The sequence below is a fragment of the Budorcas taxicolor genome, chromosome 1 (genome assembly GCF_023091745.1).
Source record: "Budorcas taxicolor isolate Tak-1 chromosome 1, Takin1.1, whole genome shotgun sequence".
NCBI classification, from domain to species: Eukaryota; Metazoa; Chordata; class Mammalia; order Artiodactyla; family Bovidae; genus Budorcas; species Budorcas taxicolor.
Window position 1 is genome coordinate 129946294 of NC_068910.1, and position 144179 is coordinate 130090472.

General features: G+C 39.1%; 2 protein-coding genes and 2 non-coding genes across 4 annotated transcripts; 1 reads left to right on the top strand and 3 right to left on the bottom strand.

The window, feature by feature from the left end:
- Positions 1–2806: 2806 nt before the first annotated feature.
- RABL3 (RAB, member of RAS oncogene family like 3) lies at positions 2807–40607 on the bottom strand. The gene is made up of 8 exons (XM_052640247.1): positions 40562–40607; positions 34209–34300; positions 19436–19565; positions 14862–14976; positions 12349–12499; positions 7956–8027; positions 4671–4709; positions 2807–4084 (listed from the first exon to the last, which is right to left on the bottom strand). Exons 1-8 carry the CDS (start codon positions 40605–40607, stop codon positions 4019–4021), a joined length of 711 nt encoding a protein of 236 aa, XP_052496207.1. The 3' UTR covers positions 2807–4018.
- Positions 40608–41017: 410 nt separating this feature from the next.
- GTF2E1 (general transcription factor IIE subunit 1) lies at positions 41018–75310 on the top strand. Its single transcript, XM_052641753.1, has 5 exons — positions 41018–41068; positions 45441–45918; positions 62665–62866; positions 68692–68933; positions 73556–75310. The coding sequence occupies exons 2-5, from the start codon at positions 45471–45473 to the stop codon at positions 73978–73980; spliced, it is 1317 nt and encodes a 438-aa protein (XP_052497713.1). The 5' UTR covers positions 41018–41068; positions 45441–45470; the 3' UTR covers positions 73981–75310.
- Positions 46407–46479, bottom strand: TRNAW-CCA (transfer RNA tryptophan (anticodon CCA)). The gene has a single exon. It is a non-coding gene; the product is annotated as a tRNA-Trp (tRNA).
- Positions 54668–54807, bottom strand: LOC128058363 (small nucleolar RNA SNORA70). The gene has a single exon (XR_008200456.1). It is a non-coding gene; the product is annotated as a small nucleolar RNA SNORA70 (small nucleolar RNA).
- Positions 75311–144179: the final 68869 nt, after the last annotated feature.

The following is a 144179-nucleotide window of genomic DNA, read 5'->3' on the forward strand; positions in this document are numbered from 1 at the left end:
ACCAGTATCGTGGGACACAATTTTTCCACGAATGAGGCAGGGGGGATGGCTTTGGGATGATCCAAGAGCATTACATTTATTATACATTTTATTTCTATTATTATTACATCAGCTCCACTTCAGATGATCAGGCCTCAGATCCCAGAGGTTGGGGACCCCTGAATTAGAGGATGGAGGACATCAGAACTGATGTCTCCAAGAAGAAAATGAAACTGATAGATTAAATGATCTATTTGATGGTACTGAGCAAGATTTTAGATCTTTGTTGATGAAGTTTAGGGGTTTCATTCTTCACCATGACTTGTTGATGACCCTGGTTAGCCAGCTGAGAAAACAAATATGGTATAAGAGAGGGGCTAGGGCTTCCCTGGTGGCTCCCACGGTAAAGCGTCTGCCTGCAACACGGGAGACCCGGGTTCGATTCCTGGGTCAGGAAGATCCCCTGGAGAAGGAAATGGCAATCCAATCCAGCTCTCTTGCCTGGAAAATCCTATGGACAGAGGAGCCTGATAGGCTACAGTCCATGGGGTTGCAGTCGGACACGACTGAGCGACTTCACTTTACTTTTCATGTATAAGATGACATGGCATTTTATTAGAAATATACTCAGAGGGTAGAAAGTGCTAGTAATAAAAATGGGTAGTAGTACATCAAAGATAAATATCTCCTGTTTAGTGCATAGAGGAGGTGACAATCAGGTTACGATTGCTGTGGTGTGTATGGTCTTGAGAGGGAGGCATGGCTCAGCTCATTACAGGGTGATTGTGCAGAGGAACCCAAACATGGACTTTGACAAACTCTGCAAAACTGGTGCCATTAGAGTCTACAATCCATGTATTCCTTACTTTTTTTGATATGAATTTGTTTTTTTCAAAGGCTGGATTCTGAACTACCTGCATTAAAATCACCTAGTTTGCCTGTTAAAAATACAAAATCCCAGCCCTACGTCATATAATAGGGTTGGCCAAAAAGTTCATTCTGTTTTTTCCCTAAGACTTTACGGGAAAAACCAAACAGACTTTTTGGCCAACCCAATGCACAGAATCGTGTGAAGGGGGCAGAAGAAATTTCAGAGTCTTTGCATTTTAAATAAACACTTCAGAGGACTTTCATGCATTTTTGAGTTTGAAGGTCATTTCTTTGAGTTCTTAAATGAAGGTGCTAATTGTAACTCAAAGTTGGATCTCTTTCCTACTCTATGAAGCAGCCCTGGTAGGCTCCAACTCTCAATTCTGCATCAGGCCAACATACTGGGGAATATATGAGGTTCAGGGTTCTCCCAGGACTAGGCTTCCTGCAACCCTTTCTCTCCTACCACAGTAATTTAACTCAGTTTTGGGGTTAGGGAGAAACGAATTTTTTATTTCCTTTTCGTCCTTCCCCCAAAGGGTATCCACCTTTGAATTTTAATAGATATTAAATCAATGCAGACATCCTGTTAGACCTCCAAAGTTCTGAAAACAGTTGCTACCTGTGCTTTAAACCAGCGTTTAGATACCCATACAAGGCCCTACCTGGGCTGGGTGCTAAAGCACACACTACTGAAATGAAGACTCATCACCTCTGATCATAGAGGTGGGTTAGGAGCTCTTCACCTCAGTCTGATGGCCCAGCCCAGCACATCAGTTCTATTAAGTCCATTTTCAGAATGGACAGAAAAACAGCAGTGTCAAGGCACCTGGATTATATCAAAGCTGCCTCAAGTGCAGGGACTTCTGAGAACCTGAATAAAGCTGATATTGATCAACCCCTTTGGGAGTGGCTCTTTCCTTAGAGCACTAAAGTAGAAAGACCAACCCATATCCTTAGCTGGGTTGCAAACCAAGTAACCTGAGGGACAGATGAGTGGACAAATATTTTCATATCTGGTTGCCTCCACAGTGAGTAAGAACACTGGCTAGACATCTGAATCACAACAGGGGAAAACAAAACACTTTCTCTATTGCTAGCAATTTGTTCCATCAAGAAAGCAAGAAAATCGAAGATTTAATTAACACTTCTAACGAAGTATTTGGTATTTACACTTGTTTATTACCTTAAAGCAATTTTTATGACCAGGTCTCAGGAAGTCTTGGCAAAAATTATGCTTCAAAAGATTCTTTTTGAAGAACTCTGGCTAATAACATTCCTTTTGGCAAACAACCTTATTTTGCTGCTACTAATACTGCAACAAACTTAGTGTAGAGTATTAAAAATTATTTTTCCTTAGGAAACTATAATTTAGGAGTCAAGCCTGAGAGCAAGAAGAAATGGAGTGGAGTACTGTTAATTTTTCAAAGTTGATCCTGAAGCCATCAGGGATGGGGTTATTTTTCAATAAGGGAGAAAATACAGAAATTGGAATAGATCTTTTTCGTAATTAAGGGAAAGAAAGAGGAAGAAAGGACTATTGATTTATTTTTTAAAAAAGGAACACAGAGAACTTCAGTTGGTTTAGGTCTTTGTGTATGCATTTGGTTTCTGCTTCCTAACTGCACAGCCTGTGTCACAACAAACTTGTGCCAAGTTCCACATACAGATCCTGATTTACATAGCTCTCCTCCATGTCAAAAAAGAAATCAGGGCTAACTCTTGTAGAGGAGGATGTGAGGAAAGACTGGAGAATATTCTAGCTGATGAAAAGTGCTTTAAAATCCTTTCTCAAATCCCCAAAACTGCCTTACTAAAAGCACTCTCTAACACTGTGATTTTGATATCCATTTTCAGCATACCTTGACTTCCGAAGTACAGAACAGAAAGAGAATTTAGTGTTTCTTCCCTAGTTTTAAAATGAGAAGCTGAAACTGTGTATTTACTATTATTATACTTTAATATGAAACAAAATCAGGAGTGTGGAGTCTTACAGCAAAGCCAGAGAGAGAATATGTGTGAAAAGGTGTTGTTGAATAAGGCAGCAAATTACAGTTTCTGTAAAACAGGTTTATATATTAATAAAGAACTGGGGCAAAGGGAATTATACAAGCAAAAAAGATGGGTAAAAAAAGTAACAATGAACAGTTATGCATATATACACACACACCACCCTGAAAAACTTTAGATTATGAAATCCAAGAATCCTAGTCCATAATTCATGTAAATGTGTTGCTGTGGAACTTATTTTTACTTCTCTCCATAAATGCATTGTTAACACAAAGAATAATATTCATAGTTTATGCACTATAGTTAAGGGACATTTTAGGAGTTGACTTTTCCTTCAAAAATGAAAATAAAAACTGAAGAGGTTGTAAATCCCTCTTGCTGCTCGTGTGCAGGTCTTAGATTTCACCCTGCCTGTTTTCAAACAGAAAAAAGTAAGAGGGTGCAGTCAGCTGTAACCTAAAGAGTGAAGGATTAAGTGAGCTGTCAATTTCTTGCAGAATTCTTCTTTACTGGTACTGCTGTTCTCTGTGTATTATTAATCTATTTATATTTAACTCTAGCTATTAGTCTGCCTCTTCCAGCCACTGAGCCATTTGCAAAGGAGAAGAGAGAGAGACAACTGCTATTATTAGGCATCCTTGTGTGTGTGATGGAGGTGGAGACAATTAAATAACACCATTCTGCTTCTTTGAAAATGACAGAGATTGTTTGGGGTGGACAACTCAGGGCTGGTTAACATAACCTTTCCCCTCAGAAGGTAAAACAATGGAGATACATTTCTGAAGTACTTAATTAAGCCTTCAGCAATGAGTGTGGGAAAATTACAGACCCATAACAATCCTCCAGTTCTAGGCAAAAGTAAATGTTCTCTGCAGCATTCTGTCACTGCTCATTTACTGCATCATTTTGACATCTCATGTTTCCACAAGGTTTTTATATAATGTATAAACAGGGAAAAAGGTGAAAAATAGAATGAGGACCAAGTCTGGACCTCCCACGCTGTTACTTCCTTTCAGTTTTCCATTAAAGGGTGAGGCTGAAGGGTGGCATTTTTAAGATGATTTCATTAAAAGGCTGAGACATTAATAATCGACACAGGAAGAAGAAAGCTGTGAAAAACTGCCACCGCTTGCTCACTCTTCCAAAGGATGAGCGTCATTCAGTCATAGTGTAAGCTCTTTAACGTTCCTCCCCCAAACCTTTTTCGATCAGGAAAGCCTGGAATCTGTAGGCAAGAAAGATAATCGTGTTAGGACTCAAAACAGGCAGAGTTCAAATGCTAATAGCCTTTAAAATGTTTTCCTTATTTTTTGTTTCTGTATATTAGGCTGTTGTTCTTTAAAGAGCTATCTTTTTACTCAGAAAACCACAACAGATTAAATAATAAAAATAAATTCTACTAAAATGAAAAACATTTGCTGAGCAATTGGTGAGTGTCATCTAAATCAGACAGGATGAAGGTGAAACTCACAATATTCACCTGCTGGACTTTCATATGAATTATCTGCATTGTGATCGACTATGGATATGTAACTTTGCCGTCTCAAGCAAATTATTTCCTATTATTTTATAATGTAACTTTATCTCTGGATTCTTCTTGTTTCTAAGACCCTTATTTTCCCTTGACCTGAGTTTTTCTTCTGTATTTAAGAAGACAGAAGAAAGTCAGTTGGTTGGGCCTGCAAAGTACTGCCCCGTCACCCCAACTTCTTAAAAAAAACCTCAAAAATGAATTTGGAAGTTAATTTCAGATCAATCAAACCTTTCCACAAATTAAAGAAATCATTTTATCAAAAAAGATAGATACAGACCTGATTACCATCTCTTAAGAAGTATCTCTTCTCTATAACCTGTTAGAAACAAAGATATTAAGGGCTTAGCATGTATACCTTGAAAAAGCAGTAAGCACACTGACCACTGATGGCACTAAAAGGTGTACACCCAAGTTAAAAGTCATTTCAATAGCAACAGACATCTACGACACTGAGTTAAGCCTGGTGCTAATGGGATCAGGATTGTCGAAGTATTTTTATAAAAACCTGTCTCTAGTTCCAAAAAGCGTTAACGATAGGTCAAAAGATAAATGAACAAACAAAAACAACTAAATAACGAGAGAAAATGACATGAGATCCCATGCAATTCCCAGTGTAAATCTGGAAATTTGGCTGCAAATTTGGTTCAAAACTCTCTAGCAGTCAGCCCCAAAAGATACCAGACAGAATCCATAAGATAATTCACTCTGCTGTATTGCAGAAACCAACACAACAGTCTAAAGCAATATCCTCCAATTAAAAAATAAATTAAAAAAAAAAAGGCAAAGCACTTTTGCTACTACAATAGCACAACTATTCTTTAAAGAGGTCTCTGTCTGTATACTGTAGTCAACTGCCATATCCCTCCAGTAACCACAGTTGTAAATTCTGTAGGTCCTTAATGGAGACAGATGACACAATATCAAAATCGGTCAAATAATTTCTTACAGACTTAATTCGCACCCTTAATTCAGCAGTTTCAGAACTATATTTGGTCAGTGGGAGAAATAAGGCAAAATCCATCACTATTACTGAAAAGAAGCCTTCAAAACATACGCCTTAATATAATGAATTTAAGAGTACCACATGTCTATATGATGAACGCTTGAGAAACTGCAATGTCAACAGAGGTAGTAGTATTTTCTTTACACAGAGCTGTTGTGATTAAGAAAAGTTCAGCCGATTAGAATACAGATTATTTGGAGATTAAGAGATTAGAGTCTAGAACTATGAAGCTAGGAATCTCTCCTGAATAAAGCAGAGTATCTTCTTCCAGGCCTGTACCAGCTTGCTCCCACTGGCCTGACAGTCATCTCACCTGGATTCTTTTTATCTTCAAGACTATGGCTCAGTTACTTTTAGCCACAAGAGATTCAGGGTAAGGTGGCATTCACTGGCCTCAAAGGCAGAAAAGCTGGTTCGTGATTAGTATACATCTAAAATACCTGACCCCGCAAAAACTATGACAGAACTGATTCTCTTTCTTCTCTCCAGGGTAGGACAGGAAAATTCTATTACTCTAGAGTGGAGAGGAATTACTATTAGTGAAGGGAGTGTGGAAGAGGAGTAGATACCCTCTTGGAAAAGAAATCCTGTAAATTCTGGAAGATAAGATGCAGAGAAAACTGGGTGAAATTTAGCTGCCAGGGCCCTTGCTTTCAGCCAACCACTGCAATCTGGAGGTCTGGCCAACCTCTTAATCCACCTATCTTTTGTTGTGATTTAGGAAACCAAAAGAGGAGTAACTTCTCCCTTTTGCTCATAATCCCCTGCCCTCAACTTGTGTTATTATTCTCCTATTAAATCTTGCTCTCCTCTTAAAACCAACCAAATTCCCTCTAATCTCTTTCTTTTAAGTAAAACTTTGCCTGACAACTTGAATCACACTGGCCTATAATCCATTGTTTCTCTGGGATATAACTTGTCACATTTTATTTTTTTAATTTTAAAATTAATACATGATTTAAGTGACTTCCCTGGAGGCTCAGAGGTTAAGACTCTGTGCTTCCACTGCAGGGGGCATGGGTTCAATCCCTGGTGGGGGAACTAAGATCTCACATACCATGAGGTATGGCCAGAAAGTAGGAAAAAAAATTTTTTAAGTAAAAAATAAAATTAATGAATTATTTAAATTTAAGACAACATCCTGTGGAATCTTTCCATGTCAGATACAGATCTATTCATATAAGATGTTGTTCCTAGGGGACACAGATGGTATATGTCGGTCACGCAGTTGTGTCTGACTCTTGATTCCATGGACTCTAGCCCACCAGGCTCCTTTGCCCACAGAATTCTCTAGGCAAGAATACTGGAGTGGGTAGCCATTCCCTTTTCCAGGGGATCTTCCCAACCCAGGGATTGGGCCTGGGTCTCCTGCACTGGCAGGTGGATTCTTTACTATCTGAGTCACCATGGTGGTCATGGATCTAAACCAAGTAGGAGCTCATATGTTTTAACTGTGAAAACAACGTGGAAAGAAAATTTGGTTCCTTGCAGTGCTTCCTACCATTTTTTTTCAGTCATGGCACATTTAGAGAATACTAGTATGTGTGTGTGACTTGGGGTAAATGGTAGAGCCAGTCCAGGGGCCTTGGCTGCTCTGAGAACTGAGGGGATCACCATTTCAGTACACCCGTACCTTTTCTGCCACACACCAGTTGGGAGTTTATGCAATGAAGCAAAAATTTCCCAGTGGTCTAATTTTAAACAGGGATGGGCTGTGGGGCCTATCTTATGTTGACCTATTGGACAAAAGAGCCAAATATTTAGATCTCTAAACAGCTAAAAGAAAAGACTCATAAAACAGAGCTTTGAGGAGGGAAATTTTTTTCTTGGGATCTTTACTTAATATAATACAGAAATCAATCTTTTTTCAATAATAATATAGAAATACATCCTATTTCACTTTACTGCACAGTGTCAACATTGGGTGAACAGTTTAACTTGTTCAATATTATATACAATGCAGACATATGGCCTTGTGAAGGAAAGACAAACAGTGCTCTAATTTACCAGTATGCTGAATCATTCTACATTTTCCTTCCAGTTCAGGACAATAAGATGATGCTGGTAAGAGTCAATCACTGGAATGCAAAGGTTTCTGATAGGGAACATTAGGGAATCAAGAAGATGACAGAACCTTAAAAGTAATAGTAATTTATGTGGGAGAATATTAGTAGCTGGGTGAACAAAATAATTCAGGACTTTAAGCAGAATCTCCTCAGTTTAGAGTGTTTTATGGGGGCTTGAGAGTAGTCAATGAGTACAAAGAGAGCTAGAAAATATGGAAACATAAATTGTTTTAAGGAGGGAATTCAGTACCTTAAAAAAAAAAACTATTTGAATCTAGTAGGTTTCATCCTTCACTTAGAGAACACTGGTGATAGAATAAACACGTCACCAGGTGTTGAGCAACTATACAAACAGATAAGAGAGATCAAAACAAGTATTATTCAAGCTGTGAAGTTCAGGATGAAGGAATAAAAAGACAAAGCATTCTGCAAAGAATTTAAACTCTCATGGTACATAAATTAAGTTTAAAAATAACTTAATTGAAGCCATTACCTTATCAAAAAACCTACTGAGCTTGACAGCATTGGAAGAACCTGCAGCTAAGTACCGTGGATTTGTGCAATCCTAGGAGATAAAACGTAAGATCCACAATTAAACGTTAGGAAACATAAGCTTTTTGTTAGTCATTACTATTTCTCTTGCACATTTCTATAATAAAATATTAGCCATCATACTCTCAAGTAATTTTTCAAATTATGATACACAGAGCAAAAAGGAAAGTGCTAAAGGAAGATAAGGCCACTTACTCTTTGTTATTTAGGCAATTTTAGAGGACACTGAACCAATGTATTCATCATCAAATAATTTCATAAAGGAAGACAGGATTGGTAATGTCTTACTAACAACAAAACCAAGATACTACTTACGTGACTTACCTATATTTACCTTGAAAAGCAGAAACAGAGCTATCAAAAATAAATAACACTTCACTATTTAATACAAGTTATTTACCAGTACTCAACTAACTTTAGTAGTATGAAGTTCTTAGGAAAAGTAGGAAGCATGAAAATAGGAGTAAAGGAGTAACAGCTGCCAGGGGTTTCTCACTCATTGAATGCAAGGCACTACATCCTTGGTGGGCCACAACAGATATACTTGTGATAATAGTAAACAACAGATAATAAGTTTATTTTAAAGTATCATTATTATTTTTAATAATAAGTAAGAAACAACAGATATTACTAGAATAAAAAGAGGAGAAAATAGGGCTCTGAAAAGACAAAATAATCTGAAATAGTATAATGATAGTACATTGCAATGGTTAGTAAAGACCTTAAATGGTTTACTATCCTTTTCCTGGAAATCCAATGTTGAATTGCCTTCACTTGTCAATACTGACTTGCCACCTCAATAGACTGACTACTTCGATTTTTACCTCAAATGCCACTTAAGACCCAACCATGGGGATATGATACAGGTTCTGTGCAAGGATGATATTTAATTTTTCAGTTATAAATCATCTGTGTTCCTTGGGACCTAATTATTTTTGGATTTATTCTGACTATAATTTATTTGTAATTTATTCTGATAAATACCCACATGATTCCTTTCCAATATATTTTATAACAATCATCTATTTTACCAATATACAACATTTCAAAGCTCACATTTTAAATTTTGGCTAGAAGCTAAAATACATTTTCCAAAACCACAAAAGAAAAAAGAGACAACAATAACTTTTCAAAGATTGTAGAGTAAAAGAAAAATCAGAGGTCTCAGAAGCCAGCAGGCTCTGAACCTGAGTATCTATCTCATATCTCTAGATTGTGTGACACTGGTTAGGTTACAAAACCTTTAAAGTTAAGCTTACTGATTTGTGAAATGGGGATAGCAATACTCATCTCATAGGATTTTTGTGAAAATTAAAGGAGATAATGCATGCCCAGGACCTCCCTGGTGGCTCAGATGGTAAAGCGTTTGCCTACAATGCAGGAGACCCAGGTTTGATCCCTGGGTTGGGAAGATCCTCTGGAGAAGGAAATGGCAACCCGCTCCAGTACTCTTGCCTGGAAAATCCCATGGATGGAGGAGCGTGGTAGGCTATAGTCCATGGGGTTGCAAAGAGTCGGACACTACTGAGAGACTTCACTTTCTTTCACTAACATAGCAGGTACTGAAATATTAGTTTCCTTCTTTCTTCATCCCAAGAAAATGCCATCAGATTGAATTTTTAGACACAAATGCACTTAACATAATAAAAGATAATTCTATATACGGATTAAATAGACTGAAATATTGTGTAATCCGTTGTATTTGAAATAATGTTTGAACATTGATATAGTAGCTGGGGCATATAAAAGACAAACCTTAAGTAGATATGTTTTACAAAACGGATATTGATTATATAATCGTCAGACTGTTAAAAACTTCAGAGGTGATTCCACATAGAGCAAAAGTACTAAATACAAAAACTAAATCAAACATCAAACAAAAAACAAAACTTTTCCAAAACTTAATCCAACAATTTCAAGGTGATGGCTAGAGAAATCCTATAGTTTTAGGATGAGAATTTTAGGTCTCAAAGAACTATAAACTATCTGCTATTGATCATGGAGGTCAAAGCCTGAAAACTAAAGCTCTAAATGCTTGCCTAAGCTTGAGAAAGAAATCTTAACTAGGGAAGATGCTTCAGAATGATCACTTTGAAGTAAACACGTAGCAGAGAAAAATTTGTGCTGGACACGATAAGCCTGGTGGTGATTTAGTTGCTAAGTCGTGTCCAACTCTTGTGACCATGGACTGTATCCTGCCAGGCTCCTCTGTCCATGGGATTCTCCAGGCAAGAGTACTGGAGTAGGTTGCCATTTCCTTCTCCAGGGGATCTTCCCGACCCAGGAATCACACCTCGGTCTCCTGCATTGCAGGCAGATTCTTTTCCGACTGAACTATGAGGGAAGCCCACAACAAGCCTGGCAGGATTTAAAACAATAAGTAATCGCCTCCCTGTTTATAATTTAAACAATTTGCCTTTTCTCCCCAACACAAGATAGTTTTGATTCTATCTTTGGGGTATACAATTATGTTAATTCTTACTGTTTAATAATGTTAAGTAAATTCATATAGGAACCAAAGATGTTAGCATTAATACTGTTAAATCAAGTTTTTACTTGAGACTTTATATATACTTGCTGAGTCTTTTTGACTACTGTCTCTTTTTGAAAAGCTTATCTAATTTTCCTCCTCATTTTTTTCTTCTCTGCATCCTCAAGACCCTCTTGTTGTTTCTTCTGTGCTCTTGAAAGCGTACGCTGATAGAAGGCTTTAAGTATGTTGTATGTGAACGCTGTGGAGACCACGTGTGCCAAAGTACCACTATTTAAGTACCTTTACATCTTGTTAACAATTAAAGATGGCCCTGCCTTTGCAAGTATAATACGAAAAGCATATAGCTAGGTGATTGTCATAGAAACTCACAGGCATGGAAACAGATACATTCTAAAATGCATTAAAAGTAATTGCTAGAACAAATTAAGCATATTCAATGGTAAATTTCCCTTTGGAAACCATGTTCAAAAAAAGTAACCTCAGCGCTTCTTCAAGAAGGACATTATGTATTCTATGTAATAGGAATTCTCTGGACTGTGATGATCCAGTCCTCACTACCTAGGACATAATGCTGGCAGCTGAGGAAAAAAGGCACCTCCACTGCAAAGCAGATTGTTAAAAAAAAAAACCAAAAACCGTGGAATGTCAGGCAGAAGCTAACTCAGTTATGGGGGCAGAGGTGGGGTTGAACCTAGCAGCGTTCACCGATGTTGAATCACAGAAGAAGGGCTCAGAATAACCTGAGTCATTTGCTAACATTACAGAATCCAGGTCCTTCTGTCACACGTTATGAATAAAAAGCTCCAGTTGTAGGGCACTTATTCAAAAATTTTTTCAAATACTGTTGGTAATATGAATATGCAGTCAGGTTTGGGTACTTGGTGATCTAGATGATTTCTAACAACTCTTTCAGATCCAAGATTCTAAACGTTAGTTGAAGGATAATTAAGTGGAAAATAGGTTTAGTTGTAGAGCACAGGCTCTGGAGTTAGAGCAGCTGGTTCCACCTGTGTAATCTTGGTTTAGTTACTCCTCTCTGCTTCTAGTCTTCATTTTTAAAATGGAGGTATTTATAGCACCTATCTTCTAGGATTGATGTGACGATGATGCATGTGAGACAATGTACATAAAGTACTAAAATAGTGTGCCTGGCATTAATAAGTGCTTAATACATGTGAGCCACCACCAGCACGGCTGAAATACAAGTACACTGACATACTGTAGAAATCTTATTTGTGAACAGTGACATATAAACCATGACTGAAACTGCTGGCCAGGATCATTCCCTCAGCAACACTAACTGGCTTATATGAGAACTTTCCTAGCCTTTTTAAAGTCTAGTTTTAATTGAGCTAAATAGCTCAAGAAGGGACTCAATTCATGGTATATATATATAAATACATATAAACTAATGCTTATGAAGCACTCCTAGTTTTCAGTTTATAATTTTCTCATTTATATGTCTGTTTCCCTTTAAGGTAAACTCTCAAGTTTAAGAAGCTAAGAGGCTTTTTTAAAGCAAGAATAAACAACGCACAGTATCAGTGACCACTCTTTGTCTTCTTAGTTATTTTGATTTTGGTGTGATTTTTAAAGATCTTTTCAAGAAAAAGCCTGTGACTTACATTAGAACAAAGTCTGAACATTGCAACAGATCAGCACACAAGCAGGCTGTGCCCATCTCATAATTTATATGGCTCCAGTCTTCACTACTGTTTGGATTAAAACCCAAATGCCTGATTCAAATATAACGCTTCTTCTCTGAGTATGTAATTTGTGAAGTCTTTGGTTTTGCCTTTTCCTGATAATAAAACAAGCATGCATTAGTGAAAATACACACCAAATTGATCTCTTCTGCATTGAAATCCTCAGCCAGGAAAGCAGTCCTAGTTAAAACTTCATGACGCTTGTTTTCATGAATCTGATCCAGTTTAGTCCCTATTACCAACAGTGGGATTTGGTTATCAGCAAACTGTTCCCGGTCATAATCCCTGTGATAAATAATAATGAAGAGGTGAACAGAATTTACCTTTTCTCATGCAGATGTGTAATATTTAAATGTAACTAGCTTGTACTATTTTACATATACGTCACTAACTCTTGCTCACCCATCACCTGTAAACCTACTTTTCTCCCAATTTCTCACACATGCCTGTTCATTTTTCAATCAGTCTTCAGCATCTTTCAAGTTCCAACTATTAATTCAACTACTCAAAATTTGTCCCTGGGTCTTTACGGACTACTTGAATAAACTGAGAGCCCACCAGCTATATGAAAGTAGGTTGACTGACTTCTAAAACTCTGTCTTCTAAGGCTAACAGCTAAGGAATTTTTCTGAGGAGATATAGAGAGTGGATTCAACCCTCAGTGGATAGAAAACCCAGAAACCTAGCACGCAGTCAAGCCTTTTGGCAGAGGGGAATGCCAAGCTTCTGGGTACCTTCTGGAGTACACATAAGCTTTACATCCATCATACTTATTTCTGTCTGTGAATAGCAAAGAAAAATAGATCATTTCAGGAAAATAAGAAATAGGAATGCTGAGGCCAGAATAAATCACCCATAGCTGATGCTACCCTGGGGAAAGATGGATTCAACAAATGGAAAGGGAAAGAAACAGAAAACAGCTTAAATGTAAAATGAATAGTAAAAGGAAAGAATTAAGCAACAAATAGTTGTCTGTCCTGACATGACAGCCATGGAGTCACAGGACAGGCAGTAAGAATCACTTGGGGTTGGTGGCCTTGGGTCACTCTATTACTGAAAGGAACATAGAGTCCAATATTATTCAGTTAATATAAATTCTACTCACGTATGAGAAATAAAACAGATTTGGATTTCTGACATATTATAAGCTCAGTTTATAACAGTCAGCAAAATCTGGTTGCAACACCGTATGTTAGTAAATCAATATTGCATAACCCAACCAATACAAACCAGGTGAGCATAGCTTTTTCCTTCTTTTGGTATTACTTTTCTTTCTCTTTAAATAATCTAAATCTTGTGTGTATGTGTGTGCAAAATTACCAAATCTTTTTGCCCTTCAACCTTACAGAGCCTCAATTACTGTTCAGCCTTGGAGCACAATTATTTGAACTATTTTACCTCCCATTTCATAAAAATATTATCATTCTAATTACTGCATCAAAACCAATAACAGTTTGAGTTCAAGGCTTTTGTTTCTTCTTACCAACATCAATGCTGACTTAGGAGACATGGTCCAAAACTGAAAATTGCTTTATCAGAGAATAAAGTTCTTTAAAAAAAACAGTATATGTTTATTTATTTGGTTGTACCAAGTCTTAGTTGCAGTGTGCGAATTCTTATTTGAGGCATGTGGGATCTAGTTCCCTGACCAGGGATTGAACCTTGGGTTCCCTGCATTGGGAGTGTGGTGTCTTAGCTACTAGACTGACAAGGAAGTCCCGAGAATAAAGCTTTAGAAAGGGTCCTCCTTTAGGACTTTTCCGCCCCATACTCTAACTTTGGCTTACATACAAATTTTTGTATGTATTTTAACAAACATCATCTTTGACAGATATATTTCTGTCACTTGCAGTCTTTCATAATCCCTTGCAAGTTAACATACATATGTTTATTGTATATATGTAACATAACATATATGTTACATGAAATATATATATAAAAATATATACACACACAATCTGTTTTCTCATTTCCTTTTTTAGCTTTCCTTTTCGCTCATTTTCTTTCATTAAATCTTATATCCAATTTGAAACTTGGTAATGAAATCCTTTTTTTTCTTTTTAAATCATTAGGTAAAAAACAAATTAGGAATTTTATCATGAATGGATAAGGCTGATAACACCTTAACATCAAAAGAGACAGATAACCAGCCAGGTTTTCGTATTACACGTACAATACCACTTTGACAAAAACAAAAAACCTTGCATCTTTCAGACTACTGTATTTATCTACCATTTTGGAGAAGATAAGAATTCAGAAAAACAAATAATTTGGAATGAGACACTCAGATACAAAAGTCATCCTCAACTAAACCCTCACAACATTATAACTAATTCAAAGTGAATTACAGATCTAGAAGGAAACCAAAAACTAGAAAACTCCTAAAAAGAAACACAGATTAGGCAAACAATTGTTATACGTGATTCTCAAAACACAATACATAAAGGAAAAAAACAGAGAAACTAGATTTCATCAAAATGAAAAACTATTGTTTTGTGAGAGATACTGCTAAGAGAATGAAAAGACAAACTACAGACTGGGAGAAAATATTTGCAAATCAAACATCTTCCAAAATGGTTATTTTGGAAGGTACATTCTTATGACTGCTATAGCATTTCAAACCAATTGTGAAGTAATTTGGGCTTACCCATTTGTTACCAAGACTCCAGTTGGCACCAAATCCCTATTTAGAGCTTCCAACGACCAACGGTACAAGTTTTGGGATGACTTCTTATTTGTTAAGTCATGTACTAAAATAATACCTAAAATAATCAGAGAAAATAATGTCAATATTTTAACATTTCCTCTTCATTTCACAAGTGACAAAGCATTAGATTCCTTAATGAATGCATTCTGGTATGACTAACAAACTCAGACATGATTATTTAAAAATTTCCTCTGTAAATTCTTGCAAATAATTAACTAAATTTTTTTCTTTGTCAGTTCTATAACTAAAAAAAATTCTACAAGGGCTGACAAAAATTTCATTAAGCTTTTAGAATGTCTTTTCTTCCTTCATTAAACACTTAATGAGTGCCTACTCTGCCTGGTCCTAATTACAGAACTACTTCATCAATAAAAAGAATCAAAACTACTTTAAGTATATAGGAAATTATATTCATTCAAAAAGATTATTTTTCTACACTATGCATCTGTCATAGACATCATACATACACCTATTATTTACAGTCATTAAAATATTTAATAATAAAAATTTATTTAAATGGTACTGATTTAATTTGATACAAATTCCTATTCTTTAGCTGACAAGATGTTTTCTTGTAGGTTACCTGGACCTAAACTTAAAAGTCTAATAATTTAGTTCTCTGAATTAATGCCTAGCTATGTGAGCTTGCTCAATCTATAAGAGATTTAGTTAAAACACAGCAAAAGAAATATGCCACAAGGAGATAGGAAAAGATAGTTAAGAAGTATGAATAGTAGAAAATAGATGGACTTTCTAGAGATTGAGAAAAACTGTAAAATATAATGAAGTTGAGAAGTACAATTAAATAGAATCAGCTAAGATCCTAGACAGAAAGGCAAAGCAGGTAATTATGATACAATATATACAATAGAGGAAATGTTTTAATGCCTAGTGAAATTTAGAGTATCATCTTGTGGTCGAGACTATATGTTTTTAAACAAACCCCAACTCTTTCAAAAGCAGAGACATTACTTTGCTGACTAAGGTCTGTCTAGTCAAGGCTATGGTTTTTCCTGTGGTCATGTATGGATGTGAGAGTTGGACTGTGAAGAAGGCTGAGCACTGAAGAATTGATGCTTTTGAACTGTGGTGTTGGAAAAGACTCTTGAGAGTCCCTTGGACTGCAAGGAGATCCAACCAATCCATTCTGAAGGAGATCAGCCCTGGAATTTCTTTGGAAGGAATGATGCTAAAGCTGAAACTCCAGTACTTTGGCCACCTCATGCGAAGAGGTGACTCACTGGAAAAGACTCTGATGCTGGGAGGATTGGGGGCAGGAGGAGAAGGGGACCACAGAGGATGAGATGGCTGGATGGCATCATTGACTTGACGGACGTGAGTCTGAGTGAACTCCGAGAGTTGGTGATGGACAGGGAGGCCTGGAGTGCTGCGATTCATGGGGTCGCAAAGAGTCGGACACGACTGAGCAACTGAACTGAACTGAACTGAACTCTTTCCTATATTACCCAGATTCTACTGTGAAGAAAGAATGTGAAACTGATGATTCTCCCATCTTCAAGATGTAAGATATGTAAATATGAAAAGAGAAGGACATGAGAGTTAGAATTATTTGGCTCCTCTAGGTTTTACAGACACTGTACAACTAAGGTGCTTGTGCAAGTTATAGCTGACTAGTTCCAGGTCGCTTAAGTTAAATCTGCGTTTCTCCTGGCATCTGGAACAAATAGAGATCTGATACTGGCCCCCTGGTCCAACTGCATTCACTCTACCTTCCTCAATGAGGGGCTCTAATACACATTAAGGCAACAAGGGCAGACTGAAAAAGGAATAAAGAGCTACTATTTAAGATTATAGCTAATATTTATTCAGTATTTATGTACTACATACTGTGCTTTCCGTGTGTCATCTAATTTGATTTTCAGAACAGTTCAATGAAATAAGAATTATTATCTTTATTTTACACATGTGGAAACAGGCTCAGAGAGGCTGGTAAGCGGGGCAGCCAGGATTTGAAATCAAGTAATCTGACAGTAAAAACTGGAGGAAAGCAGAATAAAGTCACTTCAGGGCAAAGGAATGGCAGATACTTTCTCCTCTCCTTATTTCCTAGGTATAAATACAAACATATGAGTGGGTTTGGCTGGGAGAGTGAAAAAATTACAAAGCCCTAAATGAGTTATTAGATGTTTTGAGGCTCTCTAGTTATGGCTTTTGAGTTTTTAAGAGCACTGAGCACCCTCTTCCTTATGTCCCTTCTTTCATTTGGGCTGAGAGTCTATGCTTTGTAGACTATGAGCTAGAAGGGACACAGTGAGGCCCACAGAAGTCAGGGTAACAGCTGATCAGAATATGTGCTAAAACTGAAAGCGAGAGACACTTTACAGGTCTCCTTTAGGGATTATCAGCCTCAATCGTCACAGTGGGAAGAGGTAGGATACTGAGGGAAGAAAGTTATTGCTAAGAACAGACTGTGTATTTGAATGGAATGATCCTTATGCTCTGTTTCTTAGAAAACTAAGGATGGTAGATTGAGTAAAGAACCTTGAATGCTTCTAACAAGAGAAATGTTCCAGAGGTAGGCTCAAAGAACTCAGAAACCAATTTTTCTCTTTTTTAAAAAAATTAAAGTATCATTGATTTACAATACTGTGTTAGTTTCAAATGTACAGCAAAGTGATTCAGATATATTTATACACATATACATATATATATGAGATTCTTTTCCATTATAGGGTCATTACAAGATATTGAATATAGTTTTCTGTGCTATACACTAGGACCTTATTATCTATTTTATACATAGTATTTGTATCTGCTAATCCCAAACTCCTAATTTATCCCTCCCTACCTTTCTCTTTGCTAATCATAATTGTGTTTTCTGTGTCTGTGAATCCCTATTAAGATTGTTCTTAACAGGGATTATTTTTTAAGAAGCAGGAATGTATCTCAGTCTTACCTGTAAAACTAACACAGGGTATATGAAATTACTTCAATAATATTCAAGGAAGATACAAATCACTAATGGATAGTAGGTATAAAAAAGATAACCAAATAAATATGGATTTAGATGGGATTTCTTCAGTACTTACTAAGTTTACAACTCAAAATTCCATGAAGTTTCTAGGATTTGAACAGTCCTTAACTTTATTATTTATTTATAATTTTTATCCTAATTCTTTCTAAAAAAGATCAAATAGCAAAAGTGTCATTTATCCAAACTTCTCTTTGCCAAATCAGATTGATACCAATGTTGACAAGTCATTTGACCAATATAATAAACCAGGCCTCATTTCTTTCTCTCCTGCTCTTTAACATTAGTCACCAACACTATACCTGTCTTATTTGTTTTTTCACTTATATACATTCTATTAATACATGCTATTATCATGTACTTAATCATGTATTATGATATCATATATTAATGTCACCATCTTTAACTTGGAGAAGGCAATGGCAAGCCACTCCAGTACTCTTGCCTGGAAAATCCCATGGACGGAGGAGCCTGGTGGGCTGCAGTCCATGGGGTCGCTATCTTTAACTATTTTGTTTCATTTATGAATATTTTGTTTCTTCAGTTAGACTGTGACACTTTCAGACAGAATTCTGAGTTAAATGCGATACAGGTCTGATACAACTAACACAACTCATCCTGTATTCTATAGTATGTATCCAGTGACAAGAGCCTTCTCTACTTTTTGTAGTATCTACTAAACCTTATGATATGGGAGATAAGACATTGAAAGAGGAATATAAGTAATGAAGATGGTACTGAATAATTACAATGCTTACCTATTATTGAATAAGATCTAAGTATAGTATAAATGAAGCCCAATTAATAAATAAGCATCTATCAGAAAGGAAGGGTAAGATGCTAAATCTGTTGGTATATCAATCAAAGAGAAGCTGAAATTATATTTCACAGTAAAATAAAAAGAGATAAAAATTGAATTTAAAAAAGATTAAAAAAAAAACACCAACGGGTAAATCACAGTTGCCAATAGTTTAGTTCCTTGACACAGAGTAGGCACTCTATGAACTGCAATCATGTCTTATTACACACTTCTATCTGGAAGTCTGCTCCAGGTATTCGTACATAACTGGATGAAATTTCTGCACCCCTGAAAACATCCTTAGGTAGCTTTTATAATTACATAGGCCTCTCTCTAAGGAGCAGATGAAAGAATTCTCAGGATCTCTGTGACATCTGGCTTAGACCATGAGACTCCTAATGGTATATACTCAGTTGACTAAAGCAACAGCAAGCACTCCCAGGGAACAGTGTTTTGAAAGTTCCATGTTTTATGTCGAGTATCTAAAATACAATTTTATGTCTCAATATTTAGTTTATGACAATAATGTAAACAGAGGTACTTAGACAAAGCAAATGTCTAATGTTCTGAAATACATAGTCAGAATCTAGAAAATACAAACTGGAATGTGTTATGCAGATTTAAGAGCTGTGACTATACTATATCTTTCTTAAACTGAGTCCAGCATTCCACATCAGATGATCTGAGACCACTAAAATATGGTAAAAATAAAAAAAGCTTTACCATTTACAGAGTTGTAGAATACTGCTCTTGTGCTTTTCACACTGCTGGCACTGCCCACAGAGCCTCCAACATCCCATAATTCTATATAGTAGGTCTTCTCTTCTGGAGTTCCTTCTTTGTAGTCATGAACCTAACAAATCAATCCATCAGAATAATTATTATAGCCACTAAGAAAACTGGTAAGCCTCCTCATTCCAGCTTAAAGCACTGGACCTTTCCATATCAGCAGCTTACCCTCTGACTTTGATTACCACCTCCCATCTTTTCAGCTTCTCCCTACTACTCCAACTCTAATAATAATTTCTGACCCAAAAGGTTCCTACAGTTCATTGTTCCTAACATCTTCCAAAATTCTCCCTTCCACTTCCAAATCTTCACTTCCTTCCTAACAAAGCAAAAGTTCCACTATTTGTCGTTTTTGTCACTCCTTCCCCACCCCACAACATAGTATTCACCAAACATTTCAACCTTGGTTATATCCACCTTTTCCTGTATTCCATGTCTGCAACTGGATATAATGTTCAGAAAAATATAAATTCAAGCTAACTGGATTCATTTTAAATTCCAGTCTACCTTTGAAGCTGTCCTTTAGTCAGTTCCATAGTTGACTTCTACTTTTCCTCTCCTTTCACACTTACTCGTCTTTTTCAAATTTCCAATAATTCTCTCCTATCCTCAAGCACAGCTGATAAGCTTGCTTCCCAAGACAGAAGCAATCAGAAAAGAATGTCTATAACCTGCTCTTCCCTTATCTATCTACTCTCTGCATCTGTACCCATATAATCTGCTTTCCTTGCAGCTCTTATAGATAACTGTCTGTGTCCCTAAGGCCAAATCCCCTTCTTAAGCATGAAATCCCATTTCTTCTTTCTTATCGAAGAGGTAGCTCTATCAATTCTCTTTTTCATCATCAAAATTTTCCTCTCTGTTGGATAATTCCCATCATCAAACATGCCATAATTTTTCCCATCTTAAAACTTGACCTCATGTCTTCCCTTAGCTACCATACCACTTCTCTATTCCTTTTTATAACAACAGCCCTCCAAAGAGTTGTCTCTTCTCAACTGTCTCTGGTTCTTTTCTTTACATTCTCTTTTGAACCCAGTCCTGTCATACCGTTTGTCCCAATCACCCCACTGAAATATTCCTTATCAAGGTCACTAATAGTCTCCATATTGCTAAATCCAATGATCAATGAACAGTTTTCATCTTACTCTACTATCTGATAAAACTAGTCACTCCTCTTTCAGTACTTTTTTCACTTAACTTATAGGATATCATACTGTTCTGCTTTTCTTCCCACCTCACCGTCTAATCCGTTTCTGTCTCCATTTGGGTTGTCCTCATTTGCCTACCCTCTAATTGTTAGAGTGTTCCAAGGTTTAGTTCTTGAGTCTATCAACATCTGCTTTTTTGACAATATCATCTAACCTTATGATTTAAAATGTCATAAATATGTCGATGAGCTTCCCTGGTGGCTCAAATGGTAAAGAATCCGTCTGCAATTTACATCCATGCTGGATCAGTCCATTCCACCTCAGACTTATCAGTCCATATCACCAGACTACAATTGGGATGTCTAAAAGGCACCTCAAATTTTACATATTTAAAAATAATATCTCAATCTGCCTCCCACACCCATTCTCCTCCCATTTTCTCTGCTTCAGTAAGAGGCAATTCTAGCCTTCTAGTTAAGATTGAATTCTTAACTTAAAACTTAACTCCTGTCACACTACATATCTGATTGTCAGAAAATCCTGTTGCTTTTGTCTTAAAAATATACCCAAGACCCATTCATTTCTCACCATCTCTACTACTAACACCCTCAAAGCCTCTAACCATCTCTTTGCCTGAATTAATGTAATCATCTCCTAACTGCTTTCCCCACTGGAGCCTCAGTGACTCACTTTCCCACCACTCTCCGTTTGTTCTAGTGTGGTCATTTCAAAATGCAACTTAGATCATATCCCCCTTCAATTCAAAACTCTCCAATGTCTTTTACTTAGAGTAAACTCTAAAATCTCTCTCTCATGGTCTAGACTTTATAAGCATTTATTGCTTGTACCATATTATTACTCAGAAATGAAATCTGATATACAGCAACCTTATCTATTAGAATATAAAACAAGAACCGGATTATAGCATGATGGTTCAGGGGTGTACATCGGAGTCTTTCAAGAATTTGTCTGTTTTAGAAATATACATGTCAACAAAGGCAAAAAAATAAACAAGTGGGACTGCATCAAATAAAAGAGCTTCTATACAGCAAAGGAAACAAGCAACAAAGTGAAAAAGCATCCTATGGAATGGGATAAAATATTTGCAAGTCATATATCTGATAAAGGGTTAATATCCAAAATATATGAAGAAATCATACAATTCAATAGCAAAAACACCCCCAACAACCCAATTTTAAAAATGGGCAGTTTTTCAAAGAAGACAAATGGTCAACAAATACCTGAAAAGTTGCTCAATATCACTAATCAGAAGGGAAGTGCAAATTAAAGGATTGAGACAACACCTCCTACCTCTTAATATGGCTGTTACCAAAAAGACAAGAGATAACGAGCGTCGGTGAGGATGTGGAGAAAAGGGACCCTTGTGCACTGTTGATGGCAATGTAAACTGGTTTAGCCACTACGGAAACAGAATAAACATTCCTCAAAAAGTTAAAAACAGAACTACCATCAGTTCAGTGCAGTTCAGTCGCTCAGTCGTGTCCGACTCTTTGCAACCCCATGAATCGCAGCACGCCAGGCCTCCCTGTCCATCACCAACTCCCCAAGTTCACTCAGATTCACGTCCATCGAGTCAGTGATGCCATCCAGCCATCTCATCCTCTGTCGTCCCCTTCTCCTCCTGCCTCCAATCCCTCCCAGCATCAGAGTCTTTTCCAATGAGTCAGCTCTTTGCATGAGGTGGCCAAAGTACTGGAGCTTCAGCTTTAGCATCATTCCCTCCAAAGAAATTCCAGGACTGATCTCCTTCAGAATGGACTGGATGGATCTCCTTGCAGTCCAAGGGACTCTCAAGAGTCTTCTCCAGCACCACAGTTCAAAAGCATCAAGTCTTCGGCGCTCAGCCTTCTTCACAGTCCAACTCTCACATCCATAACCCAGCAATTCCACTTCCGGGTATATAGCCAAAGGAAATGAAAACAGGATGCTGAAGAGATTATCTGCACTCTCACATTCTACTGCACAACAGCCAAGACATGACAACAATTCAAGTGTCTGTTAATGGATGATGAATGAACAGAGAAGATAGGATATAAAACTGTGGGAAGGGAATATTCTTCCATTATTCAGCCATGAGAAAAAAGGAAATTCTGCTATTTGCAACAACATGGTTGGATCTTGAGGGAATTAGGCTAAGTGAAATAAGCCAGACTGAGAGAAAAAATAAAATACTGCATGCTATCACTTATATGTGGAATCTGAATAAAAGGCTAAACTCATAGAAACAGAAAACAGAAAAGTGTTTGCCAGCGGTTGCAGAGGTGGGGGAAATAGGGAGAATCTGGTAAAAAGGTGCAAATTTTCAGCTTTAAAATAATAAGGTCTGAGGATATACAATGTGGTGAGTGTAGTTCGGAACACTCTATTGTATAACTGAAATATGCTAAGAGAGTAGAATGTAAATGTTCTCACCAAATAAACACGTGAGGTGATGGATGTGTTAATTAACTGGATGGGAGGAATCCTTTCACAATGTATAAGAATATAGTATATTATCACAATATACACTTTATCTTATAATTTTGTTAATTATATCTAAACAAAGCTGAAAAAAGTCCTTAAAAAAAAAAAGAAAGAAGAAATATACATGCCAGACTTACTGAATCAGTTACTTTTGGGTCCAGTCTTTGGCATGCATAATTTGAAAATTCTCCAAATGACTTTGCTATAACCCCTAGGAATTAAGAATCACTGATTTTATAGAAAGTTGAAACTATTTTGGTATCAGGAGGCCCGACCATACTCCTTGACTGTTACTGATAATCCCTGATATCTCTGAGTCTGTTTACTTGCTTATAAAATGAAAATGAAGAAGTTATACTATGTGTATCAAATGTCTCTGAAATAAAAAGTAAGACAGTTGAGTAGAATGAACTGGGAGATTGGGATTGACATATATACACTACTGATACTATGTTTAAAATAGATGATGAGAATCTACTGTAGAGCACAGGGAACTCTATGTTCTGTGGTGACCCAAATGGGAAGGAAAGCCAAAAAGAGATGCATGTATACATATAGCTGATTAACCCTGCTGTAACAGTAGAAATTGGGCTTTCCTGGTAGCTCAGCTGGTAAAGAATTCACCTGCAATGCAGGAGACTCCAGTTCAATTCCTGGGTTGGGAAGATTCACTGGAAAAGGGATAGGCTACACACTCCAGTATTCTTGGGCTTCACTGGAGGCTCAGATGGAAGACCTGAGTTCGATCCCTGGGTAGGAAGATCACTTGGAGGAGAGCATGGCAACTCAATTCAGTATTCTTGCCTGGAGAATCCCACAGATAGAGTAACCTGGCGTACTGCAGTCCATGGGGTCGCAAAGAGTCAAAGACAGCTGAGCAACTAAGCAGAGCATAGCACAGAGTAGAAACTAACAACATTGTAAGGCAGCTATATGCCAATAAAAATTAATTTTAAAAAGATAGCTGAGCAGTTAAAATATATACATAAAATACATGTACTATATTTAACAGAATGATTCATACTTTTTACTTATTCACATTTTTTAGATCCAAATCATTTTGTCCAAGGAAAATTTTAAATAAACAAGATATTCTACAGATAGCCACAATGACATTAAGAGAAGACAATGATTAGAATGGCAACAAAGAGGATAGGAAACACAAATGACAATAGCAAAATCACAGTAGCTGTGGACCACAGTGGATAACAGAAAGTAATTCTGTAGAGTGTGATAAAAGTTGTCACTATTTTGCAATTATATGGCATAAATAAGATAACAAATGATCATGTTAAATCATCAATAAAAAGATTAAACTACATGAATTCTGTTTTTAAAGCAAGAAAATGTTTAATACATTTGATCAAGATTTCTAAGCACAAGCACTGAAATGAACAATATGAGATATTATAAGGCATTAGTTATCTGGTATCAAAAAGCTCAACCACTTTGATGAAGCTCTCTTGATCCTGCCACCTTCCCTGGCTCCAAAACCAACCAGGGCTGGTTAGGTACTCCTCCTATTTGCTCCCCTAATATGCTGCACAGTTCTATCATTTCACTAACCACACTGTCATTTATCTGCCAGTATCTCTTCTATTAGATTCCTGAACTTAACAGCAGGAACTATATTATTCAACTTTGTAAGCCCAGAACATAGCATAATACCTAGCACATATTAGATATCTGGATATGCTTGGTTAAATCAAGGAAAAGATTCAGGGTGTCTCATCCTCTAAGGTTTTATTATATTGTTTATTATTTTACTGAATTTCAGTGATTCTCAAGTACAGTTCTGAGAATAAACTAAATTAGAACCAATAGGAAGGCTTATTAAAAAAAATATATTCTTGGACAACTCCTGATGCCTCCGGGCTGGGGCTCAAAAAAAAAGATAGCTCCCTAGGTGATTCTGATACATAATTAAGTTGGACAACCATTTAAGTACATCACTTTTGTCTCTAATGGTATTTCAAATGTCTAATGTTGCCTCCCCTAAATGACTGTAACTCCTTCCATAACAGCCACCATGTAACACAATTTCCAGGTAGCATGCCCTCCCAGCCTTGCAATGTACCAAGTCTGTTAGACAGTTCCCTTCTGGCAGTATATACTCCCAAACTGGACTGACCTACTCATCTATACTCTTCACCACAAAATACTTTCCTTAATCAAATCTTTTCATGTTTCCTTCCAGAGTTAGAAGAGAAGATGCCCTTCTTTCTTTCCAAACTGCTGAATTAAACTAAGTTTAATTTACTTCAAATGTAATGAGTCCTAAGAACTTTAAACCACAGCTTGCAGCTATGACATTGAATCTTTTATGTGGGTGAGTGATCTCCAAGGGAAAGCGTGACATTATAACAAGTATTGCTCTTGACACAGTAAGTGGTACCTTGCTGCTATACTAAGAGTTCAGCATGATGGAGAGTAATGCCAAACTCTAAGAAATGTGTTTTATATTTAAATCAGGTCATCAGGGATCCAATATTTAGTCAGGACAAACTTTATAGCTACAGAAGGAATGGTTTTTCTCAACAGGCAGCAACAGTATGTGCTGACCATTAAATGGGAAAAGGAACCATACTGTAACTTTGGTCCTTCTCATTTATTCACCTCTTTACTTTTTATTGGCCTTCCCTGGTGGCTCAGATGATAAAGCGTCTGTCTACAATGCCAGAGACCTGGGTTCGATCCCTGGGTCGGGAAGATCCCCTGGAGAAGGAAATGGCAATCCACTCCAGTACTATTGCCTGGAAAATCCCATGGACAGAGGAGCCTGGTAGGCTACAGTCCATGGGGTCGCAAAGAGTCGGACACGACTGAGCGACTTCACTTACTTTTTATTGGAAACCAAATCAAGATCAAGTATAATAGATTTTGTCTCATTTGAAGAGTTTATTCATTGTTTGTAATTTTTAAAAAGAACAAATTTAGTAAAGAAAATGATACATACCAGGAAAGAGCAGTGTATGTTTTAAATGTTCTTTAATAAGTTTGGTTTGATATGTGTGCCTGTAAACTATTATTAAAGACAGGCAGGAAGGTAGGAGTCTTAGGAGACAGTCGGGAGACAAGACAGAAGGATAGAAAAAAGTCAACAATGTGAGTGTATCAGGGGAACAGGAATTGAATTTGCTTCATGCTTCACAGTGTCCGATACCCAGGAGGTATGCAATATATATTCTGAACAAATGAATGCATGAATAATATTATGGAGGTTTCTGCTAACTGTTTTGCCTTCAGCCAAGTGCATTTCCTCTATTAAAAAAACCCAAAACCTTCACTTTCCCCTTCTATTCTGTACTCACGTGCTCCTTTATTTAACTTCTAAACTTTGTGAAAGATTGATTTAAACCTCTGTCTATATTTTCTCTCTGCCTACTCACATCATTTGGTTTCTATTAACCTTCCACTGCATTTTAAAAGGTCAGCACTAACTGTGTCATTACCAAATGCAGTTTTTCCTCTCAGTCATTATCTCTCTATACTATTTCACACTAAAAATCAATCCCTTCTTCATGAGAGTCTCGTCTCTTTTTTGCTCTTGTGGTTTTTCATCACCTTGGTTATCCCTCCTCTCTCTTCCTTTCTCTGACCCTGCTTTTCACCAACTCCCTAAATATACCTCAAGGCTCTCCCTCAGCTCTTCTCTTTCTAAATTTTCCTTTCTGAAAACCTCATCAGCTCTCATGGTTCAAGATTATCCCCACAGAGATGATTCCGTCTCAGAATTCTCTCCTAAGCTTCAGCACGTCAAACGCTTTCTCGGCAGCTTCAGGTGGATAGCTCATAGATCCCTCCATTCATCATGTCCAGAGTAGAATTTCCATTTCCTTCTCTTTCACCTGTAATATATATCCCCCTTCTTAAGGAACAGTCCAGCTGTCTGTTGCCCAGGCTACCCATTCAATCATTAACACTCAGTATAATTTTCTGTTCCTCACAAGCACTTCACTTTTTCTCATCAACTGCTGTAACACTTATATTCTATTTAAGAGCTATTCCACAGAACTTTCTGTGATGATGGAAATGTCAAATATAATAATTACCAGCAATATGTGAATTCTGAGCACTTGAAATGTGGTTAGTTCACCTAGACAACTAAATTTTTTATTTTAGTTGATTTAAATTTAAATCTTCACATGAATCTAGTCATTACTATATTTAACAACACCAGAATACCTTTTTCTTAATACCATTCTGGAATAAAAGGTAGTACAGAGTACACAGGCTCTTGAACCAGACTGTCTGCGTTGGAATTTCATTTCCATTACTTTCTGGCAGTGTAACCATGAGCAAAGCAGTTAAGACTTCTGGGCCGCAGCTACCTCATGCGTCAGATAGGGAAGCTCACAGTATCTACCTTGACAGGTGAGCATTAAGGGTCATGGATTAGTATATTAAATAGGTGCCTAGTCAAAGTAAGCACTAAAAAAAAATGTTAGCCATTATCTCAATAATACTATTATTTTAAAGATCATTTATATAAACCCTTGGCCCACCTACTAGTTCCCACCTCATATTCTTAGTGTTAAGAAGACTGCCTCTAAAAAATTTTTTTCTCCCTACTGCTTGCATATTGTTATGCTGCCCAAGAGGAATTCAATAAATATTGATTGTATGCAATGTGTAAATTAGAGTTAAAAATCCCACTAAAATAAACTAGAAATGACAAATCAATTTCCTTATTTATAGTTTGTGAAAATATTAAATTCTGTAAGTCTTATTTTCATAATTAAGCACAGCCATGCATTATATTGGTCCCATTAGACTTCGGGCAACAAAATAAGAACACAGTAATGAATGAAGGATACCACAAAATAAAACTTTTCTCCTTTTTTCCTTCAATTCAGTTATGAACACCTCTGCAGTGCATACTAAATCCACAATGTTAATAATTACTGAGTACATACTTTCGATCCCTGGGTTGGGAAGATCCCCTGGAGAAGGGAACAGCTACCCACTCCAGTATTCCGGCCTGGAGAATTCCATGGACTGTATAGTCCATGGGGTCACAAAGAGTCAGATATGACTGAGTGACTTTCACTTTCACTCACATACTTCAACATCATTAGCTTCACCCAGCACTTGAAATTAAACAATTATCTTATCACCTTTACCATCTCTATTTTTAGCTGGCTCTTAACAGATGTGAAATGAGCTAAATGGGGCAACTGTTTTTAAGAGTTCTGAAGAGTGTATATTTATGGATCCTTACTGATTCTGGACATCCTCATCACAGGTTTGAATAATACAGAGGCTATAATTGCAATACAAAAGCTGCTAGAGAAGAATGTGTTCTTCCAAGTTATCTGGGTAAGTCTTATTAGATTTAATCATTTTTGCTGGAGGGAAGAACTGTTCCCTTTGTTATAACAACAGTCAAAATAATTTATGTGTCTATCAGAACTTTCCTTAAAATTATTGTTTAAAAATGCCTTTTACTTACGCTGTCACTCAAGAAATGCATTTTTCTCAAAGAAGACAGATCAACCAGCCCAATTCAATGAAGAGTAATAAAAGCAAGGTCATTTTCAGCCCCACATGCTCCACTCTTCCATAGTAATACAATTCAGGCCAGCCTGGCTTTAACGGAGTCAGTAACACATTCATTCCTGGAGAAGGAAATGGCAACCCACTCCAGTGTTCTTGCCTGGAGAATCCCAGGGACAGAGGAGCCTGGTGGGCTGCCGTCTGTGGGGTTGCACAGAGTCAGACACGACTGAAGTGACTTAGCAGCATCAGCAACACACTCATTCCAGTAAAGTCTGTCACATTATTACACGACACCATCTTCATCTACTATAGCCTTTATTCCAGACTCCCTTTGGGTAGTTTTACATCTTCTCCAGTGTTTTCTGGAATTATGGAGGGAGTTCAAAACTCAGCAGTCTTTCATAAGCTAACTCAAGGAAACTTTAAATTCACTTTCTTCAAAAGCAGAGGTTTCTGAAGGAAACCTAACTGTATCCTATTTACAAGAAATACACTATAAATAAAAGGGTATAGGAAACATAAGAGATAGAAGTAAGATATACCACAAAACATTAACTAAAAATAAGTTGGTTTATATAATATAGTACTATTAGCTATAGTCACCATGTTGTATGTTATATCCCCAGAGCTTATTTATCTTATTATGGGAAGTTTGTACCTTTTGACTACCTTTACCCACAATAACCCTCCCCTTTTTCCACCCCTGACTCTGGCAACTACCAATCTATTTTCTGTTCCCATGAGTTTGTTTTTTTCCAGATTCTACAACTAAGTGTGCTAATACAGTGACTGTCTGTCTCTAACTTAGCATAACTTCACTTAGCATAAAGCCCTCAAGGTCCATTCTTGTTATTTCAAATGGCAGAATTTGCTTCTTTTTTATGGCTGAATAATATTTCATTGCATATACATTTTATCCATTCATTCATTAATGACACTTAGATCTTAAAAATTCTCATGAAAACAAGAAAAAACCTGTTACTATGTGAGGTGATACATGTTAAAAAAGACATTGTGGTAATAATTTCTCAATATATAATTTCTCAATATATACATGTATCAAGTCATATTGTTCTATACCTTAAACTAATGCAAAGTCACATGTCAATTATATATCAATAAAATTGGGGGGAAAAGTGGATTTAGCTGTTTTATTACCAGACAAAACAGACTTCAAGGTACAATGTATTACTGGATTCAGAGAGGATATATCATGATGATAAAATGTTAAATCCTTCAGGAAGTTTAAACAATCTTAAATTAGTACACATCTAGTAAGACAACCTCAAAATATATACACAAAAAACTGGCAGAACTAAAATGAGGAATAGACAAATCCACACTTAAAGTTGGAGATTAAAATTCTCATTCCTTAGCAATTGATGAAACAAGCAGACAAAGAAAATCAGTTGGGATAGATAAGATTTGAACAAAAAGATTAACAAACTTGACCTAATTTATACAGTTAGAACAATGTGTGCCAACAGTTACAAAACTGCATTCTTTTCAAGTGCAAATTAAATATTTACCAAAACTGGCATGAAGCAAATGTCATCAAATTTCAGAAAATGAAATCACATATCGCATGTTCTAAGCACAATGAAAGTAAGCTAGAAATCAATAATTTAAAGGTAAAAAAAATTCTCAAAGTTGGGAAATTAAGTGGTACATTTCTAAACAACCTATGAGTCAAAGAAGAAATCATAACGGAATTTAGACAGTATTCTACACTGAATGATAATGAACAAAATTTCAGAGAGGCAACTAAAGCTGTGCCTAGATAGAAAGAAATTTAGAGCCTTAGAGCTCTAAAAGGAAGCCTGAAACAAACCCAACGAAACAACTACCTAGTGCAAGAAGTTAGAAAAAAACACAGCTAATTAAACCCAAAGAAAGTATGGACATCATAGAGAAAAGAGCAGAAATTAATAAAATAGAAAATAAACATGTAGTAGATAAAATCGACAAAGCCAAAAAGTGGTCCTTGATAGACTCTGGAAAGACTGACCAAGAAAATCAGAGAAAAGCCACAAATTACCCCTATCAGAAATAAAAAAAAGAAAAATTATTACAGATCCTACAGATAAAGATAGATGACAGAGGATATAAAAATAAATTTTTTTGACAATTTACACAAAATAGATAAATTATTTAAAAAACATGTTACCAAAATTGATTTGGAAGAAATATAGTCATTTTCATATTTTCTTTAATGTTATTTAAAAACTTCCCACAAAGAAAACTTTAGGCCTGGTGGTTTCTAATTGTGAATTCTTCCACATACCTAGGGAAGAAACAAAACCAAACTTACATAAAGTCTTCCAGAGAACAGACACAGAAATAAAGCTTGCCAACTCATTTTACAAGACTAGCATAATCCTGATACTAAAATCCCACAAGGAGATTATAAGAAAGAACGGTGATAGGCCAATGTTTCTCATGAGTTTAGATGTAAATATTAGGGGAAAAAAAAAGAGGGCTTCCCTGGTGGCTCAGACAGTAAGGAATTGGCCTGCAATGCAGGAGATCCAGGTTTGATCCCTGGGTCGGGAAGATCCCCAGGAGAAGGAAATGGCAATCCATTCCAGTATTCTTGCCTGGGAAATCCCAGAGACAGAGGAGCCTGGCGGGCTACAGCCCATGGAGTCGCCAAAAGTTAGATACAACTGAGTGACTAACACACTAAACACACTACATTTGAAAGAGTATTAGCAAACTGAACCCAGTAATATTATGAAAAGAATGCATCAAGACCAAGTTGGATTTACTCCAAGAATGCAAAGTTCATTTCACATTTAAAGATCAATCAACCTAACTTACCATAAGTTACAAAATAAAGAAGGGAAATTATGATTACCATGCAAAAGCGCCTGATAAAATCCAACACCAGTTTGTGATACAAACTCTCATCAAAAGAGAAAGAGAAGGTAACTTTAATCTGATAAAGTTTATCTACAAAAAGTCCTATAGCAAATACCATATTTAACGGTATTACATTAAAAATTTCCTGAGACTGGGAATGAGACAAAGATGCCTGTTAGCCTTGCTTCTACCTAACAGTGTACTGGATGGAAATTTAGCCAATTCAATAAGAAAAGGGGAAAAAACCCCAAATAAGACAAAACATAAATTACATGAGCAGACTGGGCTCTAGATGGATAAGAGGAGCAAGTGGAAGCAGGGCAGAAAATTGAATTTTAAGTTCAATTTCAACTTCAAATTGTAAAGCACTAGACCGTAACTTCACATGTTCTAAGCTTCTCTGATCTTCCCTGCAAACCTGTAGGCTAGATAAAGCAGGTATTATTAACCTTTAGTTTGGAAATGATACACAAGGCTCAGAGAAGTAAACTGATTAGTGTGTCTCTCTTTAAGAAGCAAAGGCAATATGGGGACTGACCAAGGAAGTGGGAGTTCAAATTTAAGTTTCTTTTCAGTATGTCATGCTTTCTCAAGCAAAAGGAGCTAGAAAAATCCAGAGAGAAATCATGCCCAGAACTTACTACTGGGTGTACCAAACTTAAAGTTGCCACTGAACTCATTATCTAGAATTTCTTTTTCTTTCCATAGCTAAGAATCTGGGAACATGGTAGGCTGAAATGACACAGAAAAGTCCCTTTTGACTTCAACTCATAGAAAGGCCACACAATATATATATATATATATATATTTTTTTTTTTTTTAATAAAAAAGAGAAGCTCAAGAGAGAACGAGTGAGAGAGAGAGAGAGAAAAGGAAATTTCCCAGATGCTAGAAATGAAGAAAAAAACTTTACAATGTAAAGTGGGAGCTGACCCAGATTCAGATATAGTTTCAAGGGTTGGTCCCCAGAGTTAGAGTGCCCAGACAAGAATAGGGATCCATTTTCCAGCTTTCAAAGCGAGAGTATATGTGGATGAGTGACAGAGGACAGATTCGCTTCTTAAAATGTGGACCCTTCATGAGCAGCCCAGTCAGTGAAAAAGAGTAGGAAAAACAGTTCACTGGATCAGGAAAGCGGGAAAAACTTCCTGTCAGGGATCTTGTAGACAGCAGATGAAAGATCTACAAAAAATAAACACCACAACTGGATACTGGGGGACTTTATATTATTAAGATGGCATGGACATTCCAACCCAAGAAATTACAGGGACCACTGAAATCTCTGGAGCTCTGCAGAACAGGAACAAAAAGGCACTGTACTCTCAAAACATAAAAAATTAGACTTCAAAAGGGAAGCAAGAAAAAAAATTCTGTCTGAAGATGTGGTCATCTTCAAAGAGTTACAGACCATACAGGAGGTACATTTCCATGAGGTGAGTCAGCATATACAGCAAGCAGACCTGCCATCCACCCAGAAAAAAGAATAGAATGCTCCAAAGAAACCATGAAATATTATGTTGAAAATGATTAAAATAAGAAACATAATGAAAGATCAGAATATTTCGAAAAATTTTGACATTTGGAAAAGAACCAAAGGAACAACTAGAAATTAAAAATTACAGTTACTGAAATTAAAAAAATTGAGTGGATTTACTAAAAAATGGATTAGACATAGTTGAAAAGATTCTTAGTTAACCAGAAAGTGAATATGAATACATTATCCAGAATGCACCACAGAGAAATAAACAATAGAAAACACGAAAGTGCAATTAAAATATGTGAGGACAAACATCCAGCAGAAGTTCAAAAGGAGAAGTTAGAGGGAACAAGGCGAGGCAAACAGGTAACAGCTAAAAATTCTGAAAAATGAAGAGAGACATGAGGTGTACAATTTTTGATCAAGATGACTAAAAACTAACCTACCCCCAAATATAGGTCAGCAAAACTACAGAACATAAAAGATTTAAAAAAATTTTCTTTTTCTAAAGCAACTAGAGAGAAGAAATTATCTTTAAAAGGAATACTTAGGCTGAAAGATTTCTAATCTTCAGCAACATACATCACAGACTATGGAACAACAGGTGCAATGAACTGAAGGAAAATAGAATAGCTGTCAATCAAGCTAACTACTATTCCCTCCTCATTTATTTCTTAACTCAATGGAGAAAGGTATGCCAGTGTAAGAGGGGCTTGGACAGGACTAGCTGGAATTAGCAAGACCAAAATATTTGGAAGGCAGTTAATTCAGTGGAAACAGATGACCTAGACATAAGACTCCAGAAGCTTTTGTCTTTACACTGTATTTCTAGCCAAAGTTGGCTATCTTAGTGGTAAAGGCTTAGGCAGAATTATTTATGGAGCACATTAAGTGAGCTCGAGATATATAGCACAGTAATTAAAAGTGAAGTCTCTGGAATCAGGCTAATGAGAATCAAATCTTGACTCTGCTTCTTATGAACTGAATGAATTTCATCAAGTTACTTTACTTCTCTGTGCCTTGATTTTGGTAGCTCTATTTCACAGTTTAAAAACGACGAAATAAGCAAAGAAATGTAAAACATTGGGCATAGTATCCAGCACACAGTAGGTATTTAATAAAGGCTAGTTATTCTTATTATTTAGTCTTGACTACAGGGCTGTAATCTGACCATAAGTTTGAAGAAGTTATCTTTAATATGACACTGAAAAACTAAAATATAAGAAACACATACTCTGACATCTACTGAGCAGCCCACAGTCCACGATGGATTTCCCAGCACTTGATTCTGGCACAGGAGATGAACTAAAGAAGATTTCCCAACACCTGTAAAAGATACAAGCACTCTAGTCATATAAAAGACATGCTGAAAAGACTGAAAATAAGCAGTAATAACATTATGCAAAGCACAGTTGTTTAAAGGGTGTTCATACCATACCGATGATTTAATAAGCTTCGCTGATAGAGAAGATGGTTAACGACACTGGTTCTCTCAAATTTAGTATCAGGATCCTCTGAAGGACTTGCTAAACAACATAGAATGCTGGGTCCTGTCCTCAGAGCTTGCAATTCAGCAGGTATGTCATGGAAGCCAAAGATTTGCACTTCTAACAAATTCCCAGGTAATGTTGAAGCTACTGATTCAGGGAACTCACTTTGAGAACTATTCATCCAGGGCAATTTTGAATTAACTAATCCTTTTCCTTTTGAATGATTTCATCTATTCAGCTTATTTTAGAATTGTAGACTCTTACACTTTAGAGGTAATCTCCTCTATACTGACCACCAATGCAGAGGTCCCTTTCACAGATCCTGTTAGTTGCTCTTTTGGATTGGGCTTGAACACTGTCAGTGACAGGGATTCACCATTTCACAAATTCATATTTAGATACTTCAGTTCTCCCATACAGTGATCTTTGGAAAGCAGTCAACCACTTGGCTTAGACTTATCTTTTGGAAAAGAAGAACAACTTTCTCCATCTACATTATGGCCCTTTTTCTTTACAGGCAGCAGTTTTCTTTTTATTGAAGTATAGTTGATGTAAAATATTATGCTGGTTGCAGGTATACAACATTTAAATACATTATAAAATGATCACCACAGTAAGTCTGGTAACCATCTGTCCCTATACAAAGCTATTACAGTACAATTTGTAATATTTCCTACGCTGTAGAATACATCCCTGTGACTTATTTATAACCAGAAGTTTATAACTCAATTCCCTGTACCTATTTCACCCCTTTCCCCACAGCTCCTTTCTAGCAAACACCAGTTTGTTCTCAGTATTTGAGCCTGTTTTCATTTTGCTTTGTTTTTTAGATTCTATTATACATATAAGTGAGATCATACAGCTTGTCTTTCTCTGTTTGACTCATTTCACTGAGTATACCTTCTAGATCCATTCATGTTGTCATAAATGGCAAGATCTTGGCTACTGTCAATAACGCTGCAATGAACATAGGGGTGGATACCTCTTTTCAAATTAGTGTTTTTGTTTTCTTCAGGTAAATACCCAGAAGTAGTTGCTGGATCATATGGCAACTATTTTTAATTTCATGAGGAGCTTCCATAGTTTTCCACAGTGGCTACACCAATTTACAATTACACCATGAGTACATGAGGTTCTCTTCTATCCACATCCTGGACAACACTTGTCATTTGTTGCCTTTTTGATGACAGTCATTCTGGCAGGTGTGAGACCATATTTTGTGGTTTTGATTTGCATTTTCCTGATGATGAGAGATGCTGAGCATATTTTCATGTGTATGTTTTCTTTGGAAAAATGTCTTTTAAGATACTCTGCATATTTTTTAAAATTAGATTTTTTTTTTATATTGAGTTGTATAAGTTCTTTACATATTTTGGATATCACCTTATGGGGTATGTCATTTGCAAATATCTTCTCCCATTCAAAGGACAGTATTTTCTTTTATTATAGATTTCCTGGGTTTAGGATAATATAGTTACTAATGTTAGGGCTAGTATTTAGAGATGTATAGGACGAGGAAAGGGAATGAACTATCCCATGTACGTTTGTGTGCAGGGTTACTCATTCAACTAACACATTTCAGGATGCTATTATAACAAGCACATCTGGTGAGGCCTCGTGTGTCACTAGTTGTTATAAAAGATAAAATACCTCTTTGTGTGCATTATTGCATATGGACCTATCACTTTTTATAAGTTTTATTTTCAGACTATGTAGAAAGTATAGAAAAAAGAAGAAAAGAATCACCTGAAGAGCACTTCTGTCAGCATGCAGATTTAACATCATAAGCAGAGTTTTTCTATAAGCAGGTTGTTATTGTGAACATGTACATGTGCGTGTGTGCTCAGTCCCTCAGTCGTGTCCGACTCTTTACGAGCCCATGGACTGTAGCCCGCCAGGCTTCTCCGTCCATAGGATTTTCCAGGCAAGAATACTGGAGTGGGCTGCCATTCCCTTCTCCAGGGGATCTTCCCAACCCAGGGATGGAACCCAAGTCTCCTGCATCTCCTGCACTGTCAGGCAGATTCTCTTACCACTAGCGCCACCTGGGAAGTGCCCTGGTAGCTTAGACGGTAAAGCACCCGCCTGCAATGCAGGAGACCCAGGACAGATCCCTGGGTAGGGAAGATCCCCGGGAGAAGGGAATGGATACCTACTCCAGTATTCTTGCCTGGAGAATCCCACAGACAGAGGAGCCTGGCGGGCTACAGTCCATGGGCTCGCAGAGAGTCGGACTGAGTGACGCAATGCAGGTACTTAAAAAAAAAAAGAAACATAAGCCTTTGCTTACACAGCTGGTTTTGTCTGAAATATTCTACCCAGCCTCTCCTTCTAGTTCCCCTCTCCCACTGGCCTGATGAATTAATCTTTCAAGACTCAGCATCATTCTATATAAAAAGTCTTCTCATATTCCATACAGGCAGAACTAAGCACATCATTCATCATCCTCTGCAACTCCACTTTTCATGCTCCCATAGAGCACTTAAAATCCACTATTATATTTGCTTGTTTAAATTTTATTCTTGCTGCTTAATTTTAAGTTCTTTGAGGCCTGGGACTGGTTTTACTCATTTTTTATTTCTAGTACAAAGAATAGGGTCTCGATTAGTACTTCTTTATTGGCTAAAAATTTCCATGTTCTTACAGAATCTTCAGAAACATTTTTAATGTCTCCAAGTTCAGAGAGTAGACATAATGATTTATTTAAACATTTTCTCATTATTAGATATTAGGGTGCTTTGAACTTTTCACTATACTAAGAAAAGGTTTGTTTAAACTTTTGTTTAAAATTAAAAGTATTTTGTTAGTATACCTTCCAAGAAATGAAATTAACATGTAAAAGGAAACCAACATTTAAAGTTCTTGATATACACTGACAACTTGTATCTGGTTACTCTGCCACCAGCCATATACACAAGCCTGCAGGTCTTACTGCACCTCAACAGTGTGTAGTTGCTTTTTCATCTTTGTTAGTTTATAAGAGGAAAAAAAGTGACATTTTTGTTTTAGTCTGCGTTTGTTTACCTTCTGGTAAAGATACACATTATGATCATCTTTGCAAGCCAGTTGCTTTTCCTCTCTTATTAATTATCTATTGACATGCTCCACCCATTTATCTACTGGGTTTTAGTGACCTCTTCATATACTAGATGCTCATGTACTTGAACCAAACATATTCTCAGATTTCCCTTTCATTTATTATTTTTATATAGAAGCAAGGAAGACTTTTGACTACTCAAACTGAGCTTTGTCTTTTATTCATCGAATTGCGTTTGCATATGCCTTTAGGGCATATTGTTGATTTTTGTGTTTGCAAGTAGGCTTGTTTATGTTGGAGGCACATAGCTAGGCATTTAGTTATCAGCTTGATACAAGGCTTGAATTTCAAGTTAAGTTTAACTCTGTCAGAGTAGACATTTCTATGCAATAATATTGTGTAGCTTTCCATGAATTAACTTTTGGGTATTTTCGGTGACAAGAGTTAGCTAACATGGGATGAACTTTACACAGTAAGAACAACTTAAGAGCCAAGAATAGTGGCTAACTTTAAGAATCTAAGGAGGTTCTAATTCTATGTTCTCATCAATAGAACTAACTTAGATCAAAAGAATGCACTTGATCTGCTGGGTAAAAAAGTTCAGTATAATCAAATAAATGCCAGGGCCAAAGACAGTTGGTAATGTGTTAAGATCATTCCTTATACCAAAGGAACAAACAGAAAAGAGTATGTGCATGTTAGATTTTCAGGATTCCTTACTCAATTATCAAGTAACTCTACAGGATACAAACAGATTTCTAAATCCAGTCATTCCTTTATATATTTGTGAAACCCTCAAAATTTCACAGGAAAAATAAGCCTTTATTCAAAAATAAACTTTGAAGTTTAAATACAAAGGCAGATGAAGTGTAAAAAGTATATACTAATCTGTCAGATAGCATATCACTGTTAAAAGGGAACTATAAAAAGACAAGAACTGACTTTGCAAATAAAGCCTAACTTCAGTGAATGTGCGACAGGATCAATCACTTTTCTGGTGGGTATGGCTATGTCTTTTGTTTTACAACTAAACTATAAGAATAATTTTAAAAAGCTTTCTATTGATAATTGCCTGATCACATTTCCACATTTAATAGAGCAGCCAATTCAACCCTGTTGCATAATGCCTTGATTCCACAGATATATCCCTACCACTTAACTCACTGCTTTGTGTAATAGGTGTTTAAAAATTGGGGTAGGGGAATGGACAGTTTGCACAAGATGTCAGCATGAAGGGGTTGCTACATGCAGTAGAAAGGGAATTAAAAAATGAGAGAGAGCACCCACTTTTACGTGTCAAGCTAAAAAACTAAAGTTGACATAAACTGGATTATGTTCACAGGGTTTCATTATGCAACTTTCTGAAGGGAATATTAAATAATGCTCTCTGTAAAATATTTTGTAATACAAAATAATCTTCAGGTAATCTGAAAAGGTACTTAAACTTCTCCCCATGGCAATTTTACTCCATTTGGTAAGGCTCATTTTCAGGCTCTTTGGAGTATGTCCTCTCCACCTCCAAGCATCTGACACAATGTTTTTGCTCATAGCAAATATCCAAAGGTCAGCTTAGAAAAGTACATCTATGATATGCACCAGGCTGCCCTGGTGGCTCAGAGGTAAAGAATCTGTCTGCAATGCAGGAGATGCAAGAGATGCGGGTTTGATCCCTGGGTCGGGAAGATCCCCTGGGGTAGGGAATGGCAAACCATTCCAGTATGTTTGCCTGGGAAATCCCACGGACAGAGAAGCCTGGTGGGCCACGTACAGTCCACGGGGGTAGTAAGGGTCGGACATGACTTATCGACTAAACCACCACCACCACCTCCACCACCACCTGAAAAGCAAGGTTGTCATCTATTCCAAGTTTTTACCAAGATTAGGAATGGAGGCTAGGAGAAACAGAAAGATAGTGAAGGGGAGAGAGAAACACAGACTTCAATTCCAGTTCTCAAGTGTCCAAGGTAAGAATTTTAACACTAGGATTAAGCTGGGCTCAGCATTGTTCTAGCTGCTTCACAATATGGCCTCTATCTTAAATTTTCTATTTCTTACAGCCTAGATCCAACCAGTCCATTCTAAAGATCAGTACTGGGTGTTCTTTGGAAGGAATGATGCTAAAGCTGAAACTCCAGTACTTTGGCCACCTCATGTGAAGAGTTGACTCATTGGAAAAGACTCTGATGCTGGGAGGGATTGGGGCCAAAAGGAAAAGGGGACGGCAGAGGATGAGATGGCTGGATGGCATCACCGACTCGATGGACATGAGTTTGAGTGAACTCCGGGAGTTGGTGATGGACAGGGAGGCCTGGCGTGCTGCGATTCATGGGGTCGCAAAGAGTCGGACACGACTGAGCGACTGAACTAGAAGTAGAACTAGCACATAATAGGTTTTCAGTTAAGATTAAAGAGAACAAAAAAAAGAGAAGTGCAGCTGAAAGTAAAACAAGACTACCACCTGTTATTTTATGAAATAGTATGGGCTGGTGTTTTAGATACGTGGACTTGCAGCTCAAACCAGTTCTGTCATTTACAAAGTAAAAACCATAAATCATACATCTCTCCACCTCGCTTTTATCATTTGTAAAATGGTATGATAGGACTGATCTCGGGATTAAATGAGTTAATACCTGCAAAGTTTGGAACAGTGTCAATAATACTTGGAACAGTGTCATTCTTCCTAATGAATGTTTGATTTCCTTAATTAAAATCTCCCAAAGGCATCTGCGCTTGTCTCAGCCCGGCGCTCAATTCAACACTCAGTATCTGCGCATCTTTTAAAACAAAGAATCACTGGGCTGCTGTCACCCTGGAAACCGACGTAGAAACCTGCGAAAGCAGAGAAAAGGCCCCGGGTCCGCGGCCCTCACCCGGACGACGCTGCCGCTCCGTTAAATTGAGCAAAGTCCTCTGGGAAGTGTAGTCTTTAAGACTTAAGACGGAATTCAGCCACGAGCCGAAATCAGTTAGTCGGTGGCTGGATGGAGGGAGAGTGAAAGGGGAGGATTTTCGGATAACTCAAAAGTGTCGGGAGCCCCAGGGTTGTGTTAAGACGCTCACCTGAGTCTCCCAAAACCAGTACCTTCACTCGATCCAGGGACGCCATCTTGTCATCGCCTTCCTGAGGTTAACGCCTATTCCGGGATTATAGGCCAATCAGAGCTGGGTTTGAAAGGCAGCGCCTTCAATGTTATTGGCCAATAGGAGCGTGACTCTTGATTGAAGGCCTCACTGTGCCGATTGGCCCTCCTAGTTGAAAGTAGCGGGTGGTTTCTAAAGCTGGTCGCAGGAATAAAGCGTTTTCTTTGACGCACAAGTGGCGTGGCTCGGATAAGCCGGTAGTTGAGGCGCTGAGGGAAGCTGTAGTGGGAGTGTTCGAGGATTCGCTTTGGTAAACCTTGTTCCCTGTTTCTCGGTTTCCTGGCCAGGCGCCGCCTCTTAGGGTGCCTTCTCTTTTTCGCTCCTTTCTTAGCTGTCCTCCTCCCCCTTAGCTACTCTCTTGATTCGATTCTCTTCTTGGTCTTCCAAAGAACCATTGACCGCGGAGCGGCCCATGTGCGACCTCGGGTAGGACGGGCTTGACTGCGCCGAGTGTGTCCTCAGCTGATAGAGTCCTAGGGAATTTAGGGTGTCGGGGTGTCACAGTGGGGAGGAGGAGAACGTTACCGGGCGCGTGGAGGCCAACTGATCCGGAGGTTTCGCGGTATTGTGCCACTTTATGTACGAAGGCATGGAGAGTACCGTGAAATGTGGCAACCGAGAAAGCCAGCTGGGTGTGTAAATCCAAGTTTTTCTGGAACTGGAATAGAAGTAAACTGAAATAATCTGACAGGACTCCCCACATCCACTCCTTCCATTTTTTGTTTTACACGCTGCAGTCAGCATAAGCCCTTAAAAACACGAATTTGATGCTGTCGCCTCCTGCTTAAAACCATTTGAAGTTTAAGAAGAGGATTTCCAATACCCTGTCTTTTTCTACTCTGGAAGCCGCAGTAAAGGAAGTGAATTGAGGGGAAGCTGGGTAGGCATATTTGAAGAACAGGTGCTTAGCCGATCTATTGAAAGTTTTGTGGGGCACTTGACCAGCTGTGGCACATGCTGGAAAGTCAGTGGTGGACAAGATCAAGCCCCTGGTCTCCGAGGTAGATATGGAGAAAGTATGTTCACTATATTCTGTTCACTGTAAAAAAAATGAGGGGAGAGAACTGTGGGAACTTGGGAAAGGGGGCTCATTTAATCTACTAAGGGGAACCTGAGACGGTGTCTCTGAGGAAATGTCATTCGACATGTGAAGGATTGTTAGGAGAAGGGACTTTGGGCTTAGCTGTGGGGGCATAGAGAACAGCATGTGCAAAGGCATGGAAGTGGGGAACGCATGTATGGCTGGTGGAATTGGAGAATGCCTGGAAATGAGACTGAGGAGGATAGACCAAGTGCGAAGAGTGCATTCATTTCATCTTTGTTTCTCCACCTCTGTGCCCGTGTTTGTATGACTGTAATACATATGGTTCAAAAACAGAACCGACTTACCTTTGGGGCTCTGGGCTGGGTAGGGTCATAGGTGAGGCTGAGAGGTAACTGATGAACTCTGAGGCTAAAAAAAGAGAAGCATGGGCTGGTCCCCAGAGGTCACACAACTCAGAAGTCAACAGAGGCCAATCCAACTCCTTCCCTGTTTAGAAGTGTCAACTGCTCTTTGTTTCTATGTGGGAACATGGTCACATTTTCCCCTCAGATGTTTCCAGTTTTCAAGACTCTGAAAATTGAAATGTGAAATCTCATGATTTTTAATTGTTGACCAGTAATTCAGAAAATTTTCAAAACGTTCTTTGAATCAAGTGATGTGGTAGATGTTGCCAGTTTGAGACCTCTGACCTCAATATTATGAAATCCAGAGATTGAGGAGATTCAACATAATTAGGTGAGTAGAGGCGACTTAGCAGGAGCAGAGGCAGTTAGGGGAGAACACATGGTCAGGAAGGAGGATTTTAGAATGTAGAGATTTTGAACAAGGTGATTCTTTGCTGAGCTCCAGTTTCATTTGTCTAGTTACCTCCTGGGTATCTTCACAGTAATATCCTGTGGTATTTCCTCAAAGACAAGCAACTAACACTGATTGCTTCGTTTCTTCCAAATCTGTTTCTCTTCAGGTGGTAATGTACTTCTCATAGTAGTACTTTTTTCTTCCAGTTACAGTGGCTTAAAATGAATAGCTGTATTTTATTGTTTAATAGGTATAATGTTTCAGTTTTACAGGATGAAAAGAATTTGGAAGTGGTTGGTGATGATAGGTGGATAACATCAAGAATGTATTTAACATTACTGAACAATTATTTAAAAATGCTTAACTGGTAACTTTTGTTATGTATATTTTATCGCTATTAAAAAACTGGGGGGAAAACCCCAAATAGCTGTTTAAAATTTTAAAAATACTCGATTTCCAGTATATTATTGGAATATATTATTGGGGCCTTTTGATTTTGTTTCTCTAATAAGTTTCATTCATCCTGTCCTCTGGTAATTTCTTCTCTTCTGTAGTATAAGTCTGATGACTATAGCTTTTAATATCAGTACTTCCATATGAATTGTCTCATTTAATCTCACACATCAGTGCTATGAGGAAGGCACTGTTAATCTGATGAAATGGAGGCTGAGAATTTTCCAGGGTCATAGGCTAAGAAATGGTGGAACTGGGATTCAAAGCCTAAATCTATTGAAGTCCTCATGTCACTCCCTTTTTCAAATCTTTAGTGCACCCTGTGATGTTTCAGGCAAAAGTAACAGACTGAATGATAAGTAGTACAGGGTTCTTCCTATGTGCGATGTGCTTTGGTGGCGGTGTGTAATAGCCAGGTACCCAGTTTGTTGGTAGCAGTAGTCACGGACTTATTCTGTATATTTGTCACCTAAGGAGCTTTAAAAAAAATCAGTATGATGCTTAATCTGGCCCTCCCAGACCAGCTAAAACAGTCTCTGGGAATGGGTCCAGAGTGGGTATTTTTAAATGCTCCCTAGGTGATTTGGCTTTACAGCCAGGGTTGAGCGTTGTTGGCCTGGAAATGGAGTATATGGGGTAGAAGGTCAGGGAGGGGAATACAATAGTAGGAAATAATACTAGAAAAATAGGTTATCTTCATATTTGCGATCCTTTGGTCTGTTTCTGAAACCACATACTATGTTCTGCCAGTTGTTGAGCATGTAAAACATAACCCCCAAAAGTAGGTTCAAGTACAACATATAGACCAAATTGGAAAGGAGAACAAAATACGTCTCTCAGTATATTATGATACTGCTTTGGTGTGGGCCCAGACACTTGCTTGGCATCCTTAAGCCTTGGAATGACAGAAAGCCTCAAGGACCACAAGTTTGAATCTAGGTGCTACTTTGTTATCTCTTATATTTATTCATGCCTGAGTATTTATAATCCAAAATAAATATTTTATTATAACTATTTCCTTTTATTTTTCCTTTATTACAGGTCAGGTATTATATCCCTTCCCCTGTATGTGTATGTTATTGGCTATTTAGAAAAACCTTTATAGTACTGTGGATATAAATATATTTCTTATAAAAAGGTATTAAATCTAATAAGGTTAATAACTACTGATTTTAAATAAAAGGGTCAGGAGAAACTAGTATTAATAACAGTATGATTCACTATTGAAACAGTTCAATAGGATGTCTGTTAGAAATTTTCTTATAGTGTAGGGACACATTAAATTGATATTCAAGCACTTTATTAAGTGCTTTCTAAGCACGTTGGACTTTCCTGGTGGCTCAGATGGTAAAGCATCTGCCTACAATGCGGGAGACCCAGGTTTGATCCCTGGGTTGGGAAGATCCGCTGGAGAAGGAAATGGCAACCCACTCCAGTAATCTTGCCTGGAAAATCCCATGGATGGAGGAGCGTGGTAGGCTACAGTCCATGGGGTTGCAAAGAGTCGGACACGACTGAGTGACTTCACTTTTTTCACTCTAAGCACATTACATTCTCATTAATTCACCACAACCTCATTGAGGCAGTTGATATTATCCTTATTTCTCAGGGAGTAAAGTGTGCCTTGAAGTTGTTAAGGAATTTGCTTAGAGTCGCGCAGCCACAAATTCAAATCCCAGGCTCTTTAACAATCACATGGAAGTCTAGTTTATGCCGGTTTGGGCTTCTAGAAGACCGTACTCTGGGTACAGTTAGCTTCTGCTCGTCCTGCAGGGGATCCAGTATTTAAGGATATCTTGGTCTTTGTTGTTGTTTTTAAGAACTGTATAGCATTTGCTTATTTGGTCATTTATCTTTTCAAGGTTGGTAAAGTGGTATGTAGTTGTTCATTTCTTTCAGATTTTTAACAGTAATTTTGCCAAACCCCCCAACTGGTCATTATTTAGGTGTTTTATTGGTTTCTTATGAGTTTATTATGAGAGCATGACTGTGTAGAACATCCTACAATCTATCCTGGTAAAAAAATTTTACTCAAGAAATAAAGACATTTAAAAGAGTATGCTAACTGCTAACTAAGTTTCTCAGGGTTTTTTTTCCCCCAGCATTCCCAAAGATGTGTAGCTTTAAGAATAATGAATGAGACTTTATTTAGCCTTTTTGTGTTTCTCTTTCTGAAATAAAGTGGGTTTGATACAATATATCATTGTATCATTGCTGTAAATAATGTTGCTTTTTGGAATTAAACACTCTGTAGGTCATGAAAATAACCATTTAAGAAATATGTCAAGCTTTTTATGTGTAATCTTTTGTTTACTCTAAAGGAATATCTTGTTCTCTGTTACATGCTTGGGCATTATAAGTCTTTTAAAAACAACATTTTGAGTACTATTGTGGTACTCCAAGAATACTGGCTATCAGCTACTTAATGGGTTGATTATTTTAGATTTAAAATGATTGCTTTGTCCATATTCTAGATAATTTTCTCTTTTTTTTTTCTGACAGTACATTTGAAGTTGAAGTTTGCTGCTAAAGATGGCAGATCCAGATGTCCTCACTGAGGTTCCTGCAGCATTGAAGCGGCTAGCCAAGTACGTGATCCGGGGATTTTATGGCATTGAGCATGCTTTGGCCTTGGACATCTTGATCCGAAACCCCTGTGTGAAAGAGGAGGACATGCTGGAGCTTCTCAAATTTGATCGGAAGCAACTTCGATCAGTCTTGAATAATTTAAAGGGAGACAAGTTCATCAAGTGCAGAATGAGGGTAGAGACTGCTGCAGATGGGAAAACCACTCGCCACAACTACTACTTTATCAATTATCGTACTCTTGTTAATGTGGTAAAATATAAATTGGACCACATGAGAAGGAGGATTGAAACTGATGAGAGAGATTCCACCAACCGGGCTTCCTTCAAATGTCCTGTCTGTAGTAGTACTTTTACAGACTTAGAAGCTAATCAGCTCTTTGATCCCATGACAGGTGAGATTTTTCCAGTTAATGAATCTTTCTTTTAAGTAACTTTTTAGAATAAAGTGTATATCCTTTATCTTAAATTGATTTACATAGTTTTTAAACTGATTATATATATCATTGTGTGCTCAGTTGTGTCCAACTCTTTGTGGCCCCATGGACTGTAGCCTGTCTGGCTCCTCTGTCCATGGGATTTCCCAGGCAAGCATACTGGAGTGGGTTGCCATTCCCTACTTCAGAGGATCTTCCTGACCCAGAGATCAAACTCTCATCTTTTGCATCTCCTGCACTGACAGGTGAATTCTTTACTACCAGCGCCACCTGGGAAGCTCTATAGTATAGTATAGTATAGTATAGTATAGTATAGTAAAGTGAAGTTGCTTAGTCGTGTCCAACTCTTTGCGACCCCGTGAACTGTAGCCTACCAGGCTTCTCTGTCCATGGGATTCTCCAGGCAAAATTACTGGAGTGGGTTACCATTTCCTTCTCCAGGGGATCTTCCTGACCCAGGGATCGAACCTGGGTCTCCAGCATTGGAGGCAGACGCTTTAACCTCTGAGCCACCAGGGAAGCTATATCATTATAAAAGGGAATATACTGGTGTAAGTAAGCATATAGTCATTCTTAGCCTTAATGTCCGATTTGTCATACTACTTTAGGAGCTATTGCAAAGCATTTCTCCTTTACAAGGGAATTTACTCATCCATGGACTATTCTTTCACCCATGGCCCTTCCACCTCTCCTTCCACTCCCATCCCTTGTTTACAACTGCAGCCTAATCTAAAGGGTTTACTTTCCCTACCACTTTGAGGCTATTCTGACTTTACTGAGTTTACTTTTGACCTCTTCATTCAACAAATATTTGAGCACTTTCTTGTGCCAATCACTGCCAGACAGTTATAATAAATGCTTATTATTAGTACTTAAATACTTGGTTAGTAGAAATGCAAAGTGCTCTCAGGAGGACATAACTAGGGCACCTAATCTGGTTTTGGGAAGGCCTCTGAAAGAAATTAAATAGCAGGGGCCTAAAAGATAAGTTAAAGTTAACCAGATGAAATAAGAGGGAGCACCCTTTCTGCTTAAGTTAACAATATATATTTAGTTTCTTAGCCAGTCATTGATGGAAGAGAATTGTCAACAAGAGTTATAAATTGCTTCATTTCATTAAATACTTAGTTTTAAGGATTTTTCTGATCAACACAGAATTTACAAAACGTGTTTTCTGAAAATACGACGTCTAACATTAACATGAGAAACTTTAAATTGCTGACTTGTATAGTTGTGTTGCTATTTGTAAATTGGAAAATAGACTATAGTTTTACTAATTACTCAGTAGATCAATCTTGTATTAAAAATCTGTAAAAACCTATGGAAAGAATCACTGCTGCTATGTTAGATCGTTCCTTTGTTATGACTGAATTCAGAAATACAGGTGACTTTTCATTCATAGATCTGACTTTAAAATAACTTTCTAAAAATATAATCTAAATTTTTCACATATGAAATGCTTTATTGTAAAAAATATTACAGGTTTGTGAACATGTTTAGTTGTGTATATATTATATATTGTACATTGTAAAGATTTTTAAAGATTTTTAATGGGAAATAATACCAATATCAATTAAGATTATTAACAAAAAGAGCATGATGGCCTATGACTTTTTCCCTTATCTATCGAGAAGCAGTCATTTTGGATGAAAAGTCATTTAAAGAATTCACATTTGTGCTAAATATATAATTTTTTTAAACCTAACTATTTACTTTGAAAGGGCTTGACTAGGAGAGGTCTTAGTTATAAGAAAATCTTAACCATCCTGAGTATTGATGAGTGTACTATAGAGGAAGATTGTAGATTATATCTGGAGCTCTTTAAAATAGACTAGAAAGTCTCATGATATTTTTGCTGTTGACTGTAACAGATTTCTTAAAGGAGCTCTGGGTTTTGGTTTTGTGATTTTCTGCAGATGTTGGTGTTACAGTGGTCGTCTTCGTCACTCTTGACTGCAGTGGAAGGTGTTATCCAGTCCCTCAGAGGGGGTAATTTAAAGTAATATGCTTCTATTACATTTACTCAATTTGATTCTTATTTAATTTCATGAAAGTTTCTGAAAGGAAATTATCCCACTGCTTATATATCAGTATTCAGGAGTTTGAGTCATGATATCTTCAAATTTTACCTAGGGTTTGTATCTGAAAGAAATTAGTTGTAATTAACAGGTGGTTTGTAGAAGAAGTGACCTAACCAAATACAGTCAAGATTATTTGGGTGGGGGAGTTGAGATAGAGTAGGGAGCATGAAAACCTTTTATAAAAGAGAGCTAAAACTGAAACAGTTGTTTGTGGTCAGTGTGAACAGAGGCCTGTTCTGTTCACTGTATTCTTAATACAGGGGTTATGGTCCATGTGAAGCTGGAGAGAAGGGATTCAGCAGAGCAAGAGTAAGTCCCTTTACATTGGTGTCACTCATGGGAAGGTGCCTCGATCAGCCAACACTAATAGTCAACTTAATTGGCAGTTATGTCCCTTTAGTGAAGCCTGTATGTAACACCATGATTGAAAATTGTTAATCATTGGAGATCCCCATTCTGAGAAAGTACTTGCCTTTTGATTATGATTTGGTTTTTCATTTGACCTTTTCCTTTATGGAAAGAATACGCTGATTGGTGATATTAGACTTCTCAACCTGCTGGTCAGTTTGGTTTTGTTTTGTTTTTCCACTATTAATACTTGGACACCCTCCCTTGTTCTGCTGTATATTCCCTTTAGAAATCTTGGTCTTTTCCCATCTATTTCCTTCCTGTTTTGCTCAGTATTCATTTCTCTCCCTGTCATTTTGAAGAAGACAAGAAATAAATTTTTGGTATGTGTATCAGAGGAGAAGGAGGGAAGTTTTTCTGCTGTTAATATACTCTATTTGAATTGGTACAGTTTTCATTCTAAGCTAGAGCTGTACAATGCTATTTTATTTCTTGGTTGCTGTTAGAGATTGATGGTATTTCTGACAGTGCTATCTAATGGGCTTCTATTTCCCTTCCCATTTCAACAGTTCTTAGGTTTGTACACTGTGATTTATGTTAGTAAATAGGTGGTACTCAGGAATTAGATGAAGCCCTCTAGGTTTTACTTCTTCCCTGATGAAAAGTTCTTAACTGTGTATGGGCAACTCTGCCACTGGACAGAGAGTAGTGACTCCTAGATGAGTATCCAGAAATTCTGGGCTCAGGAAATTGGGTTCAGCAAAAATGGTTTTACCAGGGTTAATTCACATATAAGCCAGTGATTTCTCACTTTCAGTTCAGTTCGGTCACTCAGTCGTGTCTGACTCTTTGTAACCCCATGAATCTCAGCATGCCAGGCCTCCCTGTCCATCACCATCTCCCAGAGTTCACTCAAACTCACATCCATCGAGTCGGTGATGCCATCCAGCCATCTCATCCTCTGTCGTCCCCTTCTCCTCCTGCCCCCAATCCCTCCCAGCATCAGAGTCTTTTCCAGTGAGTCAACTCTTTGCATGAGGTGGCCAAAGTATGGAGTTTCAGCTTTAGCATCATTCCTTCCAAAGAACACCCAGGGCTGATCTCCTGTAGAATGGACTGGATGGATCTCCTTGCAGTCCAAGGGACTCTCAAGAGTCTTCTCCAACACCACAGTTCAAAAACATCAATTCTTCAGTGCTCAGCTTTTTTCACAGTCCAACTCTCGCATCCATACATGACCACTGGAAAAACCATAGCCTTGACTAGACAGACCTTTGTTGGCAAAGTAATGTCTCTGCTTTTCAATATGCTATCTAGGTTGGTCATAACTTTTCTTCCAAGGAGAAACCGTCTTTTAATTTCATGGCTGCAATCACCATCTGCAGTGATTTTGGAGCCCCCCAAAATAGTCTGACACTGTTTCCACTGTTTCCCCATCTATTTCCCATGAAGTGATGGGACCAGATGCCATGATCTTCGTTTTCTGAATGTTGAGCTTTAAGCCAACTTTTTCACTCTCCTCTTTCACTTTCATCAAGAGGCTTTTTAGCTCCTCTTCACTTTCTGCCATAAAGGTGGTGTCATCTGCATATCTGAGGTTATTGATATTTCTCCCGGCAATCTTGATTCCAGCTTGTGCTTCTTCCAGCCCAGCATTTCTCATGCTGTACTCTGCATAGAAGTTAAATAAGCAGGGTGACAATATACAGCCTTGACATACTCCTTTTCCTATTTGGAACCAGTCTGTTGTTCCATGTCCAGTTCTGACTGTTGCTTCCTGACCTTCATAGAGGTTTCTCAAGAGGCAGGTCAGGTGGTCTGGTATTCCCATTTTTTTCAGAATTTTCCACAGTTTATTGTGATCCACACAGTCACAGGCTTTGGCACAGTCAATAAAGCAGAAATCGATGTTTTTCTGGAACTCTCTTGCTTTTTCAATGATCCAGTGGATGTTGGCAATTTGATCTCTGGTTCCTCTGCCTTTTCTAAAACCAGCTTGGACATCTGGAAGTTCATGGTTCACATATTGCTGAAGCCTGGCTTGGAGAATTTTGAGCATTACTTGACTAGCATGTGAGATGAGTGCAGTTGTGCAGTAGTTTGAGCTTTCTTTGGCGTTGCCTTTCTTTGGGATTGGAATGAAAACTGACCTCTTCCAGTCCTGTGGCCACTGCTGAGTTTTCCAAATTTGCTGGCATATTGAGTGCAGCACTTTCACAGCATCCTCTCCCTCCCCCATTTCTTTTTCCTAGAGAGTGTAGACTCTTTCCATACTTTCCGCTTAGATTCTGCCTTTGGTGTTCTGGGGTTGAACTCCAAATTTTTGATGCTTGATATGTTTAAAGTGAAAGTGAAGTCACTCAGTCGTGTCTGACTCTTTATGACCCCATGGACTGTAGCCTACCAGACCTCTCCATCCATGGGATTTTCCAGGCAAGAGTACTGGAGTGGGTTGCCATTTCCTTCTCCAATAGCTAATTTTATTAAAATGGAATAGTCTAGCTTTTGCCCAATAGTCCCTGGTTTCAGACACTTAATCAGACAAAACCAGTTGTTTTCTTTCCTGAAATATGGGAGTCTTCTGCAATGAAAACAAATGTAGCATGGCATTAAACCCCATCAATCAGCAAAATAGCGTCTTGCGGTTCATAAATGCATATTTTAGATTTAGCAAGCCTCTGACCATGAGGATAGACTTAGCATTTCTACTTTGCAGTCTCAACCACCATGATATTGTTAATGATGCTTGTAAGTTAAATTCAGCAACATGTTTCCTAGAAGGGAGGGGGAGATTATATTTTCTTTTTAGATGTTAAAAGTTAGATGATATGGAAATATTTTTCATTTCTAATTTAAAAATTACATAGCCATAGTGCCAGAAAAAGTTCTGAAGAGAAAAAGGTTACCTCAACACCACCAGCCTTTTGTGTATTATCTCATCTCTTGGTTTCTTCATGCAGCAACTCTCCTGTTTCTCTCTAGTGTTCTAAATGTGTTTTTAGGTGTGATTTTTCTCCCATATTTTCCTTTCCAGCCCTTTGGGGCACTTTTATTCTTGTTTTTGGCTGATACAGATTGACACTTTAAGTATTTTTGTGCATATAGCCTTTTATTCTTGTTTTTAAGTTTTTCCTTAAGAGGAATTCTTAGCAATGGGAATACTATTAAAAAAAGTTTAAAAAGTTGAAAAAATAAGTAAAAATTATTGTTAAATAATTGAAATTAAGAAAGTTAAAAGTTAATAAGTTAAAAAATATAGTTTTATAACTTATGTAAAGGCATATACGAGTAGTTTTATTGGGGGTTGGCTAAAATTGCTAGGTGTTTGGGTTAGAAATAGTTAGTGAAGCCCCTATTACTGAATTCAACTAGAGATGGGGGGGGGTGTCCCATATTAAATAAACTTTGAAATAAGTTAAGTTTTTAAAGAAGAATCTTATAAATGAGTGTTTAATACAGTCTTATAAATAGGAGCTTAGAGATTATCTAGTTCAACTCATCAAATGTGTGTGTGGGTACATATACTCATGTCTTTGTTGTATTCTAGAGGATATTTCGAAGTAATAAATAAATGTAGGGCTATTTCTGGAATGTTTTAGATTGAGTGTATTGGAAATACAATAGCTTTCATGGGGATTCACCTTTTCTGTGGCTCCTTGGAAAAGACTTAAGTGTCAGAGTTTAGGATTAGTGTAAAAGAGATGGACATGAGTTTGAGTGAACTCCAGGAGTTGATGGACAGGGAGGCCTGGTGTGCTGCAATTCATGGGGTCGCAAAGAATCAGACACAACTGAGCGACTGAACTGAACTGAAAAGAAGTCTTTAATAATTAAACTAAAGTGTTTAATGAATAACTCTTAAAAATAGCCAACAGTGGAAACGGACCTCTTCCAGTGGTTAGTTTTTAGTCATTCAGAATATTCAAGTAAACTCCTTTTCTTCTTGGGATATTTATTTCTAAGTTTGGGGTTAAATCATGAGTCCCTCCTTCCTTTGTGACTGTAGGTATGCTTTTTGACTTAGATAGATCAGTTTCCTGATTCCTACATCATTGAACTTCCTCTGCAGCTCCTTTAACATTTTAAAGCTGTTAGAGTCCTGTTTTAGTGAGCCTGTTCAAGACTTGTTCGCTTGTGTCCTGCTTGGTTCATGTCTGACTCTGCATCTCCTTGGACTGTAGTCCATCAGGTTACTCTGTCCATTGTATTTTCCAGGCAAGAGTACAGGAGAGGGTTGCCGTTTCCTTCTGCAGGGGATCTTCCCAACCCAGGGATCAAACCCTAGTCTCCTGCATTGACAGGCAGATTCTTTACCACTGAGCCACCAGGAAGCCCTAAGACTTGTTGGCCTTCATGTTTACTAACTTCATAGAGCAGGCTGCTGTTTCCTCTTCATCTCTTTCTGCTTAAGACAAGATGTCTGATAAGCAGTGTGTTCAATTCCTGAAATGCTAAAAACACAAACAAACATAAAGAGGAATCTTTCTAGGATTGCTTTGCTCAGTTGCTGATTTGGAATCTTTGCTCGGGATGGGTTCATTAGAAAATTATACTGGGAAGCTCAGAGATGTGAACTGGGGGAGATTGGTGATGGGGCCAAACGAAGGTGTTATTAGAGTAAGTAAGGAATAAGTGTCTTCTTTTACCCTTAACTTTCCACCAAAACCTTTAGGGCTGATATTTTAAAAAATCTGTTTAAGGGTTTGAAAACTTAAAAAGAAAATTATCTGTGATTTATCTTTTTTGTATTTTGATGCTTTTTTGTATTTTACATAGGAGCAAACTCATTTGTGAAGAGTTGCTTTTTAGTTTTGATGCTGGTCTTTCAAATAGTCATATCGAAACAAGATACTTTTTTGCCTGCTCACTGTATGTTAAGATAAATTCGATTTAGGCCTAATTCAGAGAATATATTATAAACTTCCTTTAGTATTCACTCAAGTACTACACTTCAATTTATTGTTTTCTTTCCCAGGCATAGTATATTTTTCCCCTTTTATAATGAGTTCCAGAATCTAGGAATGATGCATGATTAGACCAAATCTAGATGTGTTGATTTAAGGAAAGACAGAAGCCAATTTGATTGATTGAATTGAAGTTTTGGGGGTGGAATTGTATTGTGTACATCATTAATATATTTGAGATCTTCTGAATTTAAAAACATTAAATCTGCTTTAGTTTTTTTTCCTTTTTCATGCAAATGAATGAATATTTTACAGTGTAACTTATATGTTCTGCAGTAGATTGCTGAAGTCTGGTTTTTCAAATTCAATTTTATTATAGGTAAAATAATTGTATAAAATATATAACTATGCTCCTCTCATGTCTGTTACTATTTTATAATAGCAATTCCTTTTTTCATGCACATACCCTTGTCCAGTTATACTGAAAAAATTTGCTTTATGAAAGAAGTTTGGAAATTAGAATAAACGGTAACTTTTTGAGACTTCAGTATTTGGTGTAACATTTTAATAGATATACCCATTAACATTTTGAGTTATAAAGGTTTTAGCAAAGGACTTGATAGTGCTTTCAAAGAATATCCCAAGGATGATTGTACAACTTTCATATATTAAGAGGTAGTTAGTTGAGTGTGTTTGGAGATTCAAAATAACATTTGTTTTCTTTCTTCTAAAAGTAAATAATTAATATATGAATGTAAACTTGTTAAACACTCAAAATATATAGACTAAAATGGCAAACCTAGTTTTTCTTCCTCTCCTACTCAACCCAGTCCCTGCTCTTTCCACCTTTCTCTGTGTTGACAATTGGTAAGTTTTATGATTATATAAAGTTTTACTTTATATACCCAAGTCCACCCCACCCTCCCTCCTCCATAAGCTAAATCTGAGAAAGCAAGTGAATTTTTCTTTTTTGACAGGAAAATAGGATTTATTTGTGGGCATGAATAAGGAAGGGAAAGCGCCAAGGCTCTTGTGAGTGCAAGGCCCCCCATTTTTCCAGGGAACCACGATTAGGGTTGTATTGACCCCATAGCCGTCTGGAATGAGCCACTTTTCTGCCACCGTGTTTTCAAATTCATCTGCATTAAACTTAGTAAATCTCTAGTCTTTGGAGATGTGGATCTTCTGGCAGCCAGGGATCTTGAACTTGGCCCTGAATAGGGCCTCAATCACATGCCCCTTCTTCTGCAGCTTGGTGCAGATAGACAGTATGACTTGGTCAGTGTGGACCCTAGTCACTGTGCCCTGGGGATTTCCAAAGGCAGAACATACTTCGCTGGGACAGCATGCCAGACATGAATGTCCACTGGAAAAGGCTGTCTTTAGGGTCCCTTAGGGTAACCCATATATGCAGCACACTATATACACTACCAGGGAGGGTGCTATTTGCAGCCACTGCACATCAGACCTCCATGGGGAAAGTGATAGTTAATGAAATATTTTTGTTATTGTAACAGCTGTGGTTATTAATGCTTGACCAACTTAGGTTCCTATTGTAAGGGTATTTCAGAGCACTTATTATTAATGCATTGAGTCTTTTTTTTTGCATTATCTGTGTTCAGTGGCTATGTCATTTTCAGAGGTTGTTTTTATTTTATTTTGTTTTTTAAGCAGTGCCTATGAGACAGCAAAGTGACCTTGTATTTGGGTTCCAGAGCCATGCTGGCTTCCAGTCTTGTACTATATTAGTAACTATTCCTTGGGAAAATCCTATAATCATTGCAGGTCTTTTTTTAAGGATATGTAAAATGATAAAGTCAGTCTATTCTGTACCGTATATGATTTCTCTCAACTCTTAATTTCAAAGCACCCTTTTATTTGGAGAATAGTTGACATTTTAAAAGTATAGAGAAGCTTGGGGATGTTTTATCACTGCTTTTAGCGGGTAATGTTAGTCACTTTTGGTTAATTTGAAAGCCTTGGTTAGGAACTGAAATTCCCATAGTAGCATTCATATAGAAAATATGCTCTGTTTAATTAGGCTGTCTTCAGAAACACATTGTGGCATAATGGAAAGTAATATTTGGAATTTGGGGTTATCTTATTTTCCCAAGCTCCTCAGTTTATTTTCTTTCTTCATATATACATAATCCATAAAATAGTCATTGGGAGGGAAACCGATGTCCAAATTTGATTTCTAAAATATATAATATATAGTGGTTGGATTTTTAAAGAATGGTAAAATTAATCCCAGGTCTCCTGCATTGCAGGTGGATTCTTTACTGTCTGAGTCACCATGGAAGCCCATGAATACTAGAGTGGGTTGACTTTGGCTTAGTGGTAAAGAATCCACCTGTCAATGCAGGAGGTATGGATTCAAGCCCTGGGTCAGGAAGATCCCCTGGAGGAGGAAATGGCAACCCACTCCAGTGTTCTTGCCTGGAAGATCCTATGGACAGAGGAGCCTTGTGGGCTACAGTCCATGGGGTCACAAGAGTTGGTTAGGACTTAGTGACTAAACCACCACCACTCCCCAGTAGAATATGAGCTCTAGAAAAGCAGCTCAGAAGATGACTGGCAAGATTTAGGGAGGCAGAATGTGGCAAATCCTTGGGACATTAGTTTCACTGTGTTGGAGTAAAGGCTCTGCAGCAGCAAACATTTGATCATTCTGCCTCTTTCCTTGGCCAACCTTGAGAACTTGGGCTGCAGCATAACTTCTGCTTCAGCACTGCAACACCTGTAGCATATCAAAACAGTTCAGCTTATTTTGATTGATGGATTGATTTTTTTGAGGGGGGGGGTAGAAAAATGGCTGAGTAATAGTCCAGTTGCAATTAATATGTTTGGTAGATCTTTGACAGTGAACTCTAGGCATTAGCCAATGACTTACTCATTGTGTGTTTGTGTGAAGAAGGGAAAAACACAATCCAAATAATGTCTAATTCCTTGGGGATTTGACTCATAACGTCCTCATCCCTTTTCCTCAATTGTGATAAATTTTCAAAGCATTTTCTTCTTGTTAAACTAAGGAGGATATACAATTTTTTTCACTTTGGTTTTACTTGTACTTATTCATTGTTCCCTTGACTAAATACTTGCATAATTAAAATGAGTCCCATGTGTGTTAATGAGTAAACAGTTAAGTCAAAGACCTTGGCCAGCATAATAGACATCATCTAAATTTTCTTTTTCTGGTTAAGGAAAGTGTTAAGTTTGAATTTTGTTGAACATTATTTTTTTTTTTTTCTCCTTTTGTTTCCAGTCCTTTTTCTCCCCTCCTCCCATGCCCCAGATTCATTTTGGTTGTTACATTTATTATTTTGGGAGAAAGTTAAAATTGTATGAAACTCTTTCACTCTCCCTCTTCTTTTCTTCTCATCCGAACAAGTAGGTCTCCATTTATTTTCTTGTTTTGGGGTAATAACTTACCTTCACAAGAAAAGTCCTGAGTCATAGAATTGGGACTTTCACATACTACTGAATGGACAACCCTAAATTATAATTTTGAAATATCTGTTTTTTTAAAAATCTTTTTCTCCCTATTTTCAATACCTGTTAATTATCTATATCTGGATATATTTTAATCATGCTGCCAATCCCAATGCATTAAAACTCAGCAGAGTAAATGCCGGGCATGTGATACACATTTAATGTTTGTTTAATACATTTTTTTGTTACAAATCTTCTCCCCTGCTCCACATTTTTTAAAATTGGAGCCTTTCCTACACATGGGAAAAGTTTGCTAAATTGTGGCTGGCAGGGATGATAGATTAGGAAAGGGATGTGTAATTCAGGGTGGTACAGTGAATTTAGTCTTTTGTGTCAGAAAGATTTGTATTTGAATCTAGGCTTTGTGATTTCGTTTTTAAGCTCTGACCTGATAGAGGTTAACTCCTCTGAGTCTTTATTCCCGCATATGTTAGATTTGAATAATACTGTTGCAGATTGACTGTGATGAATACATGGGATTATTTGTAAAGTAGCTTTCTTAGATGTGTGTGTGTGTGTGTGTGTAGTTTATGGGTGTGTATGATCAAATATAAGTGTTTTTGAACTCGTCTTTTCCTCCTTATCCCATCATTTGTCAAACTTGGCCTAAAGAATCTTTGTAACCTTCATTTTCTCTCTGCTGGCACATTCTTTGATCTAGATTGCATGTTCTCCCTTATGTGCCTTTTTGGTCCTGTTTGAGGTGAGTGAAAGATCGTAAAGAAACTGAGGCAGCCTGGAGTAGTTAGAGAATACCCTAAGATAGGATCTTCCCAGGTGGTGCTAGTGGTAAGGAACCTGTCTCCCAGTGAAGGAGATGTAAAAGATGCATGTTTGATCCCTGGATTGGAAAGATCCCCTGGGGAGGGCATGGCAACCCACTCCAGTGTTCTTCCCTGGAGAATCCCATGAACAGAGGAGCCTAGTGGGCTACAGTCCATGGGGTTGCAGAGTTGGACACAACCGAAGCGTCTTCGCATGCACACACCCTAAGATAGCATATAAACGAAAACCTCTCTAACCAAGGTCTCTATTTAGCTTTTGTTATGAAATATAAAGCGTCCCTGGTGGCTCAGACAGTAAAGTATCTGCCTGCATTGTGGGAGAACCAGGTTCGATCCCTGGATCGGGAAGATCCCCTGGAGAAGGAAATATCAAACCACTCCAATACCCTTGCCTGGAAAATCCCGTGGATGGAGTAACCTGGTAGGCTACAGTCCATGAAGTCGCAGAGAGTCGGACATGACTGAGCAACTTCACTTTTCACTTTTGCTTTGACTTTACGAACTATAAAAGCTAGCTTTCAATTCTTGTTGACCTTGAAAATTAGCACCATACCCTCTGATTGTACCAAATTCTATCTCTCAAGGATTTCTCTTGCCTTGGGTTTATACCTTAACTGTTTGTGCTTCTCACTGTCCTTAATCTCTGGATACTCTGATTTACTTTATGGCTTCAATTATCATCTATATGTTGTCGATTGTCATATCAAAATTTCTAATCTTAAATTGCACTTTTGAGCTCTCAGAAGTTATAATGCTGCTGCTGCTAAATCACTTCAGTTGTGTCCAACTCTCTGCAACCCCATAGATGGAAGCCCACCAGGCTCCCCCATTCCTGGGATTCTCCAGGCAAGAACACTGGAGTGGGTCACCATTTCCTTCTCCAATGCACGAAAGTGAAAAGTGAAAGTGAAGTCCTGCTCAGTCGTATCTGACTCTTAGTGACCCCATGAACTGCAGCCTACCAGGCTCCTCCGTTCATGGGATTTTCCAGGCAAGAGTACTGGAGTGGGGTGCCATTGCCTTCTCCGAGAAGTTGTAATAAGTTGACTTCTAATAAATCCATTTTGAAGGGCAGTGGATTCAGATATCTAAAGCAACTTGATATCTTTCTCCCACAAAGAAAAACAAACTTGTTCTTCCTCTTTGTTTTGGTAAATAGTATCCTTGTTCAGTTAAGTCAGATCTTTGTGTTGATGTCCATTAGTCAAAGACCATCAGGTATATGCTCACAGTAAACAAAATCAAGTTTGTTGATGCTTTCTGCAGCAAGAAAGCCACACACCATAGGGAGCCATGTGGTGACTCAGCATGACTTTGCTAAACAAACTTAGAGAATATGGGCTTTTGTTAGATAATTTTGGGGAGGATTCAGGTAATTGGAGAAGATTTGCTGTGGATTAGGTACTGTCAAGAAGTGAGGCTAAGGGACTTCCCTGGTGGTTCAGTGGTTGGGACTTTTCCTTCCAATGCGGGGGTGTGGGTTCAAGCCCTGGCTGGGGATCTGGGATCCCACATGCCTTGTGGCTAAAAAACCAAGGCATAAAATAGAAGTAGTATTTAACAAATTCAATAAAGAGTTTAAAAAAAGATAAGAAGTGAGTCTACTTCTTTGATTGGATATCTTAATAAATCTTATCCCAGAAGTGAGATGACCAGGCTGAGGCTAAAACTATAATTGGTAAAGAAGCAGCAGTCACTTGTGTTACCTAGAATTTTCTTTTTTAGTGGTTGTGCAGACCTTGCCTTTATCTGTATTCAGACAGACACAAATTGACTTGGTTTTGCCTCACTTCCATCGTGGTTTCAGAGAACCTTTTATCTGATGTTGGTGATCTGTGGATTCCATTTGTCAGAAAAGCTCCACAATCTAACATATGAGTGCTGGGCTACTTCTTAGCTATGAGAGGCTGTTTTCTCTTTTTTATTTGTTTGGAATAGATGTAGATGATGAGATAGCATCTGGATAGCAGGAAGATGGATTACGAGTATTTAGACAGGGTTTATGAGCAAAGAATTTACATGTGATTGGATATTTTATGTGTGAGAGGCAGTAGAGAAACTTATTCTGTTGGAAATATATCAGTAGAGCCTACTGTTAATGTTGAAGCAGAGATGTCTAGATGGTTTATTCTTTATTAGGGGAAGTGGGGTTGAGGGTGGGGTTATATATCAATCATATATTAGGCTTTTTAAAAGGAAATGTTTTACATATTTACTGTGTGCCAGACACTTAAGTGCTTAGGTGATCACACTTAAGTGATCTCTGTTAATCTCTTGGGTTGATTGGGTTAGAAAGGAAGGATGGCTATCCCTGGCATTTGAGAGTCAGAACCAAACTGGAGGTCTGAGTTGGGCCAGTGGTATGAAGTAATGTTTAAGAGTATGAGTTTCATCATAATAGGTTGGATTTGAATCCTGCCATCACCTCCCAATTAGTAGTGATAAGATTTTTTGAAAGTTTCCTAACCTCTTAGAATCTCTGTATTGTACAGATTTAAATGAGCACTAATAATAATACCATCTTCAGATGATTGGCTATAGTTGGCACTTAGTAAACACTGGGTATACAATAGCTGCTGTTACTGCGTTTCTCTTGTTGGCTGTGTGCCTTTGGACAAATCATAAAACTCATATCCTCAGTTCTGACATCATTTTACAGGGTTGGTATAGGGATCAAAAAGTGTACATGGAAGTACTTTAGAAAGAAAGCACTTATATACAATAAAATAGATGTTAATGTATATTGTCTCTCAAGTGTTTGAATTTACTTGAAAAGTAAAGGACTGTGGTTGGGTTTTGATGTTTCTGGATCAAGTTATTTGGATCTTGAATGTTAGGATGAGAAATTTCAGTTTGATGCTGTGGACTTTAGAGGTTCAACTATCAGACAGATTTCAGAGTAGGAGGATTAGATTAAGAAAACAGTGGCCTAGGAACTTGGAATTGGAAAGATAGAGCCTAAAGGTTCAAAGACCAGATCTAGGAAGCTAAATTTCAGGCTAAGTGGATAATGGTGCCCCACATAGGTGAAATGATAGTAGAAGTGAAAAATCTGAGGTATTTCTAAAGAATTACAATTTAATTACAAGTTGAAATTATAATTAAGCTGAAGTTGAAGCTATAGATATAAAAACAACACAGGCTTCTTGAACTTTAAATTTGAAAATGGATTGGTCTCATCTATTCCAGTTGAGCTATTTCAAATCCTAAAAGATGATGCTGTGAAAGTGCTGCACTCAATATGCCAGCAAATTTGGAAAACTCAGCAGTGGCCACAGGACTGGAAGAGGTCAGTTTTCATTCCAATCCCAAAGAAAGGCAATGCCAAAGAATGCTCAAACTACCGCACAATTGCACTCATCTCACACGCTAGTTAAGTAATGCTCAAAATTCTCCAAGCCAGGCTTCAGCAATATGTGAACCATGAACTTCCAGATTTTCAAGCTGGATTTAGAAAAGGCAGAGGAACCAGAGATCAAATTACCAAAATCCGTTGGATCATCGAAAAAACAAGAGAGTTCCAGAAAAACATCTATTTCTGCTTTATTGACTATGCCAAAGCCTGTGACTGTGTGGATCACAATAAACTGTGGAAAATTCTGAAAAAAATGGGAATACCAGACCACCTGACCTGCCTCTTGAGAAATCTGTATGCAGGTCAGGAAGCAACAGTTAGAACTGGACATGGAACAACAGACTGGTTCCAAATAGGAAAAGCCGAGTACGTCAAGGCTGTATATTGTCACCCTGCTTATTTAACTTACATGCAGAGTACAGCATGAGAAATGCTGGGCTGGAAGAAGCACAAGCTGGAATCAAGATTGCCGGGAGAAATATCAATAACCTCAGATATGCAGATGACACCACCCTTATGGCAGAAAGTGAAGAGGAGCTAAAAAGCCTCTTGATGAAAGTGAAAGAGGAGAGTGAAAAAGTTGGCTTAAAGCTCAACATTCAAAAAACGAAGATCATGGCATCTGGTCCCATCACTTCATGGGAAATAGATGGGGAAACAGTGGAAACAGTGTCAGACTATTTTTTTGGGCTCCCAAATCACTGCAGATGATGACTGCAGCCATGAAATTAAAAGATGCTTACTCCTGGGAAGGAAAGTTATGACCAACCTAGACAGCTTATTAAAAAGCAGAGACATTACTTTGCCAACAAAGGTCTGTCTAGTCAGGGCTATTCCAGTAGTCATGTATGGATGTGAGAGTTGGATTATAAAGAAAGCTGAGCGCCGAAGAATTGATGCTTTTGAACTGTGGTGTTGAAGACTCTTGAGAGTCCCTTGGACTGCAAGGAGATCCAACTAGTCCATCCTAAGTGAGATCAGTCCTGGGTGTTCATTGGAAGGACTGATGTTGAAGCTGAAGCTCCAATACTTTGTCCACGTGATGTGAAGAGCTGACTCACTTGAAAGACCCTGATGCTGGGAAAGATTGAAGGCTGGAGGAAAAGGGGACAACAGCGCATGAGATGGTTGGATGGCATCACCTACTCAATGGACATGAGTTTGGGCAAACTCTGGGACTTGGTAATGGGCAGGGAGGCCTGGCCTGCTGCAGTCCATGGGGTTGCAAAGAGTCCGACTGAACTGAACTGAGTTAGATGTAAGTAGTAAGTTTGAAGAAATAGCCTTAATGGCAATGTACAGAATTACTGGAGACTTTCGGTTTTAGGTATTTATTTGGCTTTCCCCATAATGTAGACTCAAGTGTATACAGTGCAAAAAGAAAAGTGTTGATTTTAGGCTACAGGTCTCAGTGGAGCTGTAAAGAATTTGATTTTAAGTTAAAATAAGTATAAATGTGTTAGAAATGTTATGATTAAAATCTGCTGTAGTTAGGGGTGAAATTACTTGAAATGCTTCAAAAAATGATAGATGAATAGATATATGATAAGTCAACAATAGAAAAATGTTAATTTTAAAATCTCGGTGGGCACAGAGATGTTCACTGTAAACTTCTTTAATCTTTTGAATATTTTTGAAAGCTTTAATAATAAAATGTTGGAAGAAGAGTGGAGATATATACTGTTTGCTAAAGGCTAGTCTTTGTGTGCCCTGACTTAAGACTTTTATTTTCTCTGTAGGAACTTTCCGCTGTACCTTTTGCCAGACAGAGGTAGAAGAAGATGAATCAGCAATGCCTAAAAAAGATGCACGCACACTTTTGGCAAGGTTTAATGAACAAATTGAGCCTATTTATGCCTTGCTTCGAGAGACAGAGGATGTAAACTTGGCCTATGAAATACTTGAACCAGAACCTACAGAAATTCCAGCCCTGAAACAGAGGTGAGTATAGGCTCTGTACTCTTACCAAGAATACCTTTAAGCTCGCCGTCTTTTTAACCGCCTGTACTTTGGAGAACAGGTAAGTAATTTACTAGGAGACTAAAAACTATAAGATTAAGTGGATTCTAAGCTCTGTCACACTTGTTGTATTAACTTGTGCCTTTGATGAAATTTGTTTGTACTAAATGCGGAACAGTGTGGGCCTTAGGAAAAAATCTTTAAATAGGTTTGATTTTAAGTACTCAATCAGCTTGGGCCTGCTGCAACTCTTCTAATTGTTGGTTAGTCCCAAACTGGTTCTGCCTCTTGGGAAAATCTGAATTTTTGCCTAGTCAAGTTCTGAAGCCTGAAGTTCTTTAAGAAATACAGCAATCACTTTTTAAATTTGTATTTGAAGCATTCTAACCACACTTTTCTTGCCTTCCTTAGCTTTCAGTGCAACTTTCTTGAGAGTGAAGTATAAGTGGGTGTTACCTATGGGTTAATACTCCTTTCTATGGCTCTCTGTTTTTATCAGTGTATCCTAATGTTTGAATTGTAGAGGCAGCCTTCATTTTGTCATGCTGTAAAAAGCAGTTTATCTTCTTCTTTGAAAAGCATAAACAAGAATTGAGATCAGGGAGTGCTCTCCTATTATACCCTTTTTCTTTCTTCTTTCCAGTTTCAAGCTGATGGCTTAGAGTTTATACACATCTACTCCATTCCATAGAACCCAATAGTCCAAATTGTATGGATTTTGGGAGCACTCTTAGTATTTTATGTTTTCTGGTACAGATGTTGCTGAAAAGCCAGTTATGGGCAATTCTGAGCAAATTGAATTTCATTTTGGTGGCTAAAAACAATCTAATTATATAGAAGGTTTTGTATCTATACAAATCAATGTGAATTTTCTTTCCTAGCATATGTGTCAGTTACAATGCCTCTATCTGTAATAATAGAACACCAATTAGAAGTAGCTTGAACAGTAAGAAAAACATTCTAGCATAACCAAAAGTCCTTAGGTAGCACAGCTCAGAATTAATTTCACAGCTCAATTACATCTTCAAGGATCTAGATTTGTTCCATATTTACTCTGCTGAACTCAGCCTGTTGGTTGTCCTCTTGGGACGACCAGGGGAGCTAGCTAAGATGGCCATGTCTTTCTAGGTATCACATATAAATGAAAATGTTCAAGTGCAGAAAATGGGACCATCCCTTCCTTGTGTCCTGTTTTAAGATGTAAGAAAGCTTTCTCAGAGGGCCACCTTCATCCTGCTGTATCCACCAATGTCGCACTGGCCAGAATTGCTTATTTGCTTATTTCTAAACCAGCATCTCACAAAGAAAATGAGATCACATGATTGATGCTTAGACTGGTTAAGGTTTACCTCCTAGGACTAAGTAAGGTCCCAGAGTCCTTTGAAGCAAATAGCCATCAGTACTTGAATAAAATCGATAAACAAAGGAGAGGAGCCATAATTGATAGGCAGCCAGCATCATCCACATTACAGATAGCCTTTTCTTACTGGTTGTTGGTCTCTTATCAAGAATTTATTTGTTATATCTTTTTCTGTGCATTTAAATAATACTGCAACCCTGTCAGAATAGCCCGTGAGGGAAATTTGTTTTACAAAAATACATACATTTTAAGCGTATGGCTTATTTTATATTGAAGTGTTTTAGACATTTTCTCTGATTGCTTTCTGTACAGTGTATAATATTAATACTGTTTGTGAATTATACTTGTGTTTCCTCCTCTAAATATAGTTTATCTTGTTTATTAAGATCCTTCCCCACTGTAGTAATGTTCATTCACCACCACCATTGGCATTCTACCTCTATTGTTCCACACTTACCACAGTCCATCTCCCATTCCAGGACCTTTACTTAGGTATCCCTCAGTCCATGCTGGCGATAAGTCTGAGCAACGAGAGAGGCCTAACAGCAGCTCAGTATATCAGAGCACCTGCTCCTCGTTAGGAGTGATGGAAATACTAATCAAAAAAGAGGCCACTCAACAGCTTGGTCAATAAGAAGAAAGGGGGAAATGAAGGCAGGCAAGAAAGATAGAATGGGGTACTTGGACTTCCAGCCAGAACAAAATACAATCACTTCTACATAGTTAGGAACAAGACTGTTAAGAGCTAGGTTAGAAGGTGTTACTCTGGCTAAGGTGGCCTCACCATCATTTGACAAGCTCCGCTGCTTGTATCCAACATCCTGGAAGTCGTGTTTATTCAAGTTTTCTGTACTGTAGGCTTTATTTCAGAGCACAACAGTTTTGTAGTAGCCACCCTGCCCCAGCACAAGAAAAGGAAAACATCAATAGAGTGGTGTGGGAGTACACAGACAATAGTAATGCATTATTTTGTTTAAAAAATTGGTGGCATGATTGTTTGTTTGGCTCCTGTAACCAATTAATTCTAGTTAAGCCCTAGAACAGGAACCAGAGGCTGCCTCTGCAAAACTGCCAGTAGATTTAACCCAAGAACTACTGATGAACAGTTCCAGCCTTTCAGCAAGTTGACCCACTGGTGATATTTAGTTTTTCTGTCCTTCCTAAATGGAATTTCTTGCCAGTAACCTCTCCTTTTCCATCATATCTTACTTAACACTCACCTTAAAAATCTTTAAAAATTTAGTTTTGAAATAATATTCTTCCCTCATCCCTGAGTAAGAGTTATATCTTTTAAAAATTCTACAATTGTTTAAGTAATGTAAAAGGATTCAAAACTAAATTGTCACTTTGGTCATCTTTAAGTGAAATGTGTACATTCTCTCCATAGGAGAAATTTAAGCATGCAGAAGAAGTAAATTCTGTTTTCTCTCACCTGGATTTTCTTTAGTGTCACATTTGCTGATGATTTGACTGTATATTTGGTGAAGATATAAATAAAATCTGTGTAGTCAATTCTCCATGCTTAAAAATATCTTTTAAAAAATTCTTCCAAATTTAATAATTTAACTTGTGGCCAAATCTTTTCTGCCTCACACCAAAGTAAAACCAATCTTGAGTTTCTGTAATCGAGTAATGAAAACAAAAGACCTTTTAAAAGTAGTCTTATATTCACATTTATTTGAATTGTCCTACCGAAAGTACTGAACACTTACTAACCTTCAGAAGATAGTCTTCAGAGTTAATGCTAAAGATACAGCGTAGCTGACAACTATGTGTTCAAGATGATATGGAGAAATAGTAGCTTCAGAAAGACTGAGTGGATCATTTAAGATTCTGGGTGAAGGAGCAACAGGACAGGATGGAGTTGGCCAAGTCAGAACTAGAGAAACATTGAGTGGGTGGAGAAAGACAGAAAAGGCATCTGGCTAACTCAGGGAGATGCATGTGGGCGCAGACAGGCTCAGCACAACAAGGTAAGACTATTAGCTGAAGATAGAAGAGACATTAAAAGGAGTTAAGGAGACAACTGGGTGAGAGAGGAGAGACTCAGAATGTAGAGTAAGCATAGAAACATGAAAACGCAGATCAGGCTAAGAGAGAAGGGAAGACTGAATGCTTGAGAGAGACCAGCTTTTAAAAAGATGACTTACATCAGACTAAGTAGAGTCATATTATAGTGAAAGCAACAACACAACCTTTTAGAAGACAACATGGAAGCGAGAAAAGGAATGAAGAACAGATATGGATTAAGTTGAGATCGACATTGTAAATAATGCAAAAACATTAGAATGAATGCAGAAAGGAATAAAAGCTAGAAGGAAACCAGTTATTTGCATCTGTAACAAAAGACTTTAAACTATAGCAAGACAGGTAGATGGATTGGGTACAGAGAGATGCCTCGTAGACCTAAACTCAGAGTGAGTGAGAAGATAACTAATAAGTTTGTGGGAAAGAATGATGTACAAAGCAGCCCTGGTACAGCTAAGGGCAGTAGTTAGAAGGCATGGATTAAGTGACCAGATCAGCATGGTTTGTACAGCTAGAGAGGGTACATTTATTTATTTTTTTCTTTTGAGGGAAAAAGTGGCAGTGGGTCTGTAGATATCCAGAGGCAAGGAGGTATGAGATGAAACCAAGATTACCTCCAGAGAAACATAGTGTTCTCAGGAAGAGGTGTAATGAGCCAATCAGATACACGGACCACAGTATATATCAGTTGCTCAGTCATGTCCAACTCTTTGCAACCCCCATATATATCAGACAAGTCTTAATTAATTGTGAGACAAAAAAGTTAAGCAGATGTAAGTGGGCCCAGGAAGAAATGAGGAGCAATGGAGTAAGCAGACAGGAAGGAGGAGCAAAGAGAAGGAAAAATAGTGAGTGGCGTCTGAGAGAAGTGGTACAGAACTTAAAGACAAATGAAGTATTGCTTAGGCTCAGAACGAGAAAGGGTACTGCACAGGAGACAGTTCAGGATCCATGGGAAAATTTTAGGGAAAAAATAGCAGAGAAGTTAGAGAAATGTGGAGCAAGGGAATCAGTAGACATGGAAAAGAACACAGCAAAAGGTATGGAGAAAGATATAGGGCAGGTACTAAGTGAGCAGGTAATTCATGAAACATGGAGATAATTTATGGACTAAAACAGAGTTGTCTAAACAGAAAGGGAGGGAGAGTCATGCATAGATGTTGATGCAGAAAGCATCAGTAGCAGGCAAAGAAAGATAAGGTGTGAGCTTAGACACAGAAAATCAGGTATATTCAAAAGAGTTTGGAGCAGATTGAAAGTAAAACAAGCAGAAGGAGCAGCAGAAAGACTAAAACTTAACAGAGATGAGGAAACATTAAGTGACTAGAGAAAAATAAGGAGTGATCTGGCCTGAAGCGTGGGTCTTCCCTGGTGGCTCAGTGGTAAAGAATCTGCCTGCCAATGCAGGAGACACAGGTTCGATCCCTGGTCCGGAAAGATCCCACATGCCACGGAGCAGCTAAGCCTGTGGGCCACAACTGTTGAGCCTGCGTGCCCCAGCTACTGAGCCCACGTGCTGCAACTACTGAAGCCCTCAGGCCCTGAAGCCTGTGCTCCGCGACAAAATAAGCCACTGCAATGAGAAGCCCTTGCACTGCAATGAAGAGTAGTCCTTGCTCACTGCGACCAGAGAAAAGCCCGTGCAGCAGTGAAGACCCATCACAGCCAAAAATAAATACATTATTTTTTTTTAAAAAAATCATGGCTAGTAGAGGTAAAAAGCTAAACAAAATAGACTCAGAAATAGATTATGGTTGCCTTGGAGTAGAAATAATGGTTGGAGCTGGATATGGAGAGTCAGTGTAGGTGCAGAAATGGAGAGATACAACTTGACAGAAAAGAGGCCAATCTCTGCATGAAGATTTGCCTTATTTGGTGAGTTGCAGAAGAACATTGATTCTGAGTTGAAGTCTGGCTTTGTAGAATATTTTTTTAGTTTCTCAGCACAGGAAAGACAGGGAAAAGCCTATAGAACTACTTTGAATTTTTCTGCATTCAGCTGAAAAGATGCTTCTAAAAATATAACATGTGTTTTGTTTTAAAACAAAGTTCTCATCAAAGATTTTACTGGCAGAGAGTTTTGCCAGACTAGTGTCTTTAAGTGGTCTATGTTACTATATCTTTCTCTCCTCTCACTAAGTATATTTATTGAAACATCTTAATCTATCCAACCTCAAGCGTTTGTACACACCAGAGGATTCAGAGTTTAAGGAACTTAAATATAAATATGATGTGTTCTTCTAACCAATGTAAGCTTCACCCAGAGGTGTAAGAACAAATTCTCAGAATTATTAAAGCATGTGTACATGATCACATTTATATGTAATGCTTCAGTAACCACTTCCCCAGCTGCCCTTCTTTTCCTGCACTAAGCCTTCAAGTTTTCTTCTTTCTTTCCTCCTCTGATCTTTTTATGTAGCAAGGACCGTGCAGCATCTGCTGCTGGAGCTGCTGGCCTGGCAGGTGGGCACCACCGGGAAGCGTGGACCACCAAGGGTCCCTCCTATGAGGACTTATACACTCAGAATGTTGTCATTAACATGGATGATCAAGAAGATCTTCATCGAGCCTCACTGGAGGGGAAATCTGCCAAAGAGAGACCTATTTGGTTAAGAGAGAGCACTGTCCAAGGAGCATATAGTTCTGAAGAGATGAAAGAAGGTAAGAGTAGAAGTTAGTAAGATGAATATGTCTTGAGTTCAGTAGAAAATAAACTTGACTTGGTAAGAAATTTTGCCTGGGCAATTCTTAGTTTTATTGAAAACCATTCCCCATCTGTTTATAAAACAGTTGCCTTATAGCAGAAAGTAAATTGAGCAATAAGCAGTAAAACCAACCAGTATTCTTGTATTAGCCTTTAACTTAATTGAAATAACAGAGACTTTTTAAATCCCTGTTTTTAGATTTGAGAAATTATCATTGTTTTGTCTTAATTTCTTGCAAAAGTACTCTTGTATGCAAAGTGGCCAAATTCATCTCTTCTTTAATCTTCTGTTGCCTTTTTACATGCATTTTTATTTCTTTGAATTGGGAGCCTTAACTATATACTAGCCCAAACTTTTTATGTTGCCTCCTCATAAGTAAAAAGGAGTTGTGCTGCTTGAAATACATAAAAGATACCACATGAATAAAGAACAAGTATCTCACCGTCCAAGAAGATTGACAGAACTTTATACCAGAAGGTTTTAGAAATCTCTGTGAGCCCTGAAGTGTTAACAATTGCATAATAATCAGAAGTTTGAGAGCTGCACCATTTTACTTTATAAATTTTAGTCTCAAATTACTGGATTTAGAGACTTTGGATGATGATGGTTTAGGAGTAGGTAGGAAATGGGAGGCTAAAACTGGATAAATATTACTCAGAAACTGGGAAACAGGGTTGAAATAGGGAGTCTGTACCTCTAATCAGATTTCATTAGTATTATAACCTACCTGCCCCTACTCCTAGGTTATGTATCATTGCCAATGTATCACTGAGTCTGGTTCTTTAATGCTGAAGAATCATCAGTAACTAAAAACCACTTGTTTACTTTTTTCCTAACTGCTTTCTCCTTCATAATTAGCATTTCTTTTACTAAGAATGTATGCTAAGAATTGTAAGAGTAATGTGGAGTTGGGTAGTGATGGTAAAAGCAGGTAATGCCTCTAGTGTGATTCTCTTTAGTTTTTTAATTCCAACTGGAAAAAAATTTCCCTTGGTAGTCATACTTCAGTCTCCCTTCTTCCCATTGATTACCTTGGCTGTGATGTTTAGTTATTTTGATGCAAGTTATTTTAGATTACATCGTAGTTAGTCTGTCAACTATTTAATGGTTTGTTTTCCCCGGCTTGGCTTCTTGCCTATTCTTGAAGCAACAAGCCTTTTTTTCTGTGAACTTAGTAACAAAATCGAAGGAAATAAAGCTATTATTAGCCAGTGTTATATACAATTAGGCTCATAAGTTTAACATTCAATGTTTATAATTCCTAGAATGGTGGAATTTAAATCATAAGGACTTTAAATAAGTCATCTAGCCTTGGTTCCCTTTTGTGAATATTTCCTTCTGTGTATAAAATAGTATATGCTTTAGGTCTAAATTTGCCTTCATTAGGTTTTGTGATAGTTGAATAGACTCTATCCAGTGAACTGTAAAGTGAGTCTTATTTGTCCTACACTTTATTTTCCGCAGAGTTCAATTTACTTTAATATCTTTAAGAATTTCAGAGACTTCAATCATGTCCTCATTACTTTAGTGATAATTCTAATTCTTTTCTACTCTCCTTACAAATCATTCTCTTCCCCCAAGTCATCTCCACCTACATTTTTTGTCTTATTTTAATTGTCTTTTTCTGGACTATCTCCAATTGTAATATACTTTACTTGAGACCTAATGACCAGAACAATACATATTATTTATGAATGATTTATCATTAATTACTTGAGTTTTATTTCAAATATCCTTCAGATTTTACATGACTCTTATTGCTTTGGTTCTGGAAGCATATTAAGACAACTTTAGAATTATTTGCAGGAATTTTTTTTCAGATCCTCTCCTTCCCTTTATGTGGTAGCTTAGATCAGGTTTTTTAGTATATTTTAGATTATTTTTCGCTAGGCAGATTTTCTTATACTATGCCAGTACTAAAATAGATCTAGGGACTTACCTAGTGGCCAGGGTTAAGACTATGCAATCCCGGTGCAGGGGGCATGGGTTTGATCCCTGATTAGGGAACCAAGATCTCTCTTGCTGCACAGCAGAGCCAAAAAAAATTTTTAAACTAAAAAAATCCCCCAAACTCAGCAGGTTTGAAAAGCAAACTAGATCTGACACTCTTATGCCCACTTATTCAACCTTCAGCTCTTCCTATATTTTTTTGGTGTTAGTTTGGGCTTTAAGTATCCAGAATTGCTTAGCCTCATCAGCGAACTTGACAGTTTCCCAGTACACATCTTCTTTGTAATCTATAACTCTGTTAAATAAGACAGTTCCTAGAACTGGTTTTTCTGCTTCACCATTTAGAGATTTCATATATCCTTATTTTTTGTCTTCTGTCTATAACAGACAATTCCTTTTTTGCCTAAGTCTCTCAGGAACCTTGTCAGAAATCTTTTAGACATGACTTCATTTAGTTTTGGCTTGCATACATTACTTGTCTTTTTTTCCCCTTGAAACACCACATTGGCAATAAGGACCCTAAGGAGGAGGGTCAGCCACCGGCACTATTTTTAAATAAATGGTGAAGTGTGATTTTAGTTCTCACTTCTACATCCATGTTATAAAAAACTTGTTTTCTCTGATCTAAACTTTTTAACTTCTCAATTCCTATTTCCTTTTCTCTTTCTTATATGTCTCATCTTAGGAATTCTATCTATACGTTGTAAAAATGTCCAAGATTACAACTAATTCATTCTCATATGTTAGTGAGAAGATGCTTTCACTTTATCCATGGCCAGAATTGGGCATAGCAACCAACCCACCCCAGTATGCTTGCCTGGAGAATCCCACAGATAGAGGAGCCTGGTGGGCTACACTCCAGAGGGTTTCACAGAGTCGGCCACAAGGAGTGAAGCAACTTAGCCCACACGGGTCTTCTCTTGATAATGATAATGGATAACACTAATCTAAGTGCCAGACCTTTGCAGATATTCACTTAATCACCCTGGTAATCCAGTGAGATAAATACTGTTTTCCACCCTTTTTGTACTTCAGAAAACTGAAGCAGAAAAAGATGAAGTAGCTTGGCCAAAATAACACATCTAATGTTAGGATTTGAATAAAGGAGTCAGGTTTCAATCAACAGTTATATTTGGTATTATTTTCAGAATACAGGATGCAGGTATTTTTCTTAAATTCTTCATTTGTAATGTGTACACAAAATGATAGGAAGTGTGTGATGGGAGAAGTATCCTTTCTGATACTAGATTCCTAGATAAAGTTCAAAGTACACTTAATTTGCTTCAGGAGAATAAGCTGCCATTTATTTACTCATTCATCAAATATTTATTCAGTACCTAACAAGCAGTAGGCACTATTCTGGGTGCATGGGATATATCACTGAGTAAAAAAGGTAAGTATCTATTATGGAGAACTGACATTTGTGGAAAGTAGATGACAGAGACTAGACATGAAGTACTATGTTAGAAAATAAATGCTATATGGAAAAAATAGAGCATTAAGAATATAGAGGTAGGGGTGAATTGAAAGAATGTAAAATTTGAGTAAAGGCATGAAAGATGCAAGAGAGTATAGGTAGCTAGAGGAAAGATATCCCAGGCAAAGGAAATGGGCAGTGGAGAGGGCCTGAGGTAGGAGTGTGTGTATGGTGTACACGGGGAATCCGATGGAGGCCACTGTGACTGGAGCAGAATGAGCAAGGGGTAAGAGAAGGGGTAAGTAGTGGGGCAGGAGGGGTTCAGATGATGTGGGACTTCATAGGTTATCGTAAGGCCTTTGGCTTTTGCCCCAAGCAGGATGAGGAGCTTTATTTTGATGTCCTGTTAAGCCAGCTACAAACTTGGTCCTTCACAGACATTATTTCATGTTCTTAACCAGAGCCCTAGAAACCAAACACTTCTATCATCCCATCTTATAGAAAAAGGTACCGAAGTTTAGAGACTAAATAACTTGCCCAAAGTGTTACAGCTTGCATGTTGGATGAACCAGGGTTCAGATCCAAGCTATGTGTCTTAAAACCCATGTGCAGGGACTTCCCTGATGGTCTAGTGGTTAAGAATCCACCTTGCAATGTAGGGAACATGCATTCGACCCCTGGTTGGGAAACTAAGATCCCACATGCCACAGGGCAACTAACCCTGTGTGCCCAGTGAAGATCCCATTGTGCACCAACTAAGACCCGATGCAGCCCAATGAATAAGTAGATAGTAAAAAACAAAACAAATCAAAACAGACCCCGGTACAGTTGACCTTTGAACACAGGGATTAACCTAGGTATAACTTACATTCATAGTTCCTTCACGTCCATGGATTCAACCAGCCATGGATCATATATTACTGTAGTATTTACTGTTAGAAAAAATAAGTAAATCCATGTATAAGTGGGCCTGCACAGTTCAAACCTACATTGTTCAAGGGTCAGGCTATACTTATGGTGTATGTTACTTAAGCTCTAGTTTGTGAGAAACATTTTGAATGTCTTTTGGACAGTAGCTCAAAAAAATGAAACCAGCGAAATCTGTGTTATCTTATCCTATATTTAAATATATTAAGCTTTTATATTTTATTAGCTGTAAAGGAGTGCCTTTTTTATTTAAGGATAGTGACTCTCTGATTTTCTCTTTCCAGGCGGCATAGATATAGACTCATTTCAGGAGCATGAAGAAGGCCACGCAGGGCCAGATGATAATGAGGAGGTCATGCGAGCGTTGCTTATTCATGAGAAGAAGACCCCGTCTGCCCCTGCAGGTTCAGTGGGGGCGGCTGCTCCCATGACCGCTGCCAACGGCAGTGACTCTGAGAGTGAGACCAGCGAGTCAGATGATGACTCTCCACCCCGTGTGGCCACTGTGGCTGTACATCATGGGGAAGAGGATGAGGAAGATGATGAATTTGAGGAAGTAGCAGATGACCCCATTGTCATGGTGGCTGGCCGTCCATTCTCCTATAGTGAAGTGAGCCAGAAGCCAGAGCTGGTGGCCCAAATGACACCAGAGGAAAAGGAAGCATACATAGCAATGGGACAACGCATGTTTGAGGACCTCTTTGAGTGAGCTCTCCCTACCTTTTCCTCCTTTCTCTAATGCTCATTTCAAAAAGAGATTTCTTACCTTTGAAGAAATGTGTTTAATGGCTTTCTGCCCCTCTTGGTGTAAAGCAACTGTTAATCTTGTGCAAACAATAATGGGAGAGAAAGTTTGATTATTCTATGCCAGAAACTTCCCCCACAAGGTAGGTTAGCTATAAGCATTCCCTTTCCTATTACTACAGTATTAATATTTTGCTGTATTCCCTTATCTAATCTTTTTCCTTTCCTTTTTAAGACACATTTTTCTCCCTTCTGAAATGAGTGTGACAAGTCTATAAGGTAAATTCTTCCTGTCTGCCTGTAAGAAGCCCATTATGATAGGTTACAGTTTCACTGATCACATCCTTTTTATCTGTTCTGACCAAGCATTCCTAACAGCCCCTGATAATTGCTGCCAACCAAGCACCTTCACAACAGGCAAGTCATTGATGTAGGAAAAAAAATCTTAAAGCTTCACATTGCCTCATGGTTGAAGATGGAGTCATTGTATAAGGGGAGATGAGAGTATGTGTGGAAGGAGGATGGTTATGCCTATATCTCATGATTAATATGTAAACCAAAATTGGTGTGTTTAGAACTGACTTGACTGACAGATGTTGTTTTGCTTACTGCCTTGTGGTTTGTATATTGGATAATAGAAAACAGAAAGTGTGTTTGGAAAGTCCTTAGGAATAAATTAGAAAAAAAACGTGGGCTTAGGATAAGGAGTCCACGTAAAGTATTGAAGAGTCGAGAGCATTGGAAACAGTACCCTTTAAAATTGTCTGAATTTGTGCTGAGACTGGTACCCTTCTTTTTTCAGTTCTTCCACAGTGCTGTAAATTGTTTAAAGAGGTCATCGTAGCAGAAATCAGCATATAACAATTGATTGCTCCTTGGTTTTTTTCTCTCAACCTTTTTGAAGGCCTTCTTTGTCTCTTTTGATTCTTGTCAAGCATGGTATTTTAGAGTGCATCCAGTATATTGTTGAGCATTGTAACCTCAAGGAAAACAGTTTATTTTTGGTTCTGATATGTAGCATGGAATTATTCCCAAAGGCAGAACTTTAAAGAACTTTCATACAAGGGTCTACAGTTGTATTTTTTATAATATTTTCCCTTGCATTGTCATTTTTAGGTATTTATCATTTTCTAGTACATGTGTAAAGTTAAGATAGATTTTAGAGCATCTGAGCCTTGTGTGAAGTAATGTTTCATTAACCTGGGTTGTATGAATGACTGAATATTGACAATAAATCTATTTTATACTGACTGAAATTTGTTAATTTCTAGCTCTGTAACATCTTGGAGCATAATTAAAATGAATACTTTTCCCAATGAAGAAAAGTGTGTCAGAAATTTTTCTCTTATTGGCATTGTTTCAAATAGTAGATGCAGTTGTATGTGATCTAAGCTTTTTTCTGGCCGTAAGTTGCCTTAAGAATGACTTTAAGTATGTACCTTGTGCAAATAGGGCTATTCAACTTTGAAACGTTGTTTTCTAAACATTGATAGTTTAGAAAGAAGTTCAGTAGTAATCAGATGTTAAGTTTTGAAATATAGTTCTAGGTGAACTGTCAGCTCTTCATTTCAGTGAATACTCGTTTCTTGTGGTTTTTTTCTTAATCTCACTTGCATGTTCTTTTTCCTAAAGCTGCTGTTCTATTTTTCTTATCTGTTATCTATTCTTTCATCTCCCTCTTGGAGTCTGTGTTATAACCTATGACTGGGCTGAAATTGTTCAGTTGTTTTTTTTTAATGTCTTATTTCTTATTTTCATTATTTCTCAATTTCTTTGGCTGCTCTTTGGCTGTTCAACCCATCTTTTCCTTGAAACATTTTTTGTTTGGTATCCTAGCTATTACACTGGCCAGGTTTCTCCTTACTTTAGGAAGCCTCCATGCTTCCCTGGCCTCTTTACCTTGCCCCTGCACCATCTGTACTGACTCACAGTAACCATGGACACAAGTCTGTGTGGCAGATTTTCACTGAAGTCTTGTATTATAGTAGAGGGCAAGGCATGGTCAATGGGAGGGAGTCAGCATTGAATAGTCAAGGAATATGATACACATTCTTGTTCTTAAAGAGTGTCTTTTCCATTCTCACATGTTTCATCCCAAGTAGAGTGCTGTAATATTTCAGCTTCCTTTTTCCTTCTCATCATCACCTTTTTCTTCCCAAAGGCCTTGGAAAGTTATAAATGTATTAGAAAAAAATAACTTAGTTCTATATTTTATTCCTGTTCCAAGTATGACCTTGAAAGATCCTATCATATCCAAAGTGGTCTATCAGAATGTTTCCCTAACTAAGAAACCATTTTTCCACCCACTTTTCCCCCCTCCCCCCACTTTGCCACTTTTTTCTCCTCTCACTGCACTAAATAAATATTCCTCATACACTTGACCAAAGTCAGGTGATGAGTAAACAACTTTGGCCGTAGGTAATCGATCCATAGCTTTATATCCGCCGGAAGATTGCTTCCAATCTATCTGCCCTTGTAGTTGAAGCCTTTTTCTCATTTAGATACAACTTTTTTTCCAGAACACCTTAAGGAGCATTAACTTTAAATGATTAAAAGAAAATATCCAATTTGGCATAGCCTGGAAGTCAGGAGACTAGGTTTGAGTCCCAGTTAACTAGACACTTGCAGTGTGAAACTATTAACCTGATGTCATCTTCCTGGGCTAGCTTCTCAGTTGTCACTAATGAGAGGATTACGGTAGGATCACCAGTATTCCTTTCTGCTCTGATATTTTATGAAGGTAAGTGGTAGCTAACGCATTTTAAAGTGAGGCTGAATAATAATAATACAAAACAACGAGAAGAAGTCTTCTGATGTGCTACAGCACTTCAAGCCAGTTGAAGGATATTTTAATGGAAGGGCTGGTGTAGATAGCAGCTTTAGGATATAGAACGTAGAAGACCAGAGCATAAGCAATTACTAACTAGGTTTTTGTCTTCCGGTCCTGCCAAGGTACTTCATTTCTGACCTCAATAACTGAGGAGGAAATAATTGAATATTTCATAACTCTTTTTGGTGTCATTTTGAGATGAGTAGACAGTGAATGGGAATGAGATTGGAAAGAGCAGTTCCTCTTCTTTCTACCAGTTGGCTGTTTGGCTAGATTCCCAGCCATTACTACAATAGAAAAACTTTTATGTATAGTTTTCTTGTTCTCCTTATTCCTGGGTTAAAAAAAAAAGTAACTAGGAGATGACAATCAAAAAACAAATACGAAAATCTTTAGAATTTAGAAATTGGTATAATTCCATCTGCTATTTGTTCAGCATTTTGATTCCATGAAGGCTGTTTCACATTGTTATCTAGCAGAGCTATGCTGCTGCTGCTGCTGCTGCTGCTGTTAAGTCGCTTCAGTCGTGTCCAACTCTGTGTGATCCCATGGATGGCAGCCCACCAGGCTCCTTTGTCCCTGGGATTTTCCAGGCAAGAGTACTGGAGTGGGGTGCCATTGCCTTCTCCGAGAGCTATGCTACTATCACTTAAAAATTTTTCTTTTTTAAATCTCCTGGGGAAATGAGGAAAATTTTCAGAAAGAAACTAGAACTATGACACTAAACTTACTGTCCTTTCTATTGGCTTTTTATATTATAAAAGCAAAATAAACTGCAAATAAGAGAAGTACAGGTATTCTGAAAACATATAAAGCCGAATGGGTTGAAACAGGAAATGCCTTGAAACTTTGCTTCTTCCTTTGAAGAGCTAAAAGGAATGAACTAATTCTAGTGGGTCCTTAAGGAAAGGAACAAGCACCTTAACCTCTCTTCAGAAAGATCTTGCTGTCCTTCTGAGTACTAGAGGCTGCCATTCCTATTCCAGTTGCAAAGCAAATAGGTCTCTAACATGACCCAGTTTCAGCAATCAACCCACATTTCCCATCACACGAAAGTACATTATCATTTACCTGATGTAAATAAGTCTGAGAAATTTGTGTGGAAACAAAGGCTAGTGCCAGGTGCTAAAGTGCCTTTAGTCACATTAAGGCATGTAGAATAGCTGTACAATTTGTTGTTGTTATATAAATATATTATTGGAAAATTCATCCAATAAGATATATATATCTCCATATCCTTTGTTGACAGTGTGTATCATCCCAGACCTTTTCTAGACCTTTCGAAACAACATACACTCATATCCACAAATACACTGCGATGCTTTTTAAGTGAATACAATCATATATACACTGCCCATACATACATTGCTATTTGTTTTTGAAATATCTTCGAAGATCTTTCTATATCTGTATATTTAAATCTGATTCATTTTTAAAAATAAGGACTAGGTTGAATTGTATAATTATGTGGTGGTTTGTATAACAGTTCCCTTCTCGAATGGCATTAGGTAGTGTCCAGTTTTTCACTATTAAAGTGCTATAATGAATTAGCCTTATATATCCTTATTCTATATTTCTATAGGATAGAACCATAAAAGAGAAGTAGCAAGTCAAAGGACATGTCCATCTTAAACTGTTCAGTTCAGTTCAGTCACTCAGTCGTGTCTGACTCTTTGTGACCCCATGAATCATAGCATGCCAGGCCTCCCTGTCCATCACCAACTCTCGGAGTTTACCCAAACTCATGTCCATCGAGTCGGTGATGCCATCCAGCCATCTCATCCTCCGTCGTCCCCTTCTCCTCCTGCCCCCAATCCCTCCCAGAATCAGAGTCTTTTCCAGTGAGTCAACTCTTCTCATGAGGTGGCCAAAGTATTGGAGTTTCAGCTTCAGCATCATTCCTTCCAATGAACACCCAGGACTGATCTCCTTTAGAATGGACTGGTTGGGTCTCCTTGCAGTCCAAGGGACTCTCAAGAGTCTTCTCCAACACCACGGTTCAAAAGCATCAATTCTTTGGCGCTCAGCTTTCTTCACAGTCCAACTCTCACATCCATACATGACCACTGGAAAAACCACAGCCTTGACTGATGGACCTTTCTTGGCAAAGTAATGTCTCTGCTTTTGAATATGCTATCTAGGTTGGTCATAACTTTCCTTCCAAGGAGTAAGTGTCTTTTAATTTCATGGCTGCAGTCACCATCTGCAGTGATTTTGGAACCCCAAAAAATAGAGTCTGACACTGTTTCCACTGTTTCCCCATCTATTTCCCATGAAGTGATGGGACCAGATGCCATGATCTTCGTTTTCTGAATGTTGAGCTTTAAGCCAGCTTTTTCACTCTCCTCTTTCACTTTCATCAAGAGGCTTTTTAGTTTCTCTTCACTTTCTGCCATAAGGATGATGTCATCCAAATCACTTTTCAAAAAAACTGTTGGAGAATTTTAAGCAGGGAAACAATTTGTAGCATTGCTGTTGGGTTGGAATTGAAACCTGGAGATTATTAAGGTGATTTCAATAGTCTTAGTAATAGAGGGCTTCCCTCATAGCTCAGATAGTAAAGAATCTTCCTGCAATGCAAGAGACACAGGTTCAATCCCTGAGTTGGGAAGATCCCCTGGAGAAAGGAATGGCAACCCACTCTAGTATTCTTGCCTGGAGAATTCTATGGACAGAGGAGCCTGGAGGGCTACAGTCCTTGGGGTCACAAAGAGTCATGACTAAGCGACTAAAACACACACACACATAAGTCTGTGGGGATGGAAAAAGGGGACAGGTTTAAGAAACTTTGGAGAGGTGGCATTAATGGACTTGGTGACTGTTTGAATATGGCACTACCCTGGATGAAGCTGTCTTCTGACTGAATGGTTGTTCCATTTATCAAGATTGGAAATACGGGAGGGAGAGCAGAGTTTATTCTTGTTTCAGCTCGCATAAATGGCACCATCATTTCACCTACATCCTCACACCAAAAGTCTAGTAGTTGGTCATCACATCCTGTTCTTCAGCAAGTCCTGTCAGACTCAAAATATAATCTAATTTGTATAACCTAAGTTTGAAGGTAGAGCTGATAGGACTTACTAATAAATTGAAAATATATTCTAAATCTCACCTCTTATACTTCCAACACTACCAGCCTACCCCAGGCCATATTAATACCTCCCCCTACCCGCACTTAAAACACTTCATTGACTGTTTCTTAGAATAACATCTAGACTAAACTCCTGACCCTTTTCTGTAGGTCCTAAGAGATCTGGCCCCTGACTACTCTTATGAGCACATTTACTATTCTTCCTGTTAACTACTGTCTAACAACATTGACATTCTCTGCTTTGCAAATATGCCAAGGTTTTTCCTGCCTTAGGTCTTTGCCCTAACTATATTCTCTGTGTAGAACTTTTTTCTCCATGCCTGTCACTTTTATTTCATTCTCAGCTTAAATGGCACTTTCTCAGAAAAGCCTTCTCTTCTCTTAAAGTAATCTCTTCTCCCATTCATGGTGATATTTTCCTACTTTATTTTCTTCATAACAATATTGCTGTATACAGTCAACCTGTTTATTTTTTTATGTCTCTCAACTCCCCCCCCCCCCCCGCCCCCCCGCAACCCCAAAAGACTAAGGACAGAATACTAGCATGTGCAGTTAATTCTGGCACATGACAGGCTCTCAACAGATGTTGAATAGATGAATGGACAGATGAATTGGCACTAGGAGAACATACTCTTTTTCTCCACCAAGGCATATCATTTTGTTCCTGCCTGAATTTTATTTGTATATGTATTTCTTAATCAATTAGTTATGTTTACTTGTGGTTCATGGTACCTAGGACTGTGTCCCCAGGGTAGCAGAATATAGCTTCTTTAGTGCAACCAATGAGACGCCTAGAAACTTTAGTTCTGAGGAGCCATTTGCTTCAATGTTCGTGGAAAAGAGAACTTAGTGAGTATTTTGTCTAGGACCACCCTGTCAAATAAGGTAGCCAACTAGCCACTTGTGACAATTGAGTACTTGAACTGTATCTAGTCCAAATTGAAATGTGCTGTAAATATGAAACACATACCAAATTTTGAAGACTCAGTGTGGGATTAAAGAATGTAAAATACCTTATTAATAACTTTTATATTGATTATTTGTTGAAAAGATAGTACTGTAGATATGCTAGTTTAGAGGAAATATGCTATTAAAGCTAATTTAACCTGTTTCTTTTTATTTCTTTTATATGGCTATTAGAAAATTTTAAATTGCCTATATTGCTAACATTTGTAGCTTGCATTGTATTTCTGTTGAACAGCACTAGTCTAGGACATTCTCTTCAGGTGCTAGAATTATGTATTGTACTTAGTGACGATATACATTTTTCCTTGTGTACAACTTTTTGACCTGAATGCTGTGCTCATGCTGCCCTCCTCCCTATCCTCTGCTAGAAAGGTAGGCTTCGTTTTGTTGGTGGACTCTTTCTCTTGGGAATAATAATGAATTTTGCTTCTGGTTTAATTCTTCCACTTTCATGGGTGAAAATGATTGGGATGAGGAGTTTTTTTTTGTTTTGTTTTGTGTGTTTCCTGAAGTAGGATGAAATATTAGGGATGACATCAGCAGTAGAGATAAGGAACTGAGAATTGTTGACTACCTAGACCAAGTTTGTGATGTTGAAAGTGCTGCTGACTTCTCGGTAAGTGAGAAACCTGAGCATCCTGTGAAGCCACGCCAGAGACAGAGGAGCTCAGAGCCAGTCCGAAATTAGAGGAGTTGGAAGCCCAAAATGGTGCTGTGTATGCGTGATCTTAACAGCAGTGTATGTGAGATTGCTCATGTGTTTGTTTCTGTCTCTCCCCTTGCTAGAATGTAAGCTCCCTGAGGGCAGAGGCTTTATCTTTCTTGCTTACTGCAGTGTTCTGGCTCATATCCCTGACTCAGTATGCCCGGCACATAGTAAGTACTCATCAATAAATACTGAATGAATAAACAGTTATGTTTATCCAGGCCAGGAGTAAGCCATGGCTTATTCAAAAGACTATTTTCCGTTTGTATATCTAATCGTATACCTAATGTCTGTGATGCTATTTTGTATTAATTATCTTCCTGTTTGGAATGCTTACAGATGGTGAGTGCTGATCTACGCAGCAAAGTGCATTTTTCCCAGCAACTGGTGAAACCACCTAACCAAAATACATCTAACAAATGCATCTAACTAAAGAGAATTTGTTCACTTAGTCTGTGTTAAGGTCATTCTTTACAGAAGAAATTGTGAGGAGCCAAGATTGTGCTATTTCTTCAACTGGAGATTTTATTTATCTCTTAATAAATTAAAATTGATGATTCCGTGGTTTCCTTCATGATATCAAAGACCCAGCTTCCTTCTATCTTTATAATGAGTCTTTCTTTTCTGAGGCAAGTGTTTGTTGCTTTGTGGTTCCGTAATGGCCAATACTTCGTCTTTCTACATACATCTTCAGGTAGAAGTGAGGGAGTAAGGTGATAAAGTTATATAACAGCTGAGTCAGTATCCCGCTCCCTTTTTAAAAAAATTATGGTGAAATTCATATGACATAAAATTAATCATTTTAAACTGAACAGTTCAGTGACATTTAGTTTATTCACTATCCAGTTCCAAAACATTTTCATCACTGCAAAACAAAATCCATCCCCATTAAGCAGTTGTTTTCCTTTCATAAATCCTGGGGAAACCACAGCCCTTGGCAATTACCATTCTTCTTTCTGTCTATGGATTTATGTATTCTGGTTATTTTGTATAAATGGAATCATTCAGTATGTGACCTTTGTATCTGGCCTCTTTCACTTAGTATAATGTTTTAGAGGTTCATCCATGGGGTAGCATGTGTCAGTTCTTCATTCCTTTTTACGACTGAGTAGTAGTCTGTTGTGTGTGTATGCCACAATTTGTTTATTTATTCAGTTGTTGATGGGCATTTGGATTGTTTCAGCATTTTGGCTGTTGTGAGTAATGCTGCTGTGAATATTCATATACATGTGTTTGAGTACCAATTTTCAATTTGAGGGGCCTATAGCTAAGAGTGAAATTGCTGAGTTTGTGATAATGTCTATGTGCTGTTTCTTTTTAGCATACCACCTTCCCAGCACTGTGTGCAGTAATTACTGGCACTCACTGGGGAGTAGACAGGGCCTTGTAACCAAGATGTCTGTTTTGGAAGTGAGAGTCAACAGAGAATATTCAGAGCTCTAGGGTCTGTGACCAGAGCAACAGCTACAGAGGACCAAGTAATAGTAGGTGTGCATATGAAGTAAGAATTGAAGCATCCTGGATCTTCTTTTGTGAAGGAATTAGCTTCTCTGCATTGACCTTTATATCCTTTCCTGGGTTTCAGACTTTAAAGTCATAACATAGACTTATTCTGGCCATCTGAGTACTCACCTGGGGCTGTGGTCTCTGTGCTCCATCCAGTTCTCTGTCACAGAGCCAATCCTTTAAGTTCAGGGTCATAGCGGGCTAATGTCTTCTTTTGGTCAAGCATGAGGTGAAGCCCTTTTTGTTTGAACATGCTTGGAAGTGTGCCAGTATCAAGGGTGGTGGTGATGGTAATTGTTAAGATCCAGAGGATGAATCCAGAACTAAATTGCCTCTCACAAGTATTTGCTCAGTATGAAGTCAGCTTTAATCAGCCCTGTTCCACCAGCTTCAAAAATGGGAGGCTGGCAGCTTTTCATTTCAGGGTAGTGACCTGCCTGGGAGGTCTAAAGAATGATTCTGACAATGTTCCAAGAGAATCCTTCCCTGCTGTTATGTGCCTGTGTGCAGGTATAATGTGTATGTAGGAGGGTAGAAGAAAGGCAAGACAGGGTGGGCCTTTCTGTTTAGTGGGTGGGTGGAGAGGACTTGGCGTGCTTTGTATGTCACTGACATTTCACATCTCTCTGACAGGCTGTAACTTTAGCAACTTTATGGATAATTTCTTGATTGCTTTTTCCACTGAGATTCATTAAGCTATCAAATTATGGCAGTGATAGGGAGACCTCTGCCCGTGTCTCCTGCGTTAGTCTAGTTCCTTCAAGACTGACATAGTCCTTTTCCCTCCCTCCCCCACCTCAGCAGTTCGCAACAAAAACACCTAACAAGCACAGAATCATTTGAAAGTCTGTGACAGTGTCTACTTTTGTCTCCTAAACTACTATTTCTCAAAGAGTGTATTGGGCCACTTTGGGAATTCTTAAATATATTCTCAGTGTTTTGACCAACAGATATCTGTGATCACCATCTGTCTCATTACACTACTTCCCCATCTCCCAAAGTGCACTTGGTAAATCCCTTTTTTAAAACTTGCTATGCTGCAATAAATGCTACTCTCCCTCTGCCTCAAATCCTCTCTTGATGTTCTTCCCTCCTCTGTCCTGTGTCCTCTTCTCCACAATCATCACTTCAGGAGCAGGCTTCCTAAGCCTGCTTCCTATGGTGGATGTGGGAGGTTTTCATTTCTTCTCCCACAGTGTGCATTTCTCCCCCACTCTCCCTCCATGTGATTCAGCTGGGATGGATGCCAGTCATAGTGACTGATTCAGAGAGGAGCCTACGATCCAGACCAGGTAATGAGAGTTACTTCAGGACTTTGGTTGAAACAAGAAAAAGGCACTGCCGTTTTCTACTACTAAACTGGTAGAGTATAGCTGGTAGCAGCTGGGGACAATCTTTGTTATCATTTGAGGACAATCTGCCTGAAAATAAAACCAACACAGAGGAAGGTAGACACTATAGAGATGGAGAAAGAGTGATTTCCCATCACAGTGCTTGAGCACCTTAATCTTACCATACTTGAATCCATTTTTACCTTTGTAATTATTTCTATTATGTGGGTCAGTATGTTTAGTTTTATTCTTTGGCCAGTTTGGGTTGAGGTTTCCCAGGTGATGGAGTGGTAAAAAATCCTCTCACCAATGCAGGAGACTTAGGAGATGTGGGCTTGATCCCTGGGTTGGAAAGATGCCCTGGAGAAGGAAATGGCAACCAACTCCAGTATTCTTGCCTGTAAAGTTCCATGGACAGAGGAGCCTGGCAGGCTGCACTCCATGGGGTTGCAAAGAGGCAGACATGACTTGAACATCTGAGCACACAATTGGGCTTGGGTTTCTATCTCTTGTAATTGAAAAAGTCTTGACTTATTAGACAGTGCCCATCAGCCCACTGATATCTATACTTCATCTTCACTTTGTTATTCCCACTGTCATTCAGTTGGAGATAGTCTCACCTGTATTCTAATCACTCTCAACTCTTCCCATCTCTGTTACAATCCCATACATACATTTATGTGGGGCTTTGTAGTCTACCATGGAGCTCCCAAAGAAAGGCAAATGTCAAAGAATGCTCAAACTACCCCACAATTGCACTCATCTCACATGCTGGTAAAGTAATGCTCAAAATTCTCCAAGCCAGGCTTCAGCAATACGTGAACCGTGAACTTCCAGATGTTCAAGCTGGTTTTAGAAAAGGCAGAGGAACCAGAGATCAAATTGCCAACATCCGCTGGATCGTTGAAAAAGCAAGAGAATTTCAGGAAAACATCTCTTTCTGCTTTATTGACTATGCCAAAGCCTTTGACTGTGTGGATCACAATAAACTGTGGACAATTCTGCAATAGATGGGAATACCAGACCACCTGACCTGCCTCTTGAGAAACCTCTATGCAGGTCAGGAAGCAACAGTTAAAACTGGACATGGAACAACAGACTGTTTCCAGATAGGAAAAGGAGTGCGTCAAGCCTGTATATTGTCACCCTGCTTATTTAACTTATATGCAGAGTACATCATGAGAAATGCTGGGCTGGAAGAAGCACAAGCTGGAATCAAGATTGCTGGGAGAAATATCAATAACCTCAGATACACAGATGACACCACCCTTAGGGCAGAAAGTGAAGAGGAACTAAAAAGCCTCTTGATGAAAGTAAAGAGGAGAGTGAAAAAGTTGGCTTAAAGCTCAACATTCAGAAAACGAAGATCATGGTATCTGGTCCCATAAGTTCATGGCAAATAGATGGGGAAACAGTGTCAGACTTTATTTTGGGGGGCTCCAAAATCACTGCAGATGGTGACTGCAGCCATGAAATTAAAAGACGCTTACTCCTTGGAAGAAAAGTTATGACCAACCTAGATAGCATATTCAAAAGCAGAGACATTACTTTGTCAACAAAGGTCTGTCTAGTCAAGGCTATGGTTTTTCCAGTAGTCATGTATGGATGTGAGAGTTGGACTGTGAAGAAAGCTGAGTGCCGAAGAATTGATGCTTTTGAACTGTGGTGTTGGAGAAGACTCTTGAGAGTCCCTTGGACTGCAAGGAGATCCAACCAGTCTATCCTAAAGGAGATCAGTCCTGGGTGTTCTTTGGAAGGACTGATGCTGAAGCTGAAACTCCAGTATGACTGGTTCTGGGTTCTGTTATGACCCCCATGCACATTTGAGAACCTCTTAACTGTTTCAGCTCTTCAACATCTTTGACAGTCCAAGACCTCACACAAAGCTCCTCAAATCATCCACCATCCCTACGTATCTTCCTGATAATGCATTTTATGCTCCCATGGCAGGGCTGGGGAGCGTAGCCACAAAGATGCTAATTCATGCCCTGGCCCTACTGCCTATTTCCATCTAGGCCCTTCCTGCTGTGCAGATCTCTAGATGGCTACAGACCTACAGTGGTTGCTTCTCTCCCTCAGCCTTTGCCAATCTGTGCATGATCTTCTTTTCTCCACTTGTTTGATGTCTGAGATCATTTTGCCTTTATATAACTTCTATAGTAAACATTATCAGTTCCATGCTTAGCATTCATTGCTTCCTTCCTAGTAGTACCTAATTTTTGCCGAGAGATCCCTTTCCCAAGGACGTACATGTGCTTCAGGAGAAGCTAATTCTATAGTCATCTGTACAGTTCCTATATAGTTCCTGTATAGTCATCTATATAGTCATCTGTACAGGTCCTGCTTGGGCCAAGAGTAATCGTAGTAGTGATTGTGCATGCGTGCATGCTTAATCATGTCCAACCCCATGGACTCTAGCCCACCAGACTTCTCTGCCCATGGGATTTTATAGGCAAGAATACTGGAGTGGATTGCCATTTCCTCCTCCAGGGGATCTTCCTGATGCAGGGATTGAACCTGCATCTCCTATGTCTCCTGTATTGGCAGGCTGATTGTTTACCAGTGAACCACCTGGGAAGCCCAGTAGTGATTGCTCAGTTCAGTTCAGTCACTCAGTCGTGTCTGACTCTTTGTGATCCCATGAACCACAGCATGCCAGGCTTCCCTGTCCATCACCAACTTCCGGAGTCTACCCAAACCCATGTCCATTGAGTTGGTGATGGCATCCAGCCGTCTCATCCTCTGTCATCCCCTTCTCGTCCTGCCCTCAATCTTTCCCAGCATCAGGGTCTTTTCAAATGAGTCAGCTCTTCACATCAGGTGGACCAAGTATTGGAGTTTCAGCTTCAGCATCAGTTCTTCAATGAACACCCAGGACTGATCTCCCTTAGGATGGACTAGTTGGATCTCCTTGTAGTCCAAGGGACTCTCAAGAGTCTTCTCCCACACCACAGTTCAAAAGCATCAGTTCTTCGGTGCTCAGCTTTCTTTATAGTGATTGTGGCTCTTCACAAATATTCCAGTTTACTGTATACATAATAGAATTGCATTTCCTAGATTGTTTTAGGTAGGTGTGGCCATGTGACTTGCTTTGGTCTATGAAATGTGAATAGAAGTGATATATGTCTTTTCCAGGCAGAAGCCTTTAAGGGCTAGTGTATGATTCTCCAGGTGCCCCTCCCAGATACTGCTAAGTCGCTTCAGTCATGTCCGACTCTGTGCGACCCCAGAGGCAGCAGCCCACTAGGCTCCCCCGTCCCTGGGATTCTCCAGGTAAGAACACTGAAGTGGGTTGCCATTTCCTTCTCCAAGGCATGAAAGTGAAAAGTGAAAGTGAAGTCGCTCAGTCGTGTCCGACCCTCAGCGACCGCATGGACTGCAGGCTTCCAGGCTCCTCTGCCCATGGGATTTTCCAGGCAAGAGTACTGGAGCGGGGTGCCATTGCCTTCTCCGCTCCCAGATACAGTGATTGCTAAAGCATGTGTCGAGATGAAGCCTCCATCAGCCTGGGTCCCAGGGTGACTATTATGGTAGAGATCCCCCAGCCGACATACACCAGCATATAGTTAGAACAAGAAGTAAATATTTGCTGTTATGTCACTGAGATTTGCAGTATAAGCAGGACATTCTAACTGATACAGTAATCTCATCTTTAACAGTGCCTGGGTCAAAAACCTGGTCTAAGCCAAGCCAAGTGAAAGCTACTCAGGTTTTTCCAACTCTTTGTGATCCCATGGGCTATACAGTCCATGGAATTCTTGAGGCCAGAATACTGGAGTGGGTAGCCTTTCCCTTCTTCAGGGGATCTTCCCAACCCGGGGATCGAGCCCAGGACTCCCTCATTGCAGACAGATTCTTTACCAGCTGAGCCACCAGGGAAACCCCATCTAAGCAAAGTAGTCATGGCATTTCTTGGTCAAGAAATTGGCTGAGAAAAATGCTGTGACTCACTTGGTACACTGAAATGAGAAGGGGATTTGCTGGGGCCTTTAGCGAAGAAGTTTCTTGATTTACAAGAAAGCTACCAGAAGAGGTAAATTCTCTCTTCCTCTTGATGTTATGTATAAATGTGAAGCCTGTAGTTACTATAATTACCTTGCTACAGGGATAAAGCCAAAACAAGGGAGAGTGGTATCAAAAGAATCTCAAAGAAATGGTACCAAAACCCTGATGGAATCATAACTGATCATTACTCTTTGTCTGGAATTTTTTCAGTTAGATAAGCCAGTAAGTCCCTTTTACTATTTAAGCTATTTGAGTTGGATTTCTTATATATCTCCACAAAAGTAACCTAACAGTTGTAACTTCCTTTCTTAGTTCTTATCTTTACTTCTCACTCATTTATGTAGTATCAGAGAAATAATAGCTAATGATAGTTCATTTATAGAAGACTTATTATGTGTCTGGCACTATTCTAAGTGCTTTCTAGACAGATTCTGATTCCATTTCAGAATAGAGAATATATGTGTGAGCTCCTTGAGAACTCTTTTCTTATTTATATCTATTTCTCCCACAGTGCTGATTTGGTACAAACAGATGCTAGCCAAATATTGAGTAATTGAACAAATATAAATTGAGTTTTAGTCTTACAGAGTTTGTAGTATTTTTGACCATCCAGGTCTCACAAACCTGAAAGATTGAGACCAACACAAGACATCAAAAATTCTGTTAGGTACTAAACCGAAGTTCCAAAAGGCATGTTAAAGGCTGTGAAGAAAAGATAGCATTATTGGGTGAAGGTTGGGAGTGAAAAGCTTTTGAAGAAAATCAGATTTGTTCTTTGAAAAAACAAAAGCAGATACAGATAAGCATAGCAGAGTGGGAGGGTGGATATTAAAGTTAGGGTAACAACAAGCAAGAGTATTGTGTCAAGAAGGAATGTGGTGTACTGAAGAACATTCAGTACCTTCAATTTAGGTGCTCAATAAATGTTAGATATTTTTTCTCATCATGAGACAATAGAGAGCCTTTTTCCCTTGAAATATTTGATGCGAGCTTGATGTGAAAGAGATGTTATGGCCACTACTCTACTTATCTCCTTACCTGCTCAAACCCTTTGCACATAGTAAGCAGTCACAGATGTTTGTAAAATTTCAGACATCCATTAATGCACTATTTCTCCTTAGAGAAAGAAGTTTCTGAGGGCTTGTCTGCTAAGCATTCTACATGTCTTCTGGCTCTCTTAACTCAATGCTGGGCACATACTGTGGCACTGTCGGACCTTAGTTAAATACTTGATTGAATTGATTCAAATTATCTGGCTTGGGAAGAACTTCTTTACCTAGTGAGCCTGGCTTTTCGGTACATCAACACTTCATCAAACCCCTGTCAGATCAGATCCTCAATAGGGTATCTTAAATGCATGCTATTAAAATACTTAAATAGAAGTCCCATCTGTTTGAATAGATTGAGCCTGATGAATCAGCCAGAGAGGTGGGAGGCTGACCCAGCCAGACATGAACCAATCGGGTGGGGAACAGGCAGCTCTGTCTCCCTTTGCCACCCCAGAGTGCTTATGCCAGAATGTACAGATTTATAAACAGAAATCAGTTAGCAAAATATGAGGGCTGAAGCATGCCACAGGGCAGTGTCTGTGGGCTAATCAACAGAGATCTGGCTGGAGCCCTTCGTCCCAGCTGCAGATCATGCTGAAGGACATGTCAGAGCAGGAGAAAGAGAAGCCCAGGGACTTGCCCCTTCCATAATTCTTGCACCTCTGGAATCTAGATTTTGTTTTCATGCAATTGTAAAAAACAGCTTTATTTTGGGAACTGTCACTGGTAAAGTCAGCAAGGACTTAAAGACCTAAGATAAAATACAATGATGGAAAAGTGTTGAGGAAGCTGCCTTTTTATTCCCCAAGAAGGATTTTGCACAGACATCCATCCCTGATGAGGTGTCATCAAGCCCTCATTTCCAAATGGTCTTGGCTGCCAGAGTCCTAATTACAATCAGCTTCCCAACCCCACTGTCTCCCTTTTCCCACCTCCCCTGATATACCCTGGATGTGGATCATACTCTTTGATGCTGCATTAAAAAAATAAAAAGTTTTTTGGGGGTCACTCTTCACCACACCAAAATACATGTTAAAAAATATTCTTTCTGAAGCTCCATTCCTCTGATAACACTTAAGACATGAGGCCTTGTGCACAATAGATGCTCAGTAAATAGTTTGTTCAATTAACATGAATCATTTCTCAGTTTCCTGCGCTAAGAAGAAAAAAATGTGATGTGCTTTCTTATTATCACCACTGATCTGATTTCTCTTCTGTTCTCCTGTCAGCTTTGCCCCTCCATACCCATGTCCTTAACCCAGCTGCTCATATACACATGGAAACACAGTCCCACTCTATCCCATTTGGGTTAGTCTACTGCTTCTTTAAGGGTTTTTTCAGAGTATGTTTTTTTCATTAGAGGAGAAGTTAAAAGAGTATAAATCAGACGTTCTGGATTCTGGTCCTAACTGGACCATTTTGTTTGGATCTAAGGTAAGTGAATATGTACTCAGATTCCTCATCTCAGATATAGTAATAATAATAATATATGACTCAGTCACCTCCCAGGTTGGTTCAAGTGTCAAATGAGCTAATATATATGAAAGTCTGAGAAAGAGACAAAGTACTTTAAATGACTCTTACTGTAAAAACCTAACCACTTCTGAGTTCACGTACCCAACAAAACACACACAGTATCAAAAAAGTATAGGAGAGGCCCTGTGGTTGAGATTCTGTACTTCCACTTCAGGGGGTCCAGGCTTGACTCCTGGTTGGGGAACAGATACATGGAAAAAAAAAAAAGTCTTCCATAGTGTGTCCCCCTGGGAAGTGGGCCCCTTCTCACTTTCCTCCTCAGGAGAGGCTGACTGGCTGGCTTCCTGGACCCACATGGGATGCTTTTACTCTGATGAATTCAATGGGGCCTAGAGTCAGGCCCTCAGCTTTGCAGCATCAGAATTCAGTTTCGGCAGGAACTCTGAGTTGATCAGCCTCAAGATGCTGACTCATGCCCACTCACAGGAGACTGATAAATAACCAGAATGCCCGTTTATTAATTTACGGTGGGGAACATTTAGCCTGCTCTGTACCTTTGCTCCCTATAGACCAGTTGCAAGGGAAGAGGAAGTATCAGAAGGTTGCTCAGTGAGCAAGGAACTTTGATAAGGGGAGTAACATCAGGCTCTGTTCATTTGGCTTTGCTATCTTAAAAGGAATCCACTCTCCAGAAAGTCTGATGTTTCTGACACCCTGGCAGGCACCCAATTCTAGAATTTTGCTTACATGAGTCAGAATGTGCCAAGCATTCCCTTTGCTCGATCAGCCCTCTTCTGACCTACACATTGTTATTTATATATGATGATCGTTTTCAGACCTCCTGCAATGGTTCCCAGAGCCAGTCTGCTAGCCAGGCTGGGGTTTATTGCCACAACAGCACCTAGAGGATTTACAAAGAAAGATTTTTTCCCCTCAACTAGAAATTCTAATTTATTTGATCTGGAAGGGCGTAGGGATCTGAATGTTTACAGGATCCCGAGTGACTCTGATCATTAGCCAGGTTGGGGAACCACTTATTTGGCTAAGAATCTATACTGTCCCTTTAAGATGACTTTGCATATTCTGATCTGATCTGTTCTGAACTGATTGTATAGGTTAACTCTGAGAACAGAATGTTATTTCCTAGGTCTCAAGGGCCAATCAGTGTTGCATCCTTGAACCAACCTTCCTTCTTTCCTTCCTTCCTGTCTTCTTTCTTTCTTTTCTTCCATAAATATTTATAAATACCCAATGCATAAGGAAGCTTACCAAGAGAAGATTGTGGCAATCAACACTTCAAGTGCCAAAAGCAAAAGCTGTTTTTAGGTGATAATAGACTTTGAGGATTAGGATATATAATCCCAGTGCATAGACCACTCTGAGGCCAGCCAATGAAATCAAGGCCTGACATGAAACAATCCAGAGACAATTTCCCTGTGGTAAGTAATGCTGGGTCTTGGTATACTTCCTGAGCTGATGTCCTCTAGGAAACAACCTTGTGCCCACAAATGGCCCTGATGGAAACTCTAAGGACCATGTATCCATCCCACTTATGGCCAAGAAAACACGTCATCGTCTTTCCTCTCAAACATGGTTCTCATCTTACCAGCACCTGGCAGTGGCTAGCTTCCATAAGAGTACCAACATCAGGGGAATCAAATGAGCATCATCTAAGGAGGGGTGCCAACAAGTGATGGGTATCTCAATATACCAGCCATTTTGTGTCCATAGTTGATAAGCCTTATGCATCACAAAAGCGACTGTTAAGGGTTAGTATTCCCATTTTCCAGATGAAGAAGAGGAAATGGTTAAATGGTTAAATGGGAAATGGTTAAAGAGGTTAAATGAGTTGCTAAAGGTCGTACAAGCAGTAAGTGGTAGAATTGGGATTAGAATCCAGGCCCACTCAGTCTCCAGGTTCTATGCCCCTTCCCCATGACCCCATGGTGCTTAGTAAAGAGGGTTGTGTGTGTGTGTGTGTTGTTGTTTTTTAAGAAGTTTTGAGCATAAGATTCATTGTGCTATAGCTAATACTTAAAATTTCTCTCTACATAATAATGTATATATGTATAACAATTTATGGGATTCCCAGGTGGTTCAGTGGTAAAGAATCTGCCAGCCAATGCAGGAGACACAGGAGATGCAGGTTAGATCCCTGGGTCGGGAAGATCCCTGAGGAAGAAATGGTAACTCCAGTATTCTTGCTGGGAAAATCCCATGAACAAAGGAGACTGGTGGGCTATGGTTTGTGGGGTCACAAAGAGTCGGACACAACTGAGCACAACAACAAAGCACCATACCAATTTAAATATCGATATATATAGTAGCATGCAAGTGGGCATCTGGTGATGCACTAAGTCTGATTCCTTTCTGCTATCGCTGGGGACAGGATTGGGAGTCAGGATACCTGATTATAGTCCTGGCTCAGTCATGTACTCACTGTGTGCCTTGAGAAGCTCCTTTTTCCCAGCTGGGCCTCAATTTTTTCATCTAGTCAGAGGAAGGTGAGACTAGATCTAGGGTTGAACTAGAGCTCTAACATGCTAGGATTCTAAGAATCTGGTGACAACAGTCACCATCTTTCTTAATTATTTTGATATCAAAGCATAGCAATTGAATTCTAGAAAAAAAGAAAGTTGAACATATATATTATTGTTGTTGAGTCACTCAGTCATGTCCAACTCTTTGCAACCACATGGACTCCAGCACGCCAGGCTTCCCTGTTCTTCACTATCTCCCAGAGCTTGCTCACACTCATGTCCGTTAGTCGGTGATGCCATCCAACCAGCTCATCCTCTGTCATCCCTTCTCCTCCTGCCCTCAATCTTTCCCAGCAGCAAGGTTTTTTCCAATGGAACACGTATATTAGAAAACTATTTTAAAATAACACATTTATTAAGACCTATATAGATGCCAGGGACTATAATAACTAATTTACAGACTTTTGATTAATTCTTATCACATCAACTACTTTTATTTATTCATCTCTCAGGAACAGAGAGAGAAGTACTTTGCCCAGGGCAGCGTGGCCAATGGGTAGAGAAGCCAGGACTGAAATCTAGAACTGATTCTACAGCTCTCTCTCAAATGTGGTCCTACCCTCTATTCTCTTGTTTTATGGATCCCATAAATGGTATGATGACTATACAGAACATTTCTTAAAGTTCCATTTGACATTACCCGACCTTGAAATATGAGGAAAAAGCAGCCCACACCATTGTAACGGAATTTTCCTGGAGACTTTTGTTACTGTACGATTCTCTCTCCCTGGGAGGGGGGCTATAAAAGTCAGACTGAATATGGGTTTAGAGAGTATGTTTTCATTTCAACTGTATGAGAGAAAACATTATACTGGTCAGCAGACCCTGGCTATAAAATTGGTTCTATTTGTTAGCTTAATTAGTATCCTTTGTTTTCCTAATATTAAACTCATAAAAGTTAGCCCCAGTTCCTTTGACTGGGTCTGAATAGGAGGAAGTAAATCAATGAAGGAAAAACTCCTTCTCTGTCTGTTACTGATGCTGTGGAGATGAAAAGAAGAGAGAGGAAGAGATGGTTACTGGCAGGAAAATAGAGAACTATCAAAGGTTTGGGTCTTAGACAGACTGGGGTGGATGCATCTGACTTCCATCCTCTTCAAATGATGCCTCGATACCTACCCGTTGCCTCTGATCTTCCTGGACAGGAAGTCAGGTGGCTAGTCTGAGCAATGGTCTAGAAAGAGCCATAAACACACCAGTCTAACCCTAACCCTAACCCACCCTATCAGCTTCATCTTCATTAGGGATGATGCCTGAATCAAACCACAGGAATGTCCAATCCTGGGACCAGAGATAAGAGAACAGGGAGGAAGATAGAGGTAGCGTCCCTACTTTCTTCCATTGTCTTGCTCACTACCCACAGGAAAGGGTTCTCTTTCTCTTGTGTGCCTTGAATTACATGTCACACAGGTGGGTTGGTGAGAATTGAAAAAGGCGGTCTATAAATTGCTCAAACAAATTTAGAAGTCATTCTGCAACATGTACTCAAGTCTATACTTTCAGTAATGTCAGAAAAGTTTGCTTTACTTTTATATCAATAGGTTATGGCATTTTTTACTAAACATAAGAGTGACACAAAGCTGAAAAGTAGAACCACAGAACCAAATCAGAATGTAAAATTGTCTAGACAGTCTAGAGTGTTTTGTCTAACTCAGTAAGTTAAAGTGTATCAGAAATAATTGCAGAATTCTACATTTAGGCTAAAAAAAGAAAACCAGCTCTGCAGGATGGAGGAGATTACCTGGACTGTGTTCATTCATATAAAAGAACTGGGAACTTAACCACAAGTTGAATATTTGCCACCACTATGATGTGTCTGCTAAAGAAAACCAACCCAACCTTTGACTGCAAGAGGGGAAATGAGGCGGATATGACAGGCAGCCCTGGTCCTACTGCAGTGAGCTGTGGTCAGACCACACTGAAGTGCTGGGTTCTGTGGTAGGTAACACAATTCTTGGGGGATACTGACCAACTAGAGCAATGGCAAATAGAATGGTGAGAGTCAGAAAATCAGAGTTGATAGAAATGGTCATATTTAGCCTAGAGAAGAAAAAAAAAGTCAACCAAAGGAACAGCCCGATCATTGCAAATATTTCAAAGGCTCTTATGTGACTGGCAGAAGGAATTTGTCCTTCCCTGTCAAGATGTGGAGCAAGGCTAAGGAATAGAAGCTAAAAAGTCAGAATTCAGAGCTATTTAATAGCTGAGCCACTGTCCTAGAGAGGGGGGGCTCCCAGATTCTAGAAGTACCATGTTGCTAAGGCTACCTTTGAGGAGAGCTTTCCATTAGGCAGTGGGAGGTGAGAAGGGAGGAAACATTATTTATTTGATTTTTATTCCCTACACCAAAGAGACCACCATTTTCTCTGTTTTCCCCCAACTGGATTCACTTCTCTGATTTCACATGATATTTCATATTTTTTTTCTTCAGCCTTTATTTGGGAGCCACTGACATCTGCTGCAAGTCCAGGCTTGAGGGTTCAAGTCTTGTGACTTTCTGAGCAGGGACCACCACTTTGGAGAACCTGAGTCTCTTAGGAATTCTCCCCACAGTGAAACTTAAGCTCTTGTACTCATCCATTACCTTAATAACAGAAATCCTCACTTTGCTTTTTGAACATATGTTAGGCAATAATTGTTCCTGCTGGAGAAATATTTTTATTATTTCATATATTATACTTTCATTTCTTTGAGTTTCATTTGGTGATTCTTACACACTTTCCCCCTGCTTTTAAAAATGATGAACAGACATTTGATAATAGATTAATTTTAATTTGTTACATGAAAGAAAAAAAAGATGAACAGGAAGTTTCTACTCGGAGGCTTGACTGTGTAGTTAAGATGACACCAGGAGACCTTTCACTGTAAAGTCATCCTTTTCACTGTAAGTCATCCTTTTCACTGTAAAGTCATCCCCAAAGAGATTGACCACCATAATACCTTCATTGCTTTCCTCACTGCTATTCCACTAGAAAAGGAAGGCAATCATTCTTAAAATCCTCAGTGCAGGAGCTTAGGAGAGTTTTAGCCCAGATTTCTTTTCAGGAGAATAATAGCTTGGCTTCAAAAACCTTGGAATAAAAATAATAATAAGAACAATACTGACAACAGCAATAATACTTTCATAGTACTCACTATGTGCCAGGTGCTATTTAAGCATTTTATGTAATACAATAGTTTTCACAATAACCCCATAATAGGTGCTATTATCTCCATTTTGTCAATGGAGAAAATATGTTATGGGGAAGTTATGTAACTTGCCTAGGGTCGTGGAGATAGCAAGACTATGTAACTGAAAGTTGAGCTCATGAGTTCTGGCTCCAAAATCCAGGCTCTTAACCATCATACTAAATATACTATTATGCCATGTACCCTTTCATTTTTAGAACAGTACAATTTCTTAAGATAAAGTCATGACTAAATTTCTAGTTTCAACATCTTATAATCTTTATTTAATGTGTACTTTCTCTGTTATAAAAATAATATTGTTGTAGCTAAGAGTCCTGACTTTAATGCCAGCTAGACCTGAACTTAGACGCAGGCTACTCACTGATAAGTTACTTAATTTCTTTAGTTTCCTTATATGTATATCCATAGATTTTTAAAGAGGATTAAGTGAGATAAAATATGTAATGTGCTTAGCAGAGTACCTGGCCTAGAGTCAGTACTCAGGAAATGTTAGCATTTATTAATATGTATTATAATCAAAGAGAGTATGGCAAGGCTGAAAGTAGAAAGAAGAAAAAAATTAAACCACCCAGAATTCCACCCCTTGAGCTATTTTCGTTTTGTCTTTTATCTGTGTGTAAGAGAAATTAATTTTTTGTTGTTTATATTTCTGAGCGGAGGTCGTGGTAGCTGTTTGCCAAGTCACGATGGGTGGTGGAGAGGAAATTTGGAGGTAGATGTTAGGGTGTATATGTATGCAGAATTACTGGCATAACACAAGAGGTAAATGAGACTCCCTGCTGTTGCTGCTGCTGCTAAGCCGCTTCAGTTGTGTTCGACTCTGTGCAACCACATAGACGGCAGCCCACCAGGCTCCCCCATCCCTGGGATTCTCCAGGCAAGAACACTGGAGTGGGTTGCCATGTTCTTCTCCAATGCATGAAAGTGAAAAGTGAAAGTGAAGTCACTCAGTCGTGTCTGACTTTCGCAACCGCATGGACTGCAGCCCACCAGGCTCCTCCATCCATGGGATTTTCCAGGCAAGAATATTGAAGTGGGGTGCCATTGCCTTCTCCAAAATGAGACTTCCTAGAGGACAAATAACTTAATCTCTGAATTAGATCTTCTGAGCAGTTCCTGATAAAGACAGAGAAGGAGCCATGGAGGGCCTCAAGATTTAGAACTACCCCTGTCAAAATGGACCACCTTTGTAATGTCTTTATCAGTTCAGTCCAGTTCAGTCGCTCTTTGTGTGTCCTTCTCTTTGCAACCCCGTGGACTGCAGCATGCCAAGCTTCCCTATCCATAAACAACTCTCGGAGCTTGCTCAAACTCATGTCCATCAAGTCAATGATGCCATCTAACCATCTCATACTCTGTTGTCCCCTTCTCCTCCAGCCTTCAATCTTTCCCAGCATCAGGGTCCTTTCTAATGAGTCAGCTCTTCACATCAGGTGGCCAAAGTATTGGAGCTTCAGCTTGAGCATCAGTCCTTCCAATGAGTATTCAGGATTGATTTCCTTTGGGATTGACTGGTTTGATCTCGTTGCAGTCCAAGGAACTCTCAAGAATCTTCTCCAGCACTACAGTTCAAAAGTATCAACTCTTTGGTGCTCAGTCTTCTTTATGGTCCAACTCTCACATCCATACATGACTACTGGAAAACCCATAATTTTGACTAGATGGACCTTTGTTGGCAAAGTAATGTTTCTTCTTTTTAATATGCTGTCTAGGTTGGTCATAGATTTTCTTCCAAGGAGGAAGTATCTTTTAATTTCATGGTTACAGTCACTATCTGCAGTGATTTTTAGAGCCCTAGAAAATAAAGTCTCACTGTTTCCATTGTTTCCCCATCTATTTGCCATGAAGTGATGGGACCGGATGCCATGATCTTGGTCTTTTGAATGTTGAGTTTTAAGCCAGCTTTTTCACTTTCATCTTTCACTTTCATCAAGAGGCTGTTTAGTTCCTCTTCGCTTTCTGCCATAAGGTGGTGTCATCTGCATATCTGAGGTTATCCCTGCAATCTTGATTCCAGCTTGTGTTTCATTCAGCCTGGCATTTCGCATGATATATTCTGCATATAAGTTAAATAAACAGGGTGACAATGTACAACCTTGACATACAGCTGTTGAAGCCTAGCTTGGAGAATTTTGAGCATTACTTTGCTAGTGTGTGAGATGAGTGCAACTGTGCAGTAGTTTGAACATTCTTTGGCATTGCCTTTCTTTGGGATTGGAATGAAAACAGCTTTTTCAGTTCTGTAACCATTGCTGAGTTTTCCAAATTTACTGGCATATTGAGTGCAGCACTTTCACAGCATCATCTTTTAGGATTTGAAATATCTTCCCTGGAATATATTTTTATAGCAGTTCTCAATTTGTTGAAAGTAATAATAAGTCTCCAAAAGCCAAGCCTTAGATACTCATGCCAAGAGACACTTATGTAGCCTTTCATCTTCTCCAAGTCATTCTTCTCTGCACAGTTCTTCCCGGGGCCAGCCAAGGGAGCCTCTTCTGTCTTTCTGTGTCTCAAGTCAGGCTCTTAGACAAGTGGGAGCACACACAAACCAAGTTAAATTACATTAGGCAATAGTCCTGTGAATGCTTTATTAGCAGTGAATCTGGACCAGATAGATTGCTTCCCTGAGGGTTTGCGTTAAGGACAACCACGAGAAAATATTAATACCTGACCAGACTACGTTATAGTCACAGCTAATGTTTCTGAGGGATAGTTTAGGGGAGAATTGTACTTAGCACTAAAATCCAGACACTGAGGCTACTATTTAATAATTCACTTTGCTATATTTTTTTTTTGCACAAGTTGGATATCTTAGATTGGCTTAAAAGTGACTACTTATCCATTAAGTAAATTCATATCTTAAAGATTTCAGATCTTTTGTGTTGCTAGAATCATAACTTAATGAGAAAGATTAAGGGGTAAAAATAATATAATAGATCAAGGGCCTCTCTAGTTCTGCGGTTAACCTTTGGGGGAAATTTTCCCCCCAAAGCTTCTTCTTCCTCCCACCTATGCATAGATTTTTCAGCTGGGTCTAGTTAGCCATGATTACCGCTTGCTCTCACTATGGGAACTAGTCCTTAATTTGATAGAGACTGTAATGGAAGGGGGAAAAAAAAATCTGGAAATTGCAGATAAAATTTGAGCACATCTTAGGTGATGTTCTAAAAAGAAGTATCTCATATAAATCTTTTATAGGCATTTAGTAGAAAGTTGTTCAGGACGCCCCCCAGCAGGTGCAGACACTAATTGAGCGGGTAGGAGTGAGGAGGGGCGGGGTTTAGAAGGAGAAGCGGCTTCCCAGGCAAAGCCCGGATGCAACGGCAACACAGGCAAAGGTTAAGAAGGAAAGAACACAGCCTTGGGTGTCCAGAGTCAGGTTTAAAGAGTCCAGAGACTGAGGTTGTGGCCTTGCCAGGGCACCAGTGTGGGAGATGGTGGTGCCAAGAGAGGACTGAAGAACTGCAAGTAACCGAGGAATCCAGACTTAGAGGAACCTTTAGGGCATTCAGACGAGGCGTTCAAAGGAAACTCTCTCTGAATGCGTTTCAGGGTTGTTTGGCTCCTGCGTCAGTAATTTTGGGCTTCAAGTTTAAAAAAATCTGACAAAAGTGTAGATTAAACAAGATGGATATGTACTTTCCTCTCAAACAACCTAAAGTTGGAAACTTGGTAGTCCAGAGCCGATCTGCAGCACCGCAACGTCAAGGATGACGCTTATTCCTTGGCCTGCAGTTTTCCTCTTCAGGACTGCCTCACCGGCGGGGTTTCTGCAACTCCAGCCTTCACACAGGTAGGAAGAGGGAGGAAGCGGGGAAGAACCAAATAAACGCTTATCAAGAGCCAGTCAGTCCGCTTTATAGGCTATTCTCTGTAAGAATTCCCACTGTGATCCCTACTTATATCTTTTAACCCAGTCTGTTTTACTTGACCAGTCCTAACTAAAAGAGAGACTATAGAAATAGGAGTTTTTTAAGCTTGGTATTCAGTTGTTTTTAAATATTGGGTTTTCTTAGTAAGATAAAAGGAAATTATGGATATTAAACACAATAATCAGGCTCTACCACAAACCCCAACCATATGACAGAAAAATTATTTCTAATTCCCAGTTATGTGTTGAGTGAAGCTCTGAGGTGTTCTCTAGATGTCCTTTCACTGATTCTGAGGAAGAACAAGACAGTTTGCAGACAGCTGTTTCCAAAAACAAGTTAGAACTAAGTCAGTTTAAGGACAGATAACAATGCTATTTAAAAGAGATGCCTGTGAGAAGGCCTGGAGGAAGTATTAAAACATCATAGTGATTACAGTGGTGGGTAAAGTGATGGGATTATTACTTTCCCAGTTTTCTGTTATGCATTTGTTGTATTTTCCACTTTTTTAAAAAGAAAAATAGAGGATTTTCTGTTGAGTTCTTTTTTTACTGTTTTGATACTTCTTTTAGAGGGAAGGTGTTTGGGCCAGCCTGCTTAAAGTAAAACATATGTCCAACGTGCAAACTAAGCCAAAAGGCCACAAAAATGTGTTTCAGAAACCAGACCAGGGCATTTGAGATTGCCTTTGCATAAACATTTGGGTGTGTGTGCCCTTGCATAAACATATTGTGTGTGTGTGTTATATTGACTCCATGTCATCTGTAAAGATGCCATAAAGAGCTGGCAAAAGCCCCCAGGAAGGAAAATTAGAAAATGAGAAAGCTGCCCTAGGAGAGTAACTGAAGAGCAGGCAACAGCCAGAGGCCTGTTGGAAGGGGGACCTGGGTTCTAGGTCTTTCCTCAACCCTGCCTTTAACTGGTGGCAGGATCCTAGGAAAATTAACCTATCTTGTCCTGGTTTTCTTACCTAGAAAATGAGAGAATAGGACAAGATGATCATTAAATTTTTTTTTTTACTCCTAAATAGTTTTATTTTATGTTATTGTGCAACAGAGAGAGAAAACAGAACTATTTTGCAAGGTAAGGGTAAGGAGGAATGAAAGTAAGCAAGTAGTCTTCACATGGGAACAGGTTTAGCATGCTGACTGCAATTCCAGCACTAGGAGGGGTTCCCTAGGTGTACCTTGTTGTAGCCATCCAATTAAAATTCCTGAAAAAAAGGGATTACTTTTGTAATCTAAGCCAATAAAATGGACTAATTCCTTGAGAAAAATTTTAACACAGTTATTTTTTTGAACAGCATTAATTCCACAATTCTTTTAACCTTGCCATACAGTTTTCTTTAACATCTCTTCTTTCAAACTCCCAGTCCTTTTCTCTTGAAAGCTCCACAGGTCTTCCTGTCTTAAATTTAGAAGCATCCAGGGGTCAGTTTATATTACTTTGTGGATGATTTTTAATTAAAAAAAAGTATGTACTTTTAATTGGAAAATTTAGGGTATGCATCTGTGTCTGTCTGTGTGCATATATGCAAGGGATTGCTATGGCTCTTCTGAAAGATTGTCCTGGAAAATATCTTATAATCTAATATACTGCTCTAATGAGATTGTTTTTCTAATGCAAATGAGGCCCAGAATTCAGCAGAAGAAATGGAGCTTCTCTCCCTGCACCACCACACTAATTATACTTATTTTGTTAACACAGCTCTTCTTTGAGCAAAGTTTTGCTCCTTCTTCTTTCCACCAGTAACTTGGGGATCAGGACATAAAAGTCTGGTTCTTGGGTGGGTGGGGAAGTCAATGAGCCAAATGTTAAGGGAGAGAAATCAGAACAGTACATATTTAGCTGCAATTTAGTGGAAATTAAGGCTCTTCACCTTCACTGTGGCCTCAGTGCAGCCTCTGCTCCTTGGTCCCTGTGAGCCTTCATGATTACTTGGATCAACATGGGAATTCTAAAGCCTCTGCACTAAGTCCCTGCTTTCATTTCCTTGGCACTGATATTCTATGAAACTCCTCTTTCAAAATCGCCCTTCACTGTGACAGAGAAAACCCTTTTCAACCGTGTTCCCTCATCCTACCCTCCAGAGAAAGAGGTGCCTCTCCATTTAATGTCTGGGGCCTTCCCTGGTGGTCCAGTGGTTAAGACTTTGCTTTCCAATGCAGGGAGTGCAGGTTCAGTCCCTCATGGGGGAACTAAGATCCCACAGTCCTTGGAGCCAAAACACCAAAACATAAAACAGAACAATATTGTAACAAATTCAAAAAATTTGAGTGGACTTTAAAAATGGTCCACGTCAAAAAAAAATCTTAAAAATGTTAACGTCTGTAATGTATACTCCTCCAGAGTTCCCAGAGACCATACCTTTGGGTAGATCTGAAGGAGCTGGGCTATCCAGCTCTCGTTAAGCCCAGACTTGGCACATTATTGAAGACTACAAAAGCCTGAGGCAGAAAGTCTAAAGGGCAGTGTAGGTCTTCGTTAAAAATTCTCAAAGACGTGGAGAAGGGATATGCAAAACTTCCTTAAAATATTTTGTAAACTTCTCACCTTTTTGAATCCCACTTCCTTCTTACCTGCCTCTCTGTTTACTTACCCAATCTTTCCCTCTGGGAGTCAGCTTCATCTTCTAAGTCATTTGGCTTCCGTCAGCTTTTCCGTCTCCCCTCCTGATCACATGGCACAATTAAGGCTCAAAAATTAGCTGTCCAAGAAAATGTTCTTTCTCTTTAGAGCTCAGGGGTGATACTCATCATTCAACATTATAGAATAGAGATAAGAATCATACCCTCATACAGTTCTTGCAAAAATTAAGTGAGATAATATATCTCACTAAGTTCTTAGAATAGTAACTATGTTGTAAGTTCTGAACACATTTTAGTTCCTGTTATTACTAGCTGTATTTTCCTGGCACATTACATTTATTTTTTTTTTTCCTTTTCTAGCAATTCCCCATTTGCTCCTGTTCTCCATCCTAAACTATCTATACTGACCATTTCTGACTTTTTAAAAATGATAAGTTTTTTGAAATATAAATTATCCACTTTCACTTTCAAAGTGCCTATTACTCCTCAAGTCCTTGATTTCTAGAAGGTCATAGGAGAAAAAATACGATGAAAAGAACTTTCCTTCATAGCATGGACAGTCATGGAGGTACACCAAGTGGCCCTCCCATCAAGACTTTGCTCTGCAGTTTTAAAGAGTATAGCTGACTGTCTTCTTTCAGTACCTCCAGGATCTGCCCCAGCTTTCTAGCCAGGCCACATGCCTTATATACAGGCACCTGCCTTACAGAAGTGTTTGTCATACTTGCACCTGCCTTATAGAGGTGGTAGTTCCTCCCTCCCATCACCCTCTGGTACTATCAGGCCAGGAGGAGTGGGCTTGAGTGGAGTTTGAGAAGAGAGCAAGAAAATTTTGGCAGAAGGTGGGGAAAGGCATGCATATGGACATGGACTGTGGTTTGGAGCAGAAATGTATAAATTGTGTTCAGGGAATAGTAAGGTTGTTACAACGAAGCGAAATGTATGAAACAGAGCAATGAAATAGGGGGGTATGGAATACTATAATCAGTGATGAATGATGGCTAGCCTGGAGGTAATTGGTCAAGAGCTTAAGGCAAATGCAAAATTGTCTAGATTTAATGCACAGAGCAAGAGTATGTAATTCAGGCTTATAATTATTAATAATGATAATTGGTCTTGTTTTTGGAGGGCTTACTATGTCTGAGTTATTGTGCAAGAACCTCCTAAATGGTCTCCCTGAATTTCTTCTTGTTCTGCTAATTCTTATGTCAACAGAGCAGCCACCGTAATTTTTAAAAACTGCAGATCTGATCATGTTGTTGACTCCTCCCTCATCCTTCTTAAAATTCTTACTAGTTTCTCTTCATTCTGAGAAAGACCAAAATCCTTTCCACGGATGACTAGGTCCTGCCCAATCTGGCTCCAGCCTTTTCAGCTTCAAAGCTTATTCTCTTTCGGTTCCATAACCCAAGTCCTGCCCTCTCCTGGCGGAGTGCTTTCACAGATGCTCTTTCTTATCCTAGACAGCTCCTGCCAGTACCTCTTGGTCTGGTTAATGCGGCTTTATCCTCTACATCTGCATGTAAAGGACACATTGCCAGGGAAGTCTAAGCTAGGTTCTGCGTTAATCTCTCTTGGAATTTTCCTTCATAGCATGGACAGCCGTGGAGTTACACCAAATGGATCTCCTGTTAAGAATTTGCTGTGCAGTTGTGAAGAGTATAGCTGACTGACTGTCGTCTTTCATTGCATCCAGGACCTGCCCCAGCTTTCTAGCCAGGCCACATTCTTCCAGGTAGCCCCAGGCTAATGACTGGACATAGTGCGTAGTCCTAGTGCCTGGTCATTCTTGTCCAACATGGAATTCCTCTAATGGGCAACCTTTGTTCCTAGGTCCCTCTCGACGTGGCTGAGCCTATGAGAGATCTGCTTTGCAGTCTGAGACTCTTCTGCCCAATTCTGCTTCCTCTGCCCTTAACATTTCTCAAACATTAACCCCCCACCCCCTACCAAATCTCTTATGCTTATAATTCTCTTTGCAGCTGTTCCCTGGAGGACCCAAATGACACATAGCACTTAGAGCTTTTTAAACTGATATATTTATTTGTATGATATCTCATGTTTGCACCACACTGAAAAATTCGTGAGGGGAAGGTCCAGTTTTGCATAATTGTATGCTTAGTTATCTTCCAGAGTACAAAAAGGCACTGAAAAGCTATTTATGACAAGAAAGTAAAGCATTTTTACATGCATTATTATCTCACCAATCCTTTGAGAGTGGTTCTATTTTTGTGACATTTTGAAGATGAGGAAACTAAATGAGAGATTAGCCCAAATTTGGATCCAGGTGTGTCTGATGTCAAACATCTTCTGAACTGCTGCTTAATTCCTTTTTGCTCAGGTGAGAATGAGGATCAAAATGATTATTCAACTAGGGCCCTTGGGTTTTTACCTTGCGGGGTCCTTGATCCGTCAAATATTGTAAGCTTGATTTGAAATCTATCTTGCCAAATTAATCTTTGTATTTCTAACAGTGATTGACACTGAGAAGTACTCACTCCATGTGCAGCAAACTGGATGGGCAGCGGAGGGCAGGGATGATGCTTAAAGATGATTCTTGTCACCTCTGTAGATACCAGTAGAGGAGTGTGTCAACTCTATGGATTCTCAGGAGGAATCAATGTCCAGGACTCTGGAGCACAATCTTCTTTGACCACCATTCTTGTCCCCCCAGGCAGTGTCCCCTGCAAAGTTTCCATTAAAGCTGCAAAGAGAAAATAGTGCACCTGAGAACCAATCAATTCTTTCTTGCCTTCAGAGTCATGATGTACTTAACGCAGCTAAGAATAAATGATTACGGCAGAGCCTGGGAGGAACCTTCGAGAAAAATTTAGCCAATTTATTTCACAGGGGGAAGAAATCGAGACCCAGATAAACTTTGCTTCAGAGAGAGTCATGCAACCCTCTATTGCTGGGATGTGGCCCAGGGAGAGAGGGATGGAATGAAAATGGGGTTCTAGAATAGCAGTACTGTGCAAGAATCGGTATTTCCTAGACAAGCCTGACTTGTGAAAATAAGATATACTCACTGGCAAGAGAAGTGTAATTGCTTGACTATAGATTACCTAATGTAGTTTGGATCTTATCATTGCGAAGTCTGAGCGAATCTGAGTTCTCCTGCACTGCTTCCTCACATCTTTAATTGTTCTGGCCTAGAGCAATCACTGCTTTCTTTCAAGGAGCTCTTGCCACTGTGCTGACATTGAGTGTCTCAGTGTGAAGATTTGTGTCTTTCTGGTGGTGTTTTCATCTTTTAAATTAAAAAGGAGGCAAAAATAGATCCTGCCAAAGGTCACACCACCTCAATGTTAGGACCAGTCTCTCTTCATTTACAAAGGGATGCTCAGCCTAGGAGGGATGGACCAGGTAGTCCTGGTTCTCTTCCAGCTGCTGGTCCTCTCTGGTGCCTGTCAGCCTGCCAGAGCCAGTGCCGCAACTCTCTTAGTGCCCATCATTATCCTGGTTGGCAAGGAGGCCCTGCTGGGTTTGGAGAGGGTCAGGGCACAGGGCCAGCCAAGATGAGAGGCCACAGAGAAGAAGTGAGGAAAAAAGTCCTGGGGAAATGCATCAAAACAACGCTGAGAACACAACTCTGGCTATAGACTAAGGATTGGCAAGAAAGTGAAATAGCCCCGTTCAAGGTCAGAGCAGTGAGGACATTCTCAAGTTGGAAACTGAAATCAATTCTCCTTTCCTTTCAGCCTGGCAGCTGAATCTGGTGGGTGCCTAGGAAGCTAGAACACGAAGAGACAGCCCTGGCAGCTGCGTGAGCAAAAGGTGAAAGAGCCCACAGACACAGGGCCGGGGCCAGACAGGAGCCATCCATTGACTCTTGTCATGGGTCCCTTGCTAATAAAGGCAGAGCCACTCCATGGCCCATGAAGGGCATTGTGGGAGTATCTATTCTTGTGGGCTCTCATTTTCATCACAATTGGTTTTCCATGTGTTTGTTTTTAAAATAAAGGAATCATATGTCCTTGTAGCTAAGACCATGTTTTGATGAGAGTGGGGGTGGGAAGAGGCTCTTCTTCTACCATGAGTTTTAAAATTCAGGACAGGAAAGCTGCTGCCCTTCTTACCAGAATCAGTTCTTGCCAAGACAGGTTCAAATGTTTTGGATCAATGGAGCAAGAGGAAGGAGGTGGGGGGAATAGAGAAAAATAGAGTTCCTTTTCTCTCTTCTGCTTCACTGCTTGATGGGTACATAAAGGTGAATGTTTAGGAGTTGAGAAGGAGGCAAGGGAAAATAGTGTCCAGAGGAAGAAAAAGTATCAGAGAAAGAGAATTTTTAAAGAAAGAATAAAATCCATAGTTTGAAATTTTTAGCAGGAAAGACACATTTTTCACACAGATACAATTTACGTAGATCTGTAAATGAGCAAATAAATTGAGAAGGAAAAGGGGAAAACAATGCAGTGGCCAGAACAAGGTCTGCTGGAGGCAGGTCTGCTAGCTGCTGTGATAGACAAGAAAGAGAAAAGATGTGTTTGGAGTGAATTTTCACATTTCAATTCAACATATACTGAGCACCTAAATTAGGTGCCAGGCATTGTGCTGGATACTGGGTATTCAGAAGCCTCCATGATAAGAGTTATACCACTAAGGAACTCAGATTCTGGGAGAGAAGAGAGATCTGTTCACAGACAGTCTCAAAACAAGGCATAATGTGACAGATTCAGTCGAGGTACAAGCTACATGCTACAGAAGACAGATGAGTCTGACATGAATTCCAGCTAGCAGAGCACAGAAACTGTCACAGAGGAAGTAACATTTGATCTAGAATGTGAAAGATGAGGTTTTTTTTTCCCCTTTTCACTGTGCTTTGATGTTTTCCTTATATGGGAAGGTAAATTTATTAGCTTAAGAAAATTAAATCTCTCCATTTTGCATTATAACAACTTCAGGGACAGCATGTGAGATGACTCGTTGGATATGTTATTGTTGACTGAAAAAGTACGCGCTACCTAAAAGTTGAGAGTTATGTTTTATTCCATGAAAATTTTTAGGACTTAAGCCTGAGAGGCAGCATCTCAAGTAACCTGAGAGACCTTCTTTGAGGATGGGGGACAGGGGGGAGAGCCAGGCTACATACAAATTTTGCAACAAAGAGCAGGAAGGTTGAATGTCAGAAGTTTTTTCTTTTTTTTTGTTAATTAAGGAAAACCAGATACCCCAAGTTAAGAAATTTAGAGCTTTTCTATGTATGGAAGGATGCAAGAGACCTCCCACATAAGTCATTCCTTTGATAATACACCTCAGCTATGTAGGGCCAGTATCCTGTGTTTTTCACATCCTGAGCTTCCTCAGGGTTCATCATAGGGAGTGGCTGCAGTTTGATGGCTGCTAAATGTCACATATTCATTCCTTCCCGAGTACCCTCAGTTCTCACCAGCTCACCTTCTGATGGTGGCTGCAATTGTTGATGATTGTGACATCCTTTGTTTACTGATATGGCAAGAAATATTCCATTTCTCATTACCTATCAGAGGTGAGGTCCAGACACAGTTGCTCCAATAGCCATGCAAAGGATCTTATGGAAACAAGAGAATTCAGAGTCTAGAGAACCCAACTAGCTACAATGAGTAGAAACTTCTCCAGGGTAAAGGGCAACTCATTATTTAAGAAAAGCAATTTTGCCCCTCCCTCAATAATATGCAACTATTGCATTCTTATTATTATACCTCAGATCATATTTATAATCTATTTTTTTTACATGTGAAATTACTTTAAGAACATAGCAAGTATTTAAAGTTAGAGATTGGACTGCTTCACTCAGATGTTTTAACCAGGGTCTGCAAACTTTTTCTTTAAAGATCCAAATAGCAAATATTTTCAGCTTTGCAGGCCACGTGGTCTCTGTTGCAACTACCAGTTTCTACCTTTACAAGCATGAAAATAACCATAGGCGCTATATAAATGAATGAGCATGACTGCTTTCTAATAAAACTTTATTTACAAAAACAGTGAGCTGGATTTAGTCCTGCTGGTGCTGCTAAGTCACTTCAGTCCTGTCCGACTCTGTGCGACCCCATAGACAGCAGCCCACTAGGCTCCTCTGTCCCTGGGATTCTCCAGGCAAGAGTACTGGAGTGGGTTGCCATTGGCCATAGTTTATTGACCTCTGCTTTTAACCATCCGGAGAAGGCAATGGCACCCCACTCCAGTACTCTTGCCTGGAGAATCCCATGGACGGAGGAGCCTGGTAAGCTACAGTCCATGGGGTCGCTAAGAGTCAGACACAACTGAGCGACTTCACTTTCGCTTTTTACTCTCATGCATTGGAGAAGGACATGGCAGCCCACTCCAGTATTCTTGCCTGAAGAATCCCAGGGACGGGGGAGCCTGGTGGGCTGCTGTCTATGGGGTTGCACAGAGTCGGACACGACTGACGTGACTTAGCAGCAGCAGCATTTAACCATCAGTTTAATCGACTCTCCTCAGACTCTCCCACTTCTATAGCATGAAGGGCAGAGCAGATATCAATTAAGAGCATAGCCCTCCTTTCCAGCCCCTCATCAGTATTTTCTGAAGAGTAATTTCCTTTTGTATTTTAAAATCAAAGCATTCTATTCTACCTTCTAACCGAAATTTCCACCTCCATTTTTTCTACCTCTAGCCAGTCATGTCTTAATAGCTACATGGATTAATCTTCTCATGCCTAGCAACAGCTGTGGCTAAGCTGCTCTGGAAACAGAATTTCCAGAGCTCTATCCTGCACTGTGGCATAGATTGCCAGTTGTTAGCCTCAATGTTTATTCTTCTTTCCCTAGTAATATAACCCTCAATATTACTTAGGCATATAGCCACCCAGAATGCAGACACTTTCCAGTTTCCTTGTAGCTGACCATGACAAGGTGATTAGGATCTTGCTAATGTGAGGTGAAAAGAAATATTGTGCAGCACCTTTCAGGAAACCATTTTAAAAAGCAGTTGATGGGTGTCTTCTGCCTGTCTTCATCCTTTCTCCATTATTCCACCTGGAAAATTGACATGATGACCAAACTCTAGCTCTTCTCTTTGTCCAAGAGGGCAGAGACTTTATCACAGAATGTCAAAGCAGTGATGTGGAAAAAGTGTTAATACTTGAAGACTGTAGATTCTCATAGCAGCCCCAGGCCACCTTACTTTGACCTGATCCAGAAATAAACTTTTGCCTTATTTAAGTCACTTGCAGCCATACCTAACTGTGATTAATACCTTGCTTTAAATTTTTAAATAAGGAATTTTTGAAATGAAGATTGAGAGGAGTTTCACTGTAGGTCTTAAAATGACTATTTTTTAAAAGCAATAAAGTTTTTAGTCTTAAATCATTGAATATTTATGATTGTCAAATGCAGAAGAGAGCACAGGTATCTCTTTGAATTTATTGGAAGTTTATATGATAGCTTGTAAATGTTTTGCTTCTTATGAATTCAAATAACAAAGAGAGGCAATGGAGAAACATTTACTAATATCCTGGAATCTGGAGCCTGTTTGTTCTCTCAACAACACTGTTAAAGCAACGGGGCAAAGGTTACGCTGCTGCTGCTGCTGCTGCTGCTGCTGCTGCTAAGTCGCTTCAGTCCTGTCCGACCCCATAGACGGCAGCCCATCAGGCTCCCCCGTCCCTGGGATTCTCCAGGCAAGAACACTGGAGTGGGTTGCCATTTCCTTCTCCAGTGCATAAAAGTGAAAAGTGAAAGTGAAGTCGCTCAGTCGTGTCCAACTCTTAGAGACCCCATGGAGAGCCTACCAGTCTCTGCCATCCATGGGATTTTCCAGGCAAGAGTACTGGAGTGGGGTGCCATCCCCTTCTCCTATGCTACTGATATATAACCAGGTTAAATGGACACCATCAGAGTGCTGAACTGAGCAGTACCTCTTAGAAGAGCTAAGGGTGTACATCTTCTACAGTTCCTTGTTCCTACTTGCACTCCAGGCTTGCAAACTGCAGCAAGGTCTGCCCTCCCACCCTAAGCTTGCACTCTAAGGCCAATTTTGTTGGAGGAGGTAATCAAGAGATTGTGCCCACCTGAGAGCTGGACCTGTGCATCAGAAGCTCCTCACTCCCTCCCCTGTCCTTGGAATGTTGGTTCTGCCCACCATTCCCACAGTGGGAGCTTTTCCAAGGACACAGCCTTGAAAGAGTAATGTGTTGTTGAGCTATCTGGATTGGATACATGACTAACCAGGTTAAAACCGCTATATGAACTTTCAGATCCTGGCCAGAGAGGTAGGAGAGCATGGGAATCTACTTGTTTTGTGGCTATTCAAGGTAAGTCTCATGAGTAAGTGCCCTTGCTTATTGAAACTGCCACTTATCGATCTGGAATGTGTCGACTAAAACAATAGTCACAACCTAGAAATTGAGAATTATGTTTTATGTGATGGAAATTCTTAGGACTTCAAGCCCAGGAGACAGCATCTCAAGTGATCCTGAGAGAACTTTTCAGAGGAAGCTGTGGGGTGTGGGGAGGAGTCAGGTTATATAGAAGTTTGCAGCAAGAATATAAAAAGATTATTGTTAATTAAGGAAAACCAGATATCTCAAGGAACTTAGCACTTTTCTATGTATGGGAAGATACAAGCCTCTAGGCTCACTAAAATTATTTCTTTTATATGCACCTCAGCTCTCTGGGGGCCAGCACCATGCTTCTTGATTTTTTTTTTTTTTTTTACATTCTTAGTTCCTTGTATGGAGTGACAGCAGCCCAGCCTACAACTGTTGGATCACAAGTATTGTCTCCCTTTTGGGTGCACTTCAGGCTCAGAAATTCACATTTGGATGCCCCAAATCGCTGATGGCTTTGACATCCTTGTTTACTGATAAGGCAGGAAATAATTAATTTCACAAAATGATCTACCTGTTTCTTTGGTCTCTCTTTGCTCTTCCCGATCACGTGCCACTTTGAGAACCAACACAGCTTCTTGTGAGATAGAAGTATATAAAATAGGACCAGGAAACCCCATAGCTGTCAGCTGATTCTCTCAACTGTTTGGAGAAAAGCTTATATTTTGCTCACCAAGCAGGCTGCCCGAGTTTTGATTCTGCTGTAGGAGTTCGCTACGCACAGAAGCCCCACAGAGCAGTCCTTTTCTGCAATTCTCCAATGCTGGGCAGTGTAATTTGTCTTTTCCTTCTTTGCACTCAGTATGGATGTTCCCTGACATGTTGATTTGTAAGACACAGGACAGAGGCAAGAAGGTTACAATGGCTCTACAAGGTTATACACAGGCCCTGTTTTTCTTTGTCTGCCACTAGCTGGGCAATCTGGAAAAAAAGACTGCCTCTTTCCTGCTGTGCTTTACTTGAGAAAATGAAAAGTAATAAACCCCTCTTCTTTATTTTTATTCCTCATAAATGCTCTAACACAGGGACCATCAGGTTCCTGAAAGATTTATCTTTTAGGGGCTCAAGGTATCCCAGTCCATGGCTTATAAATCCAGCCTTTCCTCCTCAAACCCTACAGTTCCTCCTTTTCATACAAAGATGGGGAGGTGCTACTGTTCCTCACCCTGATTGTAGGCCACAGTCAGTCCTACATTTTCCTCGGGACTAGTATTTGACACCCCAATGCTGGTAACAATTTCAGGTTTAGTTCTTTCACTTGTGAGGAACCAGAGATAAACGAGGGGACTGGCCATTCTAAGGATATACTTGGGCTGTCAGTGAGGCTAGAAATCTGGTTGGAGTCAAAGCAGATCTGGAGACAGGCTGCTTTCTCCGGTTCTCTCAGAGACATCTGGCTTCCCTACGTGACTTTCTTTTTGCTCTCTGGATTGGCTTTGTCTTCATTCATTCACCAAATATTTACCACTTACCATATGCTGGGTACTGCTCTAGGCACCAGGAATACAGCAGTGACCAAAACAGACAGAATTGTGGAGTTCAGACTTGAATGGAAAAAGACAGGAAAAAAACACAGGTAAATGAGTAATGTCAAGTAGCAATACATACTATGAAGAAAAATAAATCCGGATAAGAAGATAGAGAGTAGCAGGGTGCTATGTTATAATAGATAGGATAGTTAGACAAAGACTTTCTCAGAGGTAAAATTTGAGCACAGATCCAAATGAATTGAGAGAAGGAGCCAAGTGGGGGAGGGTGTTCCTGCAGAGGAAATGGCAGGTATGAAGATCCTAAGGCAAGAATGTGCTTGGCCAGCGAAAGGATCAGCATGGATATTAGCTGTGGCTAGGTTGCTGAGAGCAGGGGGAAAATTCACAAATAACAGGGTTGGAAAGAGGTATCCTGGAGCCAGATTATGTCAGGCCCCATGCTGCTGCTGCTGCTGCTAAGTCGCTTCAGTTGTGTCCGACTCTGTGCGACCCCATAGATGGCAGCCCACCAGGCTCCCGTCCCTGGATTCTCCAGGCAAGAATACTGGAGTGGGTTGCCATTGCCTTCTCTGGTCGGGCCCTGTAGGGCATGGTATAAACAGTCGTGATCTGATTTACAATTTACAAGTGTTATGTGGAGACTAGACTGTAGGGGAGCAGGAGTGAAAGCAGAGAAGCCAGTCAGGAGGTGAATATAGTAATCCAAAGAGAGATGATGACAGCTCAAACCTGCTACTGCTGAGAAGGTAGGAATAAATTTTGAAGAATTTGCTTGTCCATTGGATATTGCCTATGAGGGGGAAAATGAAAGCAAAGTTGACTTAAATGTGGTTTTTTGGCCTTAGAAACTGGGTGATGTTATTTTCTGAGAAGGAAAACAATGAAAGAAGAATAGGTTTGAGTAGGGAATACCAAGATTTTGATTATGGTAAACTTTTTTTTCTTATACTGGTGAGTTTATTTTAATCTCTGAAAGCATCTGTCAATTTTCAACGTCATTTCTACAGCATACAAAGATAGTAAATTTGAGTAGGTCAGTTGAGATACTTGGGGCACAGTGGCAAATATAATCTGGAATTAGAGAAGTTATAATTTTCATGCTCTTTAACAAGTTTAGTAATTTAAAAACGAATAAAATAATAGGAAAGTACTTGACTCGCACTCACTTTGTGTCAGGCACTGTTCTAAGTGCTTAATAGTCTACTAACGCAATCCTCAAAATAACCCACGAGGAAATCGGCATAGAGAGATTTCTGACTTGCCCTGGATCACACGACGGAGCTGGTGTGGAGCTGGTGTAGAGGCCTATGTAGCTGGCTCCAGAGACAGTGCTCTTGGCCATGTTGCTCTGCTACCTCATGCGGTTTTGTCCTTCAATCTATTGATATGGTGCATGATACACTGATTTTCATATGTCAAACTACCTATACATTCCTGGGATAGATCCCATCTAGTTGTGATATATGATTCTGCTTTCGGGTATTTTGTTGAAGAATTTTGCTTCTGTATTCGTAACGGATATTAGTCTCTATTTTTCTTCCTTGAGTTTTTTTTTTTTTTTTGGTCTCCTTTTGATATTACTGGCCTCATAGAATCAGTTGGGAGATAATTCCCCCTGTTCTATTATTTGGGAGAATTTATGAAGTGTTGGAAAGCTGGGCCTTTCTTTTGGGAAATTTGTCAATTATTAATTCAATTTCTTCACTTGTTAAAGGTCTGTTCAGATTTTCTTGGTGCTTCCCTGGTGGCTCAGAAGGTCTTTCTTTCTTTCAGATCTTCTACATCTTAAATCAGTTTTGGTAGCTCATGTCTTTGTAGGAATTTGTCCATTTGCATCTGTAATGTGTATTTTACTGGCATACAATTGTTCATAGTGTTCCCTTATAATCCTTTTTATTTCTATAAAGTCAGTAGGAATGCTCCCACTTTTATTCCCTATTTTAGAAATGTAGATACTTTCTCTTTTTTCTTGATAAATTTTACCAAAACTTGCCAATTTGTTGAATTTTTCAAAGAATCAACTTCTGATTTTATGTATTTTCCTATTAGACATTTCACTTATTTCTTCTCTGATATTATTTCTTCCTTCTACTCGCTTTAGGTTGAGTTTTTTAGATTCTTAAGACAGGAATTTAGGTTATTGATTTGTAATCATTTATCTTCCCCCCCTGCTTTATTAAGGTATAACTGACAAATAATTGTATTATACTTAAAGTGTACAATGTGATGATTTGATACAAGTGTGTATACAATGTCAAATAATTCACCCTATAAGGTTAATTACCACATTCATCACCTCATGTGCTTAATTATTTTGGTGAGAACACTTGAGCTCTACTCTCTTAGCAAATTTCAGTTATATAATGCAGTATTAATTGTAATCACTATGTTATGTATTAGATTCTCAGAACTTATTCATCTTATAGATTAAAATTTGTACCCATTTACCGTCTTTCCCCATTTCTTCGACCCCAAGCCCCTGGCAACATTCACTCTACTGTCTGTTTCTATGAGTTAAACTTTTTTTTTTTTAAAGACTCTGTGTATTATGATAGTGTGCAGTATTTGTCTTTATCTGTCGGACTCATTTATTATAATGCCCTCCAGGTTAATTCATGTTATTGCAAATGTCAGTATTTTCCTTTTTGGGTCTGAATAAAATTCCATTGTGTGTGTGTATATATATATTCACCACATTTTTGTTTTAATCCATTCATCCATTGATGGGCACTTGGGTTGTTTCCATACCTTGACTCTGGAGGATAATGCTGCAGTGAACAGAGAGTGCAGACATTTCTTCTGTATGCTATTTTCATTTCCTTTGAATATATACCCAGCAGTGGGGTTGGTGAATCATATGGTAGTTCTATTTTTAATTTTGTGAAGAACCACCGTACTGAATTTCCAGGTTTTCTAACACCATTTATTGAAGAGATTATTCTCTCACCATTGTATGTTCCTGACATCTTTGTTGAAAATTGATACCATATATGCAAGGGTTTATTTATGGGCTCCCCAGTCTATTCTGTTAGTCTATGTTTCTGTTTCTATGCCGATACCGTACTATTTTGGTTACTATGGCTTTGTAATGTAGTTTGAAATCAGGAATTGGCTATTTGGAGCTTTTTGTGATTCAATAGGCATTTTAGAGTCCAAGAAGCCTGACCTTCAGGCAGTGTCTAGGGAAGTCAGGACATTAGACATGCACTTTAGGGTGTATCAGATAAACTGGGAACATTGTTTTCTTTGCTACTAATTCTGCTGAACCAGAGGGAATAGTTTCTGGGAGTGCTTATGAACCAAATAGAGTCACCTCTTGGTTTTGTGTGGTTCTGGGGAACTTGTGAATGCTAAGCCCTGATAGCTCTCAGAGCTAAGTGGTTTGAGAACCATTCCCTTGGGTGGCCACGGTAAAAGTTAGGGTCCTAGATGTGTGGACCAGATTCTCTCAGGGAGAAGCTGGAGGTTTGGTTTTACTACTGGAGTGAGCCAGAGGGTTACAGCAGGAGCATGCCTATTCAGGCTCCTGGAAGGATTCTAGTCAGCTTCCATAGGCAGGCTGGTTAGAAGCCAGGACTTCACGCAGCATCTGGTGAAACATGCAGTCAGACCCCTTCCAAGAAAAAAATGGGAGATAGGCCTTTTGCTTGTGTGCCTGTTTGAAAACTCCTTTTAAAAACACTAATATAACTCCATGGGACTTGTGAATACCAAGCATTGTTGGCAGTCAGAGCTAGGTGACTTAAAGGCCCATTTCTCAGACAGTACTCAAAATTTGAGGTGCTAGATATGGACACGCTTTTTCCAGGTAGAAGCTGGAAACTTGGTTGTGTTGGAATATGCAAGAGGGAAAATGTGGGTAAGTGTTTACTAGCCCACCAGTTCTTTTGGGTGCCTGGGAGGATTCCAGTAATCGCCTAGACATACATGTACTGATTAAAAGTTAGCCTCTCAGGCACCAGTTACTAGGGTTCACATTAAACCCTTTCTGGGGAGCAAACTGGGAGATGGGAAATTTTCCCTGCCCCTTCTGTACATATGGATGCAGGGAGAGCTCATATGCATGATGAAAAACTGCTTCTTTTGGAATTTCCTGGTGGTCCAGTGGTTGCGACTCTGTTGGTTTACTGCCAAGGATCCAGGTTCTGTCCCTGGTGGGGGAATTACAGTCCTGCAAACCATGTGGCATAGCCCCAAATAAAATAAAAATCCCAGCTTCTTTGTTTGCTAAAGTCCTGTAGGACTCATGGATGAATGCAAGCCAGATTGGTTATTGATTTGGGCACCTGTCCCCAGGTGCTGCTAGAACCTGCCTACTGCTACAGGAGACGTAAGAGACAAGGGTTTGAGCCCTAGGTCCTGGGTCTGGAAGATCCCATGGAGGAGGAAATGGCAACCCACTCTGGTATTCTTGCCTGAGAAATCCCATGGACAGAGGAGCCTGGCATGCTACAGTCCATGGAGTCACAAAGAGTCAGACACACCTGAGGCAACTTAGCATGTGCTTTGAAAGTAGTTGCTAGTTGGTGACAGAGGACACCCTTAGGTGGCAACTATAAAAGTTGGGGTGCTAGATGAAGAAGCTTTGGGCAAGTTTCTTCCAGGAAGATCCTGGTGACTTGGTTTTACAGTTGGAGTGAGCCAGAGAGAGAAGGTAGGGAAGGTGCCCACTGCTTCTTTTGGGCTCTGGGCAGGATCCATCAATACATAGATGTAGGCTTATTAGAAGCTGGACCCTCGGGTAGCAGCTGGTAATCAGATAGAAGAAGAAAAGAGTTATAATTTTAAAATACGTTTATAATGTCTTTTATAATTACCTAGGTAATTAACTTTATTGGTTCTCTCTCTTTTTTTTTATGTGGATTTGAATTATTGTCTCATATCCTTGATTTTAGCCAGAAGGTCTTTTAGTATTTCTTTTAAGGCAGATCTGTTAATGATACATTTTCTCTGTTTTTGTTTATCTGGGACTGTCTTAATTTCACTGGTTTTGAAAGAAAATTTTGCTAGGTGTAGCATTCTTGGTTGACTGTGACTTTCTTTTGCTACTTTGATTATATCAGCTCAGTGTCTTCTGGGCTCCATAGTTTCTGATAAGAAATTAGCTGTTAATTTTATTACAGCTCCCTTGTACATAATAAATTGCTTGTCTTACTGATTTTAAGATTCATTGTCTTTGGCTTCCAGCATTTTTATTACAGTGTATTTCAGTATGAATCTCTTTAAGTTTATCCTTTTTGGAAATTTTTGAGTATTGATTATGGATGTGCAGATTAATGTTTTTCATCAAATTTGGGAAGTTTCTGACAACTATTTCTTCAAATATTGTTTCTCACCTTCTCCTTCTGTCTCACTCCCTCTTTGCTCCTCCCCCTCTATATCCCCCCTCCCCCTCTATATCCTTCCCTCCTCCTTGAAACTCCTGTTAGGCCTATGTTGATATTTTTTATGTTACTATGTTGATATTTTTGATGTTGATAATTTTTACAGCCTTCTGACACTTTATTTCTAGAAGCATATATACATTCTATTTTCTCTGCAAACTGGATAATCTTGACCTATCTTCAAGTTCATTGATTTTTTTTTCTTCTGCCATCTCAAGTTAGCTGTTGAGCCATAGTACTAAATTTTTAATTTCAGTGTTGTACTTTTCACCTCTAGAATTTATATTTGCTTTTGAAAAAAATTATAATTTCTATCTCTTGATGTTTCCTATTTTGTAAGACTTTCTTATTTTCCTTTAGTTCTTTGAACATACTTATAATAGCTTATATAAAGTCTTTGCTTAGAAAGTCCAATGATTGGGACAGTTTCTATAGATTGCTTTTTCTTGTTTCTTTGCATGTATCTTAATTTTTTATTAACTAGGCATTTAAAATAATATAATGTGTTAATTTTGGCCATTGATTGCCCCTCTTTCCCAGGGTTTGTTGTTTTCCCCCTTATTATTGTTATTGCTTCTTGTTTGTTTAGTAACTTTTAGCAGTCACAAACTGGCACTTGCCGTGGATGCTTGCCATCTACCTCTACAAGGATTAAATTATGTGCCGCTGTACTTGCTGATCCTCAACACCCCCTGAAGGAGTTCAGTGTGGAAAACAGAAATGAGGCACTCTGTGCTTTGGGAAACTGGCAGAAGTCTTTAGATTGTTAGATATTCTCAGGAGCTGATTTTATGAGGCCAATTCTTATATCTCCTCATTTCTAGAAAAGCACTAAAATCCTTCAGGGTGATGATTGTTTCTCTTCACTAGCAGAAACTTCATGAGACCAGCAGAAGCTTTCTACAAAAAATATGTGCTTGGTTGCATGTATTCCTGCTTTGCCAGAATCACATACATACTGTCTTTTCCCATTACCTCTTTGAAACAGTTTCTCAGAGCTATCTGAAGTGCTGTCTCCTGAGCTTCAGTCCTCATAATGCCCCAAATAATATGTAACTCACAATCTCATGTTGTGCATTTTTTCAAGTTGACACTTTTCTAAACTAATTCTGTCAATTCTACATTATTTACTATGCTTCATCATTAAAGTCTCTGCTTTGTTATCTTAGTGGTCAACTAATGATTGCACAGTGATTTTCTTAAATGCTTTGAATTAATGTATCTCCTAGCCTTTGCAACAGAGAAGGCAATGGCAACCCACTCCAGTACTTTTGCCTGGAAAATCCAATGGATGGAGGAGCCTGCTAGGCTGCAGTCCACGGGGTCTAAGAGTCGGACACGACTGGGCGACTTCACTTTCACTTTTCACTTTCACGTGTTGGAGAAGGAAATGGCAACCCACTCCAGTGTTCTTGCCTGGAGAATCCAAGGGACGGGGGAGCCTGGTGGGCTGCTGTCTCTGGGGTCGCACAGAGTAGGACATGACTGAAGCGACTTAGTAGCAGCAACCTTTGCAAGTGAGCTATGTGTGTGTATTGGGGCATACCTTCAACTCCCTGGCAGTTCACAACTCTGCTTTATCCCTCACTTCCTATGTATGTAGAACCTCAATGTCAGCCAAAATCAATATACTAGAACCTTCTCAGGCCTTTTCTGGGCATGTACAGAGCCTTGCGCATGTGTGTAGCTTTCTAGATTTTTAAGAATATGTTGCAGCTTTTCAAAGCCCCCTAAGGATATTTTATTCCCCAGCTTTTCTTCTTAGGTTTTTTGACAATCTCTTATTTGTCTCAGTAATCATCTTCCCTCCAGAAAGTTGTTTCATTAAACAATCACCATGAATTATTTTTGACAGATGCCCCAGGGAAAAGGCTATATATACTGAATGGGCTCTGGGCCAGACCAAATAAAGACCTGTGAGTTGGGGGTTCCAAGGAGATATCAAACAAGTAATACAATGATAATTCTCTCATATAGGAGTATTCCAAATCAATTTTGAATTTTTTTACCATTGGCCATTAGGCTGATTTTCACAGCTATTGTTTTCACAAGGCTGTTAATATTGAAGTCTACTGAGGAACTGGAAAGAGGGAGTTGGGAATAGGGCAACTTAAAACTCATCATCCTTACCAGGATTTGTCCACTTTTCTTAAATAAATGCTTCTCAGATTGTAGTAAGTATGGTTAATTTACAGAGTTCTGAAAAGTTGATTTCAAATATTCTCTTTGCTAGTGTTCTGTTTGCTTTTATGGAGGAATGGAATTTTACTCTATCATTTCTTATTCCACCATTCCAAAAGTGCTTCTCTTGAATATGTTAAATTTGAATTATTTATTAGCACAAGACAAGATTGCAAAACTAACAGCATGTAATCTAGAATCAGATTTGTTTGGTTCTGCTAATTTCTAGCTGTAATAGCTTTTGCCTCACTTTCCTCTTCTATGAAGGGAACACGTGTGTGTGTGCTAAGTCTCTTCAGTCGTGTCCAAGCTGTGCAACTTTAGGGATTGTAGCCTACCAGGCTCTTTGGTCCATGGAATTCTCTAAGCAAGAATACTGTAGTGGGTTGCCATGCCCTTTTCCAGGGGATGTTCCCAACCCAGGGATTAAACCCATGTCTCTTATGTCTCCTGCACTGGCAGGTGGGTTCTTTACCATTAGTGCTGCCTGGAAAGCCCAGGAGGAAGTATATTATTAGTAACTATCTTATAGAGTTGTTGAGATATTACAAGAGTTAATTGCAAGTAAAGCATGTAGAATAGAGGTTGGCTGACTATGGCTTATAGACCAATCTTGCACACAATTTTGTTTTTCAAGGCCCCCATTATATCTACTACTGTGGGCAGGATTCCCTTAGAAGAAATGGAGTAGCCATTGTAGTCAACAAAAGAGTCTGAAATGCAGTACTTGGATGCAATCTTAAAAATGGCAGAATGATCTCTGTTTGTTTCCAAGGCAAACCGTTCAATATCATGGTAATCCAAGTCTGTGTCCCGACCAGTAACGCTGAAGAAGCTGAAGTTGAGCGGTTCTATGGAGACCTACAAGACCTTCATTCCAAGAAGATGTCTAACATTCCAAGAAGATGTCCTTTTCATTATAGGGGACTGGAATGAAAAAGTAGGAAGTCAAGAAACACCTGGAGTAACAGGCAAATTTGGCCTTGGAGTACAGAATGAAGTGGGGCAAAGGCTAATAGAGTTCTACAAAGAGAATGCACTGGTCATAGCAAACACCCTCTTCCAACAACACAAGAGAAGACTCTACACAAGGACATAACCAGATGGTTATGAAATCAGATTGATTATATTCTTTGCAGCCAAAGATGGAGAAGCTCTATACAGTCAGCAGAAACAATACTGGGAGCTGACTGTGGCTCAGATCGTGAACTCCTTATTGCCAAATTCAGACTGAAACTGAAGAAAGTGGGGAAAACCACTAGACTATTCAGGTATCACCTAAATCAGATCCCTTATGACTATACAGTGGAAGTGAGAAATAGATTTAACAGACTAGATCTGATAGAGTGCCTAATGAACTATGGACAGAGGTTTGTGACATTGTACAGGAGACAGGGATCAAGACCATCCCCAAGAAAAAGAAATGGAAAAAGGCAAAATGGCTGTCTGAGGAGGCCTTACAAATAGCTGTGAAAAGAAGGGAAGTGAAAAGCAAAGGAGAAAAGGAAAGATATACCCATTTGAATGCAGAGTTCCAAAGAATAGCAAGGAGAGATAAGAAAGCCTTCCTCAATGATCAGTGCAAAGAAACAGAGGAAAACAACAGAATGGGAAAGACTAGAGATCTCTTCAAGAAAATTAGAGATAGCAAGGGAACACTTCATGCAAAGATGGGCTCAATAAAGGACAGAGATGGTAGGGACCTAACAGAAGCAGAAGATATTAAGAAGAGGTGGCAAGAATACACAGGAGAACTGTACAAAAAAGATCTTCATGACCCAGATAATCACGATGGTGTGATCACTCACCTAGAGCCAGTCATCTGGGAGTGTGAAGTCAAGTGGGCCTTAGCAAGCATCACTACGAGCAAAGCTAGTGGAGGTGATGGAATTCCAGTTGAGCTATTTCAAATCCTGAAAGATGACACTGTGAAAGTGCTGCACTTAGTATGCCAGCAAATTTGGAAAACTCAGCAGCGGCCACAGGACTAAAGAAAGGCAATGCCAAAGGATGCTCAGACTACTGCACAATTACACTCATCTCACATGCTAGTAAAGTGATGCTTAAAATTCTCCAAGCCAGGATTCAGCAATACGTGAACCGTGAACTTCCAGATGTTCAAGCTGGTTTTAGAAAAGGCAGAGGAACCAGAGATCAAATTGCCAACATCCACTGGATCATGGAAAAGCAAGAGAGTTCCAGAAAAACATCGATTTCTGCTTTATTGACTATGCCAAAGCCTTTGACTGTGTGGATCACAATAAACTGTGGAAAATTCTGAGAGAGATGGGAATACCAGACCACCTGACCTGCCTCTTGAGAAACCTCTATGCAGGTCAGGAAGCAACAGTTAGAACAGGGCATGGAACAACAGACTGGTTCCAAATAGGAAAAGGAGTACGTCAAGGCTGTATATTGTCACCCTGCTTATTTAACTTATATGCAGAGTACATCATGAGAAATGCTGGGCTGGAAGAAGCACAAGCTGGAATCAAGATTGCTGGGAGAAATATCAATAACCTCAGATATGCAGATGACACCACCCTTAGGGCAGAAAGTGAAGAGGAACTAAAAAGCCTCTTGATGAAAGTAAAGAGGAGAGTGAAAAAGTTGGCTTAAAGCTCAACATTCAGAAAACAAAGATCATGGCATGTGGTTCCATCACTTCATGGGAAATAGATGGGGAAACAGTGGAAACAGTGTCAGACTTTATTTTTTTGGGGCTCCAAAATCACTGCAGATGGTGAAAGCAGCCATGAAATTAAAAGACACTTCCTCCTTGGAAGGAAAGTTATAACCAACCTAGACAGTATATTCAAAAGCAGAAACGTTACTTTGTCAACAAAGGTCCATCTAGTCAAGACTATAGTTTTTCCAGTAGTCACGTATGGATGTGAGAGTTGGACTATAAAGAAAGCTGAGTGCCGAAGAATTGATGCTTTTGAACTGTGGTGTTGGAGAAGACTCTTGAGAGTCCCTTGGACTACAAAGAGATCCAACTAGTCCATTCTAAAGGAGATCAGTCCTGGGTGTTTATTGGAGGGACTGATGTTGAAGCTGAAACTCCAATACTTTGGCCACTTAATGCGAAGAGCTGATTCATTTGAAAAGACCCTGATGCTGGGAAAGATTGAGGACAGGAGGAGAGGGGGATGACAGAGGAAGAGATGGTTGGATGGCATCACCGACTCAATGGACATGGGTTTGGGTGGACTCTGGGAGTTGGTGATGGATTGGAAGGCCTGGTGTGCTGAGGTTCATGGGGTCGCAAAGAGTCCGACACAGCTGAGTGACTGAACTGAAACTAAGAATAATTTTTAAAAAGTTTTAAATGGTTTTAAAATCAAAAGAATATTTCCTGACACATGAACATATGAAATTCAAATGTCAGTGTCCATAAATAAAGTTTTACTGATACCCAGCCATGCGTTATCTTTTTTTTTTTTTTTTTTTTGCATATTGTCTATGGCAGCTTTGGCACTAAAACAGTAGGGTTAAGTAGTTGTCACCAAGAGTGTATGACCAACGGAGTTTCAAATACTTAGTATCTAGCTATTTTGGGGAAAGGTTTGCCGAACTTTAATCTAGTACATTAAAAGACACAAAAGAACTCAATGATTGTTAGCTATAGTTTTTTATTAGATGGCTCATAGTCACTTCTTTGCTCTTTTTTTTTTTAAGGTTATTTCACATAGTCCACACAGGTCTCAACTCTGTTTCACTAGGTCACATTGTACTCACCGTGGCCTCCCAGTCTCAGCATGGTCTGGCTCCTGTCTCCCTCTCTGAGCTCACCTTTGCCTTTCCTCACTCTGATCTAGTTGCCCTGGCCGTCTGTCAGTTCTGGGAGTGTGCCGAGCAATTTCCTTCCTCAGGGGCTTTGCATTTGCTTTTCTCCGTTTCCCTGAATCTTCACAAATCTGAATCTGTATCATTTTTCACATCTCAGTTAAAAAAAAAAATCACACCTTAGCAAGCCCTTCCCATACCCTAGATTAGGGTCCCTTCTTCTTCTATTCCTTATCGAAATGTTCTATTTACTTCCTTCATGGCAATACTACTACTGTCATTATCTAATTTATTTATTCATTTTAACTGCTTTTTGTCTGATTCCCCACTAGAACATTAGCTCCTCAAGAGTAGGGACTTCATTCCTTATTATAGCATGGTAGTACCCTCACAAAATATTTGTTGAATGAATGAATAATATTTTAGCTTCAGCTGCCATGATTGAGGATAGTCATTGTTTTCTTTTTCTTATATTCACTTGCCAAGGAAACTGATTGCCCTACTTAACGTGTTGCTCAAGAGCATCTCATAGTCTCTGGCTGAGCTGTTGTTTGGCTGACTTAGGACAGATACTCTTCCCTAATCAACTTTGGGCAGGAACTGGGAGTGAAGTGGAGTTACAAGGGGTAAAACTTGGTTCTCTAGGGTTTGTCCTTTCAGCAGGACCTGTGGACATAGAGGAAAAAGTAGGATGCCATCAGAAAACAGCTTTGTATTTTTTCTTCACTGCCTGTGTTTTGTGCAGTTACATTTCCTTTACTCCTAGATGAAATCTTGGGCAGCCTGAATAGCTTACATGCCCACAATCAGATCATAAAGTCTTGTCTCCTCGGGTCATTTGACTTCCTTAAACAGTCTTAGCTGAGTAATTAATATGCCTCGTCCAGTGTAATAGTAAAAACTCTGAACTTCATTTAAAGTTACATCATCTTTTCCCCCCTAACTTGGACCTACTTCAGTTGGAAGCTTGCTGTTCAGGTGGGTGTGAGTTATTTCCTTTACTTCTGCTCCACTCACTAGGCTTGCTCTGGCTCCTTTAATAGTGAAATGTGGGGAGACAGGAAGACAGCGGGATGGCAGAAGTCTGACCAGCACCACTGTAGTGATCTTAACTTCCTCTGGCTGGGGCAGAGATGCAAACAAACTGTGTGTGTGTGCTAAGTTGCTTTCATCGTGTCTGACTTTCTGTGACCCCATGGACTGTAGCTCACCAGACTTCTCTCTCCATGGGATTCTCCAGGCAAGAATACTGGAGTGGGTTGCCATTTCCTCCTACAGGGGATCTTCCCAACCCAGGGATTGCACCTGCTTCTCTTAAGTCTCCTGTATTGGCAGGTGGGTTCTTTACCCCTAGTGCCACCTGGGAAGCCCAGGCAAACTGCAGTGGTGCTTTTGTGGCCTCCTCAGTGATTCTCTTGGTGGATACTCAACTGTAACCCCTTCTCCTGGCTGCTGATAACCTCTTTGGGTACCTCTCTGCAACTTCTATAGCTGTTGATACTTGTGAGCCTCTTTGGCTGAAGGTTGCCTTGTCGCTCATAGCAAATCCTCCTGGACACTATTCTAACCAGTTCCAGGCCAGTGCTTTCTTTCCTGTGTTGTCCACAACTGACTTATAGCAAGCAAGCACTTTGGCTCTGATGTCAGTGGGGATGTAGCTACCTACCAGCTGCAGTACTCTATTCTACTGCCTCAGGATGCTTCCAGCAGCGTCTGATCCTTTAGATATCTCAAGGTTGATCTGGAGATGCATTCTGAACTTTGGTGTTCTCCTGACTCTCCTCTCGATGGGCTTGAAGTGGGGTTCAGGGCTCCATGTTGCTGCGAGGTAGGCATGATGGAGAAGGAGAATGCTACCACACTTCCACAACTCACTCTAGAAGAAATTTTTTCTCAGTTTCCAAGAACTCAGCATCCCCAGCCTTATTTTCCTAGGAAGAGAAGGGTTGATCAATTAATGGTTACAAAACAGCAAGCCCTGCTTAGGGGATCTAGCACCTCACATTGGAATGTGGGAATGGTTGGCATTCGTTATCCCAGGGGCTTTGGCCAAAAGCAGAGTCCTACTATCCTGTTACACATGTCTGGTACCTTCTGAAAAATTACATGTTTCATGCATGAAGCATTTACTTAACCTGTATGTCTGTGTATCATTTTGTGTGTGTGTGTGTGTGTGTATGTCTGTGTATGAGTGATAGTTTTATTAATTCTAAAGATTGCACCATATGCTTTTCAATCTGTTCTGGAGGATTTGCAAAGGTCCCTGGCCAAAAAGTTTTACCTCATTTAGGAACTAACTTAGACTGTTGAGTCAATATTTAAAAAGTCATGAGCAAAAATTAAATATTTTTAAAATAGTTTCAGGTGTGTTAGGTGAGGTGGTAGAATTTTATTGCATGGCAGATTCTTCTTGTATCCCTTGAGGCATCATTTTTGTAACACAGCTTTAAAGGCAGCAGAAGGTAGTTCTGCGTTTATTACTTATGTGTTGGTGGAGTGAGAAAGAACAATTTCTAATTTCTGCCAGTAAAATTCTTTTCTGTTCCTGTCTGTTGAGCTTGTTCTGGCAGTAATCATATTCTCCCTCCCCTTTTCTCCTGCTAGCCTTAACAGAGATACATTTGTGCTCCTGCTGGATTGATGTAGGAAAAGAGGAAAAACTCTTTTTTTTTTGGAACCATTAATTTCTTCTTAAATTCAGAAATTAGGATTGAGTAGCCTACACATCTGATTGTCCTCTCTGCTACAAAGTGGAGGGAGCTTATGAAGACAGATGAAGAGTTAAATGCTTTGTGGCATCTTATTAGTAGCCTGTATCTCTTTAGCTCTTACTAATTATTTTCTCTCCACTCCCATGTGTATTCATTGGGCTTACCCTTTTTTTAGGACCTTATTTTTTTTTGAGTGTGGGTGACATTGTGCCTGAATCAGAGTTGGTACTTAATATATGTTAACAAATGGATGACTGATTTTCTATCTCCCTATATGGATCCTGTGGGTACTATGGGATTTAAGAGACCTCATGTTAGGGCTGCTTGATTAGAGAGCTGTCCAGGTACAGAGCACTGAAGCCAAGTGGCCATGATGTTGCAGGCATATTACAAAGTGGAAGTCCCTGTTCCAGGTGATGCTAACTGCCCTTGAACTCAAGCAAGAATACTTCATGATCTCAAGGTTGATCTTAACTGGCTAGAATACTAATAATGGTGGTGGTGGTTGGTGGTTTAGGTGCCAAGTCATGTCTGACTCTTGCAATCCCATGGACTGTGGCCTGCCAGGCTCTTCTGTCCATGGGATTCTCCAGGCAAGAATACTGGTAGGCTCCTACAAACTCTGGCTTAAAAAAATATCAGTGAGTCATATTTTATATCACTTTCAGGTAATGGCTGAATGATCAATTAATATATCTCTTAGGAATTCAACCTACCAACAAAACTGTTAATATTCAGCCCTCTTTTTGTAGTTGGTAAGGAGTTTTGTGGAAGATGATTCTCAGGAGCCCTGGGGCGTCCTCGCACTGAGGCCTGACCACCTTACCATGGAGATGCACTCTCTGATCAGATAGGAGTGCTGCTGTGGTTCGCCATGCATGCCCCTCTCCTTTGAAAGCTCCTTGTCTACCTTGTGTTTTAAATCTGCATGTTCTTAACTGTAGTAAAAGCTGCTATTTGTTGATTTCTTACTAGGTGCCCAACACTTTACATACAGAATCATATTTAATTTTTTAACATTCTATCCTAAATCCTGAGTTATGCTCTCTTTTCACTATTCACCAAAGGAGCTCGTCTATTCCAATGGCTTCAACTGTCATCATCATACTTAATCTGGATATGTCCACATCACCAGGTCCATACACCAGAAGCTCAAACAATGTTTCCCAATGGATGACTTGCCATCACCATTCTAATTCAATATTTTGGAAACCCTTTCTCTTTTTCTCTCCCATCATCTTTCTCTGTGTATGACATCATCGTCTTTGCTATCACCCAGACTTAAAACGTGCAGTCATCCTTGACTCATTCTTCTCTCCTCCTTTCATGTGTATATTAATGTATGTGTATGTGTATATGAAAGACTCACCAAGTTATACAGATTTTCACCCTTCTAGTCCCTCTAACATGATGCTACTTCACATCTCCTCACCTCACATCTGAATTATTGCAACTCACTTTTGAGGACTTTTCCAATTCCAGGCACTTTGCTCTTTGATGCATATTACTAACTCCTTTGGCCAATCTTTACACACGCGTGCATGTTACTCTGGTTGCCAGTGACCTACTGAGTTATGTTTACATCTGTATTCTGACCCTATTTATCTAATTTTATCCATGCCACCTTCTTCCTTTTTCCAATATTTAGTTTCTGCCTTAGTCAAGCCCAAGGTCTTCTATAACCTTCACCTCCATGTCTCTGGGTATAAGGTTCCCTTCATCTAGAATTTTCTCCCTTCCCCTTTGTGGATAAAAAAAATCCATGGCTCAAAGAAGTTGAATTATTTTCCTGAGGTTGTACTGCAAGTGATTGAGCTGGATTTAAATCTGTTCTTCTGATTCTTAAGACAGTACTTTCTTTCAGCCACACTGCTTGTTTCAGAATCAGATTAATATAGGATGGAACCATAAATGGAAACTGAAATTGCATTTGTGTAGCACCTGCCTGACAATAAAATGCAGGAAAACATTAGTCTCTGAAGACTCTGTCCCTTATACTGGCCCTTAGCCATGGCAAATGAAGACATTTTAACATACCTGGCCAAATTAATCTGCAAAATATGAAGTAATTTTTATGGCTTTTCAATCTGTGATCCTTAAAGTAATATAAAATTCAGTAAAATGATAGTGGGATGCCCACAATTTGTTTTAAAGTTACAAAAATTCTTCATTCAAATTCAGTTATAGGGGCATTGCTCCTAGTTGTCCTAGGTTTGTACTTTAAGCTGCACCCAAAGTTCCAGCATTGGTTTTTTTAGGATTCTAAAAAGGGATCAGATAGCATATGTTCAAGCTGAGCAAGCTACTAGGATGCCAATAGTATGTTTCTGTTAACTTTTAATTGTGGATTTCCTATGCAAATGGGACTTCTCAGGGTCCTGGCTAGTATTGCTTTTAAATGAGGACATGACCTTTATTTCAAACAGATATCAAAGATTACTAAATTGTTAGTCAAAGTCTTTCTTAGGTGTCCTTAGAATAACAGAGATTTGGATTTGTTATCTGGCTGCTAACTTACTGAATAACCAAAAGATATCTTTCTTCATCTCTGTTTTCTTCTTTAGTGAAGAAAGATAACAGCTGTCTCTTTACATTCTCCCAGGGGTATCAAGGATTAAGGATGTTGTGAACATTCTTTAAAGAGAGGTTATAGTTTATTGCATAAACATAGCATCATCATCTTTGGCAATAGTTAAGTTTTATTACTTAACACAAGAGAAGACTCTACACATGGACATCACCAGATGGTCAATACCGAAATCAGATTGATTATATTCATTGCAGTCAAAGATGGAGAAGCTCTATACAGTCAGCAAAAACAAGACTAGGAGCTGACTGTGACTCAGATAATGAACTCCTTATTGCCAAATTCAGACTGAAAAGAAAGTAGGGAAAACTGCTAGACCATTCAGGTATGACCTAAATCAAATCCCTTAGGATTATACAGTGGAAGTGACAAATAGATTCAAGGTACTAGATCTGATAGATAGAGTGCCTGAAGAACTATGGACGGAGGTTCGTGACAATGTACAGGAAGCAGAGATCAACACCATCCCTAAGGAAAATGCAAAAAGGCAAAATGGTTGTCTGGGGAGGCCTTACAAATAGCTGTGAAAAGAAGAGAAGCAAAAGGCAAGGAGAAAAGGAAAGATATACCCATTTGGATGCAGAGTTCCAAAGAATAGCAAGGAGAGATTTAAAAAAGCCTTCCTCAGTGATCACTGCAAAGAAATAGGGGAAAACAACAGAATGGGAAAGACTAGAGATCTCTTCAAGAAAATTAGAGCTACCAAGGGAACATGTTATGCAAAGATGGGCACAATAAAGGACAGAAATGGTATGGACCTAACAGAAGCAGAAGATATTAAGAGGAGGTGGCAAGAATACACAGAAGAACTATACAAAAAAGATCTTCATGACCCAGATAACCATGATGGTATGATCACTCACCTAGAGCCATCTTAGAATGCGAGGTCAGGTGGGCCTTAAGAAGCATCACTACAAACAAAGCTAGTGGAGGTGATGGAATTCTAGTTGAGCTCTTTCAAATCCTAAAGATGATGCTGTGAAAGTGCTGCACTCAATATGCCAGCAAATTTGGAAAACAGCAGTGGCAACAAGACTGGAAAAGGTCAGTTTTCATTCCAATCCCAAAAAAAGGCAATGCCAAAGAATGCTCAAACTACCGCACAATTGCACTCATCTCAAATGCTAGTAAAGTAATGCTCAAAATTCTCCAAGCCAGGCTTCAGCAATACATGAATCGTGAACTTCCAGATGTTCAAGCTGGTTTTAGAAAAGGCAGAGTAACCAGAGATTAAATTGCCATCTGCTGGATGACCAAAAAAGCAACAGAGTTCCAGAAAAACATCTATTTCTGCTTTATTATTAAAGTGCCAGGCCTTTGGCTGTGTGGATCACAACAAACTGGAAAATTCTGCAATAGATGGGAATACCAGACCACCTGACCTGCCTCATGAGAAATCTGTATGCAGGTCAAGAAGCAGCAGTTAGAACTGAACATGGAACAACAGACTCGTTCCAAATAGGAAAAGGAGTATGTCAAGGCTATATATTGTCACCCTGGTTATTTAACTTACATGCAGAGTACATCATGAGAAACTCTGGACTGGATGAAGCACAAGCCAGAATTAAGATTGCTGGGAGAAATATCAATAACCTCAGATATGCAGATGACACCACCTTTATGGCAGAAATCAAAGAACTAAAGAGCCTCTTGATGAAAGTGAAAGAGGAAAGTGAAAAAGTTGGCTTAAAACTCAACATTCAGAAAACTAAGATCATGGCATCCGGTCCCATTCCTTCATGGCAAATAGATGGGGAAACAATGGAAACAGTGACAGACTCTTTTTTTGGGCTCCAAAATCACTGCAGATGGTGACTGCAGCATGAAATTAAAAGACACTTGCTCCTTGGAAGAAAAGTTTTGACCAACCTAGACAGCATATTTAAAAGCAGAGACATTACCTTGCCCACAGAGGTCCATCTAGTCAAAACTTTGGTTTTTCCAGTAGTCATGTATGAATGTGAGAGCTGGACTATAAAGAAAGCTGAGTTCCAAAGAATTAATGCTTTTGAACTGTGGTGTTGGAGAAGACTCTTGAGAGTCCCTTGGACTGCAAGGAGATCCAACCAGTCTATCCTAAAGGAAATCAGTCCTGAATATTCATTGGAAGGACTGATGATGAAGCTGAAACTCCAATACTTTCGCCACCTGATGTGAAGAACTGACTCATCAGAAAAGTCCTTGATGCTGGGAGTGATTGATGGTGGGAGGAGAAGGGGACGACAGAGATTGAGATGGTTGGGTGCCATCATTGACTCAATGGACATGAGTTTGAGAAAGCTCCGGGAGTTGGTGATGGATAGGGAAACCTGTTGTACTGCAGTCCATGGGGTTGCAAAGAGTTGGACATGACTGAGGTAACTGAACTGAACTGAGGTTTTATTACAGGTACATACAGAGGGCAGTTTTGCTGCTTATTTATTCAGCCTCATTACTTGCCATAACCACATTTATTTCAGTTTAAAAAGCCATAATCTCAGGAGCATAAACATCAAATTTGATTCAGACTCAGTTCAGTTCAGTCGATCAGTTGTGTCCGACTCTTTGCGACCCCATGAATCGCAGCACACCAGGCCTCCCTGTCAATCACCAACTCCCGGAGTTCACTCAGACTCACGTCCATCGAGTCAGTGATGCCATCCAGCCATCTCATCCTCTGTCATCCCCTTCTCTTCCTGCCCCCAATCCCTCCCAGAATCAGAGTGTTTTCCAATGAGTCAACTCTTCACATGAGGTGGCCAAAGTACTGGAGTTTCAGCTTCAGCATCATTCCTTCCAAAGAAATCCCAGAGCTGATCTCCTTCAGAATGGACTGGTTGGATTTCCTTGCAGTCCAAGGGACTCTCAAGAGTCTTCTCCAACACCACAGTTCAAAAGCATCAATTCTTTGGCGCTCAGCCTTCTTCACAGCCCAACTCTTACATCCATACATGACCACAATGATTTTGGAGCCCCTCCAAATAAAATCTGACACTGTTTCCACTGTTTCCCCATCTGTTTGCCATGAAGTGATGGGACCAGATGCCATGATCTTTGTTTTCTGAATGTTGAGCTTTAAGCCAACCTTTTCACTCTCCTCTTTCACTTTCATCAAGAGGCTCTTTAGTTCCTCTTCACTTTCTGCCATAAGGGTGGTGTCATCTGCATATCTGAGGTTATTGATATTTCTCCCGGCAATCTTGATTCCAGCTTGTGCTTCTTCTAGTCCAGCATTTCTCATGATGTACTCTGCATATAAGTTAAATAAGCAGGGTGACAGTATACAGCCTTGACGTACTCCTTTTCCTATTGGAACCAGTCTGTTGTTCCATGTCCAGTTCTAACTGTTGCTTCCTGACCTGCATACAGATTTCTCAAGAGGCAGGTCAGGTGGTCTGGTATTCCCATCTCTTTCAGAATTGTCCACAGTTTATTGTGGTCCACACAGTCAAAGGCTTTGGTGTAGTCAATAAAGCAGAAATAGATGTTTTTCTGGAACTCTCTTGCTTTTTCCATGATCCAGCGAATGTTGGCAATTTGATCTCAGACCATCAACACGTAAATCTCAGATCCTTAGGGAGAATTAGAAACTAGACAGTTGTGAAAATCTGCCTCTGGAGTCATCCTCTTTTTTTTTCCTTAGATTTTGATGGCTCAGCTGCACAGGCTATTTGCTGATAGTAGCAGAAGCTATGTCAGCCTCATCTGAGCTCTCCAAGCCATGATGAAATGCTGATAATCATAGCAACTTTTTCCACTGCTTTCCCAATAAAAGAAAACACACATTACATTACAAACCAGATACCATTGGCCACTAATTCTATTATTAATTCAGTAACTACAATGTATAACACTTTGTTTGCAGTGATGGGGCTGGGAAGAAGGTTAAATGCTGAGGACTTACTATATGCCAGACACTGGTTCAGTTACTTGGGTTACCTTAGTGACCTAAACAGACATAATCCTGCTCTCCTCTTCTGTTATAGTCTATAGGAGAGGAAGAGAGACAATGAATAAATATATAATATGGCATATTAGAAGGTTATTTATTGTTTAGTTGTTAAGTTGTATCTGACTCTTTTGTGACCCCGTGAACTATAGCCCACCAGGCTCCTCTGTCCATGGGATTTTCCAGGCAAGAAGATCAGAGTGGGTTGCATTTCCTTCTCTAGGCTGTAGTGTAATGGAAAAAGGAGCACAATGAAAATGGAGTGTGGTTTGGTGAAATATTGCAATTTTATTTAGAGTGATCAGGTGTGAATGAGAAAGTGCCATATAAGCAAAGATGTGGCAATGTCCTGTTTAATGCCCTTTCAAAGTTTTCTATTTTCCTGTTTGATAAGAGGGCAAAAAATTAGCAAAGTGCTAGGGCAAATACCACAGAGAAGGCTTACCTTTTCTTTGCTCTTTCCTTTCCATACAGCTGTGTGTATACTAGGTTAAATAAAAACATGTTTTAGTTTTTTATTTTTTAGAAATTTAAAGTTTATCCATGTAGTTTATCCATGTGATATATTATCCAATGTAATATTTCACATTATATTTCTTTTGGGTATCTCATATCTAGAATTTGAATTGGGGGTGGGGGTTGCTGTTATAGTAAATATGATTCTTGCCTTACTAGCTAAGTCATGTGTCATTTTGTTGGATGTCTTCCCTCTTGCATTCCTCAAAAGTAACCCCCCTGCACCACTACCCCCGCCACCACCAAGGCCTCTGTGTCAAGGAATGCAACCACAGGGTTCGCATTTCTAAAATTCAGGATACTTTAAAGCTATAATTAAGATGTAGTAGGGGCAGGGAAGGAAAAGGAATAGAACATTGGTTCACAAGGGCATGTTTTAGAAACTATAAGACAGGCTACTTTTATTTAGTTGTTATGCTAATTAGGCTGAATTATTTCTATCTTTAATATTCATTATGAACTTGGTGACAGAAAATGTTAGCGGTCACAAGTAGTGAATGAGGGTAATGCTGATATGAAATAGCATCTCTTCAAACCACAACTAATCATGGAGATCAATTTTGGAAAGTCAAATTTAAAATTAGGAGAAGGGCTTATATAAAATACAGGTACCTCTTCACTTGTTTATTTTGGAAAGTCAGGTATAGCCTGGGACCAGTTCAGCATACAACTCTAAACAATTCACTTTCTAGAATCCTGAGTTCCCCTGAATCATGTTTTTGGATGTATTCTAAAGTCAGGGAGAATCGTTCAGCTACTTTCCTTTAAGCAGGCAAAGACCTGAATCTTCCACTTTAGGGAGTTTTCTGTCCTCTATGATAATTCCCCAAGGATACCAATAAATATTTATTGAATGATTAGAGATTTTACTTTAGGAATAAAATTTTACTTTAGTCTGCTTTAGGAACCTGTTTCTGTATTTCATCCATCTGATAGTAAAGAAAGCTTTGCTGTATACAACCAAAAATAATATTCTTTATTCTAAGCCAATTTCTTTCTTTTCCTTTTTTCCCTATCCCTGGTGAACTACTGATGAGCACTAGTCTCTTAAAATTTTTCAAGTATGTAAGACTTCTGGATGCAATTTATGTCTCCCTTCTTCCCTTTGCAAACTGTTGTGTTAGCTGCAAAGCTCTACACAGTTGCACAGTATTTTCTACCTCGTTTTTACTATATATTTGTGTCTCGGTCTATAAATCAACTACCTTGACTTTTCTTTATTGAATTTCATTTTATTGTTCTATTTTCTCATTTATCAAGGTCACTATCGATGTTTTTTTCTTTTCACCTCATCTTACCAAATGGATGTATTTCTGAACCTGTAGTATCAGAATGCCATGAACCATGACATTCCTAAAATATATGTTCCAACAGGGAGTCAAGAGAAACCAGGTTCCACTGAAGATCATAGAAGAGAAAGAAGAAAGAATGTGAGATCATGAGGAAGTCAGTAGCTGAAAATCAAGTAGGAGCCAATTGCCACAGAACACCAGGGAAGAAGAAAAGACAGAACTTGATGAAAGTAAAATGATTCTTAGGTATCTCAAGTTACATTATATAATCTGAACCGTCTCAAGAAATAAGCTGTTTAGAAATTCCCTGTCCATCCAGTTTAGAACAATTCAGTTTGGGCTGTTTGATTCAGAGAAATTCTCCTTGAAAACAATGGAAAGTAAGTCTTGTTCAGATCCCAAAGGTTCTAATGATCTTTTTTTTATACCAATATCACCGTGGGTAAGTTGTTCAATCTGTGTTGTCTTGCTGGCACCAAATAAAACTCTGACTGAAAGGCATATAACTTTTTACCACTGTTCTGAAGAATCATTGCTTTAATAAAATGTAAAATGCAAAAAAGCAAAATGGCTGTCTGGGGAGGCCTTACAAATAGCTGTGAAAAGAAGAGAAGGGAAAAGCAAAGGAGAAAAGGAAAGATATAAGCATCTGAATGCAGAGTTCCAAAGAACAGCAAGAAGAGATAAGAAAGCCTTCCTCAGCTATCAATGCAAAAATAGAGGAAAAGAACAGAATGGGAAAGACTAGAGATCTCTTCAAGAAAATTAGAGATAGCAAGGGAACATTTCATGCAAAGATGGGCTCGATAAAGGACAGAAATGGTATGGAACTAACAGAAGCAGAAGATATTAAGAAGAGGTGGCAAGAATACACAGAAGAACTGTACAAAACAGATCTTCACGACCAAGATAATCACGATGGTGTGATCACTCACCCAGAGCCAGACATCCTGGAATGTGAAGTCAAGTGGGCCTTAGAAAGCATCACTATGAACAAAGCTAGTGGAGGTGATGGCATTCCAGTTGACCTATTTCAAATCCTGAAAGATGATGCTGTGAAAGTGCTGCACTCAATATGCCAGCAAATTTGGAAAACTCAGCAGTGGCCCCAGGACTGGAAAGGTCAGTTTTCATTCCAATCCCAAAGAAAGGCAATGCCAAAGAATGCTCAAACTACCGCACAATTGCACTCAGCTCACATGCTAGTCAAGTAATGCTCAAAATTCTCCAAGCCAGGCTTCAGCAATACGTGAATCATGAACTTCCAGATGTTCAAGCTGGTTTTAGAAAAGGCAGAGGAGCCAGAGATCACATTGCCAACATCTGCTGGATCATCAAAAAAGCAACAGAGTTCCAGAAAAACATCTATTTCTGCTTTGTTGACTATGCCAAAGCCTTTGACTGTGTGGATCACAATAAACTGGAAAATTCTGAAAGAGATGGGAATACCAGACCACCTGACCTGCCTCTTGAGAAACCTATATGCAGGCCAGGAAGCATCAGTTAGAATTGGACATGGAACAACAGACTGGTTCCAATAGGAAAAGGAGTACATCAAGGCTGTATATTGTCACCCTGCTTATTTAACTTATATGCAGAGTACGTCATGAGAAACTCTGGGCTGGATGAAGCACAAGCTGGAATCAAGATTGCCAGGAGAAATATGCAGATGACACCACCCTATGGCAGAAAGTGAAGAGGAACTCAAAAGCCTCTTGATGAAAGTAAAGAGGAGAGTGAAAAGGTTGGCTTAAAGCTCAACATTTGGAAAACTAAGATCATGGCATCTGGTCCCATCACTTCATGGGAAATAGATGGGGAAACAGTGAAAACAGTGTCAGACTTTATTTTTTGGGGCTCCAAAATCACTGCAGATGGTGATTGTAGCCATGAAATTAAAAGATGCTTACTCCTTGGAAGGAAAGTTATGACCAACTTAAATAGCATATTCAAAAGCAGAGACATTACTTGGTCAACAAAGGTCCATCTAGTCAAGGCTATGGTTTTTCCAGTGGTCATGTATAGATGTGAAAGTTGGACTGTGAAGAAAGCTGAGTGCTGAAGAATTGATGCTTTTGAACTGTGGTGTTGGAGAAGACTCTTGAGAGTCCCTTGGACTGCAAGGAGATCCAGCCAGTCCATTCTAAAGGAGATCAGACCTGGGTGTTCTTTGGAAGGACTGATGTTGAAGATGAAACTCCAATACTTTGGCCACCTGATGTGAAGAGTTGACTCATTGGAAAGACCCTGATGCTGGGAGGGATTGGGGGCAGGAGGAGAAGGGGATGACAGAGGATGAGATGGCTGGATGGCATCACCCCCTCAATGGAGTTGGTGATGGACAGGGAGGCCTGGCATGCTGCAGTTCATGGGGTCTCAAAGAGTTGGACACAACTGAGTGACTGAACTGAACTGAAAATACATGAGACAATTGCTTACTGATGGATCTGTCATTTTGGATAAGAGAGGTAGGCAGTACTGACTTCTGTGTCTATATGGGCCAAGAAGAATTTCTAGAAAAGTAGCTGACAATTCTAGGTGTCTAATATAATTGCAATTATCTAGTTTCTTCTCTATCTCCTCACTGGTCTGTAAGCTCATTGAGGGTAGTGACAGTGTCTTATTCATCTTGAGATCTCCAGATCACATTCAAGTTCAGGACAATAGATTTTCAATAAACAAGTAGTTAATCAGTGAATGAATGAACCTATAGATGTATGGATCAAGTAATCTGTTTATTCATGAAGAAAAATAAATGGCAATATCAATATTTCAAACTAATTTATTTCCTCCAAAATCATTAGTAATAATCTATGGGAGAGATTGGGGGCAGGAGGAGAAGGGGACGACCCGGGATGAGATGGCTGGATGGCATCACGGACTCGATGGACGTGAGTCTGAGTGAACTCTGGGAGATGGTGATGGACAGGGAGGCCTGGCGTGCTGCGATTCATGGGGTCGCAAAGAGTCGGACACGACTGAGCAACTGAACTGAACTGATGTATAATTCAATTTTATGCTGATGAAACATTAAAATAATAAAGTCCTTTAATTTTATATACAGTAATTTGAATGATAAAATAAGCAATATTAATATATAAAATCATATATACATTATACATATGAACAAAAGTACATGGAAATGAAAATCAAGGTGATTATCAGTGAGTCCTAGGCTTAACCACAGAAGATGTCCAATGAATCTTAAATCTCATTTTAATTGAATGCTGGTCATGAATTGATGGAGAGATTTTGAGAGCCACCCAGGCAAAGAGAAAGATCGTTAAAAAATGAACGAAAATGGAAATGACTAAGAGTTGAGCCAGTAGGTGGGGGAGGAATGGTAAGAATATCAATTTGACTCACACCGTGCAGAGATACTAAGAAATATTAATACATACACATCATCTATCTATTTATATTTGAGTCAATAGACAAGTAGAAGAAATTGGTTGTTCTTAAGCAAAAGAAAAAGGCTGTTTTGAGAGCTGTGCCAGGAAGAACTAGAGATCAGAGGAATAAAGTCCTGTCAGGGAAGGTGAAATGATGTAGTGTTTGTCCAGCAATGACAACTGTGGGATAAGATAGGAAAGAAGAGACTGATAAAGACATCCAGTAAAACAAACCACAGAACTTTGTATCAGGATGGACATGGGACAAAGAAAAGAAAGTAAATTTGAGATTGTAAGGGAAAACTGAAGATAAAGTGTCATCAATGATGATGGAGAATTTAGGAAGGTACAACGTTTTGGAGGTGATAATTTCTGACCTGTTAAGTCTTACCATCTTTAAAATAGGTATCTCTGGAAGTAGGTGAAGATTTAGGACTAAAAAGAAGACAGGGCTAATGTTTGCATCTTCCTTCCTCTTGGCCTGATTGTTTCTCTGTTCTGTTTGTTTGTTTTTGTATGTTTTATTTGCTGGCTTTGGACCAAATTGGAGACTGATGTCTGCCTTTACAGGAAATTTGTATGAACCTCTGAGCCAAGGAGATTCTTTCATGTATTCATTTTAACAAGTGATATGAGCTGAGTATCTTCTCTGTGTTAGGAACAAAGCTGAGAGCTGTAGACACAAAGATGAAAAGATGATCTCTTAGACACAGTCATCCAAACAAATAATTATAAAAATGCAATAATCACCAGTGAAACCCAGGTTACTTAACTCATCCTTGCTTGAGGGTAAAATTGAGGATACAAAATTTGTCATAAAACTGTGTCCTTCACTTTATCCCTATGCTCAGCAGAAAATCCGGCCTTTTCAAAAGTGTTTAAAATAGTTTAGGATTCCTTAGAAGTATCACACATTTGCTCTTACCTATCATGTGGCATCTCTTTCACACAGGAGGGTGCATGGAAAGTTCTGGATCTAAACCCACCTCATCATTGTGTGCTCAGTCACTTCAGTTGCCCTACGGACTGTAGCCCACCAGGCTCTTCTGTCCATGGGGTTCTCCAGACAAGGATACTGGAGTGGGTTGCCATGCCCTCCTCCAGATCTTCCCTACCCAGGGATCAAACCTCAGCTTTGCAAGAGTATAAAGTATGAAGTGAAGCATAGCAAGATATAAGGCTGGACAAGCAGAGATAGTCAGATATCCATACTGGAACTCTCTGACTCCTGTATGATTTTGTCATAGTTTGCTGCTATGAAATAGTACCTACTCTTCATAGGAATATTCCACAGGACTGTTGTTTGTTCAGAGGAACAAAGAAAAGCAAACAGATCTCTTTGTTCTGTGTCTTTGGAATACTTTTGATGTGAGTTGGGCTGGCTTCCTCTGATGGAATGCTGCCATTTGCCTCCTTAGGATGCTGTATCTCTCTGTTTTTCTTTTTTGTCTTACAGCCTCTCACAAATTTAATCCCTGCCTCTTCATGGCTAGGTATCTTTTAATCATTTGGGACTTTCTCCTAAGAAGATCTTTAGAGCTGCCTGATTGAAAACAAACAAACAAACAAAAAAACCCTCTTACCTGCTTAGCTGGCCAAGGAAAGAAATCTGTTCTCTCACCAAGAGGTGCCACCATTCCCCCATCAGTAGAGCTGACTGGCTCTTCACCCTTGAATTTTCTCCAGTCCAGCTTTGGTTCAAACTGTAATTCATCATCTGCCTCCAGTCCCACAGATAAGCTTTCTTCTTCCTGTCCTGTCTTTATGTAATCTATAATGCTCTCTTGGCTTCTCCAGGGATGTTCTAGACCAGTGCTCTTCAAGCTTTAGATGATATAGAAATCACATGTGATTGCAAATGTAGACTCTAATGTAATAGGTCTGGGCTGGAGCTTGAGATTTTGAATTTCCAACAGTATCCCAGGTAAAATTGATGCTGCTAGTCCATGCATCATATTCTTAAGTAGCATGGTTCGGAAGATTTTCTTCCTGGGAGTCTACCGTAGCTCAGGTCTAAGTAAGCCACCTCATCTGAAGATGAAATGTTGGCCATCATTGCATCTGCCTGGCCCAATTATGCTTTCTTTAACCTGGTTTCCTGGGTCCCTAAACTTCCAGCTGGGCTTCATGGGATTCAGCATGAGTCCAAGTGGAATCAACCTTATGTCTGATCATCAAATGTCAGGGAACCTCATATAGGCCTTTCTACCACTCAGTCCCAGGTTTGCAAAGCAGCTCTCTGTGTTGTCTCCCATTTTTCTTTCTGTAGCTATTTCTATAGCTGGAGATCTATTTCCTCCTAACTTGACTACAAGAGGGATACAGACTCCTTAGTGCCCCAGTCTCACAGCCTCTTGAGGCTCACAGGCTGTGTTGGCTTTAAAGGTGTTCCTTCTAATTGTTTGGGCAAAACATATTTTTTTAAAACTACATTTATAGTAAACCGTATAAACATAAGGAAATTACCAAGATGAGAGCTCTTAAAATCCGGTCCTTGTTTTGCAACTATCTTCCTCTGCCTTGGTAAAAATGGATGTCAACCAATTCATTCTGAAGGAGATCAGCCCTGGGATTTCTTTGGAAGAAATGATGCTAAAGCTGAACTCCAGTACTTTGGCCACTTCATGCGAAGAGTTGACTCATTGGAAAAGACTCTGATGCTGAAAGGGATTGGGGGCAGGAGGAGAAGGGGACAACAGAGGATGAGATGGCTGGATGGCATCACTGACTCGATGGACGTGAGTCTGAGTAAACTCCAGGAGTTGGTGATGGACAGGGAGGCCTGGCGTGCTGTGATTCATGGGGTCGCAAAGAGTCGGACACGACTGAGCTACTGAACTGAACTGAAAAATCCCTTCCTTCTGTTGTCAAAGTCCTACTTTCCTCCGATTGCTTCATATGTGTTATCTTTTGGTTTCTCCCTGGTTCTCTGGTTATGTGACCTCCCTTCTTACTTGCCCCAATATCTGAGCCCCCTTCTCTTGAACCTCTCATTTCTTATATATTTAGATTCTGACTTCCTACTTCTGGTCCCTTGCCTCCTCCAACCAGTCCAACTTACCATTTTGCTTCCTCCAGGGAGGCAAGGGACCAGGAAACCCTATTGGTTTGACAGCAGTCCTATAGATGTTTTAGAATGGTGACCTTGCCATTATTACTTGACTTTGTTCCCCTTGACTGCCCTCTGGCTCCTGACAGACGCTTTGGATCTCAGCCGTGTTGGTGCTATGCCTTTGTCAATTGCCCAGGTGTACCATTGACCTGATGATTTTCTGCCACTTATCATTTGGACTTCTTGTTTCTGTCTCCATTTTCCAGTTCTAATCCACACACCTGCTGCCAAACAACAAGTATTTAGCATAGAGCAATTAGGGTTATCTCTCACATTTACTTAAGATTTACCATTAGCAAATTGACTGTCCTTGCTACCTTTTAAAAAGAGTTGGAAAATCCAAATTTTGTGTCATAAATTCAAAATAAATTCAGAGTTAATACGTGTTCCTTAAAGGTGGACACGGTGTTCTTCTTCAGCTGCACTAGCCCCTTAGCCTATGCTGTTGCCTTCTAACACTTGCCCCCGTAGCTCTTCAAGTGGCTAGTTCCTGCTTATCATTTATATCTTGGTTTAAACATTAGCTTTCATAGACCCTGAAGTCACTCTTGTTTCATTATGTTTGGATACTTTATTCCTTTTATTTTCTTCCTACCCTGATTATAAGTTATGCTTATATATTTATTCATCTCTACATTTTTATCTATTCACTAGGCTATAAATTCTACAAGAACACAGGAACTGTATCTGGTTGGTGCAATATTAAATCAGCAGATTTAATATTGTTGATTAAATAGCATGCTTATTTAAATAAAGAAAGCAGCATGCTACGTTATAGATGTTCAGTAACTACTCAGAGAATGAATACCTGAATTGGATATAACCTTAGTAAGAGGCAAATATTCCAGCATTAACTCAACCAAAAGTGTTTGAAGTCTTCTCAGTGATGATAGAAGTCTAAAAATTTGAATTTAAATAGACAGAATGGGAAGCCTAAAAAGTCATGGGAGTTCTGAAACCCCAGATAGGTTTCAAGGCTAATCAGCAATTTAGCACGGTTTGCCCCTTGACCTTGTTTTTGTTGAAATCCCTCCTGAGACTATCAAACATGATCAATTATTAGATTAACAAACAAAGGATTAATGGGGCCTCCTGATTCAAATGGTTTGTAAAGCTGATGTAAAGCATTCCTAGTCTCTCATTCTGTCCCTTGAAAGATTGTCTTTTTTCTCTCTATCCTTAAATTATTTGCTGTAGTTCCTGTATATAACTAGAAAAATTATCACCTATTGATTTTTATTTTTCTTTCAGTTTAGTTAAAAAAACAGATGTGAGGTCTCTAGGTAAATCAAGAGGTGAGTAGAAAGAAGTGCAACCTTGGTACGATTAGGGAATGGAACTATGCATGATTTTAGAGAAGTTAAATATATGGTTGCTGCTGCTGCTAAGTCGCTTCAGTCGTGTCCTACTCTGTGCTACCCCATAGACGGCAGCCCACCAGGCTCCCCTGTTCCTGGGATTCTCCAGGCAAGAACACTGGAGTGGGTTGCCATTTCCTTCTCCAATGCATGAAAGTGAAAAGTGAAAGTAAAGTCGCTCAGTCATGTCTGACTCTTAGCGACCCCATGGACTGCAGCCTACCAGGCTCCTCCGTCCATGGGATTCTCCAGGCAAGAACACTGGAGTGGGGTGCCATTAATATATGGTTAGAGCTCCCTAAAAACAGCACTGAAGAAAATTAAAATAATATTCTGTCATGATTGTGAGTAGGGCAAACCAGTAGTAAAATGAAGAGTTTTATAGAACATTCTCAGTCTCTCTTCTCAGAAGAAGGCTCTGGTAAGCTTAGACTATCCAACTTTATTAAATCTAGGAAAAGCAAATAAGCTTCATGTAAAAGAATAACACATATATGAATACAGGTAGGTTGAACTATAAGAGGAAAGGAAGAGGAAAGTCATTCTTTGTGTGCACAGCAAAAACAAGATTCTTTCCCTGAAGTGTGAAACCATTATAACTCCAAAGTGCTTGGTAGAACTGAAGCCAAAAGTGTGCATATGACTCAGCAATTCCACTCCCTGGATATGCCCAATAGAAAGGCATACACGTAGTCACCAAAAAAAAACAAAACAAAACATGCACTTGTGTGTGTATAGAAACACTATTTATAATAGCCTCAAACTGGCAACTACCCAAATGTCCAACAAAAATAGAAAGGAAAAATAAATTGTGGTATATTCACATAATGGAATACTATCCTGCCACGGGAGACTTGAGATCTGAACCTGTACACAACAATATAAAAGACTTCATAAATGCAATATTGAGCAAAAGAAAAACATTCCCAAAGATTATTTATGATACGAT

Coding starts and splice junctions, on each gene's coding strand:
- GTF2E1 (XM_052641753.1), top strand. CDS start 45,471: ATGGCAGATCCAGATGTCCTCACTGAGGTTCCTGCAGCATTGAAGCGG. Junction 45,919..62,664: donor GCTCTTTGATCCCATGACAG/GTGAGATTTTTC, acceptor TTTTCTCTGTAG/GAACTTTCCGCTGTACCTTT. Junction 68,934..73,555: donor TTCTGAAGAGATGAAAGAAG/GTAAGAGTAGAA, acceptor TTCTCTTTCCAG/GCGGCATAGATATAGACTCA.
- RABL3 (XM_052640247.1), bottom strand. CDS start 40,607: ATGGCGTCCCTGGATCGAGTGAAGGTACTGGTTTTGGGAGACTCAG. Junction 4,710..7,955: donor TCAGTAGGTTTTTTGATAAG/GTAATGGCTTCA, acceptor TGTTTCTAACAG/GTTATAGAGAAGAGATACTT. Junction 4,085..4,670: donor TCTTAAGAGATGGTAATCAG/GTCTGTATCTAT, acceptor TCTTGCCTACAG/ATTCCAGGCTTTCCTGATCG.